The 144,179-nt window shown below is 37.1% G+C and overlaps 6 protein-coding genes and 1 long non-coding RNA gene across 14 annotated transcripts in view; 3 read left to right on the top strand and 4 right to left on the bottom strand.

The window, feature by feature from the left end:
* Window positions 1-31,959, bottom strand: part of LOC113041239 (collagen alpha-1(XXIV) chain-like) — a 43,806-nt gene extending 11,847 nt beyond the window's left edge. For 2 of the 4 annotated variants that reach the window (XR_003275358.1, XM_026199668.1), the window contains exons 1-10: window positions 31,553-31,959; window positions 24,153-24,223; window positions 15,682-16,946; window positions 11,161-11,214; window positions 8,924-8,977; window positions 6,018-6,071; window positions 4,991-5,044; window positions 2,554-2,598; window positions 1,529-1,582; window positions 498-542 (exon numbers count right to left, since the gene is read on the bottom strand). Coding sequence is in view for 1 of the 4 variants with exons in the window: in XM_026199668.1 (XP_026055453.1) it covers window positions 498-542; window positions 1,529-1,582; window positions 2,554-2,598; window positions 4,991-5,044; window positions 6,018-6,071; window positions 8,924-8,977; window positions 11,161-11,214; window positions 15,682-16,946; window positions 24,153-24,223; window positions 31,553-31,608 (1,752 nt within the window). In the remaining 3 variants the exon portion in view is untranslated. The remainder of the gene's footprint in view (window positions 1-497; window positions 543-1,528; window positions 1,583-2,553; window positions 2,599-4,990; window positions 5,045-6,017; window positions 6,072-8,923; window positions 8,978-11,160; window positions 11,215-15,681; window positions 16,947-24,152; window positions 24,224-31,552) is intronic. The other 2 variants (XR_003275360.1, XR_003275359.1) reach the window with 1 other exon arrangement.
* Window positions 31,960-59,193: 27,234 nt separating this feature from the next.
* On the top strand, window positions 59,194-68,087 carry LOC113041237 (E3 ubiquitin-protein ligase TRIM39-like). Its single transcript, XM_026199667.1, has 7 exons — window positions 59,194-59,527; window positions 60,030-60,795; window positions 61,772-61,858; window positions 65,355-65,588; window positions 66,601-66,748; window positions 67,241-67,267; window positions 67,381-68,087. Exons 2-7 carry the CDS (start codon window positions 60,031-60,033, stop codon window positions 67,914-67,916), a joined length of 1,797 nt encoding a protein of 598 aa, XP_026055452.1. The 5' UTR covers window positions 59,194-59,527; window position 60,030; the 3' UTR covers window positions 67,917-68,087.
* A 7,154-nt stretch (window positions 68,088-75,241) lies between these two features.
* LOC113041235 (uncharacterized) lies at window positions 75,242-85,533 on the top strand. 2 transcript variants are annotated; one of them, XM_026199665.1, is made up of 17 exons: window positions 75,242-75,434; window positions 76,459-76,535; window positions 77,304-77,955; window positions 79,205-79,338; window positions 79,498-79,717; window positions 79,808-79,883; window positions 80,361-80,623; window positions 80,705-80,809; window positions 81,034-81,104; window positions 82,221-82,324; window positions 82,488-82,685; window positions 82,800-82,886; window positions 83,100-83,356; window positions 83,449-83,574; window positions 83,909-84,049; window positions 84,652-84,778; window positions 84,901-85,533. In XM_026199665.1, the coding sequence occupies exons 2-17, from the start codon at window positions 76,507-76,509 to the stop codon at window positions 85,116-85,118; spliced, it is 2,808 nt and encodes a 935-aa protein (XP_026055450.1). In that variant the 5' UTR covers window positions 75,242-75,434; window positions 76,459-76,506; the 3' UTR covers window positions 85,119-85,533. The 2 variants fall into 2 exon arrangements, with proteins under 2 accessions (XP_026055450.1, XP_026055451.1); XM_026199666.1 differs by lacking the exon at window positions 76,459-76,535 and having other exon boundaries at window positions 84,901-85,147.
* On the bottom strand, window positions 78,583-92,006 carry LOC113041236 (uncharacterized). The gene is made up of 3 exons (XR_003275357.1): window positions 91,879-92,006; window positions 83,256-83,329; window positions 78,583-79,307 (listed from the first exon to the last, which is right to left on the bottom strand). It is a non-coding gene; the product is annotated as an uncharacterized LOC113041236 (long non-coding RNA).
* A 2,665-nt stretch (window positions 92,007-94,671) lies between these two features.
* LOC113041234 (protein-glutamine gamma-glutamyltransferase K-like) lies at window positions 94,672-107,740 on the bottom strand. The gene is made up of 14 exons (XM_026199664.1): window positions 107,661-107,740; window positions 104,661-104,731; window positions 104,301-104,492; window positions 102,752-103,000; window positions 102,547-102,665; window positions 101,120-101,227; window positions 98,894-99,071; window positions 98,334-98,472; window positions 97,139-97,331; window positions 96,895-97,048; window positions 96,513-96,797; window positions 95,315-95,475; window positions 95,062-95,198; window positions 94,672-94,935 (listed from the first exon to the last, which is right to left on the bottom strand). Exons 2-14 carry the CDS (start codon window positions 104,716-104,718, stop codon window positions 94,791-94,793), a joined length of 2,118 nt encoding a protein of 705 aa, XP_026055449.1. The 5' UTR covers window positions 104,719-104,731; window positions 107,661-107,740; the 3' UTR covers window positions 94,672-94,790.
* Window positions 107,741-120,539: 12,799 nt separating this feature from the next.
* On the top strand, window positions 120,540-129,827 carry LOC113041233 (E3 ubiquitin-protein ligase TRIM39-like). Of its 2 annotated transcripts, XM_026199663.1 has the most exons (7): window positions 120,540-120,616; window positions 121,242-121,791; window positions 126,043-126,138; window positions 127,952-128,185; window positions 128,388-128,535; window positions 128,877-128,903; window positions 128,995-129,826. In XM_026199663.1, exons 2-7 carry the CDS (start codon window positions 121,243-121,245, stop codon window positions 129,534-129,536), a joined length of 1,596 nt encoding a protein of 531 aa, XP_026055448.1. In that variant the 5' UTR covers window positions 120,540-120,616; window position 121,242; the 3' UTR covers window positions 129,537-129,826. The 2 variants fall into 2 exon arrangements, with proteins under 2 accessions (XP_026055448.1, XP_026055447.1); XM_026199662.1 differs by lacking the exon at window positions 120,540-120,616 and having other exon boundaries at window positions 121,243-121,791; window positions 128,995-129,827.
* A 10,284-nt stretch (window positions 129,828-140,111) lies between these two features.
* Window positions 140,112-144,179, bottom strand: part of LOC113041231 (AP-1 complex subunit sigma-2) — a 24,192-nt gene continuing 20,124 nt past the window's right edge. Inside the window, exons 6-7 of one of the 3 annotated variants that reach the window (XM_026199655.1) lie at window positions 143,600-143,608; window positions 140,112-141,597 (exon numbers count right to left, since the gene is read on the bottom strand). Coding sequence is in view for 2 of the 3 variants with exons in the window: in XM_026199654.1 (XP_026055439.1) it covers window positions 141,550-141,597; window positions 143,600-143,608 (57 nt within the window). In the remaining variant the exon portion in view is untranslated. The remainder of the gene's footprint in view (window positions 141,598-143,599; window positions 143,609-144,179) is intronic. The other 2 variants (XM_026199654.1, XM_026199658.1) reach the window with 2 other exon arrangements.

Genomic DNA, 144,179 nt, shown 5'->3' with positions numbered 1-144,179 from the left:
TGTGGCTTATTGGAACAAAAATTGGTGCAACTCATCGCCTCCATTCACTGATGATACTAGAGCATTTTAGAGACAGCGCCACCTACTGGACAAGAAAAACATAATTTTTAATAAGCCATGAGCCTAAAATCTCCAACTCCACTATGATAAAATTTTTGACAAATTTTTTCTACGTTTAATGAACTGGACAGTGAACACAAATCATTCATCATTCATAAATGTTTTTGTTTGCTGTAGGTGGACAGAGCACTATATGTGCTGTTCTTCTTTCTTGTTAAGTGGGATCACATGTACTATCAGTCAAAGATGAAAGAAACAGCCCTCCTCCCATCTCTGCACATTCCTGTGCCAAGGCACACTGCCAGATGTTGAAAGCAGTTTCTGAGACAAGCAACATCTCTGAGATGCAGTAGTCAGATCTTGATTCTTGAGAACTGGGACACAACAGGCTGGAGGACTGCAATGATAAAAGATTTTGAGATGACTGCTGTACGTACATTGACACCTTTAGGTCCAGGGTTTCCCTCCGGTCCTGCCAAACCCTGCAACATTATACACATTCACATCTAAGACAAATACACACATCTTGAAACCTGCCAAAAACATGTCACGGTCATATTTATCACAAAAAAAGGAATAAAAGGAATAGAAAAGAATACAACAACAACAACAGAAATTATACTTTGCATAAAGAAATATACTGGGGAAAATTGGGACAAAATTGGTGTGGTTTTTCTGAAATTCATGTTTACATGATGTTTACAAAATGTCAAGAATTAAAAAATTTTTGTACAGCAAACTGCATCCTGTATCATCAATCTGGAGACTGTTTACTTTCATATCATGTATTCTTTTGGACTAGTGTAAAGAAAACATCTAAAACACAAGTGTTCATGTTATTGCACTTTATCTATTTGCTTCTGTAGATTTGAATTACAAACATACACTAAACTTAGCAATTTTTTTCCTATCAATATTCTGAAGGTTTTTACTCAGGAGCGTCTTTACACTGATTTATATAACTTTTCATTCCTCAAAACATGGAGAAAATATATATATTTCTGGCTGTTGATAGTATTTTCTGATTCATGGATTGATAAAAAGAGATTCATAATCCCTCTATAAAATCAAACAAGAGTTTTGAATCTGGCTTTATTCAATGTTCAGACCTATATTCTGGAAATGTACACAAATTAGTGCATGACGTAAGAAAACTAAATGCAAAACAATTATTTTAATGTACTGTGATTGATTAGCTGGGGAAGTGTGGTGGTGGCACATTTTCACAATATTCACCTTGCCTTTAAATGTTTATGCAGTGTTAATCATTGCATATGGTGTATTATTTTAAGACTACTTTTTAAAATACTTGGCAACATATAGTATACTGCACAGCACATTCTAAACAGCTGCCTGATATAAAATGTCAATTTGGAATCAAGTTTAATATTTCAAATTTAGTATCAAAATGAAGTAAAGGTATCAGAAAGCTTTCTTTGTTGTTTTTAGTGGAAATTGGTCACTGCACCTGCCTGCCAGGGTAACCTGCCACCCCAGATACACCCGGCAATCCTGGCAAACCCTGGGGAGAAAAGAAAGAAAAAGGTGAATGAGAGATGAGGGTGGCTGCCAGCGGATGAATAGAGCCACTATTGTTCCCTGTGGCATCTCTCTGTCGAAGCATCCACGGGCCGGAGCGGCTCTCCGCAGACTGACCCTGGCTGAGGTCCAGACGGCGGCTCCTCTCCGCTGCACGACTCCAGAGCAGATCATCTTTGCATTAGATGACTGCATATAAAGACTGCGTTTGTGACTGAATGAAACTTTCCATGTATTGAGTTCCAAACCTTCCGGACTCGGTTATTGAGGAGGTACAAAGGTACAACTCATAGAGCCGTCTAATGCCATGTCAAACACGCAGGCAGGGATGGAAAGAGAATTAAAGCCGATTGTATGGGCAAGATATGAACTACAGGATCGTTGCTACATGACAGGGAGATTAAATATAATGCAAAAACTTCAGGATGTCTGAAATTGATTTTCAGCTCCATCTATTGAGGAAAATCTCATAGATGTTGACAAAAAAAGATTTCATACATGCACTACATCAAAAAAGGGACAACCCTGTGTAACAGTATAAAAGATGTATCTGAACTATAAAGGAATCTATCTAAGGTGTTGCTTTATTGCTATGCAGTTGCTAAGATTATGCTTACAGGATCACTATTAAACAGAAAATTGCATCAAAGATGAAAAATAGATTTATTTCAAAGATGCTTTCTAAATAACACTCAAACTAACTTCGAATCTGAATAGTTTATTTAACAACTCATAGCTAGTAATAATGCAATGCTTGTTACTTAAAAATAGCTAATTACGTTTTTTTTTTTTTTTTTATCGTCCAATTTACCAATATGATAAGCAGTAATAATAGTGATACCAGTTAAATATGGCTAGAGGTCTGACAAACTACAGCCTCACAGCAGCTTCACGGATACTAACTACAGTTGAAAATATCAATGTGTGGACCTCACAAACGTTTCTTCTGCTCACCTGTTCTCCGGGTAGACCTGCTGGTCCTGGATAGCCTTTGGGACCCTGCAGGTGAAAAAAAAAAGAAAGCAGATAACAAACTTTTACAGAATAAAAGTCAAATAATTTTCTCATTTCCCTACAATGTTAAGAACAAGGAGAAACAGAGAGACTTGTGCTTGACGTTCTATCTCTTCCACATTTCTGGGGATTTGCCGCCTAAAGTCCCAGTGGCCTCAGATAAGACTAATCACCCCTAAGAATTTCCCCAGAACTGTCAAAAGCCTTTAAAGCTTTCCCCGTCTGACAGCTCCAGCTCCAGCCCATGAAAGAAAGACAAGTCACGACAGTGAGACGGGGAGGGGAGGCCAGAGACCCTCACCTCCAAACATTTCTTGTGTGCTGGAACTGATCAAAATCTACTGAAACACAACAATGCAATCCTAAAGTCAGTTGTGCAAATATATCTTTGAGTTGAACATGTTGATATTCAGATGCCTGATTTGATAGAGGTGCTGCTTCTGTTTGCCAGCAGGTGGCGCTGTATGTTGGACCGAGCAGGAAGTGTGGAAGTGCAAGTGTGGGCAATCCTCTGGTTTGGAAAATTCCAGGCCTTCTGATGCATCAGAGGTCACTGTGATTTACGCCTGACCTGGTCTGGACCCGCAGGACTACTTCTGTTCAAGCTCCTTAAACATTTTACTGCAAAAGCTGAGTGCTCCAGATACTAATGACCTATAAAAACAGCATTTAAACGGATCGCTTAAGTTAAGCACGCTCAAGATCAAAGACTCCGGAATTTGGCAGGAGCGAGGAGAGGTGGTTCAACAACAAATTAAAGCCAAGACAATTATATCAATTCTACTGTGGACTCTTCGCAATCAACTCATTGAGTATTTAAGATGCACTGCATTCAAGATACTCACACTGCACTGGCTTCCTGTTGATTTTAGAGTCCAATATAAAGTTTGATAGTGGTTTTTAAAGGTTTGCGTGCAGTACATTACATTTCATATCTGTTGAAGCAGCAATGTGTTGCTAGACCTCTAAGATCATCACAGAGTTGGCTTTTACATGTTCCCAGATCTAAGGTGATCGAGCCTCTTCTTTGGTAGCCCCATGTCTTTGGAAGAATCTCCCATTGTAACTTAAATCATGTGACTCATTAGACTGTTTTAAATCTATATTGAAAACATACCTTTACTCTGTGGCATACATTTGCCCCAAGCTTTTAGGACATTGATCAGTCAGTAATGGATATCGTTGTGCATTGTGTCTGTTTGAGTAAAGCACTTTGGTCATCTGGTGTCGTTTTAAATGTGCTATATTAATAAATGTTGTTTGAGTATTGTTTCACCATGAAAACGTCATATTATAGACGTAAAATCAATTGCATTCACCTATGCAAGTAAAGTAAATGTTGTGCAAGAAATGACTCGTCTTTTAGGATTGATATCCCAGCCCACAGCTCAGATGGGTTGATAAAGGAAGAAATGAAGCCTGGATGAACTTAATTTAGTCAGCTTATAAGTCTTTGGAGGCCATTTGTCTTTGGAGGCAAATCAGTGACTTCTGTCATGACTTGATCTATTCTATCAACGGTTCTGGTTTCACCTCAAGATCCCTGTGGTTTTCCCACTCTCAGATGAATCAGGCCAGGATCCACAAACCTAACCATACATATCTGCTTTTAACACTTCCCGGATTGTGAAAACTGACCTTTCAAAACCAACTAAAGGACCCCAACGCAATATAAAAGAGCTCTTTCCAACAGGCCTCCATCTCCAAAGAAAACTCAACTTGGAAAACATAAATTTTCTAAAAGTTGGACCACAATATAACAGTCTCAACTGTGCTTTGGGGATTGCAAGTGAAAATCCAATTACAATTGTCCACTATAAGCAAAACGAGCTCTGGCCAAAAATTTCTAGTCAAAACTGAAAGGACTTTACAAGGCCTTTGGTTCTCTTTACCTCACAAACCAAACAAGAGCTACTGCATATCCCTCATGACATCTCCCAACAAACTACCCTCACAAAAACGTAAGTCATAGACCTTAAATATTGCATATATACATGTTATGTGAGTGAAAACTTGCGCTAGTTGCACTTTTGAAGATACGACATTGACTGTTCATGTCACCCTGTAGAGTGCCCTTCCTCTAAAAGATGACCCTTGACCTCTGGGGGTCTCATGTTCTAATGGGGGCTCCCAGTTGATGGCGACTCCCCGAGCAAAGCCACTTATTGAAAAGTGTGAACAGACTTTCACCTGCCCCAAAAACACCACACAGGGTCTTTATTCTGGTCTGTAATCCAATCTAGCCACTGCTCAGAAGGGCCTTGCCACAGCGGTGGTGGTAACGGATACTGTATGAACACTGTATCTCACCAATACAAACATCCCATAATTCAGCCCAAACAGGCTCTCTGTCATGAGGTGGGAGAGAAGGTCTTACCTTTAGACCTGCTTCACCTTTGGGACCCTGTGGACCCAGCCGTCCTCTTTCACCCTGAAATAATAAAAGAGAAGATGCTCAGTGCTTGCCTTCATCTCCTGAAGGTCATACCTGGATGAAGAAAACAGCAGCAATTCAAGCACAAGCGATTCTGCCATTGATTACTTATCGTCCTTACATTTCAGAGACTTTCTTTCAGGGAAATCAAACATACACCCATATTTTGTATAACTTAGTGATGCAAGATTTTTGCCGATATCCGATATTTTTCAAATAATTTTGACCGATAACAGGTGATGCTACCGATATATAGTCCCTTTTGTTTTAAAACAACACCAAGTCTTTCCAGAGCAGAAATCATTTATAGTTTTTATTTTTAAAAACAAGCCAAACTTGTTTGTTTAAACTAATAAACATTATTCAAAGTGTTTTTTTTTTGTTTGTTTGTTTTTTATGAGACTACACTGAAACTTTGAAAATAGCTATTATAATATAAATCTCTGTTGTTGTTTTCTTCTTTCAGTAGCAGTAAACATTTCATTTGTAGATCTGTAGATTTAATATAAATAAATGATATAAAACAAAACAATCTTGTGATGTTAATGACGTAAATTCAAGTATATTAACGCTATTTGTGTATTTTAGTTTTTATTTTATTACAAGTAGGTCTACAGCTCCTCCAGAGTAAGTAAAACACCTGACAAGATACGCTTTGATCGATATTTGAATTAAACATGTTGCTTTATATTCACATTTTGGGAGAACAGTTTTCCCAACCATTTTCACTGTCAAGTATTGCTTTAGTTCTGTTTTCCCTGCAACAAAAAAGTCCTCTACAGATTTGATACAACGTGAGGATGAGTAAACTGAAAATGTTAATTTATAGGTGATTGTTCCCTTTAAAGACCAGAAAACCAATGAGTGATTGCTGTACTTTAATGTTTTAGGGCTGTAAAGGCAAAGAAATCTCAAAGTACCCTGAGAAAAAACGATGCTGTACACTAGTTCTTCTTTGGGGATCATTTACCTTTTCACCTGCCGGCGCTTGACCCGGGGACAGTCCAGGATCACCTTTTGCTCCCTGGGACATAAATAAAGTGCACTGTGTTAATTCAGTTTGATGTTCTACAGTACATCCCATAAAACGAGCTGTCAGCGGAAACTCAGAAGCATGTCTAAAATTCAAGAAGACGCATGCAAATCATGTTCTCCTGCGCTGACAGATTAAGGCAAGTAATAACAGTGGATCTGGAGAAATTTAAGAGGCAAAAGCTGCTTTCAACGAGTATGCAAATACAATAAACCTTAAATAAATTAGACCGTTGATATATGAACCCATTTATTCAATGCTTCATCAATCCATCCACCAATGCACCAATAATCATCCTCAATCATTTCATCCATCAATCATGTGTCGATCAACATCCATCATCCACCATTCATTGATTTATTCATTCAATCATCTGTGCAATATTGTTTATTTGCACCCCACAATACTTTTTAATGACATTTAAAAGCATCTAAATCCAAAGGGAGTCTCTGGAAGTTCACTGAAAAAAAAAAAGTCTTACGACATGGACCAAATTTAGCATGTCAATCAAACAGCTCCAAATCCATTCAGGCCCGAATGCTAGTTTTAATCCTTGACAGGAACACTATTGCTGCCAATCAACACTAGACAGCATGGATCTGACGCCTGTGAAACACCCCTTCACTAAGGCGAACCCTGCCACCATCCGCTGACCTTCGACTGAAAAACCAAAAGGAGCTACATTGAGGTCTGGATCAAACATGTCACAGCCAAACCTCTCAAACCTGTGAAGCCCATCTCATCTCATCTCATCTCATCTCTGAAGTCTTCAGAAGGGATAACAGCTCAGTCTTGTTTCTCCAGATCCCAGCAGACACATGACTCATCTGTGGGCTGCACTGAGATGCTTCACAGTTTCCACCATCGGGCTCAGATCGGCCCCCGGTGATCATATCTGCTGCCCACTCAGGTCATCTCTGAACGGACAGAGAGATGAACACTTTGTCCTAAAGCTTGATGGGAAAATCAGATTGGCGTATTTGGCACTTGGGAATTATGAAGGTCAAGCATTCAAATTAAGGAAAAAACACCATCTCTTTTGTTTCTCCAAGACAGCAAAATGGAGAGTCCTCCAGCTTCTCAGATGTTTCTGTCTGGTGATTTATACTGTGGTTTTGTCTCAAAGGCTCCTGCAGATGTCCACAACATCATTCAAAGGCCCTGGGGCTTTTAGATCTGTTAGTGGTTTTCGCCAAGAATATGTATATTGAAATTTTTTATTAATACTATTTTATTAATTTAAAGTTGTTGGGGGAATTAATTACATTATAATTAATTATCTCAATTTTATTTGTCTAGGTCATTTTAACACTTGTTCTGTTTCATTTTAAGTGATGTTTATCACATCCTTAGGGCTTCAGAAGGAATCTCCGTGTCTCAAACTGTGCTCAGATTAGACAATATAAAATATTGCATGTTAAAATAACAATGCAATTAATATATTACTAATCAAATTCACTTAAAGTAAGATTATTGATCGATATATTTGTCTCTTGATTCTCCTGAGCTGTGAATCTCGTGATCAGTGGTGACAGCGAGCGAGTGAAGAATGTGTGCAAGCCGCAGACGTCTGCTGCGGTAAATAAACCACATCCACACGGGTCTACGCTCAACGCTACCGGCCCGACAGGATTCACGAGCCTCATCACTTCCCTCCGGCTCATAATAAAACACACAGGGCTCCTGTGAAAGCGTCCAGTAAAGAGCTACACATGCTTAGTGTGACAGACGCACACAGAAACAGAGAGACAGAGAATAAGATAATAATTATAAATCTGAAATAACAATGCGTTTAACATATTTAGAGTTAAAGCCAAAAATAAAACGAAACAAAATTAAAGATGATCAAAATAGAAACTAAAACTTAAATCAAAACTATTTCAAAATATTTAAAAGCTAAAAATATCAAAAGCACATAAAAAAAATTAACCTAAACTTTAAATTACTTAAAGTAAACACTAAAAAATTATAAAGCACATCAAATAAAAAAAAATTTTTTTTGAAAAGATTTTGAAAAATAAAATAATAATATAATGTATAATATATATATAAATATATATATGTATGTATATAATATATGAATATATATTTTTTTTTATTTCAACAAAAACTATAATAATATATCAATGATATAAAAAATTAGCTTGTTAAGAATGTAAAATTAAAAAAAAGAATTATAATAATATAGTTTATAAATATACACCTGCTGCTCTGGGAACCACTGAAACTGAATAATGTATTACAAAATATTAATGAAAAGCTAAAACTAAAATAAAAATACATTTAAATTATTTTTAAAAGCAAAACTTACTAAACATTACAAAAGCATAAAAACAAACAAATAAATAAAAAATTGGCTGAAAGTATTAATATAAATGGATTAAAAAGTTTAAATAAAGATGCTGCTCTGGGAATCTCTGCGATGACGTCCATTTATTGGAGGTCAAAGTGAGTGCATCTGTTAAACCTGCAGCTCTCGCCTCCACCAGGTGTGCTTTACAATTCTCCATGCTCTGACTAACACACACACACACACACACTCACTCAAAAACACAGGTAACAGGCTCTTAATGTCGTGGCACAGATATATTTTCCTCTCCTCTCTAAAAGATCAAACTGTCAGTGTCTCCCCGACGGCTCTTTCCAGTGTTTTCCGAAGCCTTGTCATCACACACACACACACACACACACACCATAACAAACGTTTATCAGGAAGCGAGAACTGTTCAGCTTGAGAGCGGCGAGTCTGAACAGGAAGAGCGTCTCGAGCGGCCGCTGCGCTCGTGTTATAGCTCAGACTTGTTTCAGACAGGACAGACAGAGAGCCCAGGACAGGAGCTTACCTTCAGACCAGGTGAACCAGGCGGCCCGGGACTCCCGTGAGGACCAGCTGGACCCTGAGAGGAACAAAGACAGACAGTCCATGCTTCACAAACCACCCTGCATTTCAGTCATCAAGAACAGATTCTTGGAGGAAAACTGGGTGATATACTGTACATCCCATATTGATCAATATTAAATGATAATGTGCTAAAATGAAGAAACATCAGTGACATTGATAGTGATATTTCTGGTCTCTGGGTATGAAACCCATATACCATAAACCCTATACCATGTATATTTCTTTGCAAATACCCTTATCACACCCTTCAGAAAATAAAACACATCTTTCTCAGAAATATCTCAGAAATAAAATGGGTTGTGGATGATGCAGTGTCGCTATTGTAGACTAAATCAAAACCTAACATTATTGCAATTTGTTTTCATTACTTGATAAAATTAAATAAAATACAAATATTTAATTAAAAACTTTAATGAAACAAATATGAAACCCTGAAAATGAGAAATGTATCCTTAGCAACTAAATGAAATAAAACAAAAATGGATAAAACAAAAAAGCTAAATAGAAATATAAAAACTAAATTACAAAAGTGCATAATAAAATAAATAAATAAATAAAAATAAAACCTACTTTGAAATTCTTAAAGACCATGACAGTATAAATAATTTTAGTTAAATTACTTTTATAAACTTTTTTTTCATTATAAAAGTAAAAATGGTTGAGAGTGATGCAGTGTTGTTATCATTAAGTAGAATAAAACCAATGAAATGTGTTTTTGTTAATTGAAATAAAGCTGAAATAAAATGATTGGACTTTTATTTAACTTTAAAAACTTAAATGGAAATTAGAAATCCCTTGGCAGCTAATTGAAGTCAAAGTAGTATAAAAACTAAAATGACTTATCTATCTATTTGTCTGTCTGTCTGTCTGTCTGTCTGTCTGTCTGTCTATCTATCTATCTATCTATCTATCTATCTATCTATCTATCTATCTATCTATCTATCTATCTATCTCTGTCTGTCTGTCTGTCTGTCGTCTGTCTGTCGTCTGTCTGACTGTCGTCTGTCTGTCTTTCTGTCTGTCATCTGTCTGTCTATCTGTCTCTTGTCTGTCTGTCTGTCTGTTGTCTGTCTGTCGTCTGTCTGTCTGTCTGTCTGTCTGTCGTCTCTCTGTCTGTCTGTCTGTCGTCTGTCTGTCCGTCTGTCTGTCGTCTGTCTGTCTGTCTGTCTCTTGTCTATCTGTATTTTTGTCTGTCTGTCCGTCCGTCTGTCTGTCTGTCTGTCTGTCTGTCTGTCTGTCTGTCTGTCGTCTCTCTGTCTGTCTGTCTGTCGTCTGTCTGTCCGTCTGTCTGTCGTCTGTCTGTCTGTCTGTCTCTTGTCTGTCCATCCGTCCGTCCGTCCGTCTGTCTGTCATCTGTCTGTCCGTCTGTCGTCTGTCTGTCTTTATGTCTGTCATCTGTCTGTCTTTCTGTCTGTCGTCTGTCTGTCTGTCTCGTGTCTGTCTGTCTGTTGTCTGTCTGTATGTCTGTTGTCTGTCTGTCTGTCTGTCGTCTGTCTGTCTGTCTGTCTATTTGTCTCTTGTCCTCTTGTCTGTCTGTCGTCTGTCTGTCGTCTGCCGTCTTTCTGTCTGTCTGTCTGTCTGTCTGTCTGTCGTCTGTCTGTCTGTCTGTCTGTCTATTTGTCTCTTGTCCTCTTGTCTGTCTGTCGTCTGTCTGTCTGTCTGTCTGTCGTCTGCCGTCTTTCTGTCTGTCTGTCTGTCTGTCTGTCTGTCGTCTGTCTGTCTGTCTGTCTATTTGTCTCTTGTCTGTCTGTCTGTCGTCTGTCTGTCTGTCGTCTGCCGTCTGTCTGTCTGCCTGTCTGTCTGTCGTCTGTCTGTCTATTTGTCTCTTGTCTGTCTGTCGTCTGTCTGTCTGTCTGTCTGCCTGTCTGTCTGTCGTCTGTCTGTCTGTCTGTCTGTCTGTCTGTCTGTCGTCTGCCGTCTGTCTGCCTGCCTGCCTGCCTGTCTGTCTGTCTGTCTGTCTGTCTGTCTGTCGAGAAGCACTGCTGTATATTTCTGATTCCTTCTGTCTCTGATTATTCTGGGCACAAACAGCTGTGGAAAGTCTCGTGCCTCTGATTGTTTCATAATGGAAACAAAGTGAGCAAGACTGATGGATGCTGCATGAATCCCAACACAGGGGAGCAGGATTCACTCCGGGACAAAGAACCCCCGCTAATGAATGAGAGCGGAGCATCTTACCCGCAGTCCTCTCTTTCCAGGGGGGCCGGGGAGACCTGGGGGGCCGGCGGGACCCTGCAGAGACACAAAGATGAGCAGAAAATGAGAACGAAAGATCGATTCCTGCACAACTGCTTCTAAACAGCACAAGAGGGACAGTGTGATTGGAATCAAATGTCTTGTCAGACAGTGCTAACAGAATGAAAACATCCTTCCAAATATGACACTTGTAAATGCAACTATTTAGAAACAATCGCATGTCTCTACAAACCCTACACTAAAAGCTACCATCAACCTGTGCTGATGCTCGTTAGCCTTTGAGGAATGACACACAGCTGAAGCATCACTAACTAAACATCCCTGATTCGATTATAACACATGGTTTAAAAGCCTAATAAAAGGACATTAAAAACTCACAGTGACCTGCTGTCCTTTATTCATCACCAGTGAATCATTTGAGCTGGATGTTGGTGAAGCTTAAACCTTGTCAAACAGCTTCATGAGAACATGGTTTCACTAGCAAGCAAACCATCACTAACCAGTATGAGGGAAAATGTTAATTCAGAGGGCAGCTTAATCGCCGACTGATGGAACAAAGGAGTCTATGTTCATTCTCAACTAACACCTTATTTTTTTCCAGATGATTCAAACAAAACAGTTGTGTCCACAGGTGGAACCACTACAATCGCGTGTTTGATGTTTGACAACACTCGGAGACAATAGAAGGTTTAACTTTAGCACTTGCAACAACATACAGCTGACAACAATCTAGACCAGATCAACTATGTTGCCAAGCTGGCCAGTGATTGATTTGATTTGTGGTAAGGAGATGGTTAAGTGCGACAGCTGCTACAAGTGTGTTGACCAGCAACGATTTATTTTAAAAGACCAACATTTTATTTAATACTGATGTAGATTTACCTATATTGCGCACTCTTACCTCAAGGGTGCACAAGTGCTTTTCACTTTTTCTTTTTTCATTTTATGTATTAATTTAAAGGGGTCAAATGATGCGACTTAAATTGTTCCTTTCTCTTTGGAGTGTTACAAGTTGTTGGTGCAGGAAGAAGATCTGTGAATTTGCAAAGACTAAAGTCTCAAACCCAAAGAGATATTCTTTATAAAAGTTAAGAGTCAACCACACGCCCCTTTAAAACGACTCGTTCTAACACACCCCACATGTTTACATTACTCTGTGGGAAGATTTGCATAACGCCACCAAAATGTTCACACAAAGAAAGAAAGTGTAACTTTTATTCTCTTTTGCTGCCACCATGTTGTGAAGAAGTTGTGTTTCATTGAGAAAGCAAACCTACTTTTTTGACCTTCCAAGAGAGGATGATATAGCATTGGGAGCAACAATAATGTGTCCTTTATTTATTTATTTATTTTTTTACCTCAAACCAAATAAACACATTTCATTACACCAAATAAACAGAATAATGTTCTTTTTAGCTAAATCATATGACCCCTTTAAACCAGCTTTACAGAAAATAGGGTCTTAGTAGAGTTGGGCAATATAGCTTTAAAACAATTCAATAAATGCATGGTAAACAAGAGAAAATAATTAACAATGCATTTTTATAACTTATTTTTCCATTTTTCAATGTAAATATTAAATGAAAGCTTGATATAATTATTATGCATGAATAAAAATTAATTGCAAAAATATATGCATAAAAGCATGCATGAATGAGTAAATAAGTAAATGCATACATGCATGCATAAATACATTTATAAATTTATAAATTCATAAGTCTTAGGCCACCTTGTATTTTCACCTAGAGTAAATGGTTTTAAGTCAATTATTTCTGTGTTTTTCTGTAGTGTGTCAGTAATAAATATCAGTTTACATTTCTAAACATTATTTTTGCCATTAATTGTAATAATCCATTGGGGTTTTGTCTGCACAAGGTCTGATAGCAGCCAGTGCTCCACACAGAGATCTGATCTCACCATCATCAATCTGTCTGGAGTAACATGAAGAAACAGAACAAACTGAGACAGACTCCCCTTATGAAACAAAAATATATTGCAGTATATTGGAAAATATCATGTAATATATTAGGCATATATTCTTATATATATTTATTTTTTTCCAATATATTGCAATATATTGAAAGCGGCAATCATTTGTATATTTTGCAATATATTCTATAATATATGTATCATCAATATATTATTAAATGTATTCAAATATATAAAATATTAGAAAATAAAAAGGGAAAATAATATATTACAATATATCACAATATATTTTAAGAAATATATTGGTAAATATATTTTCCTTTCGTAAGGGTCAATCCAGAAGAACTGTGCCAATGTCTCCAAGACATATACATATATGTAAAGCCACACTAGACTTGTGTATGGTGTAAAATGAGAGTGGCAGCAAAGAAAATTCCCAGACATAGCTGTGTTATGACAACCATTATTCAAGACCCACATAAACAAAGCCTCACAGGTTTTGAAAACACTAGCTGTCCTCCTAATGTGTTTCTTATGTTTTTGCTGATATTGACAGAAGTGTGTAGAAACATCTGGAACAGAGGTTAGTCGTGCTTAGCCTATCAGCGAAGGCGAAATGTTTCGGGACAATGCAGCTGTGTTTAGGGCCGACAGAACACCGCCTGAACACCACAAGTGAATCTACATGTAATCAAGCCCCTGTTGAAAGAGATGCATTGGTCTACAATTGCTCTCACAAACAGTTACAACTCTAAAACCATCAAGACAGACAAGGAAAACTCCCTGAACTGGTTTAATCTCAACAGCAAGAGTGCTCTGGATAAATGACAGAATAAATTATTAAAATGTCATTAGATATTTTAAGAAACTGATTTCTGGGCTCTGGAAAGAAAAAACATAAATCTATCAGTCTCATTCATTGATTTATACCTTCAAGGCATAATTAGAGCTAGAACAGGAGAGGAAAGTGCGATGAAACACTGACTTTGGATAGTCCCAGCTGGTGAATTTACCTCCCCTAGTTCTTCCAAGACAGGAATGCACCATATCCCTCGGCCATGTGAGAGCACTTAGGGTGACATCCAACAAAAATATCAACAAAGTCATGTCTCATATTCACATATCCTCACACTAAAAACTTATGCATACACCTTAGTGTTCCACACATAGATGTGCATGCAACTGTTTGAACATGAGTAAAACATTACTGTAGAGGAGCTTTGGGGTGTCATTGTTATCCTTTCCAAATAGATCATCCAGTTTCTGGGATTCTGAGGTTCATAATGGCCTACTGACCTACACTTGATATACAACTGCGCTCCACCCTGCAGTTCTGATGTTAAGAGTTTATTACATGTACTTTGCTATATTTAGCATTTGCTCTGAGTAAATCAAGCCATATTCCCCATGCTATAAAAAGCAAGGAGAAAGAAGTCTTGCTGTGCTAACATAGCAGAGCCATAACCGAGAGCCAAACCACTGCTAATTCATGACAGGCCTATTTACCATCATACCCTCTGGCAGCACACAAATTATAAAATATATACATCGAACTTTATTTGAACTCCAAATCAGATCATTTTGTACTGTAATACCATAAGTGTAAACTGAGGTCTAAGCTAGTGCTTATAATTTTTAACCCATAGTCCCCTTGGGAAATTATTTTGGTCAGAATAAAAATGGACACTCTGGGAAATATCTTACGTCTTCTCTGTTTTCCACTACCCAACACAGGAATATTTATCCTAAGGCCAAAATAGCCCGATGTCTTTGATGGGTTGTGAAAAACACAGTTATGTAAATCGAAGTTGCACAATTGAATCTATGTACTGCAATTGAATCTTAAGTTAATCTATGTACTTCATCATTTGTGTGCTACTACAAAGAATGACGGGAAATATAGGTTCTCTAAACAGGCCTGGCATCTCATAAATGGGCTAAATAGGTAGCATTTTCTAGCACTGTTCATCAACAATCAAACCATCAACATTCACCATTACAGCTCATCTCGATGACTACCAGTGATACACCTCCGGCTCGGAAAGAAACCACAGAGTTTCCCCACAACTAATTACAACATTGTGGTGGCATTCGTGTATGCTCACCTCATAAACATGATCATCTTGACACTACTTTGAAAGCAGACTGAGTGTTTTGACATCACCTGGTTGTTTTGTTGCTATGTGTGGCAATTACAAATGGAGGCATAGATTAGCACATCAGCCATATTACATCACAAACAACTGGCGGTGACTTTAAACATGCTATTATAACCACCTGTAAGTCCGGGAGGACAAAAACAAACTATCACCTTGCTTCTAAATCACTACCTGTCACTGACAGATTATTCATTTCTTCTCTTGCCCAGAAGATGCCTGATCAAATATGACTTGCAGAAACCCAGCAAAGTGCACGCTGGCTTTCAAAGATAGAGGCATAAATTAGCCTGAACGCTTATACATTGTAATTTGGATAAATTCTCAAAAAGAGCTTTGCTCCGGCTTGCAGCGACTTGATTCTGAAGATTATGGAAGTCATTCAAAAGCACAAGAAGGATAATAAGAGAGTACTTACCGGAGGACCCGGTTCTCCTTTAGGACCAACAAATCCATCATAGTTGAAGAAATATTCGTCTTCTTCAAAACCATAGTCGTATCCATAACCCTCAGAGTATACTGTGTCGTGCCCCTCCTGGACCTGTTCCTCAGATTGGTCCACCAGGTTATAGCTGCTCTCTTCACGGTACAGGATGGTGCTGTTCACTTTAGGATTGGCCTGGAGAAGCTCTTTGTCAGAATGGTGGGGTCTACCGTCATTCCTCAAGGCCTCTTTCAAACGGCTCTGCTTGATGATGCTGATCAAGTCTGGGGTGGCCCGAGTTGCTCTGGGCTTCTTGAGAAGCGGCTGATTCTCAGTATCATTTTCACCATCAAGGGTCTTCTCTGTTGGGGGGTTGCTTGTGGAAGTCTCTGGAGTGAGGTCCAGGGATTGCACCTTGCCGAAGGTTTTTGGAGATGTGTTCATGTGCCTGGGTGTGCTGGAGTGAAACATCGGCGAGCTTGTGGTTGAAAACTGGTCAAAAAGTGCTGTGGGAATAGAGTTGGCGGAGTGGTCAACAAGAGTTTGGATAAATGTGTGTGATTCCGAAGAGCTGCGGTGGAACTTTGTGGATGGTGAAACCGATGGGAATCGGGACTCTGTGCTCCCTGACTGAGATCGGAAGGTGTCGGACAGTCTGCACTGTTTTTTAACAAAGTCGCAGTAGTGCGCTGCAGCTTGGGCCGAGGGGTAAATATCCAGCTGGCATAATGCTCCTTCAAACTGCACTGCCCTGGAGTCCATCCTTCCCACAGAGAGGCGGCCTTCAGAGCTCAGAGTCTGTGGTCGGGTCAGTGTTTCCTCGCTGTACTGCACAGCCCCACAGCGTGCTTGGAAAGATACGGAGCGTGGCCGGACCCCCACAGAGAAGGAGTGCCACTGTCCATCTTGCACATCATACTTGAAGTAGATCGATGCTTTCTCGCCTATGTAAACCACTACCCTTCCAGGCAGGAGTTGCAAGCCGAACTGCAGTCTATCCCTGCCATCACGCACACTAAAAATAAAGGCATTGTTCGCTCGCCAGGAGCTTAAACTCACTATGATAGAAAACTCCTCCACTACGCCTGCGGGGAGCAGGTCCGCTGATGGGGCCTCAATGAGGGCATCCGGTCCGAGGATAACCCCAACACCAGGGGGCAGGATGGACAGAGATGAGGCAAGGGAGGTGAGGTAAGGTGTCCCAGAAGAGTGTATGTCTCTCCGACCGGAAAGGCCCAGCTGATGAATAAGGTCTACACCTTGAGAGAAAGAAAAAGACAGTTGTAAGCAACAGGGAAGCTAAATGGGGTTTGGCTAGGTAAAAGGTTGGCTCTGCTAGGCTGTTCGAAGGGTTTTTAACATGACGCTAAAGTGTCCCAAGTTTTTTCAAACCAGTAGTATAGATAAGCGACTAGTCCATGGCTTGAATTTAAATTAGTTAAATAATTAAACTTGGCTGACAGTCAACATGAAACTATTTCTGACTTAGAGGGCCTCTATAATACAAACCACACAAATGGTATGAATATGTGCTTTGACATCCATGACATCACAAAAATTACCCATGAGCACTTGCATAGCATCTGTGGTCCAGATGAAGAGAGACAATGAGTAGAAAGCAGGGTCTCAATCCACACATCTCTTTTCTCTCTTTCACTTTCTGTGTGGATCATTCTTTTTTTCTGTCAAATGTTATTAGTCTGTGTGCATCTGACAGATGAGAAAGGAAATTTTAAGCAACTAATTTCTCATCATATCAGTTTAGTTTAGACCACGGCTCTTCAATTCCAGTCCTGAGGGGCCAGTGTCCTGGAGTCTTTAGTTCCAACCTAAATTAAACACACCTGTATGCAATTTGCAAGTAATTCTGAACACCGTGAAAGACTTGTTCCAGGGTGTTTGATAAGGTTGGATCTGAAGTCTGCAGGATATCATCCCTCCGGGACTGGAGTTGAAGAGTTTGATCTTATTTTAAGAAATTTATCTCATACTTCATTGCATATTTTGACTTGGATATACAACAAGCGTCACAAAAATTTAGGTGGAGGCTCTAGTGGAGCTTCAGGGAATGCATATTACTTACTGACATTTTTAGGACAAATTAGCTTTACCTAATCTGCTTGCTCCTAACCCAGTCATACCCAGTTACACCCATCAACTGATTAGGCTCTGGTTGTCTGGAATTTGGACTTCTGGACCACTTGAGCCACCAAACAGAATAGAAAACCTTAAATAATTTCAAGACCAACAGATAGTCCCATGCATTGGATGAGTCCATGCTGCTGTGTTGGGATACTCATGCAAACATAACAATGTTTAATAGTGCCACAGAGTTTTAGGCTTATATTTTTCAGGGAAATCAACCTACAAATGCTTTACCTGATGTTTCCGCGTATTAAGGTAGGATAGAGGCATTTTAACATGGAATATATTACACACTTTATTAAATACATTGCACAAATGACTGGGTAAGCAGTAGCAGTAGTTAAATGCTTGATTTAAACCAAACTTTCCCACATGTGCCCATTAAGTGATAAGGTAAGTGTCAGGATCTTGGTAAGGGAGGAACTCAGGTGCAGACAGGGATTCTCAAACAAAGGGTTTATTAAATACAAAAAGGGAAAACAAAAACCCACGAGGGGGAAAACACTGACTAGGGAAAGGACTAAATAACCAAACAAGACAGGGCTGACCAGATAAAGACACTAAACACTAACTATAAACAAACACTCACGGTATACAGGATACAATCACAGTCACAAGTGTGGAACACATCTGAGAAACACGCAAGTAACACAAATCACAAAGGTACAGGTACAATGAACCGACGCAAGACAGAGCACACTAGGAGATCTAAATAGGGGTACCAATCAAGACACGACAGGTGTTACAGATAGGACAATCAAGACACGACTAGGTTAACAAGGGGGGCGGGGCAAGGGAACGAGACAACACAAGCACATGGCCCAAAGACAAGGCCATGCGCTTGTACACAAAACATGGGTCTGTCATGATCCTGCCTCAAGACTAGGAAAAATCAAGGACACGAGGGCAGAATCATGACAGAACCCCTCCCTTAAGGAGCGGCTTCCAGACGCTCCTCAAGGGAACATCAAACACGGGACATGACTGACATGACAGACTGGGACACAGACACAAACCAACAAGACATGACTAATAATAACAAAGGCAAACATGAAAACACAATGGCAGGGTTAGGGTGACATAACAAAAAAAACAAACAGGGAAGGGGAGGGGGCGGGACCACAAAGTTCATGGGGGACAGACCAGGGCGGGGGGGTGGGGTAGGAATCTTAGGAGGACAGGACGAAGGCTGACGACGGGGGGTACGGGCAGGTCTGGGTGGTGAGGGGCGGGGAGGGGTCTCAGGACAACTGACAGGGGACATGACAGGAGCAGACAAGGGACGCGGGGCAACACTTACGGGACGCGGGGCAAGACTTACAGGACGCGGGGAGACGACAGCTGGACACGGGGTAACAACATCTACTGGACACGGGGCGACAACATCTACTGGACACGGGGCGACAACATCTACTGGACACGGGGCGACAACATCTACTGGACACGGGGGGGACAACATCTACTGGACACGGGGGGGACAACATCTACTGGACACGGGGGGGACAACATCTACTGGACACGGGGGGGACAACATCTACTGGACACGGGGGGACCACAGGACACGGGGCCACATCAACAGGACACGGGGAGACAACGGCTGGACATTTGGGACTTCTGGGGACAGGGTCAGGGGACAAGACAGGACTGACGGGGATTTCTAAAATTTGGACAAGACGGGACAAATAATCAGAAAATGCTTTAGCAGCTAGGACAATTGGCATCTCCTTATGAGAAGAAACCGACTGTACAAGAGTCTTTGCTGCAGAGTCGGCCGCGGCTCTCTCCTCCGCTCTCACGACTGCCGACTTGCATACAGCTTTCTTTCCCGGCTCGGGCACGCTAGCGCTCACCGCTGCTGACTCGGACACGCTCACTGCTGCTGGCTCGGGCACGCTCACTGCTGCTGGCTCGGGCACGCCAGCGCTCTCCGCTGCTGGCTCGGGCAAGCTCACCGCTGCTGGGTCGGGCACGCCAGCGCTCACCGCTGCTGGCACGGGCACGCCAGCGCTCTCCGCTGATGGCACGGGCACGCCCACCGCTGCTGGTACGGGCACGCCAGTGCTCTCCGCTGCTGGCACGGGAGGAAACGGGGTCACAGGACCGGCAGGCCCCCTCTTCCTCCTCTTCCTCCTTGGGCGCGGTGCAGAGACCACAGCTGGGTCAGAGGCGGGTTGGGGGAGTTCGGTATCTGGCAGGGCTGACTCCGACGATTCCGAGGCAGACTCCCACGATAACCGTCTCCCTCGCTTCCCGGGGAGACCGACGGGTGTGGGAGGCACCTCAGGACTCGGTGAGGGATGTGCCTGATCCCCCAGAGTGGCCACGGCCAGGATACGACCCTCTGGAACCGTTGGCAGCTGGGTAGGTGGGGACCTCTGGGGCTCCTCCTCTCGCCCGCTCGCTCCGGAACGACCTCCCCTGGTCCCCCGGAACACCACAAGGCGAGAGCCCTCAAAACAATCTAGCTGGCTGGCTGATGCCATCCAGCATTGCCTCCTGTCTGCTGAGTTCCTTTCTGGTCGGTTCATTCTGTCAGGATCTTGGTAAGGGAGGAACTCAGGTGCAGACAGGGATTCTCAAACAAAGGGTTTATTAAATACAAAAAGGGAAAACAAAAACCCACGAGGGGGAAAACACTGACTAGGGAAAGGACTAAATAACCAAACAAGACAGGGCTGACCAGATAAAGACACTAAACACTAACTATAAACAAACACTCACGGTATACAGGATACAATCACAGTCACAAGTGTGGAACACATCTGAGAAACACGTAAGTAACACAAATCACAAAGGTACAGGTACAATGAACCGACGCAAGACAGAGCACACTAGGAGATCTAAATAGGGGTACCAATCAAGACACGACAGGTGTTACAGATAGGACAATCAAGACACGACTAGGTTAACAAGGGGGGCGGGGCAAGGGAACGAGACAACACAAGCACATGGCCCAAAGACAAGGCCATGCGCTTGTACACAAAACATGGGTCTGTCATGATCCTGCCTCAAGACTAGGAAAAATCAAGGACACGAGGGCAGAATCATGACAGTAAGCTCTTGTTCTGAGTGGAGGTCAACTTATCCCAATTGAATTGGGGTTGACATTTGCCATTTCTGAACCAAACACCAAACAAAATAGCAAATGTTCAATTTCAAATGTCTTACACCAAATGCACATCATCATCCATTTTGCTGTGTTGGGCTGTTTGTACTAACAAATACTAACATACTTTTCAGGAAATTTATCTTACAAATGGTTTACCTGCTGTCTCTGTATATTAAGCTAGAATAGAAGCATTTTAACACTGAATAAATTACACACTCCAACTATAAAAACATAAAGTTATACAGGCCTGAGGGCAGCCGAGCAGATGTGTAAGGAACTACAGCAAGTATGTTTTTGAGATCAAGAGAGCAGGAACGCTTGTACTCCTGTCAGCAAACACAGACAAGCCTTTACAGAGAGTTTGAGAGTGTCCATAGAGAGATCTCTAAGGAGCTGTGCTGGAAACCAGCACTTTTATTACTAATCCATACTTTCTGCTGTTGTTTAAACATCCTCCGCTCAAACAGATGACAAGCAAAAGGCATCAACGGTGGAGGCACAAAGTTACCCTTGTTCTCTCTAGTTCTTTCTGTTCTTTGAGTTACAAGTTCAGCGCAGGCCGTTACTCTGCCTTAAAACTCTTTGTTACTTGATTCAGTGTGGACAGGATCTTGATCAACCATGAAAAAAAAGAGACTTCAAAGCTCAGGCAGCCATGTTTTTTACTGGTAGCACATGTGACCCTGTGAACTTTCACCTCTTTGGCAGTTCAAATTGAACAATGAACAGCCAAAAACTTATTTTTTGAGTGTTGCCATCATGCAGAGAAACCAGCCTGATGGTGACTGGTTGCACCAAACACATGCCATCTGGAGTACCAAACACTTTATGATAAGATTATACTACAAGTGTGTAACCTGTCTCCCAATTTTACCATGTTACCAGAGTAGACAGTTGTAGGATGAATTTTGCATTGAACTAGTAAGAAACCACATAGAAACCACACAGCAATGTGCTACAACACACTTGGCAATATAAAAATCCTTATTACAAATATATCAACACTTTTGAGTTTAGATTAATCTAGAATGTTGATAAACAAACAGTTTATTAACTAGTATAGTCATTGACCTCCAGAGTACTTTTTCCATACTATGGAAGTCCGTGGCTACCAGCAATCACTTGGCTACCAGCATTCTTCAGAATATTTGTGAATAAAACAACACTAAAAACATATTTTTAGCACACCTGCCATCCAATAATCACAATAAGCTTAGTGCTCTGTTACCTTTTATGAAACAAAGTCTCAGCTATTAAATTCTGTCAGCATTTTGAACTTTAAAGTGGCATGCTAGCAAGTTTCTGTTACAGCCACTGTTTAAATGTTTATATTTCAAAAACTGCTACAGGAACATAATTGAATCATTGAAAAATGTACTTGCATGCATTTGAAATGTTTTTATACAACTCAGTTTTTGGTGTTGATTAAACACATCTGATTAATTGAAGGGGTCTGTTATGATGCGAGGACTGTGTTTTTTCTACAATGCCTCTGTGCACAAAGGCTGCTTCTATAAAGTGGGACAGTTCCAAATTTGCAAGGACAGTCTGGCGCTTCTGACTCACAGTCTGTAAGTATGTTTAAATATTTAAAGAAATTCTCATTGATGATTCAACTTCACTGATGAGTCTTGAGCATCTAGAGTAGCAAATATGCACAACACAACGCAATGCATAAACAGAATAAGTCATTATATTCAGCAACTAGATGCCACAAATGCCTCGTTTGTAATGGGTTTTATTGGTTTTGTCTCGTTGTGCCGGGACACGGCATCACAGTATGGTGAGGGGCGTAACATTTTCGTCATGCTGTAGGTATTCAGCCAAAACAATGCACTGGATAGCACTTTTCAGAGTGAAGAGCTTCGTAAAAATCAACGTGTTTCATAAGGAGCAACAATAATGTACATAATGTTTTTCGAACCTTAAACAGCAAAAACATATTGCATTACACCAAATACACAAAATAATCTCCACCTCTTCCTCACTTCCACACTGTATCTCAGTATGTGTACAGTCTTCAGCGAGAGACAAGAGCCCTGCAGAAAGTGACCGATTAAGACTAGAGCAAGAGAAAGCAAGAGATAGAGAGTCGCTCGGAGCGCAAGAACAGACATGCCGATCCGTTTAATGAAGAGAGAGAAGCACCTTCACAAAAACCAAGAAAAATGACAGAATTCCAAGAAAAAAGCCATAACTATAGGAAATCAAATAACAATTGCAAGATATAAAATCTGAATTATGAGGGAAAAAAGTCAGAATTGAAAGATATAATGTTGCAATTATGAAAAAAGTCAAATTCTGAGATTTAAACTCAGAATTACAAGAAAAAGTCTGAACTGCAACATATAGAATTATGATCATATAAACTAATAATCATGATGAAAAACTAAGAATTATGAGTAAAAGTCAGAATTACGGGAATGTCACAATTCGAGAAAAAATGCAATTCGAGAAAAAATGCAATTCGAGAAAAAAGTCAAAATGGTCCGATTTAAACTCGTGAAAGATTTATGAGACTTTAAAAATGATGGAAAAAAATCTGAATTGCAAGATGCAAACTTAGAATTTTGAAGGGTGAAGAAAAAGGAGTATAACTTGCAATTGTTAAGATAAAAAAATTGTAACTCGGTGGTGGAAACAAGCATCCATAAAAAATCTCCAGTCTCTTTAGTTTTTGTTCTTCTTTTGTATGTTGCTTTGGCTAAAGCATCTGCTACAGTAAATGCATCAACATGAACATATGTACATGGGCAGTTTAATAAGCACTCAGTAATTCACACTGATTGCAACACATTATATATGAGAGCTGAATCATATATTATAGCTCATATAAAATCATTATTATACACAAATCTCAATTTAGTGCCTGTAAAATGTTTTATGAGTTTGCTCATTGCTCACTGCTCCATCCCTCTTCCTCTGTGTGTTTATATTTAATCTAAATAGACATTTCACACAGTCTGTTTCATATTAACAGTAAAATATGCACACTAGCAGATCAGTGTTTCTGTAGAAACAGAAATACAATCGGAAGGAAAACAAATAAAAGAACTGAAGCTCCTTCCGATTGAAATATTACAAACTGTTTACTCTGAGTATTAAACCGGAATACAAGGAAGTATTTTAACATCATCCACATGACTAAATTAAGGCAGGACTCTTGAGTCTGTGCAGAAGTTGAGAGGTCAAAGGTCAGAGGTGAGTGTACCTGGAGCTGCCGATGGCTCTTCTGCTGACAGCGGCACCACACATGTTGACAGGAGGAGGACGAGGAATCTCCTGCGGACAATCAACAACAAACACTTAAACAATCAGAACACACCAGCACACTGCATACTGCATAGTGTAAGGCTGCACGGTTTGGAGGGAAAATGGAATTGTGGGAAACTGAATCAGACCGATTTGAAACATGTAACTGCTCTGGGGTGCGTCTCCCAAAACCATAGTTGGTAACCTGTTAGCAACTTGGTAGGTAGGCAATGGGAAATTGCATTGACACCAACAAAGTTGCTAACTTAGTTTGTTTTGGGAAACGCACCCCAGATTGTGGCAGATTGATTAATGACTGACTGTAGTATATACTGCAAATCTCATGCTGTTTACTAATCGCAAGCATATATATGCAGCATACTGTTTTAAACATTTCAAACTGATTCAACTATGTTGCATTTAATTTATCAGGTTAATTCGTTTTTGCAAATTTAACTGTGGGTATGTCTTAAACAATATTTTACTCTGGAATCAGAAAAATCAACGTTTCCCTTCAAACGAATCCTGATCCCATTTTCCAGTTATTTTCTTGGTTTAATCTCTTAGTTTTGATCATTTTCTCATTGAAACACATCTATTGTAAATTGTAAAAAAGGTTTAGATATTTGTACCGCTTTATAAAACACCTTTCCGCAACACTGCACCTCGTTTTGCACATATTAAGCTTAATTGGTTGTTGAAGGCTAGTTTTGACTGAATTCCTGCCAAAACACAAACCGCTGTCAGATGTCTACATGCTTTTCAAGCGAAAATCTCCACAATCTGATCCCCATCGCCGTGACCTTCAGACCGAACTGAAAGTGAGCGCTGATGTACAGTAAAGCCATGCATGATGATGCTTGGATTGATTTGGAAAGCATCAGACGTGTTTAAGACATTCCTGGTGTACGTGAATCCCTCAGGCCTTAATTCCTGCTGGAAGCCTGTTCTCACGTGACTCGGGATCCCAGCATGTGCTCCTCAGATGTACACAATCAAACTACTCCAGGTCATGCAGTTTATAAGAGAAGCTCCTATTAAATTATACTACTTTATTACAGTAAAACCATGGTAAAACCTCACAGAGACATCACACAACATTGCACTATGAGAGAGTAAGTGTTTCTCAAACTCATGCACTTCTGCTGTTGAATGTGTGTGAGAAAGCTCAGTTTGGGAGGGCGAGACAGTATCATTCCCATGAGAAGTGAAACCCAAACGAAGTGTTTTAGGACTGTGACGGAGCGGGCTAATGGAGGTCCGTCTGGTGCCATTATAAACTGTGATTATCCTGTCGACGAGAGAAGCTGAACACAGACATGCTGTGGGTCACAGACAGTGGAGTAAGGAGTTGACAGTATTTGTATGGCTGAAATGCAAAGAACAAGATCGCTGGGTCACAAACAATTTGATGTAAAACAGTCCAGAACAGTATACCCGCTCAACTCTAGGTGGCGCTAAAGAGCACGTTTGATAAACATATCACACAGTCTATACTGAAACCAGAGGTTAAGTCTGTCAAACTAACTAACAACCCGTTTCACAATTACATTATGCTGCTTGAATAGTGCTATATTTCTTTAAAGTCAGTCTAATAATTGTTAAATATATGCAAAATGCTTGGCTTCACTTTATGTGACTTAAACATGCATAGGCTATATCTAACAAACATAAACATTTTATTTTTTAAGATTAAGTTCAATGTTTTGAATGTGAGGATCATGAAAGGAATACAAATATTAATGATCTTCCAAATAATCATATCTTTGTAAAGCAATGCTAATTTAGCTCAACTTAGCAGTGTTGTATTACTACAGTTGAGGATATTCTATATATATATATATATATATATATATATATATATTAACATTTTTTATATTTTCAGTTTCGTTTTATTTTGTTAGTTTTAGTAATTATATAGTGTTTATGTTTTTATAATTTTTTAATTCAGTTTTAGTTATTTTAGTACAGTTCATACATCAATTAAATGAAGATGTGAAATGTTATTTTTCAATTAATTTATTTATAATTATAGTTTTTTTTTTTTATTGTTGTTATTATTATTGTATTAACCCTGCAAAAGACTATTTAGACTAGTTGAAGCTAGTTTGTCCTTCAAGACTTCATGTCAGTTACCTAAAAAGAGATTTGTCTAATTTGAATCCAAAAACTAAGCCTGATTAACCCTTGACTAGCTGCTAGCTGGTTAGAATAGATGTTAAGACACACTCTTAACATGCAACTAGCTGCAAGAAACATCATCTATGCATCTTCATCCAGGACTGACAGAGAAGAATGTGGAGGAGTCAGATAAACCATCATTCATCCAGACACAGTGTGGAGATACTTCCTTCATAACTCTTAAACCAGCCCCAGGGAAGTCTATCTAGTCATCATATTTGACAAACACTAACCCCAAGAGATTTCATCCTCCACCTAATATGCTAACACCAACAAAACCTTCAAGATACATCCCTAAACAAAACTTCAACCACAATCAAAAGCACAGCTGATAAACACAATCACTTTAAACCAACATAATGGCTCTTTTATGCATTTTAACTTCTGGGCTTGTTATGTATCTCATTTGTGAACATCTGCTAGATGTTCTCAGGTCCATGAAGCACCTTCAAGGAAAACACACGATTTCAATCAACGTTACCTGCTGTTTTGTATTGGTCAGCTTGATCGTTTGGTCAAACCTGTTTGTTTTCCCACAGTTCTCTCTCTGAGAGGATGCCACCTGCATCTTTTCGAGAGGACGACGTGACGTTCCACGGCTCAAGAACAGAACAACAAAAACACAAACAAAACACGGCAGAGGAGGCCGAATCTAAACAAGAGTTTGTCTGTGTGGTTAAAACAGCAACTGTGTGTTGCTCTGATGATTCGCAGGACGTCATATTCCTCAACATCTGACTGAGAAAATGCTTTTCATAACTCTGAACATGATGAGAAATGCTAGATTTATCCATCCACAAATGTTCAAACCCTATTAAACAGGCTGTGGCCATATTATAGGTAAATCCTGACATTTGCACGGTCCCTGGATGACATGTGGCGACTGTGGAGGACAAAACTAGTTTTGAAGCAACCTAAGCGTGTTTAAATGACTATTAGCAGTGTTGAGGGTAATGCATTACAAGTAACATGGGCTACGTAAACAGATTACTTTTTCATGTAACCAGTACAGTAATGCATTGCTTTTTAAATTTACAAGATACTCAGAGTTACTTTTTCAAATATGTAGTACCATTTATTTGTTGACTGACCGCTCTCATGTTGCAATGTTGAGAGAAATCAGGAGTAAATGCATAGACGTTGTGTGCGCTGTGTGAACATGATGTTTATAATTGCGTTTCATGCTTTTTTTCATGCTACAAATCCTGTCATACGTGCACAAACGGTCAGTCACCACTTAAAAGCTATTACTAAATATTTTAGAAACATAATTTTCTGTAAAGTTGCTTTTTAACGATTTGTATTGTAAAAAGCGCTATACAAATAAACTTGAATTGAATTGCTTTTTATTGCTGAAGAATGCTGAACTTTTTTCTGCATCCTGTTCTTCATGCGATCCAGAACGGCAGCACGGCTGAAAGGGTTGTTTGAGCTGCGCCCTCTACAGGCTACAGACGTGAATTTACATTTCCTTACGCCTGGGGTTTATAAATTTCACTTTTGGTGTGAAAAGGGTTTTCACATTTGCCAAAAATATAACTTTTTTATATTAAAACAAACAAGGATGCCCAGCCCAGATTAAAAAAGTAACGTACAAGTAACATACTGTAACGGATTACTTTCCATAAAAAGTAACTATGCAACATAATTATTTACTTTTGTATTACTTTTTTTATATTGTAATGCGTTACTTTTAAAATTAACATTCCCCCACACAGGCTACTAGTGTTACAAATATTGCAACTGAACGTGACTCCCAAATAGCTTTGATATAAAACTAGATTCGGAAAGTTGCATCCACTTTTGTCGGTCATGAAAACGTTTATAAGTCAAGAAACATTCTGGTTCTTCAGAGTTTTGACCAATGAATTTCCAGATTTGACGGATTACACTGGGTTGAAGCTCATGAAAGTCATTGTCAGTGGTCAAATTTAGGTCAAGGTCCCCAAACTTTTTGGATGTTACAGTGCTAGTGCATAGTGCTACAGATATTTTAACTGACCATGTGACCTCAAATACAAACAATTCATTCAATATATGAAATAGATTATATTATATTATTATATTATTATAGATTCAGAAAGTTGCATCCACTTTTGTAGGTCAATAAACCTTTTGCCAGTCAAGACACATTCTGGCTCTTCAGTAGCTCTGCAGTTAGGAAACCAATATTCCCTGACCCTTACTGACCTATAAGTATTTAATATTAGCTTTTTGACCATAAATGTCTACAGCAGTGGGAGATAATTGACATTACAGCAACCTAAAGCAACTACTTTTCACTTTTCACTTGGACTTGACCCCTGATTGTTCATCTATCTTCAATTCTAGCAACACAAACTGCTTTACGGCTTCACAAAACAGCATGGAAGTCACTCAAAAACATCTCAACCAATCATCTTATAGGGGTGGGGCTTATGTAGATCTCTCTGATTTGCAGCGCTTACTAAATTTATGCCCGTATGGGTCCGTGCCAGAGCTAAAGCCGTGTTCTCAGCATACTGAGCAGATGCTCACGTAGCCGTGATTGTTCGCTCACTGATCGGCTGCCAATATCTGATCCTGTTGGCGTTGGTTTCTCACACCTGCAGCCAGAGCGTGACTTCATTACTAAAGCGCTGTTCTGTTGGTAACCCAGGGTTAGATTTAGATCTGGACCTTCTAAAAAGACCTGTGTATTGGAAGCTAAGCTTCTTCCCTAGCGAGACTGACTCTTTCAACAACTTAATTTCTCTGGTGAACAGCACAGTTATACAGATTCACCAGCAACAGTCCAGTCTGGAAAGTGGAAATTCATGCTGGTTTAGCTCCAGCCTTTTCTGACAAGATGAGGAGCAATACGCACACTAAACAACTGTAAAAACCCAATAAAACTGTCTCTACAAACATGGACCAAGAACAAGCTAAGAGCTCAAGTATCTATGAACATCTCTGGAGAGTAAACTGCGATGTTCCTGGTAAGTAAACAAATAATCTCTAGTTATGTAATGGAAAACTTGGGCAAAATCACAAATAAAGGCATTTCAATGGTCATAATTGCTAAATAAATCCCATCAGCATGATATAAGACCCTTCTGATCACCTTGCTGGGTTTATTTTGCAATAATGACAGCATAACTCTTCTACTGTATGTATATGATGATATGGTCAATGCTAGCAGATTCTTCTGTATGCTATAATCTCTCCTCTGTTTTGATCAGGTTCCAGTGTCGGATGAACAAAAACACTGAATTAATTAATTAAGCATGCATCAACGCTCATCTAACAAATGCAAACATGCATGCATTAGTAACAGTGGTAATGTGGTCAATCAAATCAAATTGATCAATCAAACTGATTATACTGGGTTCAGGCTCATGAGAGTATTTTTTAGTTGTCAAATTTGGTCACAATTTGGCCACACTCGCTCCAATGAGACACTCAATGCTCAACTAACAAATGCAATCATGCATGAACATTGTAATGTCAAGAATATTATTTATTCTGACTAAACAGACCATTTACATTGGGTTCTTCAAGTTAATGAAAGGGTCTTTTAACTGTTTAATCAGGTCAAGGTTCCCATGCATTTTGACCAGAGAATTGGTTCTAGTTTGGAGGATGTGCAATGACACTCAACGCTCATCTAATAAATGCAATAAAAAAGTGACTGTTGCAATGTCAAGAATATTATTTAATATGATCAAATCCCAATTGCATTGGGTTCAGACTTATGAAGTCATTTTTAGGTGTCAAATCAAATCAACGTTCACACAATTTTTGATCAATTAATTGGTTCCAGGTTGGAGGATGTGCAATGGCTCTGAACACTCAACTAACAAATGCAATAAATAAGTGACTGTTGCAATGTCAAGAATATTATTTAATATGACTGAGTCCCTCCAATTACATTGGGTTCAAGATTAAATCAGGTTTCCACACTTTTTACCCAATGAATCTCCAAGAGTTTTTTGTGATTAAACATGAACAGACACAAACGATTAAACTTAATAGTATACAAAATGTCTCCAAAAATTACAACATCTGTCATCAATTAAATGTTTTTGAGATTTATATTACTTTCCATCAGTTTAAACAAAGTTGTCTTCATATTTCCATATTTTCCATTAGAAGATCAAGCCTGTCATGATGAAACATCTCTTGAAAGCCAAAGTTTACCCCAAAATGATCATTCTGTCATCATTCCCACCCTTTCCTTCTTCCACAGAACATAAAACATGACATTTTGAAGAACAGTGGGATCCAAAGCACTGAGACATTCTTCAAAGTATCTTCTTTTTCAACAGATGAAAGAAAGAAATTACTCCAGATACAGATGGAGTAGTGAGAATTTTGAAAGAAAAAAGGGCAAGTCAGTGATGACAGAACATTGATTTTTGTATAGAAATGCTGCACTTTTTCAGTGAGAAGCCCCTAAACAACATTTACCAAGAAGTAACATGCTATCTAACATCAGCGTTTTGAGATAAACCGAGGAAGCGAGATCACAGTCAGGTGCGTATGTGTGGATTTGCTGGGATTTGACTGAGTCAGGAACGGCTGTCCAGATGTTAAAGGTCAATGCTCATCTCCATGAGGAATGTTACTGCTGTTGTGTGTCAGTTCAGGGACGGAAACTAACAGCACAGTAAAACCACTCTTATTTCACAACCACTTCAGCCAAATCAGCACTTTATCAAACCAGTTACAGTTCATACATGCATACAGTAAATCACAAAGCCTTCTCATCTGGTGCACATTTGGTCTTAAAGCAGGAGGAGTTTAACTTCGGATCAACATATGGAAAATACAGCAGATTCAAAATCCCAATTGGTTTGTGATCATCATGAAGTCTGTAATGTCAGAAGTCAATCTGGTGTTGGAGTTACAGACTGAGATTGCAGTGAAAACTACATTTAATAAGTTTGCACGAAACTCCAGCAATTATTTAGGAATGCATGTCTACTGTGCACGAGTTAAAACACTTCTGTAGTTTATATGATTAATGCACGCTATTAAATGCATCGCGATATGATCAGATCTGCTAGTTATTTTTATCATCAATATGTGTAACTAATTATCGTGTTCTCTCCTATTCTATTCTATTTATAAATATATTTATTTATTATGCTATTAATAACCTGAATGAAGCTTTGCACAGCGTTGTCTCCGAAGCCCCGGAGATTGAAAGTTACTCACGTTGTCGTTGTGGGAGAAACCTGTCCACTCCTTGTCCGTTGGGCTCCTAAATGCATTTGTATGCATTTGTCCAAGCAGCAGTTTTCAAAGCGAAAACAGAATTCCACACCACTGGCTCACGAGACCAGATCCAGCCTGATCAGCAGCGTCCGCATCTCCGCGAGCACGCGCATGCATGGAGAAGTTCACGGATCAGACCTCGGACATCGAGCGCGCTGCTGGAGACACGGGGCGATGACGGGACACGGCGGGTTTATTGAGAGAGCAGGTCAGGAGGACAGTATTAAAACGGACTGAGAGAGAAAGAGAGGGAGAGAGAGAGGGAGAGAGAGAGGGAGAGTCAGAGAGTGGCTCCGGGCTCTGAGCTCCGCATGTGTCTGGACTTGCTCGGTTCGGCGCATCTCCAGCGCTCGGTGTTGGGTTTCACTCGTTACTGCCGTGACATCATCCATCCGATCCGTCCGTTCATTTACATCCAGAAGACTCCGGAGCAGACTTTGCTTTTGGCCAAATTCAGAATAGCAATGAAGAATACATTTGCAATCAAAATAATTAGGCTACAGTCAAGCGCTAAAGATTTTAAACATCCAAATAAATAAATTGTTATGTAAAAACATGTTTATATTATTTACAGTTAAAGCATATTGAGTAAAAATTGTAATATAGAGACATGACTGTGCGAATGAAGACGAATTATATTTTATTTAGGAAATCGTTTTTAGTAGGCTACAGCTTTTTTAATACGAAGACAGATACGTGATTGTTATGGATAAAGGGATTATTTATTAATTAAGAATTCTTATTTTAATATTTTAATTAGTTTTTAATAGTTCATTATTTATTTAATAATCACTTTAATTAGACAAATGTTCCCACGAATAATAATAGTAATAATTCGATTTAATATTTCATAGAGGCCAATAAATCATGTATAACAACAACAACAACAACAACAACAACAACAATAGTAAAATCATATTTATATATTTTTTCAATACAGCACTTTAAAAATATATGGACACTTGCAAGTAAAGTCAATTTTTTTTTTTTGATAACCACTTTAATTAGACAAATAGAATCAATAACATTTTTTACATTAATAATAATAATAATAATAATAATAATAATAATAATAGTTTATATAGTTTTTCCAGTACAGAATTTTAAATGTTTTGACACTCGCAAATAAAATGAAAAATTTAAAAATTAAGGATAAAGTGATTATAAACTAAATGTGAAATAGTTTCATTGTTATTATTTCTGCACAGAACAAATTATTCTTTAAATACCCTTATATGCTAATCATAACCATATAACAACATTTGTTCACCATCCGATCAATTCCTCATGGATAAAGTCCTGCTCTATGTTGTTTTCTCATTGAATAACCCGTTTGAGAATCATTCACACTGACAATGATTTGGAGTCAAATTATATCTTGACATTAATCCAACCCTAACTGGAAACCGGGGTCTTGACCATCAGTTGCTAAAGTGTCATTCTCAATCCTCAAGAGCTCATTCACTCCGACATTTGACCTTCTGTTTGACCTCACTGTAACCTCAAACTTTACCAGATTTAGTCTGAACACAAAAATAGCTCCATCCTCTTAGAAACCCAAGAGGAACAGCTACACCTTCACACACATCCACTGATTCACAGCATGATTAAAACTGGAACAAAGGGGGCTGTTCACACCCGCTGTGTTCATGCAATCAAAAACAGCTACAAAGATACAAGAAGACTATTTTAAGATGCATTTTTAAATGTTATACTAATTTCACCTTGACAAAGCAAGTCTAGACAGTATTAGTTACTGTCAAAAGTAACTGTGTTACTAATAACGCGTTACTGCCCAACACTGGACAAACTCAAATGATTCGCGAACCCGCTTTGAACTCCCGAATTGACTCAAATGATTCGCGAACACGCTCCGAACTCCCGAACTTATTAAAATGATTCACGCTCCGAACTCCCGAACTGACTCAAATGATTCATGCTCCGAACTCCCAAACGGACTCAAATGATTCGCCACCACGCGAATCATGACTCAAATGATTCGCGATCCCCAAACTGACTCAAATGATTCGCGAACCCGCTACGAACTCCCGATCTGATTCAAATGATTAGCCAACCTGCTCCAAACTTCCAAACTGACTCAAATGATTCGCGAACCCCCGGAATGATTCAAATTAATCACGCTCCGAACTTCCAAACTGACTCAAATGATTCGCGACCCGCTTCGAACTCCCAAACTGACTCAAATGATTCGCGACTCCCGAGCTGACTCAAATGATTCGCGAACACGCTCCGAACTCCCGAACTGATTAAAATGATTCACGCTACGAACTCCCGAACTGACTCAAATGATTCACGCTATGAACTCCCAATCTGAATCAAATGATTCACAATCTGAAGTTCCCATCCAAATCAAATGACACCGCCAGCGCTACCATTGGCTTAGTTCCTTAATTTCATAACATTTACTGAAATTAAGCTACGAAAAGTATGTTGTTAACAAATAAAATATCAATATTTCAACTGTTAACATGCGCTGTGTTCATGCATTCAAAAACACTCAAACAATCACTCTTAACTCCCCTGCACACACAACAACATGATTCAAAATGGGGGCCAGATTCACAAAAAAATTCCAAATAAAGAAGTTTAACGCAAATTTGCTGAAATGTGCTCATCCTCAGGCCATCCAAGAAGTACTGTAGATGAGTTTGTTTCTTTGTCAGATTTAAAGAAATGTAGCATTGCATCACTCACTCTCCAATGAATGTGAATGGGTGCCGTTAAAATGAAAGAACTAAAAAGCTGATAAAAACATAACAATAATCCACTAGTAATGCACACCACTCCAGTCCACCAGTTTACATCTGGAGAAGACAAAAGCTGTGTGTTTCTAAGAAACAAATCAATAATTAAGATGTTTTTTAACGTTACAGGTTTATTCAAAGTTGAAGTCCACAATGCATACTGACGCTTTCTCCAGTGAAAAAGTGTTCTGGTCTGAATCAGGAGAAAAATCTGCACAGATCTTTTGGAAGAGATTTTGATGTGAGATATGACCAGAGATGCACATTTTCACTGCAGGAAGAGTAATCATGGATTATGGACTAGTTTAGATGGAGTTTAAGTGAGAAACTTCTAAAATGGAGAATGAAGCTGAAAGCAATGCTTTAACTAAAGCCACAATGATGGATTTGTTCCTTGCAAACATGCAGCTTTTGTCTTCTCCAGATGTTAACTGATGGACTGGAGTGATGTGGATTACTTGTAGATCACTGTGATGTTTTTTATCAGCACTTTGGACTCTCATTCTGACGGCACCCATTCACTACTGAGGATTCATTGGTGAGCAAGTGATGCAATGCTACTTTTTTCCAAACCTGCTGAAGAAATTTCAGTTTTGGGTGAACTGTTCTTTAAGATACCGTTAAGATACTGAAACTGTTTAAAACTCCCAAAGGTGGTTAGTTAGTCTTCTAGCCTTGGTAATCTGGTTGTGACGTCTGATTTATGGTTTCTGTGAGACCAGCTAAAACACTTAAGCTTGATTTAAGATGTTAACAAAGAATTAAAACAAAATCCCAATATATTACACCTACAGCTTGTTAATTTGGCTATAACAATATAAATGTTAACAATGCTAATGTACAGTGACTGTTGCTTTGCAACCAGTTCCAATGAATCTGTCTTTTAATATTTTTAAATGGCACATTATCTGGCTTATGTAAATGATCATATGCTATAAACTAACATGCAGAGCACTGGCATAAACACCACATGTGGAGCTCCATTAAAGCCAAACACTGGTGGTCCTCAACAAACCTCATGGGAGCCGATAAGAGATCGAATGAGCTGGAAATCTGTTTTGTTTATATCACGGTTAAATCGTGTGCTAAATATGTGTGTGTTTTGTGTTTAAAGATGTGAGCAGTTTTCACTCACAGGAAAGCACTGCTACAGCTTTTAACATTGCAAACAAACATTAATGTGCACAAACAAGAGTTCAGTTCTTCTTTAAAGGGTTAAATCACCCAAACAGGAACATTCTAGTACGACTTTCTCTTTTCTGCAGAGCACAAAAGAAGATATTTTCTGAAATATTCCAGAATAAATTCTAATTTGTGCTTCAACAGAAGAAGAAAAAATCACACAGGAGTGACATGATGATGACAGAATGATGATTTTTGGATGATTTATACTTTTAAATTAAGGACTCAATTGATTACAAGCAAATATTATGCTAAAATGGTACAACAGCAATGCAACTGCAATAGACTACTAGCCCACTTGGTTTTGAAGTCTGTGTTTTTTGGTTGTTTTGCTGATGTTTTACTAATCAATGTACATAAACACATCATGGTCTACAGTATGCTTCCAAAGATACTTCATGAAACTCACCTGCAAAGCTCCCTGAACAACGATGTGCAAGTGCACCTAGAGCTGCTTTAAACGCAAAGGACGCTCAGACAAATGTTGATTCAATTTACTTAACAGAAGTTAATTGATAAAGAAAATCTATTTATGACATTATTTTTGACAACATCCTTGTTTTCCAGCATTTTTACACAAGTGCCTACAACTTTTCACATACTGTAGCTTTGCAGGTTTCTTGAAGCATTTCGGAGACGTTGGCACAGTTCTTCTGGATTGAGTCTGTCTCAGTTTGTTCTGTTTCTTCATGTTATTCCAGACAGACTGATGATGATCAGATCAGATCTCTGTGTGGAGCATAAAAATCTCACTGGATTATTGGCAAAATTAATGTTTAGAAATGTGAACTGATATTTCCTACTGACACACTAAAGCAAGAGATCGAAATAACTGACTTAAAACCCTTTTTTTGTGAAATACTAGCCTTCTAATAATTTTGGCCACTTCTGTATATATTGAATTGTTTAGTAGTCGCTGGATTACTAAATGGTCCCTAGCACCCCATCTAAAGTCTATGCCCTTGATTATGATTGATGATGACCTGTAGTCCTTCTGTAATTTTTCTCCCTGAAAGTACAAAAGATGAGCAGCCGCTGGAAGCGCTTTGCATTGCACATGTCGGAGTCTTTAGTCTTTTTTGGCGCGTGCCACCCCACTGACGTAAACGCCTCTACAGTGCCTGCTGCTTTGAAGTGGAAGTGGAATAATAAAGGTCCGATTCATAATGACCCCAGATGTGTATTAATGAGTCCGTCATGGATGCTGCTATAGAATGACAGGCTGAAGTCATTACTGTCCCAGCCCTCCTGCTGTACCCCAGACTTCCTGTCCATCGGGAACATATGGGGCGTCCCAACGCTGGCTTTCCATTACAGATCCGGTCCGGTGCTGGTAGGAGAAAAGCATAAGGATGCTGGTAAACACTGAGGAACAAGCTGGTTTAAGACGGTCCAGTTTGCATCTTAAGCTGGATGTTCCAACAGGAAAATGCTGATGATTATATATCACACTGATTTAAATCCAGTGGTTTCCGTCACATCTGTTCTTCACATTACCGTACTGTGATGAGAACTGCAGAGGGTCAACTTCCTCTCTGTGCAGGAAAAAGCACCTCAGCAAATAATAAAAAAAAAAAAGGTTTTCCTTTTGTTACAGTTTGAGCCGAGATCTGGGAATCCCACAGAGACTCTGTAAATCCCAAATTATCCCAGATGAGATGAGAAGAGAGATCGTGTGACTAGCACCTTACAAAGTATTAAAAACCATAAAAACGCAAGATACATTTACTTCAGTAGCAGCATGAGTTTGTTTCATGGGAAAAGAGTCGGAGAAATGTAGCATCAGTGTCTCACCAATGGATGCTCTGCAGTGAATGGGTGCCGTCAGAATGAGAGCTGATAAACACATCACAATAATCCACAGCACTCCAGTCCATCAGTGAACATCTGGAGAAGATGAAACAAACCTTACAGTTTTTTTAATAAAAACATAATTAACCAAGTAAAATCAACAAAGTACGTTTGTGAAACACATATTTACTATAAACATTTTTTACGTCTGTTATGAATGAACGAATACAGACCAGAGACAGAGAAGAGAGAGAAAGAAAGAGTAATGTATGTGTTTGTGCTTTACACACTATTTCTCCGTGTACTGTCTGGAGCGACAGCTGAAGGTCTCTGGATAATGTGGCACGTCAGAGAACACACTTTGATGGCTTTACCTGCCTGGATAAAGGTGAATCGCTTTATTTCTCTGGTCTTTTGAAAGCAGGACATCTGCTCACAGGCAGATGAGAAACACTTTGAAACACTCACCCTTGAATCTCTCGGACTGTTTTCCAGTGAAGGTGGATTTAAATACCATCTGTCTCTTTCCCAGAACATCCTACTTAAGTCAATCCGAGAACATACAGTTTTCCGTCCTCCAACAGATTCACTGTACACGGCAAAGCTGCACCAATATAACTGTCACTGGCCAATCAGGTGCCGAGCTGTAAAAGTCAAGAGAAACAAAGTTAAAAGCTCTTGAGTCGCTCATTAAACTTAATTTATATGAGAAAATACATTCTGAGTTCAGCATGATGGGAACAATCAAGAAACTCAAATGTCTTCTGCTCGTCTGATATTTATAAACTGATATTTATTAAAAAAAATGTGCGTTTTGTGGCTTTTAGTTTATGTGCATTAGCTTTGAGCTCACCTATATGCTAACGGACTCACAAAAGTAAAGGTTGCAGGTCATAAAATAAAGTAATGGATCCTCTAAATAAAATAATAAAATAATATTTGCCCCCCCCCCCCCCCCCCCCAAAAAAGTACTCAATTTTATATATTATTTTAATACTAAAAATATATTCAAACTCAAAACTCCCTTTTCAAAAAACAAAAAAATTGTAGTAAATATTTTACATTTTTAATATTCAATATATATTTAAAATATCAATGTACAATTCAAAAAAGTATATATATATATATATATATATATATATATATATATATATATATATATATATATATATATATATATATATACATACATATATATTTGTAGATATATTTGAAAAACATTTTACATTTATATATATATATATATATATATATATATATATATATATATATATATATATATATATATATATATATATATATATATATATATATATATACTGATGTATCCACTGATGTATTGTTGTATCTTTTTTGTACCCAACTCCAGCATATTTTTCAAAAGCTCTTAAAAACATTATCAAAAAAAAAAATATATGTATTATTAAGATTTGTTTTATTTAAATATTTAGTATGACCAACTCGACCAATCGTTCATTAAAAATATTAGATCTAATGTGTGTTTGATTCTTTTTTATATATATTTTTTAAAAACCCTAAAATGTCACATTTCAAATCTATTAATGGTTGGTCGCGAACAGGCTCCGAAGTGCCGATCTGAATCAACCGAGTCGCGAACAGGCTCCGAAGTGCCAATCTGAATCAACCGAGTCGCGCACAGACTCCGAAGTGCCGAACTGAATCAACCGAGTCGCGAACAGACTCCGAAGTGCCGATCTGAATCAACCGAGTCGCGAACAGGCTCCGAAGTGCCGAACTGAATCAACCGAGTCGCGAACAGGCTCCGAAGTGCCGAACTGAATCAACCGAGTCGCGAACAGGCTCCGAAGTGCCGATCTGAATCAACCGAGTCGCGAACAGGCTCCGAAGTGCCGATCTGAATCAACAGAGTCGCGAACAGGCTCCGAAGTGCCGATCTGAATCAACCGTGTCGCGAACAGGCTCCGAAGTGCCGATCTGAATCAACCGAGTCGCGAACAGGCTCCGAAGTGCCGATCTGAATCAACCGTGTCGCGAACAGGCTCCGAAGTGCCGATCTGAATCAACCGAGTCGCGAACAGGCTCCGAAGTGCCGATCTGAATCTGCGTTTTGTGGCTTTTAGTTCATGTGCATTAGCTTAAGTAAAGGTTGCAGGTCATAAAATAAAGTAATGGATCCTCTAAATAAAATAATAAAATAATATTTGCCCCCCCCCCCAAAAAAAGTACTAAATTTTATATATTATTTTAATACTAAAAATATATTCAAACTCAAAACTCCCTTTTCAAAAAACAAAAAAATTGTAGTAAATATTTTACATTTTTAATATTCAATATATTTTTAAAATATCAATGTACAATTCAAAAAAGTATATATATATATATATATATATATATATATATATATATATATATATATATATATATATATACATTAAAACACATGTAAAAAAGGTAATATTTTAACAAATTAATTTAAATTTATACATATATATATATATATATATATATATATATATATATATATATATATATATATATATATATATATATATATATATATATATATATATATATATATATATATATATATATATATATATATATTTGTAGATATATTTGAAAAACATTTTAAATTTATATATATATATATATATATATATATATATATATATATATATATATATATATATAAATTTAAATTAATTTGTTAAAATATTACCTTTTTTACATGTGTTTTAATGTTTAAAAATAATAAAAAAATATGTAATATATTTAATATATAACTCAAACCTGCTTTTTAAAAACTAAATCTTGAAAAACATTTGCAAACTAAAATCAATAAATAAATATCGTTGTATCCACTGATGTATTGTTGTATCTTTTTTTGTACCCAACTCCAGCATATTTTTCAAAAGCTCTTAAAAAAATTATCAAAAAAAAAAAAAAATGTATTATTAAGATTTGTTTTATTTAAATATTTAGTATGACCAACTCGACCAATCGTTCATTAAAAATATTAGATCTAATGTGTGTTTGATTCTTTTTTATATATATTTTTTAAAAACCGTAAAATGTCACATTTCAAATCTATTAATGGTTGGTAGTTCGGCCTCAAAAATGCCACTCAAATAAAACATATCAATATTTTAAAAGTTTCATAGAAAGTTTCACCCTTAGTCACCCTGAACATTAATCTGAGATCCAAGAAAGTTAAGTATTAAAACAGACACACTCCACATTTAAGTGAAGGCCTATTCCCTTCTCTCTACAACAAGTCTGTTATCTTGAGATTATCTCATCTGCAAACCATTACAACCCAGATCATGTAACTCGCTCTACTTTAGTTAATTGCCATCAGCTGAGCATGAGAACGAGCTCTGTTTTTATAGTAGACTGTACACGGATCTAAAGGCCAAAGCGCTCTCATGAAGACCTGTAAGTAAATACTCGTCTGGTCTTTGAAGAGCTAATTGTGTGAGATTGACCTCGATCAGAGAATATTAATAGTGATTTTGGACTTCACGACCACTCTGGAGTGTCAAGAGGGAAACTGAAGTAGGAAACAACCAGATTAAATGCAGAAAAAAGCAGAGCGTTTCTTCTTATCATTCAGAGCCAGCTCTCAGACACGTCATCACGTCATTTTAATTACAATCACAAGAACAGCGAATGAGTAAAGTTTGTAAACAAACTTTAACGTTGGCTTGATTGCTTGAAATAACTTTGAAAAACGTGAAGTTTAAAGATTTTACTCAAAGTCAATAACGTTATAGGACATCGCTAAAATGTTTAAGTAAATTGCTAACATGCTGATAACTTTTAGCACATTGGTAGAATGATTTAACATGTATTAGCATGCTTATAACATGTTTTAACACATTAAAAAGCTTTTTTTTTATTAACAGCACTAGTTTTAATATGTTGTTACCATGCTTTAACACAGTGTTGACATGATTAATGCATTGCTAGCATGATTTAACATTTTTTAGCATTTCGCTTATATGATTAGCACATTCGTTGTCCGAGGATAGTTGCTTTGTCAAGCCAACATGAGTACTTTCTTTGATTTTATATGAAGAATAAGCAGCACGGATCTGATGACAATATCAAAAAACAGATTATTAGTGATGAAAAGAGACAAAACAAGAAGAGATGTTGAGAACATTGGGGGAGAAACACAGTTGACTTTCATTTCATGTATGTGTTTGGTCCATTGGTTTTCACAAAGACAGTCACACGCTCTGGAAGAAAGAAGAGCTTTAGTGAAGCAACAACAACATGAAAGTAAAGAGCTCGTCTACTAGAGTACAGACTCACAAAGCCATGTCTCGTGTCAAGGGTTCAATTCCCAAGGAACACATGCTAATAAATGCACTGTAAGTCACTTCGGATAAAAGCATCTGCCAAAGCAATCCATGTAAATGTAGGTTTCCCTTTCGTGGCTGGAGAGATTAAATGTTCCCAGTGACGTTTCACTCAAACATCAACTCAGATATTCCTCCTCAAAGTTGTCAGATCTGGAGAAAAGAATAAAAACACAAGGGTGTCAAGTACAATAACTAAGAGTTCATATATAGATCCCAAATTATGTCTTCTAAGATCTCAGGAAAAAAAATCTTTAAAAAATTTTTGAGGCAAATTTGAGCAAGGATTGAGAGTTTAAACTAATAGTAAAACAGCTTTTTAAGTGAATGAGGGTGATGGTTTTCTTGAAGCTGCTGCATCAGCTGCTCAGTTAAATTAAGATCTTTATCACGCTCATTAAAGACGCTTGTTAACCGTGATTCATAGATGACCCCAAACCAGCAGCAGTGGGAATCTGAGCAGGACGTGACCTCGATCTGCTGAATCATCACAACGTCTAAACTACTGAATCAGCACAGATCCTTTTACTGGAAAGCTCTCAGCCATTCTCATGATGCCCAGATGGAGACTTTACATCGGAGAGAACAAGTGCTTTTGTCATCCAGATTTAGAGTGACACTCCAACCCTTACACTCTTAAAAATACATTGTTTTTGTAGTGATTCCTTAGAACCTTTTTTGGTTTGATAATTTAAATAACCTTTGTTCACTATAAATAAACTTTTGTGTTTCATGGAGCCACTAATGCCAATAAAGAACCTTTATTTTTAAAAGTGTAAGAAATATCTCACTGACTGCGATAACATGAAACGGTGAAGAGGTGCATTTAGCTTCGAAGATTTCCCTTCTGGGAAAAAAGTATTTTATAACCTCACATGAGTATCAGAAGAGATCTCAACAACGTCTCAAACTCTGCTCTTAAATTTGTAGCTTTGTGACATCTATTTGCATTCATGGGATTTTATCCCCTCAGGTACACTCTGAAGACTCTCTGAACAATGAAGTGATGGTCAAGTTCAGGAAGGATCACCCCAGGAAAGAGATCACACTCCTCTGTCAGCGCTCACACCGCACTTAAAACCACTCGGAGACATTTCACACGTCTACTGATAAGTGAAGGCCAACTCACTTCCACTTTATTAGTGTAGCAGTAGTGTAGCCAGAAAAGAGACTCTGGGTGTGCATATGAAAATCTGGGTGTGCCACATTTATTGTCAGATTACTGTGCAAAATTATGGGATAGTATTTTTGTCACACTGCTTCCGTCCAACCATACTCCTAGTGTTAATTTGCAGGTCGTGTCAAAATGTAGTTAATTGTTAAATGTAATAATTTTCTTCAAAAATGCGATCATTTTGAACTTTTAGCTATTTCATTTTGTTTATTTTTCATTACAATTTATTCACTTTAAATACATTATAATACATAATTATATTAAAATGAATTGTAGTTGCTCAATATAGATCTTATATTTGCGCGCGTGCCGAGGCGCAGGTTTGCGCGCTTCGGATGAGCGCATGCACAAATCTTCTCACTGCGCGCGTGAACTCGCTGCCTCTGGCTCTTAAAATGTTTAAACTGACAAAGCTTAAATGAGTTTAGTTTACACAGATATCAGCACCCAGGTGATGACGGAATAAATTACTGCTCATATACAGCATTTGTCCAGGATTTTTTTTTCTTTTTCTCATGTTTTTGTAATGTCTGGGAAGCCAGAATGCGCATGCATCAACAGAAACATTTATTAGCTGACACCTGTTTTTTTACGTGCCATTTATAGCAAGCCATATTACAGATGATATTACAGATGCTTTGTCAGATTTAAGTTGAAGCGCGTGCCGAACCGTGTGTGGTGAACCGAACGGGCGAACCGTGCCATCCCTATTACCTCAATAATCAATCAATTACAGGCCTAAAACAATCATGCCCGAGCAGACGGATATTAGTACATCTCATCACACCGTCACCCGCGTCTAAATCAGTTGTATGGTCTGGTTTTCAGTCTAAAACAGTTGTGTCAAGTAGGCTATAAATGTCTCGTCTGTTTCGGGAGGTGCGCGCGCAGTCCGCGGAGGCTCGCACCTCCCAACTCGCACCGGAGACTCGCACCTTTTTTCTCGATCTGAATCAACCGTGTCGCGAACAGGCTCCGAAGTGCCGATCTGAATCAACCGAGTCGCGAACAAAAAAAAAAATATTCTAAGTAAACAATAGCCCAAGTTTAGTAAACATTTTTTATTGAGACTATAAAAAATAATTCTGCATCTATTTTTAGGTGATTTAGAGTATCTACAGATTCCCTCATACAAAACCAACTTCTCTTATTAAAACCACAAAATATTTACCACCGCTCCATATGGGATTCTTGGCCGCTTTACTGTTACATCACTGTCAAATGTTCAAGGATTGGTTGAAATCACCAGCTGATGTAGCAGTCTAAACACTCAAAGTATGAATTCAAAAAATATTTTAGCAAAATGAGACAATGCATTAAAAGAAATGAAAGACTTACACAAAACATTCATCGGATATCCCATATTTCACTTTCTTTATCATTTTTATTTGGTGATGTTCATTTATTTCTCCGTACAGCATATTTAGCCATTATTAACACAATATTTGATACATATTTGCTTAGAATTTCACAAACAATTAAAAGAAATGCCAAATAAAAATGAAATTTTGAGATAGATATCTATTTTTAGTGTACTCACCCTAATCTCGTTCCAAACATACTGTATTTTATCTGTGAAACATGAAATATTAAGGCCCTTTTCTTACAACAAAAGTCCATAATGATCAAGAGATGTTTGTCAAGAGATAAATAAACAAAATAGCACAATAAAAGCACCATTACTGTAGTCCATGAGACTTTATATTCTAAGTCTTGTGAAGGAATGATATACTGTATGAACAAACCCCTCAATAAAAACCTTCAGAGAATAAGTTTCACGAATAAGTTTGGTGCATGAATGTGCTGCTGAAGTGGAGGAGAAAACTTTTAAAGAAATGTACTGCATTGAAATCTACAAACGCAAATAGATAAAGTGCAATAAAATAAACATGTTTCCTTTCCACTACAGTTATGGAAGTAAAATATCCCAAAATCTCACAATTGACCAGTGCATGATGGAGGTGGGTGTTGGGAGAAGAAGTGTCTTGCCTTAAATCATAAAAATGCAGAAATGCAGAGCACGTTTATAAAACTAACCAATGTACTAACCTCCTCCAGCTCGACTTGTGTGGTATAAAGTCAGGATTATTTGAAGGTTTTTATCTTCTCACCTGTGGTCTGTATGGAATGAGCTCATGACAGTAAACACACCAAACAAAAAACATCAGGCTCTGGAAGAAATTAGGAGAAGCTAGACTAAAACAATTCTGGAGAGGAGGAAGTGTGCATTTGCATCCACCATGCAATGCTCCTGCTGAACTGAACACTTCCAGAAGTAGAAACAGTGAGATGCAGACGGCTCTCACATCTTCTCCACTAATTTCTTTGAGAAATCTGCAGTGATACAGGTAGTGGGAAAAGGTTTAAATTAGCTAAAGTAATTGCTCGTGCAATGCTGTTTAAAGGTTTCAACATGAGTTGAACAGTTATTCAGAAAAACGATCAAATTACCTAAATGAATAGTAATTCAAGCCCTTTACTTGGGACCAGTAAAAAATATGCAAATCAAGATTTTTAACACAACAAATCATGAATAAAATCACTTTATCTATTACTGTTACATTTGGTTGGTTGTTGTTTTTTTTTACCCTTCTGTTGTGTTTGTCAGTTTGACCAAAATAGTTTGTTTTTGTTTGTTTTTTGAGTGAAAATTGGCTGAACTATATTGTATTAATTCCTAGAATTTGACTCTCTTATCTATGGTGATAAATGTGCATTAACATTTACAATAAGTTAATCTGTACAAATGTTGGTGACATCTGAAATGTATTTTAGCTTGGCAAAAACTAAAACATGAAATTTAGGCTCAAAGTTTACAAAAAATTGAAGTCATGTCTTCTGGATCATCCAGGGAAGCTTTGCTGTTTCCTGATATATTTAAGTTTTAAAAAGTCTGTGAAAGGACGTTTTGGCAGTTAGTTTTATTTATTTATTTATTTATTGGGTCTCAATTACTAGTCACAGCATTGGAAATAACTGTGAGTAACCCATTTTTAACTTCACAAGGGTTTAAGAACCAGGGGTAAAAACACCAAGAACATAATTTTGACTTAATTGTAATCATGAAGACGAAATATTATATAAAATGTTTAATAGTCTGACAAAAATTGTATTGAGTACAATAGAGTTAACAAACATTTATGCTTAAGAATGAAAAATAAAAGCACATCTTCTAAAACCTATGTGTAAGTGATAATTTCAGGACTGTGTTTGCCATTTAAACTTCTAAAGTGAAGAATGTGGGTGTCATTATTATGATCCAGAGACCTAAGACAGACATAAAAGCAATGTTTTTACATGCATGCATCATCGTCTCGTTGTTAAAAATGGCATTAACAAAACACTTTGCAACTGATTTACTTATAAAATCCTTTACGCAATGCACCAAAGTCAAATTCTTAATTGCCATGACCGAGATCTTGTTTCGATTTAAATGTTATCATGCTGAAATGTTTCCCAACAGCCAAAGTGGCCAATTATCTTAGTAAAAGTGTCCTGTTGTTGCTCGATCTTTCTCACGTCATCCATTATTCAACAGTTGCTGTTTTTGGACCGAGTTGAACGGCACAAATATAGCCTTGTGTTTGCGGGATTCATAATCCCAGAGGCTTTAAAAGCTGTTTATTGTGTTTACTACGATGACATATTTCAATAGTTAAATTGTAGACACCCACAGAACTTTCCGTCCAACAAAAGCGATGTCAGAAGGATTTTCCACTCTGATGTTACTTGTCAATACAGTATGAACTGTTTGCTGGCTTAGTGAACTGACATATTGTTCCTTTTAAAGACTCGGCTCATATTTGGCCTGGTTTAACTCTGCTGATCTCAGCGCAAGCTGCTGAAAGCTGTGCGACAGGCACTGTGTAAAGACTGAAGACGACATGGGCATATTCTGGGCTTTAACAGACAGCTGGAGACGACACAACATGCCTGAAATCATTCACAGGTTCAGCGTTAGAACAGAAGAAACATCTTTTTCAACCTCAAGTGTGTGAGATTCTCTTCTGAGAATCCCTATAGTTCCCATGTGCGATCTAGAAAGATTTCTCTCCATTGCCTTTTAGCCAAAGAAGCATTACTGCACATAATAAAGAACATCAGCAGATAAAAATAGCTTCTCTGTAATGCAAAGTGTTTTGAGATGTTCAGCTTTTGATTGGCTGCCAGGCAATAAAACCTGAACGGACTTTTAAGATCAGTTTAAATATATATATATATGGTCTGTTTTGATAATATGTATTTGGGGTCAGTGAGATTAATCAGCAAGGACACGTTAAACTGATCAAAATTACAATAAAAATATTTTCCATTTCAAATAAATGCTGTTCTTTTCAACTTTATTTTTTTTTAAAATAACCACACAGAAAAAAATTATAAATGCAACACTTTTGTTTTTGCACCAATTTATCATGAACCGAACTCAAAGATCTAAGACTTTTTCTATGTACACAAAAGGCCTATTTCTCTTAAATATTGTTCACAAACCTGTCTAAATCTGGGTTCGTGAGCACTTCTCCATCCACCTCACATGTGTGGCATATCAAGATGCTGATTAGACTGCATGATTATCGCACAGGTGTGTCTTAGTCTGGCCACTCTAAAATGTTTTATCACTCACCACAATGCCACAGATGTCACAAGTTTTGAGGAAGCACCCAATTGACATGCTGACTGCAGGAATGTCCACCAGAGTTGTTGCCTGTGAATTCAATGTTCATTTATCTACCATCAGCCATCTCCAAAGACGTTTCAGAGAATTTGGCAGTACATCCTAGGTGGGGATCGAACACAGATCTGTTGGGTCCAAAGTTAATGGATTGAGCTAACTCCCCACTAAATGAATCCAAGAGCAGGGATGATCAAAGGGCCAGGAGTCGTGGGTCTTCAACAAGACAAAACTTTACTAATAAAAGGTGCAACAAAACAAGAGAAGCTGTGCTTCCAAAAACTGTACAAAGAAAAATAGACACAAGGGTCCAAAGACTTAAACTTAACTTTGACAGACTTAGCTTGCAACAGGTAACATAGGCTCAAGACTGAACAATAAGGCATGGCACAAACACACTTAAATAGGGCAAGACACAGGTGTGAGGCATCAGGCATAATGAGGTGTATTGTTTAGCAGGAGTCTGGTGAGGGTCGCCACCTGCCGACCAGGAGGAAAATAGCAGTCCTGTTAAGGATTCCTTACAGAATGAGAAGGTGTGTCCAAACTTTTGGTCTGTACTGCATATATGCAAATTATAAAATGCTATATACTTTAAACTATATCATTGTCTGTAGTTAAGACAGCACAATAAATAGCAACTTGGAAATGAAAGAAAAACGTTTGTCTAAACAAACAGTACAGTACTTTTCCTCAAACTCTTTTATCGCTTGGTAGAAGCTTGTCAAATTAAAACTACTCGATTAAAGTAAATACGACCAAATCAACTTAAAATATGGGTTCAGTTGAAGGAGGAACAAAAATGTATTTGTGAGCTGAATTCAAAAGACATTTGGAAACAAACTTTTTCATGTTTTGGAGCTAATGGAAATATACATGAGTTTCAGTGTTTGCTCTGTATGGCCTTCAGGGGTGACTATAATGATGCCACATGAGTTTGGCTTTCCGACATGAAGTCCGAGAAGAGAGAATCTCCAGACCTGTGCTGTCAACCAGGACCTGCAGCTGACAGCGGCCTGAATTAACTCTCTGCCCGACGGCTATTTTTACCCCAGTAACGACAGAACAGCTGAGCGGCTCGAGAACACGGAGGTGAAGGCCAGGCAGAAAAGATGGCATGGGGGAAACATTTAAATGAGATCGTAATCCTGTCTACTGACAGAGAGATCCATCATTTGACCAAGTTAAGATGCGTTGATCGCTAACACTATAAATATGCCATTTAATTGTAGTATCAGTTGATACACTATCAAAATAGTGTAAACACACACACACACACACATGCATAGACACACACACATTTTTGGCAAATTACATTAATATAGCGAAATATTCTAACATAAAATGATACTATATCAATTCTTGGCACATGTAAAGAACCTATATTTGAACTTTTTTGTCATTTTTGCTGTAAAGCATTTTATAAAATTTAACAGTTTATTCAGCACTGGTGTGAAAATATGCACTCACTTGTGCAAATGTATTCACAACAAATTCAACTTTTGCACATACAGTAATAATAATAATAATAATAATAATAATAATAATAATAATAATAATAAAAATTAGGGATGCACGATAATATCGGTACAACATCGGTATCGGCCGATAAAAGCTTAAAATGACCATCATCGGTATCGGCCGATATGAATATTTCTGCCGATGAGCCAAACCGATATTCTCCAAGTGAAATAATTGACCTGTTTTTCAGATGTGAATGTCCGTCTACATTTGTAAAATAATACATTTATGGTAGAATCAGTACAGAAGAGATACATGGATTTCTCTTCAGTAAAATTAAAGTTGAAATATATCAGTATATATTTGTATATATATCGATATCGGTATCGGCCAAAATTATTTTGAAAATATCGGCATATCGAATATCGGCCAAAATCCAATATCGTGCATCCCTAATAAAAATACAATTGCTGGAGAAGTTGGAATAATAAACGTTTGTGTTAGAATAATTTCAGTTATTATTATTACTACTACATTTAACAGTTTATTGAACATTGGTTCGAAAAATTGTGCTCGTCTATGCAAATATTTCTGCAACAAATTCAACATTCCTGCGGTTTGTGTCCAATTTCAGAGAATTACGTCAAATTCTGATGCATCAAATGTTACTAAGCAATAAAGCACTGTAGGATGTGTGTTTAAGACATTTTACCATGACAAAGACATATAGTTTTACAACGAGTCATGTGCGGCCTCTCGTGGTTTATATCGCCGTTATAAAACAACAGCAACAACAGCATTATGATAAAACACAATGTTAAATTATTACGGTAGTAATTATGATGCAATATTTTTTCTGTATAATGAATAATGTCTACAGTAATGTTACAGTTGCATAACAATGTAGTAACCAAAAATTTTAATTTAGAATAAAATTTAATTTAGAGGAAAATAAAGATGATAAATCTATATCTGTGGCCGTATGTTTAAAATTAAATTACTTTGATGAACAAAAATGTTATTTTTGATATAAAATAAAATTCTTGGCAATTAAATTACTTACTTTCTACCAAACATACATATTATATACAATAATAATTAATACATTTTCAGCAATGAAATTAATATAAATAAAATGAATTAGAAATAACAAAAATAATATGTCTAATATCTAATAGCTATTATTTTTTATAAGAAATAACTTAATTGTCAATAATTTACATATTTTATATATATATACATATATATATATATATATATATATATATATATATATATATATATATGATGTGATAAACACACACAAGCACATTCTTTAATTTAAGTTACATTACACAGTCATATTTATATATAAACACATTTACAGATACAAACACAAACAAATTCACAGATAAAGTAATATTATAAAAGTAATATTAAAAAATTAAGTAATATGATATTAATTCTTGGAAAAAAAAAATTTTTTTTGGAATTACTGCTGTAGCAATTTTTATTAAATTAAATAAAAGTGCATTTTAACTTGCACAATCACTTGTGGCTTATTGTAATAAAAACATGGCTCAACCAATCAGATTTTACAGCCAGAACTATTTGTTTCATAACAAAGCTTCTCCTATTCTAGTCCAGATTTATAATTAATTAAAAAAAAATTTGTTCTGTACACTTGATCAGATCAGAGTTTAAGCGTGTCGCAGTAATTACCGTGCAATTAGTTCAAGTTCTTCTGGTAGCATAACAATCAGCGCTCTCTAATAACTTTCTGCTAAAAGTTTCTGCTGTGATTAGTAAGATCAGAAAGCCTTGTGGAATGTGACTGACGTGTGTTCATAGTTCCTTAACGACATCCTAATTGGAGCCTGCTAGCGGCTGAGGGAAGTGTGACATCTCTGTCTGGGACAGAAGATGCAGATTAGGCTCTCAGCTAGCGTCTTTGTTTTAGAGATTAGCTCTCTGACCTCGAACTGCTAAAGTGTGTCGCGCTGTGCATTCATGGTGAAGTCAGCAGATGCACCTCTAAAGTACAGTCCTTTAGCTCCAGCGCTCATTAAAAGGACACACATGACCTCTTCAGCAAATGCTGGAGTCATATGCTGCCTTCAGAAGCTCATACTTATGAGTTCAGAAGTCGCAACTACGATGTGATGTGCGCTGACATGATTTGGGTCAGAAAAATCTACCTCTAATATCTAAATCTAAGTCGTATACTATATAGGCTGCTTGAATGACGAAATGAAACCTCAAAAACTGCTTGCATTTTAATGCTCATTTTGAAGTATCGCATCAGAAATGGAACATTTTTAATAAAAATCCCTTGATTCGCAAGACTTCACGCACGCTAGGTGTTTTTTTACTTTGGCGAAAAAAGCAATAATACAAATAATGAAAGACGGAAATGCATCTGCCGAATAAATTTCTCCATACGTCTGCTCCTAGAATGTGTCCTCCATTGCCTTCTCCTTGCCGCCTTGGTCCGTTTTCGACTCCACTCCTTTGGCTCCGCCTCGTCCCTCCATCCCTCAGGCTCTGTCAGTCTCCTCTTGCCTTATGGCTCCATTAAATTAAATTAAATTAAAAAAATTAAATGTATGCATTTAGCAGACGCTTTTATCCAAAGCGACTTACAGTGCATTCAGGCTATCATTTTTTACACATCATGTGTTCCCGGGGAATCGAACCCACAACCTTGCGCTTGCTTGCTTGCTAGCGCAGTGCTCTACCAGTTGAGCTACTGGAACACCAAGTATTGTTCATCTTAGACCTCTGTCACTCCGGCTCCACTGTGGCCTTCTGGATCCCCGCCTCCACCTCCATATGCTCCGTCTTGGCACTACAGATCCAGAAGTACACCTGTTGTTTGTGGGTTTCAGGTAATGGGTGATTTCACAGGTCAGGTTGATGGTCAGGTCAGAGGGCTGCATTTCCTCAGCAGGGCACGAGGGCTTTGCACCCTACCTGCCCTGCTGAACCTGCCCCAGGGCAACAACAGTCAGCCATGTGTTTGCATGCACATGCAGAGGCCTAGCGACAAATACATATTCTTTATGGGGTATAATGTTTTTATCAGAAGTACCATTTTGCTTGTCTTTCGCATCATTGGTTGCATCAGCAATATAATTTAATTAATATTCATGAGACAAATTTATAAGCTTCAGGCATATGAGTTCCTGCTTATGTGTGCACATGCACTTGCATGTTTGTCTGTACATGAAGAGGATGTTTATCAATTCAGAGCATAAAGCAAACTTGAATCTCAGGCTGAACTCTGCTGCTGTGTGGCCTCAGGCAGACGTACAAATGTTTTCCTCCATGACAGAACATGTCACTTCAACTTCATTTACCATGGTGCTTAATATCAAAAATAAAAACGGATAATAAAATAAAAAACTAAACATGAAAAACTGATTTGAGTTATAATAAATAAATCGAAACAAACCAATTGGGTGATCAGAATCCTGACACAGAAATGCAATGCAATGAAACGGATCTGAATTAAAAATAAAAAAGTGGCAACATTATACAGTGGATCCCAGATTAATTTCCAGAAAACTGCTCTAATCATGGCTTTTTAATGGACAGACTTCACTGGGTTAAATTGAATAATTCCCAACATAATCACCTCCAGACTGTGGAGAGTCCATCAGGAGAGGGTTAGAGTAAGCGGAAGAGTCCAGGGGTTCGGTCTCACACTGCTATAGGGAATCTCACACCTCCTATAGAGGCTTCTGAACCAGAGCAGCGTGAGGCAGAGAGATCATGTGACTGACGCTCATTCGAGGAAATCCTTCATTGAGTGTGGCGGGAGTCTACTTAAGTTAACTCAGAGACATACAGTATTGCATGACCTGGAGCAAACATAACGCTCTTCCAGCTAAAATTCTCAGAATGATCTGGTAAGGTTCTCTCAAAGATATGAAGAAGGTATTATAAATGATCCATTATCAACTTTCATAACATTAAAAGGACAGCTCAGCTGGAAATGAAAATTCTGTTCTAATTTATTCTTAAAGGAGATATTTTGAAGAATGATGTTAACGAAACAGAAAATTGGTAGCCATTGACATCTATAGTATGGAAAAAACAAAATACACTTCTTTGGAAGTCAATGGGTGCCATCGAGTGTTTGGTTACCAACATTATTCAAAATGTCTTCTTTTGTGAGCAAATGATGAGGAAAGAAACTTGTAGAGTTTTATATATTATATTTTATATTTTATATGAGACTGTGTAAACGATGCAATGATTTTTACTTTTGGGGTTTTCCTGAAATATGTTGTTGGACATTACAAGACATTCAACAGTAACATTCCCATATTATAGCCTAGCAAAATGATAAAGTTGAATGTTTCCCTAACATTTGACAAGAAAAACGTTTTTTTTTTCTTCTTTAGAATATGAAAACAACGTTTACAGAATATTCAGAAACATTTTCATAACTTTTAAGGCCCTTCTGATTGAGATGTAAGTCTGAAATCACAGTTCATTTTGGATTGCAACGTTCAGGACCTGGTTTAAGTAGATTATACTGTAATAAAGACAGACTCCATGAACAGTTGCACAGACTTTGATACAACGTCAACTTTATATAAGTTTTTGTTCAAAAGTATCTAGTAAGCTTATTCTCACTCTGTGTCTAACAGAACTTGATTACTAATCTGCTAAACTTCATTCTCTCACTGCGTCAGTCCAGAAGCTTGAAACACATTTTGTTTCCAGGTGGATTCTGGGAGGTCCAGTGTCACTGAACCTAATTTATGTCGGCACTTGGAGGTTTCAGTATGGATTTTGACAAATTGTGTATTCAGAACTACACTGTGCCGTGCTGGATATTGTTGCATATTGTATATGGTTCAACATGGCGTTTTAGTTAGTTTGTCCTGGAAACTAAATGGTTATTGCGCCAATTTTATTACTTGAGGGAATGTCATTTGTTGCACTAGACATGTGAGGTCAAGGTGACCTCAAACAGTGTCCGCAGGTTATATTTTGCACACCTTACAAACGTGGTAGATTTTCTGGGTTTTCTGTGCATGCAAACAATATTAATATTCAAACCATGAAGCCTAGTACGAACCTAATCTCATGTTTGGAGGTGCTGCCACATTGTGGAGGAGAGGAATTATCACACAAGCACATCCCTTAAGGCACAGTTCACTTAAAAGTATAGTTCTGCAATCATGTACTCACCTTCATGACCATTCTTCATATTGTCTTGTCGTATTCTGTAAAAATAAAATAATAATATTAATAATTTTTACAGTTTTGTAACATTATGAAGAGATTATTTACTAATTACACAATTAACAATTTTGGTTAAACTACCCCTTTAAGTCTAATGCAACAGCTATGTATTGCATAACCTGTTTGAAGGTGCTGCCCTCTGATGGTGATGAAGAGTCGTCACATGAGATAAGAGCTGAAACAGTACCTGTACAAGTCACATCTACAAAACAGTGGCTCTGGATAGATTTCATCATTGCCATGCAGTTACTATGGTATTACTGATGCCAACCTACAGTGAAAACAAAGAGTGTACTTTCAAGTGAAAGTGAACGAACAAATACACAGGGAGCGTGAAATTCACAAAGTTTTGTGTTGGTGTAATACCAAGAAAAAAACTCTTATTTACATCAAACGTCAAATTTAAGGCACAACAAAAACAGGCCTTGAGAAGCAGAAATAAAAACATTTTAAATAATAAAAGCAACTGTTCAAGCCAACAAAACTACTTAATTTAAAAGTCGAAAGTTAACATGCACTGCGAAAAGGACATTATAGAAATAAAGACATATTTCTGATGATTACTGTTTTTCATTCAAGAATCTTTAGAAAATCACTTAAGACATCATGTAGTAATGCTCCTCATTGTCTTAGATCTTCATCGCTATACTATAGTGGCTATAGCTAGATTTCCAGCTATATTAAAGTGAAAAAGTGAAAATGATTATATATTCCATTCTTCTTTTTAAGCTTTTTAAGCTGTCTTTAACAGCTCTGTGGTTTCTTACAGATGGATGGATTTTAATCTAAAAGTGCACAAGATAAACATCCCTTTGTATTTTTTTAATGCTGATTTTGTCTAAAGACGTCTAGTTTATGATCATTTCTTTAAACAATTTATTTTCTCTTCATATTTTGAACTTGATGAACATGACCCAGAAGAACTGATTATTCATAACGGATGAGTAGATGCACACGGTCATTAGACTAAGAGTAAATTAGTTGAAATACAAACACCTGAGACCAAACCACGACTGAATGATATATTATGATATATTATGATATATTAATACAGAAAATGTCACCTAGAAACTGTAAACAATCTACAGCGAAGTGTTTCTACCGAACACGAGTGCAGCGACGTATCAAAGCCACATCACTTGCATTACGACTGGCTGATGTTGCAGATAATATTTGGGAAAACCAACAATCCTACTCCGTATTAGCACAATGAAAAGACATGTTTACGAAAGCTGAATCACACTAGCCACAAAAAAAGCCTAAAATATGTTGACTAGCTCTAATGTAGTCCATTTCCTTCACAACACAACCTCAATGTCATAAGCAATCCTCTGGAGTCTGGTGTTCAGCCTTTCAAAATCATCTCTGCCAAGTTTCTTGAGGCTTTGGTGCATTTTCTTCTTCTGGTTCATGTTCTGATTGGTTTTAATCTTGAGTTTTGGATGAATTTGAGACCATGATGGACTCTCATGATGCTCCTCCTTATCGTGGACGAGCTGGTGGTGTTTCAGGTTGAGGCGGGTGGTAAAGGCCCATTCACAGCGGTCACAGTTATACAGCCGTGCACCTGTATGAACGCACTGGTGCTCTGTGTGATGGCTTCGACTGTGAGCTCTGCGGCAGGTGTACTCGCCGTGACCCTGTAGCAGCTTTGCTGCACAGTTTAACTTCAAGGGTTTGTCTTCTGCTTCATTATGCATCTTGTTCCCCATTTCAACATTAAATCTGGCTGCCTCAGGATTCTCCATGTCACACATGCAGACAGAATGACTGACTCCTGTGGAGAAAACCAGCAACATTATGTATACAGGCATAATGCATCTACTTAAACTTGAAACACGTCATGTGTGTGTATATAGACAGACAGACAGACAGACATGTAGACAGATGTTTCAAGTGGGCGGCTGTAGTAATGGTCTTCCCGCACTCAGAGCACATATGAGATCTCACACTGATGTGCGTTTTGAAATAGTACAGGTGAGAAAAGCACTTTCCACAAAAATAACATTTGTAAGGATTCTTATTTGCACTGATTTCCAGATGTCTTTTAAGGCTTGGTGAGATGGCAAATGTTTTTATTACACTGAACACAGTTAAACCTTAACCCGGAGTAAATGCACAGATGTACTCTGAGACCGTTTGCCATTGTAATACTCTTCGCACACTGATTACATTCTCTCCAGTGTGAACTCTCATGTGTACATTAAAGTGTCCTTTATGTTAGGGCTGGACAACTATGGCCTAAAATCAAAACCTCGATTAATTGAACATTTTACCTCGATTATTTTGTTCATCATTGTTCACTGACAAGGTTTGTACTGTAAATATGATTTTTTCCTATTGAAAGAGTGATCTGACATCATAGCTCACTATCAGCAGTTATTTTATCTATGTTCGAAATATTTCTTACAGATTACTGCTCGGTGTAAGAGATAAATAAAGATCAGATAAAGATAAATTAGCACAGTACCAGTACGAGTGAGTGCGTGTGTGAATTAATCATACCGTCTCTATTATTGTGAAGCTGTGGGTTGTGAATAGCCTAGTTCCTTCAAAAGTAGAAAAATATGCTATAATAAGTATTGAGAGTCTAAGCTACTTTAGTGATAAATCACAGGACAGTGCTGACAACTAGTTTCTGCGTTCCTCTTTGCACGCGATCTTCACAGCTACTGTTTATATGAGTGTTGGTGATATTATCCAAATTCAAATTATATTCAAATTTGAAATGCATCATTTTAGTTAGGGTGAAGAAAAGCTTTTGGCTTCTGTTCTGAGGTCATAAGAGGGCGCATTGGGCAAAATATTACTAATGCACGTTTATTCGAAGCATAAGAAAATATGACTGTGAAAAAAAGTGCATAATATTTAAAATAATGCTTATAAACCAATTATAATTAAGTAGCTTAAAGAACTATAAAAAAAACAGCACCATGTGTGCAAGATGGCGGCGCGTCCACACGCAGCGGCTTCTCTCTGTCACCATCACCGACTCCCACTACTGCATCTCGACCACAGCGGAGGAGCCACAAGCGGTGTGAGAGGAAGCAGAAGAGGGGTAAGCAGAGGTATCCGGGCTAGGGTAACGGCTAACCCACACAAGCCATCTATCCCCACCATCGTACTGGCTAACGTACGCTCGTTGGACAATAAACTGGACTACATTCGATTACTATGTTCAACTCAGAGGACTGTAAGAGACTGTTGTGTTTTTGTGTTCACGGAAACATGGCTCAGCAACAGCGTTCCAGACGGCGCTATTCAGCTCGACCAGCTGACGTGCTATCGAGCGGACAGAGCATCAATAACGCATGGTGCCGCGATACTGTTGTGATCTGCAAACACTGCTCACCCCTGGTGGAGAGGGAATATACTGCTATACTGCTCATTTCGGTGTACATTCCCCCGTTCAACATCATCAGCAACAGGAACGACGCACTAAATGAACTGTACCAGCACATCAGTGAGCAGCAGACAGCACATCCCGATGCTTTTCTCATCATAGCTGGGGATTTCAACCAAGTGAGCTAAAGAATGTGTTTCCAAAAATACACCAACACATTAACTTTCCAACACGAGGTAATAACATTTTGGCATTTGTTGACACCACACAGAGAGGAGCTTACAAATCCCTCCCCCACATCAGTGGCATGCTAATGCCTGCATACAGACCACTCATTAAAGTCGCCAAACCAGTTCAAAAACAGATTCAAGTGTGGCCAGAAGGATCATCAGAGGTTCTTCAAGACTGCTTCAACACAAATAAATGGAACATGTTTAAGCAGGCTGCCACATGCAATTACTCCACTGACCTCCAGGAGTACTCAGAGACTGTCACTGCCTACATCAAGTCATGCACCACATCAACTCAAGAAATCACAACAGCGTCTCTACTTCCTCCGCAAACTGAGGAGAGCCAGAGCCCCGCCCCCATCATGTACACTTTCTACAGAGACACCATCGAGAGCATCCTGGCGAGCTGCATCACTGTGTGGTATTCCGCCTGCAACGCGTCCTGCCGAAAAACTCTGCAACGCATAGTGAGAGCAGCTGAGAAGATCATTGGTGTCTCTCTCCCCTGCCTCCAGGACATTTATGGAACACATCTCACCCCCAAAGTCCTCTGCATCGCAGGTGATCCCCCCCCCACCCGTCATACAGCTTCTTCAGTCTGCTGCCATCCGTCTTCTGCCCCAGGCACCACTGAACTATGAAGCCCCCCCCCAACTAATATATGATGGCATGCACCAGTCACTTTGTGAAGCATTGGTCTGCTCATTACCTCATTCAGCATGGAACTGATGTCGTTCCACTACCTCATCAGTCAGTAAAAAAAAATAAAATAACTGCTCTTGAGCCCTTTGTCACCTGTCACTTTAATCAGACTTAATAAGGTTTTTTTTTTTTTGCACTAAAAATATTTTATCTGCACTGTTGTTCACTTCATTGATTTGCACTCTATCTGTCATTTGCCTTGCACTGCTTTATTTTTAATTTTATAATATGTAATAATTTTTACATTCCCTTATTGTATAGTTGTATCTACATTTTATATTTGATCTAGATTTTTAGGCTTTAATGTTAATGTTATCTGTATTCACCGGGGTCTGAGTGTAACGCAATTTCTACTCTCCGTATGTATGTACTGTACATGTGGAAATTGACAATAAAGCAGACTTGACTTGACTTGACATAGTTTAATTCAAAGGGGTGAAAGCAAATAACACAGAGTACATTTTTCATTTAAACATGAGATGAAGTAGGATGGGGAAAACCCACCATAAAGTCTCAAGAAATGTTTTTTTTTTTTTTTAAACTGAACCCACCTTAATTTTACATGGCTTTCTAAACATGCGGCTCTATTGTGTGAGACGTTTGTGCAAGGGCCATCAGAATGCATGTGCGTGCAGGCAGTCACTCGATGGAAGTGCTCTGTACTCTGACCTGGATAAGTTTATGATCTAAGTTACTCATACTAAGTTACTGATACCATGTTATGTCAGTAGTTGTTCGGGAAACTGAAAACATTTTAAAACCTAGGGTGGATTTGTATGAAAACCAAGTTTGTGTGTGTGTAAATGCGATAAAGGTCATTAAATGTATTTACTCACTCAGCAGGGAAAAATTAGAAACCATGATTATGGGCGGAGCTGTTGTATGACATCACTGAAGGTTAGTCAAATAATTAAATGAAAGTGAAGCTAAGTTAAACAGAGGAGCTGGAAGTTTTTTTAAAAACATCAACCCCAAACACTGAAACTACTGATCGCATCTGATATTCATCAATAGGTAAGTGATCCAAGTTTTGAACTGAAGTAGAATCAGTATATTAGTATTGACTATAAAGTTTTATGTGTGCTTTAAAGACGAAACCTAAAGATTTAAGAAACAAAGTACATGAACTTAAGACCGAATGGACCAATAAACTACAATTAAAACAAATATAGTATAATACATTACACCTGGTGTTTGGAGGTATTTATTGTACGGTGAGGTAAGTTCTGTAAGCTTATTATTTAAAAAAATATATCAAATGTAACCCTTTTAGTTGTTGTCTTTCATATATAGGAGGGAACTTGTTTTATATTGTTGTTGTAAACCCGCGTTTTATACACATTATATTCAGTTTCAGTATTGTAATTAACTGTATGCAGTTAAACATGTGCATGAATATAACCATGAACTGACTTTCAGTTTTTCAAAAAGGGAAGCTACACAAAGCTAACCCACAAGTTAAACCAGTTTACAAGATTGAATACTTACAGTATATTGTCATTACTTATCTTTTCAGCATGGCGTCCTCCAGTGGTGCACTTAGTCATGAGCTCCAGTGCTTCATCTGTCTGGATGTGTTCACTGATCCAGTCACCACTCCATGTGGACACAACTTCTGCAGAACCTGCCTGAACAAGTTCTGGAGAAACACACAGACCTGCTTCTGTCCAATCTGTAAAGAAACATTCAGCAGAAGACCTGATCTCATTGATCCCAGAATGCAACCTCTAGTGAGGGGGACAAACCAACCCACACTCCATCGAACACAATCTCTACCGAAGTGGACAAACAAACCCCCGGTGCCGGTCCCGCTCCCCCGTATCCGGTCTCTAAAGAGGAGAAACCAACCACCGCTCCCACGAATGCAATCTCTACAGAGGGCTCAAGTCAATATGATATCCACAGGGCCCAGAAACCATAGAGGCACCCCTGAGTACAATGATGAGAGTGTTGTGCAACACTTTCAGGAGAAGCTCAATCTAGGATCTGAAGTGTTTTGTGACATCTGTGTTGAAAGAAAGCAGAAAGCTGTGAAGTCCTGTCTGATGTGTCAAAGCTCTTACTGTGAGACTCATCTGGAGCCCCATCACAGAGTCCCACGTCTAAAGAAACACAAACTGATCAACGCTGTGGAAAATCTGGAGGATTATATATGCCAGAAACACGAGAGACCTCTGGATCTGTTCTGCAGAGATGATCAGACGAGTGTGTGTCTGTCCTGCACTGAAGGAGACCACAGGACTCACAACACTGTTCCTATAGAAGAGGAGAATCGAGAGAAGGTTATAAACATAACACTTTACAGAACAAATGAAATGCTTCTTTCTTGTGCACTGACATGTTGAAGAACATGTCCCTCAGAGTCCACATAAAAAGGGTGGTCTGGGGCATGGTTCATGTGAATTCCTGTAGGTTTTTTTTCTAAACACAATCTTACTAAATCATGGAAGTGAACTGCTATTAAGGATGTATGAATTGGTCAAAATATGTATTTAAGTGTAAAACTCACTAGTTTTCCTGATTACCATGACTGACGCTCTACAACTATTGGAAACCTGGAATCTGTGGGTGCAAAAAAAAACCTCAAAATACTAAGAAAATCAACATTTAAATTTGTCCAAATGAAGTTCTAATTACACATATATGCAGTGTATATTTTTAAAATATGTACATTTATTTACATGTCTATTTTTTTATTCATATAATTTATATTATAAATAAATAAACATATTGAATATATAAACAACATATTTTTCTGAAATATATATATATATATATATATATATATATTAATCGCATCCAAAATATATTTTATATATATATTTTATATATATATATATATATATATATATATATATATATATATATATATATATATATATATATATATATATATATATATATATATATATATATATATATAAATAAATAAATAACTTTTATTTTGGATGCAATTAATTGCAATTAATAATTTGACAGCACTTGATATACATATAAAATGTCTGCCCACAGAGAGTGACTCCCGCATTCATTTTGAACACTTTTTATTACAGTCCTGACAAATAGTATTAGCAATCAAACCCAGGTTCGGACCAAGCAATTGAACCAAATGTGAAAGCATGCTCAAAGATACAAAACAACTATTTTGAATTCATGGGGTTTTTAAATGGTTTCTATATTCAAATAAAAAAAAAAATTGTCAAAAGATGGAATGCTAAATTCAGTCATAAATGTCTTCTTCTGTTTATGTACAATCAGTTGGTTAAGAAAAAGACGGTGCAGCATATGATTCAGAACAAAATGAAGAAGATTCAAGAGATCCAACACTCAGTAGAACTGCGAAAAGTAAGTGTAAAATGTAAAATGTAAGTACAATGTAAAACTGATATGCATTATAATATATTGCTCAAAAAATGATGGGGACACATTAAATCACACATTTCAACCAAGTGTAAAATCTTATACACATTGTATAATTTGTTGAGAGCAAAATTATGTGACATTTGTCACCGGAATGCAAAACCATCAACCCAATGAGGGCTGGATTCAAAATCAAAATCAAAGTATTTACAGGCTTGCATGAATTTGCAAGCCACCCATGAAGTAACAGGCTCCCACATGCCCATATGGACTCCTGACAATGTCTAGACATTATCCTAATGAGATGGAGGATGATGTACTGGGGTATCTCCTGCCAGACCTAGATCAGGGCATCAAGTCAAATCAAGTCACCATTATTTATATAGTGATTTTTTCTTTTTTACAATTTAGATTGTGTCTAATCAGCTTGTGGAAATGAAGCAGTCAGTCAAGCTTGCATTATTTAGGAAAACAACTTTCACTTAAATAAAAAAATATATAACAAACATGATTAATGTAACCATTTTAAAGAAAAAGGGTTGTTTTGTTATAGCTTTTGGAGCAAGGGCGCTGCCGTCTTGCAGTACCACTGCATGTGACATCACAGGGTTGGTTCGCTCCAATTGACCAGTGCAGTAATATATGCGTTTCTTTACATTTTGAAACACACGCTTGTTTTGAAATGGAGGACGATGACCTTGAAAGCAATGTAAAGTCCATAATAAGTGCAATTGCCTATGCATTACAGCATATACGGCGATAGGGCTGAGCAGTAAGACCTATTAGGGGTTGAAGAAGTCGGGAAACTGCTGGTTTGGGGTAAATTCAATACAATTCAATTTTGAAATCAGTTACCAGACTGGTAGCCAATGCATTTAACATAAAATTGGTGTGATATTGTCTCGTTTGTGACTACACGTGAGTAGGCGGGCAGCAGCATTTTGGACCATTTGAAGATGAGAGATGGAAGAGAGAGGTAACCCAACATACAATAGACAAATCGTGTAGAAATAAAAGCGTGAATAGCGGTTTCAAACCTTTCCTGGTTAGGAGAGGTTTGACTTCGGGTAACAGACTAAGATTATAAAAACTGGTACTTACTATTGTATTAATTTGTTTGTCTAATTTGAAGCTATTATCAAGGTGAAAATTTAGTAATAGATCCCAAAGGTAGCATATACAGCAAAAATAGGAATGGTGCTAAAATTGATCCCTGGGGTACACCACAAGTAAGCTGAGCCATCGAGGATGAAAAAGCACCTTCTATTTGACAGGAAGGATTGAAACCATTTCAAAACTGTGCCAGATAAGCCAAACGAACATTCAAGTCAGGATAAATTAATCCAGTGGTCCACAAAGTCAAAGGCTGAACTTAAGTCTAACAGCACTATAAAGCCATGGTATCACCAGTGTCGGTGGTAATAAAACATCATTAAACATCATTAAGGCTGCACATTTTTATTCCCCTCCCCAAATTGCCAATTGCCTCAGCGAGGGAGACAGCGACTATTGTCCTGGATCACGTTTTCCCTATTCATGGCCTCCCGGTGAACGTGGTTTCTGACGGGGTCCCCAATTTGTGTCTAAGTTTTGGGCAGAGTTCTGTCGACAGCTGGGGGGCAACTGCGAGTCTTTCCTCCGGGTATCACCCGCAGACAAACGGTCAGGCTGAGCGTTCTAACAAGAATCTGGAGAGAGTAATGCGTTGTGTGGCGTCCGCAGAACCGTCATCTCGGAGTTCCAGATTAACTATGGTGGAGTATGCTCATAACTCCCTCCTGGTCTCCTAGCCACCCTTATTCCCCTCCCAAGAATCTGATGCCGTTGTTCCATCCGCACACTCATTTATTCAGAGATGCCTCCGTATGTGGAGGGTTGCCAGAGAAGCCCTCACTCGGACTGGTGACAGGAACAAGGCGTCAGCGGAACATCACCGTGCTAAGCCCCAAGGTCTGGTTGTCCTCCAAGGACATTACTCTCAAATTCCCCTCACATAAACTGGGACCCAAATTTATTGGACCGTTTGCCATCTCTAAGGTGCTCAGTCCGTTGTCGGTTCGACTCAATTTAACCCCCCAGTTTAAGAATATCCACCCGGTGTTTCATGTCTCCAAGATAAAGCCTGTTATTCGCTCCACCCTTCAGCCCCAGACCTCTGTCCCTCAGCCTCCTAGACTCATCGAGGGGTCTCCGGCTTATAGGGTATGTTGTCTCCTTGATGTGAGACGGAGGGGTAGAGGTTATCAATACCTGGTAGACTGGGAGGGTTATGGTCCGGAGGAGAGATGCTGGATTCTGGCTCGTGACATCCTGGATCGCGCTTTCATTGACCAATTGCATCTGCATCATGGTGAGTCCTCCGGGGATGCCAGGAGGCGTCACTGTCACTGTTCAGGGTACTTCATCGGCTTCCCTGTTGTCTGTGTCCTGTCATTTTCTGCAGCTCGTGACCTGGGCAATCATTGCCCTCACCTGTTGTTTGTTCCTATTCTCCCATATATTCCCTGCTGTGTCTGTCCCTTGTTGTCAGTAGATTTTGTGTTGTCATTGTGCTTGTGCTGTGTGTCTATTTCCTTACCTTTTGGCTGCTGTGCTCAGGACGCATAGACGAGGAGTTCTTGCGGTTGGCCGTTGGCCCGAGATCCTCTGTCTCGTTTCCACATCCTGTTGGGCATTGCACCAGAGGTGGTCTCCACAGCCTGTGTCCGCAGGTGTCTGTACAGACGGCCTACAGAGTAGTTTTTTACGTTGGATTTTTTATTGTACCCAATAAACTGTTGCACGTATCCCCAGCATTTGAGTTCTCCTTCTTCACGGTCCTGACAGTTTGATGTTGAATATTCATCCAAATTATGGTGAAAATTATTTGTGTGTTAACATTTGTGTGTTCAAAATGTCAAGACATGCTTATATTACTGCACTGGCCATCGGACCCCGTAACGTTACAAGCAGTGGTACTGCAAGATGGCAGCGACCTTGCTCCAAAAGCTATAAAAAAACATTGTTTTTTCTTTACAATTTTTACATTAATCATGTTTGTTACATATTTTTTAATCAAAGTGGAAATCACTTTACTAAATAAAGTTAACTTAGCTGAATGCTTCACTTCCACTTTAAAGAATTAAATAGTATGACAAAATAATGTGCTGTTATCCTATGGCCAGAGGCTGCAACAAAGTCAGATTGTGCAAAGGACTCATCTGGTTTCTGTGGCCTTGTCCCGATCACCGTCTAGGTGATGAGGTCTTCTCTGGGGCATATTTAGTTGACAATGCTGCTTCAGATGCTCCGGTAAATAATCTCCCAGAGGTCCTCAAATGACAGGTCTGAGGAATTCGAGGTTCTGAATTAAATATATAAAACACATTTGACATAACACATAGTCTATAGAAGATGAGAACATTTTCATTTTTGAGCGCACCATTTAAATATATTGTACATGTAAACACATAACATCCTGATAACTATTCTCATTTATCAGAGGAACATGGAGAAAGAGAAATCAGCCAGTGTTGAGCTCTTCACTGATCTGATCCGCTCCATTGAGAGATGTCAGTCTGAGCTGCTGAAGATGATGGAGGAACAGCAGAAAGCAGCAGAGAAACAGGCTGAAGATCTCATTAAAGAGCTGCAGCAGGAAATCACTGATCTGAAGAAGAGAAACACTGAGCTGGAGCAGATCTCACACACTGATGATCACCTGCACCTCATTCAGGTCTGTCATCATCTGTCTCATCACTGAGAATGCAGAATATTATTGGTCAATCTTTTGACAAATCTGATGAGCTACATGGGTTCTAACTTTAGGTTCTATGCTTTTGGAAATAATACAGAATAGAAAGAAGCAGTAATAAAATTCCAGTAGCTAAATGGGACAAAAAAAGGTATCAGTGCAATATCTGTTTGCATCTGTAGAATTTTGTTTTCTTTATGTTTGAAGGCTGATTTTTTTTTCTCACTGAGCAGTTTTATTTTAGTATCATTCAGATACTATTATAGCTTAATAACATATTAAATTCACTTTTGTTTTTATATTTCTTATATTTACATTTATGCATTTAGCAGACACTTTCATCCAAAGCGATTTACAGTGGATTCAGGCTATACATTATTATTATTATTTTTTTACCAGTATGTGTGAACCCACAACCTTTTAAGCTGCTAACGCAATGATCTACCACTGTTTTCATTTTAATTGTAGTTAAAGTTGTACTAATTTTGTCTATTACTTTTGTTAGTTTTGTTTCTATAAACTGAAGGGTTTTACAGATGGTTTGTCCATATTCCTGATTTTATATGACATTTTATTCTAAAGCATGGAAAAAAAAATATTCTGCCTGTTGACAATATTTATGGAATAATTAAAATGGAACACAAAAAACTCATTTGAATAGTCCTTTATCTCTAATGTGTAAATAATATAAAACAATAATTTGGAAGCTAGCTTTATTCAATTTCCTTAGATTTCTATTCTGGGTATTTATGCAATTTGGTGTATATTTATTTAGACAATGCATCATTTGCATATTTAAATATTTCAGAAAACTTATAATACAGATGATATTTACAGTTCTTTAGGGGGCCGAAGCTGGTATCCATACTTTGGATACCCTAATCACCTGGGTGTCTTGCCCTAACTGTAGTTGAAAGCTCTTGTATAAAAAATTTTTGAACGAATGAATGAAACATTTAATTAACAATTAAAAACACTCTTCTTCCTGCTGTAGATGTTCTCATCCCCCCACAGTCATTCACACACCAAGAACAAGACTGAGATCAGTATTGATACTGATGTGAATGTGCTCCCTCTGCATAGAGCTCTGACTCAACTGAAGAAAACACACACGGCACTAACTAAAAAACTCAGTAAATCAGGTATGTCTTTGGTATGTCACAATACCTGTCTTTGGGAGTATCCTTGAAAAAACTGTTGGTTATGACTTAAAGGCACAATGTGTAATATTTTTGTATTTAAATATCCAAAAAGCACAATAACAGTGCTATATATTTTGCTGACTTGTGTACTTACAGTACATTATCTCAAATGTTTCAAAGACTGTTTAAATCCAGATAAATAAGCAATTTTAACTAGTGACACGGACCGTGTCCATAGTGTCATTGTGTCGCCTGCCAATGACGTCATAGCCCGTCAATATCCGTGGACATGGAAACACTAAAGACACTTTAATATGTCATGCATTTTAATAGACTGGTGACGACCACACAGAGTGGCATTATAAAAGATCTTTCAAATGTATCAAATGCAGCAGGCGCAATGATATTACGCAGCGCAGTAATAAATACATATTTATCTGAAATATTCCTTTATACAATTTGTCACACTTATATTGTCATGTGTGTCCACAGGGTTGGGATGGGCTCAGAAGTATGCAGGTACAGTGTATCTGATTTTCTCCAATACACTTTAAATCATTTATAATCTGCTTTATAAACATATGAAAATGTTTGATCTGAAGTTGATTGATAATGTCTGATCTCTCATCTAGTGGATGTGACTCTGGATCCTGATACAGCGAATCCATGTCTAATCCTGTCTGATGATGGGAAACAAGTCAGTCATGGAGACAATACGCAGAACGTCCCAGAAAACCCAAAGAGATTTGATGACTATTGTGTTCTGGCAAAGCAGGGATTCAGTTCAGGCAGATTTTACTATGAGGTTCAGGTAAAGGGGAAGACTGGGTGGAGTGCAGGAGTGGCCAGAGAATCTGTTAACAGGAAGGGGGACATTAGTCCGAGTCCTGAGGATGGGCTCTGGTCTATGGTATTGATTAATCGGAGGCAGTATATAGCTTGTGATAATCCAGCAGTCGGTTTCTCTAACAGAAGGACACCTGAGACTGTGGGAGTGTTTGTGGATTATGAGGAGGGTCTGGTCTCTTTTTATAATGTGGGCTCCAGATCTCATATCTACTCTTTCACTGCTCAGACTTTCACTGAGAAACTCTATCCATATTTTGGCCCTGGCCATAATGATAAAGGTAAAAACTCAAACCCACTTATAATTTCACCTGTCAGTTGAGACAAAGTGTTTTTCCTGAAATCTCATCTCAAAACATTAACCAACTATAAATGTACTGTTAAGGAACCGAATATGTAAAGCAATACCAAAAAAGTAATTCACATTCCAAAATGAAAAATTATTTTAATAATTAGTTTATATTAATGATAATAAATGAGTGTATGTGTTTAAGATCCATGATCAAATAAGTTCTATTGACCAAAATTAATACATGTGGTAAGAAAAATTTGAATAAAAACAGTTGTTCTCAACCTTTTTTTACTCCAAGCCTTTTATATTCACAAAATCCTTTGTATCCTAGTGATATTACTTGTCAATTGCATGAATTTTCTTTTTAAACAAAACATTTGAAAGTGTTCTTTTTTGGAAATATTGTAAAAGAAAAAAGGTCACTGCAGATATTATTCTAAGCACAAGTCGCCAATCTGCCCCTGCACTACAGCATAAATAGCATCTGTCAATGGTGTCGCTTAATTTTGTAACAAGAGCCCACACTTTTTATCGTTTCACTCTTGCCGTAATGACTGACTACACCTTCGAGCAAATGTCGGCCACATATTTCAGTGAAGGGAAATGACAAGCAGCAGTTTCTAATTCGTCGTTAACAATGAAGTATATGGAGATGAAACCACGCAAGTATCAATAACAGTATCGTTTGTCCTGACGCTTATCGGTACTCCGGTATCGACCCAATTACGTACCAGTCCAAAACAAAAATACCCGTTCTCGGTACTCATTCCTACTAATAAATCTTTTACCTGCTTATAAAAGTAGCAAACTGTAGGTGTCGCACAATTATTTACATCATTCTCTCATGAAAGTAAAATAAATCAATACTCGTATAGCCCATCTTAGCTTGACAAACCAAGAATCAACATATTCTCCTCAGAAGAACTGCCAAAATGACTCTTGCAATAAAAATAAAAAATAAATTGGCAGTTTCGAGCTTCAGGATCGTGGCATATACTCATACAGTGAAAACAGATTGATTTAAATGAACAGAAATCTTTTAACATTATTACTATTATTGTCTATTATAATACTATTACAGGTCACATTCGCATTGTCTTGGGAACTTTTTACTATGTTTTCATCATTCATTTTTTAATATTATATTTATTTACTTATTACTTTTTTAAGATGACAACATTTAGTTATATGTAGTATGATTTAGGTATTTGCTATATCTAGCTACATTTGCAAATTTGCAAACTACCAAAACAAATAGCTGCAGGTGAGTGAAAGACTTCAGTGAAGGTGAAACTAAAAACAGATGAGCTGGAAGATTCTTCAATCAACAACTTCTTTATTCATACACACTGAAACTAGTGATCCCATCTGATATTGACTCTCAGAAAAAGGAAGGAAATGACAAAAGAAAAAATATATAATTAGGTCAATATCTAATGTCATGAAGCAATATTATCAGTTCCTCTATTTAAAATCCTTAAAAGTTTCGGTAAAACTTTATTTTGGTGGCCCCTTTTGAACCTGGTCGACTAACTCTCATTAAAGTTTTTGTAGCCTGTCTGCTCAACATCTGCTAACTCATTATTGTGTTGGTCTCACAACAGACATTCTACTGACCATAAGTAACTTTGCAAATACATGTCAAGTTAATCTAACCTAACCCTACATCTCTAAACACTATAGTGAGGAGGAACCAATATGACCTTATTTCGAACAAAATCTTACCAAAACAAAGTTTGTTTTGAGTTTGTTGAGGCAGTCTGAAACAACTTTCCGGGGCAGTTTGTTTTGGCTCCTAAACACCTTTGAGATACCGTTGGTCTGTGGTGAGATTTTGAAATAAAGCATCTACCAGCAAGAGCTAACTTTACGTCTATTATATTTCTAATCTATACAAATTTTGTTTCCTGTAATTTTTCATAATGCTCTTGCCAACATTTTTCATGAGCTGAACTCAAAGATCTAATACTTTTTCTATGTACACAAAAGGCCTATTTCTCTCAAATATTGCTCAGAAATCTGTCTAAATCAGTGTTCGTGAGCACTTCTCCTTTGCAGAGATAATCCATCCACCTCACAGGTGTGGCATATCAAGATCTGATTAGACAGCATGATTATTGCACAGGTGTGACTTAGGCTGGCAACAATAAAAGGCTGCTCTAAAATGTGCAGTTTTATCACTCAGCACAATGCCACAGATGTCGCAAGTTTTGAGGAAGCATGCAATTGGCATGCTGACTGCAGGAATCCACCAGAGCTGTTGGCCGTGAATTGAATGTTCATTTTTCTACCATAAGCAAAGTCTCCAAAAGTGTTTCAGAGAGTTTGGCAGTACATCCAACCAGCCTCACAACCACAGACCACGTGTAACCACACCAGCCCAGGACCTCCACATCCAGCATCTTCACCTTATTAGATAACCAACAATGTTTACTTTGTTTTGTACTTTGGTTTGAGCACAATATCAGTGAATCAGTGCACTGGAGTGAGCAGATGGCAGTCCATCATTGCCATGAGCTTCTCCTAAAAGAATGAAAACTTACTGTTTACTATTATGGTTTATTTTCTCAAGCTCTTCAGTTCTTCAACTCTTGTGACAGCAGTTTCTGGAACATGATATTCACTGTAAACTCTTTTGCTATACCACAGTGTCCTTTAGAAGCTGAAACAGTAAAAACATTCAATGGATATAGTTTCTCTATTTGTGATGAACTGAATTCACCTAGTGTTTTGATTGAACTAAAAGTGAAGGTGAGGTTCATGCAGAAACCAGCCATATTTAAGGATCACTAAAAACAAAACATATTTTAAGTGTATTTTTAAGTAAACATCAATATACAAAGTTTGTTTCCCATTACATACAGTAGGATGATGACTGGTGTTCATAGCCTGAAGTTGAACTGTGTTGACCAGTCCGGTGACTGTATGCATCAGAGCGTCCTAATCCACCATTAATAAGCTGACAATGACAAAATAATTATAGGAATTCTTATTAATTGTTCAATGCCCATAATCTCAAAAATGAATGCAAATTCAGCCAGTTTCTCAAACATATAGAATAGCATGAGTACAATAGTGTGTGTGTGTGTGCGCTCTTGTTTTTGTGACATATCAGGACACAACTCTGTATAATGACATGGGTATGACACAGGTATTACAAGGAGAGGGTGACTTATGAGGACATAACCCATGTCCCCATTTTTCAAAACGCTTATAAATCATACAGAATGAGTTTTTTTGAGAAAGTAAAAATGCACAAAGTTTCCTGTGAGGGTTAGGGTTAGGTGTAGGGTTGGTGAAGGGCGAAAGAATATACAGTTTGTACATTATAAAAACCATTACGCCTATGGGATGAACACACTTTACACAAAAAACAAATGTGTGTTTGTGTGTGTGTGTGTGTGTGTGTGTGCGCGCGTGTGTGTTCCATATGTGTTTATGGGTGGAGCTGCACGTGAGTGAAAGACTTAAGCAAAAGTGAAACTAAACAGATGAACAAGTGAAAGACTCTTCAAAGAGAATATTTATGACACTCTGAATCTAGTGATCGCAGATTATATTCACTCACAGGTACTGTAAGTGATGACAATATCAGAATGTTATTAATCATTGCTTTTAAAGACTTAAGAAACACAGTACTTGAACTGCAGGCAGAATGAACACGATCTGAAAACTAAAAGCCACAGGTAAAAATCATAAATACATTAAACTACAAAGTACAGCTGGTGTTTACATGTGTTTATTCATAAGCATCTTTGGCAATGAATGTTTGTAGCTTACCCTCCTTGTGAAAGCTGTCAATGATTGTCTTGTGGACAAACTATCAGATAAGCAGTCTTCCCCATGATTATGAAGTCTACTGAACCAAACTGAGAGACCTTTTTGGAGGCTCAGGAAACCTTTGCAGGTGTTTTGAGCTGATTAGCTGATTTGCATGTCACCATATTCTAATTTGTTGAGATGGTGAATTGGTGTTTTTTTTGTTAAATGTGAGTCAAAATCATCACAAATAAAATAACCAAAGACTTAAACTACTTCAGTCTGTGAGCATTCAATTAAGTTGAATTACTCAAATGAACTTTTCCACCATGTTCTTAGAACTCAAAAGAATTTCTGCACAAACTTTTAGAAACAATCTCAGGGAAGCTCATCTGTATGCTCGTCGTCCTCATTGGGTCTTGCCCTGACTGCAGTTCGCCGTTGTAACCGACTTGAGGGGACAAATGCTCACATTCGACTGGGTCTGGCACTTTGGAGAGGTGTTATCATCATGGATTAATCTCGGTTTTCACTGTACAGGGCAGATATCTGACAGCATGTATGGCATCATGTGGGAGAGCGGTTTGGTGATGAAGTGAGGTGACGTGACATTTAGCCAAGTATGGTGACCTATACTCAGAATTTGTACTCTGCATTTAACCCATCCAAAGTGCAGTCACTCACACACACACATACACACACACACACCTGGAGCAGTGGGCATCATTTATGCTGCGGCGCCCAGTTGGGGGTTCAGTGCCTTTCTCAAGGGCACCTCAGTCCTGGTATTGTCGGTCCGAGATGTGAACCCACAACCTTAGGGTCAGGAGTCAAACTCTCTAACCATTCATCCAAGACCATCACCTCATGTTGCAGCTTGTTAATGCACAGCCCCTTGCTGCAAGGATCTGTACACAATTCCTGGAAGCTGAAAACATCCCAGTTCTTGCACGGCCAGCATACTTCCGGACATGTCACCCAGTGAGCATGTTTGGGATGCTCTGGATCGGCATATACGACAGTTTGTTCCAGTTCCTGACAATATCCAGCAACTTCACACGGCCATTGAAGAGAAGTGGACCAACATCCCAAAGGCCACAATCAACAACCTGATCAACTCTATGTGAAGGAGATATATTACACTGTGTGAGGCAAATAGTAATCACACCAGATACTGACCGTTTTGTGTGTGTGTGTGTGTGTGTGTGTGTGTGTGTGTGTGTGTACATAGAAAATTTCTTAGATCTTTGTGTTCAGCTCATGAAAAATGGGGGGGGAATGTAATATATATATATATATATATATATATATATATATATATATATATATATATATATATATATATATATATAATATATAGCCTTTATAATTATGTTTAAAATATAAATTCTGACAAAATCACAGATTCATTACAGGTGGCATTCATTCAAGCACCTTTCGAAAAAAGTCATATATGGCTTGAAGGGAAGTAAAACACAGGCTAATTTTCATTTTGGGGTAAACTAACCCGTTAATTAAGTGTATATGTGCTTGGGGGTTATGACACGGTCAACAACTGGAATGCTCTTCATAGGCACCAGAGGGTACTCTCCAGAACTATTCATTTGCATTGGACTCCAGCTCCCATCACCTGTGTGTCCCTGGATCTCTGTTCAGAGTTGATCTCTGATGCTCCAGACTGAATCCATCTCATCAGTCACACACAACCAAACCTTTCCAGCTTCTGAGAAACACGGTCACAGAAAAGGAGACCGTGGCGTGTAGTATTTTACTAGATCAATTTATTTGAAAATTAAAATGTATTATTCAAAATTCATCTTCTTCTTCTTCTTCTTCTTCTTCTTCTTCTTCAAAAAAAGTAGTAAACCCCCCCAAAAATATAAGTGTATAGAGCCCTGCGTTTATAATTATACTTGGCTTTCAGTGTACATAAACACAGAGATAAAGTCCTTTGACCGGTATATCTATGTAGAGTAAGAGTATGTCAGTGCACTGCTTAATGTTTGCTTCTTATCCCTGTTCTACCAGGACGAGTGTAGCCAGTCAGGCTTGATTAGAAAATAAAATAAAACAGAGACAGAGACAAAATAAAGTGAGATAGAGACACAACATCAGCATATGTGTCAGGATACAAGGGATAAACTTTAAATAAAATGTTTTAAATTTGTTTCTTTTGTATATTTTAAACAAGGTCAATCTTTCTGATTTATTAAAATAAAAAGTCACATACATGGATCACCACTCACCCTAGAACCAACCCTGCTTATGACAACAAACTGTTAGAAGAAAGGGATCATTGGGGTTCTATATAGAACCATAGGGTTCTTTACTCAACTCCAAAGAACTTTTTTGCTAGTAAGGTTCTACAATGACAGGAAAGAACCCTTTTGGCACAAAGGGTTTATATCTTGAATTTTGTATAATAAATGCATTTGAATACACCGAATAATGCAGTGAAAGAAGGCACTCAAAATGCACACGCGAACTTTACATTAGCCTAGATGCGTGCACTTTTTAGGCACGATTTGTTTAGTTTTTGAATATACTTGACGAACTCCCGAAATGCTTCAAATGATTTGCGATCCCCAAACTGACTCAAGTGATTCGCGATTCCTCTACGAACTCCCGAACTGATTCAAATGATTCGCGATCCCCAAATTGACTCAAATGATTCGCGATCCCACTGCGAACTCCCGAACTGACTCAAATGATTCGCGATCCCCAAATTGACTCAAATGATCCGCGATCCTGCTGCAAACTCCCGAACTGACTCAAATGATTCGCGAACCCGCTGCAAACTCCCGAACTGACTCAAATGATTCGCGAACCCGCTGCAAACTCCCGAACTGACTCAAATGTTTCGCGAACCCGCTGCAAACTCCCGAACTGACTCAAATGATTCGCGATCCCCAAATTGACTCAAATGATCCGCGATCCCGCTGCGAACTCCCAAACTGACTCAAATGATTCGCGATCTCGCTACGAACTCCCGAACTGACTCAAATGATTCGCAAACCCTTTACGAACAACGGAACTGAATCAAATGGCCTGCGTCTGGGGCCGATGACGTCACTTCCATGGAGGCATGTTGTACACGCCCCCGTCCATTGACTCCGCCCCCACGTCAAAACCGTGCCACAAAGAGAGACGTGCAGAAAAGTGAAGCGCAAAGGAAAAATGGTATGGCAAGCTCAAACTAGACTGACAAGCAACATAAAAGCAGCGTTGCAAATAAATTAATAGATATGACCATGGAAAATATGCATTGCAAAATCATTGCTTTCGCGCTGCTTCATTTGTTTTGCAATTCTTAATTTTTGTTTGCAAAAAACAAATGTATTTTCCTCAATACTTTAAATAAAAGGTTTTAAATTTGTTTTTATTGTTTTTGTATATTTTAAACAAGGTAAATCTTTCTGATTTATTAAAATAAAAAGTCACATACATAGATTTTTCTAGGCTAAGCCCCGGATCTCCACTTACCCTAGAACCACCCCTGGTAAGAACCAATCAAATCAAGCTGAGTTTGAACCAGTAACTTGATATTTGCCGCTTCTGTCGTCATAATTAATGAACTTAACAAATTAGCACATAGATTCTCCTCACAGGTTTACGCACTCAGCAGGGATGAATAAGAAACTTTTCCATATTCAAAATTATAGGTGGAGCTATATGACACCTTGGCAAATGGCAAGTGAGTGAAGGTGAAACGAAACCGATGAACAGGAAGCTTCAAACACTTCTATTCAGAAACAGAAGTTAACACTCAGACCTGATACTCACTCACAGGTAAGTGATGGAAAGATACATAGTTCAGTAGTTTAATAGATTGAATCAGTATTAGAAAGTATGTCATTGATTTGGCTGTAAAGGAAGGTTTGAGGTGTACTTTTAAAGACTGAATAAACAGGAAAAATGGGACAGAATGGAGAAAAAAAAAAGAAAAAAGAAAAAGGTTAACTGAAACTTCTTTAAACAAAAATGATGCCCGGTGTTCACAATGATTTATTGGGTAGTACCCTGCAGTAGCGCGGTCGGCGCCATACGCAAGTATACGTCATAGTCTATATGCTTATTTTTCCCAGGGCCGTTTGTGTATTACGACTTCTAAGGATCAATATCTGCGTATAACCTCGGTATACCCGCTTGTTTTTTGCTTCGCGAGTCCGTGATCTACCTTTATGAAGGCTATAGTTTCCCCTTTAATTGTGTACAATTTTGTGAAACTTGTGAATCTTTGTTGTAATTGCAGAGTCCCGCTGCGTTTGTGCAACAGAGTAAAGTGATACAAGTCGCTTCTTCTATTCATAGTGACGCAGAATTACGGTTATAGTCGTATCGTGTGATACCAGAGATTAAAAGTTATATAGCGATGCTGGCTGAAAATATCCACGATAAAACTGCATGAAAAGGTAAATGGAAAACTCCAACGACCTACATAATTTACCATGATTTTTTTATTTTTGTGACCACCATCTAGACCTACTAATTACAAGCAAGAACTTCTCTCTTTAGATGTTTAGTTCTAATTCATTTGAAAAGAAGTAAATTGTGCATTCTTGATTAAATATAAATCAGTGTCTTTACTTACAAATAATAAAGTTCTTAAAGAGATAGTTCACCCAAAAATGAAAACCACCATTTACTCAACATCATGTCATTTCGAAACCTGTATGAGCTTCTTTCTACCGTGGAAGATAAAAAAGATAATTTGAGAAATTCAAGGCATTTGTCAATACAGTCGAAATCAAAAAGGTACAAACAAAATGGTTTGTTAACGATCTACAAAAAAATCTTCTTTTGTGTTCCACAGAAGAAAGTAAGCCATACAGGTTTGCAATCACTTGAGGATGAGGAAAGGATGACAGAATCCATTAGAAGTAGGCATGGGTAATAGTAAACCACTTTTCTCTTTAGGACTACTCCACAGAGTTATTAGTTTAAAATATAGCACTTACCTTTTTTCTGTGTTGTATTTCATAGATAGATAGATAGATAGATAATCACAGTTGTGTGAGAGTGATAAAGGCAGACAGCACTTTTAATAAGCCACATCACAAGCATCCACAGCAACCACATCCCCATGGACAAACATCAGAACATCAATAACAAACCACACAAACTAAACAGACAGGAACTTAAGTACACTGACCAAATCAGGATGAGAAACACCTGAACACAATGACAACTTTAATCAGAAACCCTAATAACAACTCAGTCCAAACTAAACAAAACCGTGACAAATAGTATTAAAATAATGTTGTAAAAACTAGTTACATTTGTGGCTTCTTGTGACAGATATTTAGTTTATCTAGTTTCTTCTACCACCAAATAATGCAGTGCCGGAGAGTCATCTGAAGCATCAGATCAGCAGTCTCAGGCAGGAAGTTAGAGGCAGAGCTTATAGCAGGGTGAGGTTTTAGTGGTGAAGACATTAAAGACATTCATCAACACTGCCTTAACTTCCTGACAGAAACTGTTGTCATGCATAGATTTATGGCTACTTTGACTTAGACAGTAGTTCATAATTTTGAATCATTTTTAACATGCAACATCAATTTTTGCACACAAACCTTGTTACTCAGTGTTCATTAAATTTATCCAATTTACTCTATTCAGCAACGTAGATGATATATTGTCTCTTACTTATCTTTTCAGCATGGCATCCTCCAGTGGTCCACTAAATGAGGAGCTCCAGTGCTCCATCTGTCTGGATGTGTTCACTGATCCAGTCACCACTCCATGTGGACACAACTTCTGCAGAACCTGCCTGACCAAGTGCTGGAGAAACACACAGACCTGCTTCTGTCCATTCTGTAAACAAATATTCACCAGAATGCCTGACTTTGAGATTAATACAACCAGTGGCACGTTAATGGGGGTTAAGCAAACTCTACAGCAATCCCAAATCAATTTGATATTCAGCGGGCCCAGAAAATTTAGCGGTGCCCCTGAATACAATGCTGAGAGTTTTGCGCAACACTTTCAGGAGAAGCTCAATCTAGGAAGACCTAAGGTGTTTTGTGACTTCTGTGATGGAATACTGCAGAAAGCTGTGAAGTCCTGCCTGATGTGTCAAAGCTCTTACTGTGAGACTCATCTGGAGCCTCATCACAGAGTCCCACGTCTAAAGAAACACAAACTGATCAACGCTGTGGAAAATCTGGAGGATTATATATGCCAGAAACACCAGAGACCTCTGGAGCTGTTCTGCAGAGATGATCAGACGAGTGTGTGTCTGTCCTGCACTGAAGGAGACCACAGGACTCACTATATTGTTCCTATAGAAGAGGAGAGTCAACAGAAGAAGGCAAGATATACAAACAAAACACTTTAAACACCCTTGAAATATAATGTTATTTTCTCTGTGTTGACATGTTGAAGCACTTGTCCCTTTTTATGTTAAAGGTCAGTCACACTGTTTTCGTTCCATTGACTTCTATTCACACACATATAAATGCGGGAGAGCAGAAACACAAGATCATGTGAAGTTGTTTTCCATTTCACCGCATTCCAAAATTCAAGTCTGGTGAACTTTGGTAAATTTGTATCACATGAGACCATGTCACCAACAGAAGATCAATATATCAAGGCATGACCTCGTAGCTGAAATAAGAGAACATACATTTAAAACTGCACTGCTGAAGAAAAGAGGAGTATATTGTATGTGTTCACATTTTAGATTTTTTATTTGTATATATTTCATCTGGGTAGATTTTTTTACAATTTGCAGTCCAAAAATGATTACAGATTACGTGATAAAATCTGTAGTTAGTAATGTAATCTAGATGACTAATTTTATGTAATGTATTCTGACTACTGTTTAGATTACTTTTGTATCTAACTCGTTTCAAATGTATTAATAAATATAAAAAAGAAAATAAAGAATTTATAATATATATATATAATTAAATTAAATCTAAGAGCTTTCTGATCCTTCATAGACAGCAATATATTAATGATAATGGAATATATTAGTTTGTATAGAGCATGGAAGAGTAGCGGCCCTAGTACTGAGCCTTGAGGTACTCCATACTGCACTTGTGATCGATATGATACATCTTCATTCACTGCTACGAATTTCAAAGTCAAGCCTCTGTTTGAATCATGTTTCCATTTTGGATTACTTGTGAAATAAAAATCCATTTGCATTCTTTAACTCACCTCCAGTGGACCGATTGTTACACCAGCTGACACATGAGTAAACTGATCATATTTCATGTCTGATCCAAGAATCAATGTACTTTTCAGTTCTGTATTTTCAGTCTCTGACAGTTTGTTGTTGTTTTACCTCAATTTAATATATAATTAATTTAGCAAGCAGTTTTGTTTTATCTTTTATTTATTCAAAGTAATATATATTAGAAATGTATTCTTTTTTTACATTAGACTGAATGGCTAACAACAGGAAGCTGCAATAATGGCAAACAGTTTTTAAAGTAAAGAAAGCATAACTTATATCTAAGTGACTACAGGCCAATAATATATCAGAATGCATAGTATTGTTGATTTAACATTAATTCATGCAAGGTTTTTAAGGTAAAATGTTTGTTTGACAGGCTCTATCATCAAAAGTGGAATCAGCAGCAAGCGCTCTTATTGATGTGTTAGACAGGAACCCGACTCAATCTTCTTCAAGTGGCCTTACTCCTCTGCCAGAACCTGAAAATAGGGTGAGGCAGGCATTAAAAAGGTAATTATATGTTTACCATTTTAATATTTAGCATCATTAAATATTTAAAAACACGGTAGAAAGCTTTTAAACATTTAAAAATGTAACTTTTCTTGTCTTTTTCCAACCTTCTGCTGAAATACTATTCATGCGTCTGTCTTTTTGTCACTCTTACCATAGGCAATTCACAAGTATGCTTGGGACTGAAAATGACCAGCCTAGGGGCAAAAAACGTTCCCCTGTGGCCAAACCTGGTACTGTGAAAAAGACAGATTTTCTCATTTATGTGCTCTCTGAACACACCCTGTTTGCTCCAAAAGGAGATGAAGACCTAAAACTTGTACATGCTGGGCTTGGGAAAAGGGTGTTAACTTTTCCAGACAGTTTTAAACACAGTGAGGTAATTGCAAACATTATCATAATGCAAGTATTTTTTTTTTTCATGACTTAAAAAATGAATAATGAATGTGGTGTTTTATGCTTGTTAAAGATTGTCACTCTACTTGAGGAAGAATTTCCTAAATTAAAAACTCTTCAGGGGGGCTGGATGTTTTACAAGTCTACAGGTATTTATATTTTGCCTGTCAAATATAAATAAAACATGTAATGAAGTTTTTAGTTCTCTCTGATTGTATTGCAAGTAGGGTGTGAAGAATTCTTGTGCTATCAGAAAATGTCCTTTGCAAATAAGTAGTCCTAATTATACATTTGTCATTCAAGTGTTGCTTTGCTGATTCTTTGCTGACATTGGGTACGCATAAAATTACGTAAATATGCATTACAAGCTGATGTAGCCATTATGGAAAAAACTATAAAGAATAGCAGTCACCGCAGCAATTGTGCTCCTCTCTGCCATGTTTTAAGTTTAAGGCCTGCACAACTTGAGAACTTGTGCATTAAAATTATTTCTGAGCTTGAGTTATAAACTTAAGAGATCATTCATGTCCAAATTTTGACTAGGTAACTCATGTTAACAACAGTTCTGATAGCAAGTAAAGGCAGCATTAGTCCTGAGTTTGACTGTCCTCTGATTTTACTTTTAGGTGGTGGTGAGCGGCGGCGAAAGCTGTCTATAATTCCCACAGACTCTGATGGATACTCAACTCGGCTCATGAAATTGGTGTCGAATAATGGGAAGAACATGCTTTTTGTAGTTCCACTACAAGAGCAACTTTCCACTGAACCGTTACCCATTGATTCTGTGGAGTTTTCAAAGATGCCACAGTCAAACTGTATGAAATGTGGCATGAAAATACCACTGCCATTGCTGCCCTTACACATCAAAGAGTGCAATGTAACCAAGACTGTAGGTTTTAATTGTATTGTTTTTCTTTAATAATGCTTTCTTAATATTATCATTGCCAATCCATTTCCATCATTTCATTAGGACTCTGTAACTGATGTGACGGTTCTTGATTATGAATATGAAAATGATAGCGAAGCGACTGACCAGCCAAGCTCACTTCACACTGATCTAGAAGAACCAGAACAGGTATTTTGATCAAAATGCATTCTTTGATAAATGCAGATTTTTGTTTATCAAAACGTGCACCCAGATATCTGTGGTTCCATGCAAACTGTTGTGAGGATATTCTGAAATTTTACGAGACTGATCTGAAACTTTTGCATAGTATTATTTATTAAGTCAAATGTATTTTCTTTTACTGGAAACCAATGAGTAACATATATCATTTTCTTACATTTTTATTTTTACAGATTTGTCCCATTTGCCAGATTTCACTCCCAACTGATCTCCTACCTTATCATGCAAGCACATGTGGTGAAGGGTAAAGTTATAATACGACGTAGAATGACACTTAATTTAATACATAAAAAAATTAGTCCACCTATTCCATAAATCTAGCAGTAATATTTAGAAGGCACAATATTAATCATGTTGATCCAGCTACTCAAAGTCTCCTGAAGGGAAATGACATGTGTTTTAAAGAAACAAATCTACCAAATCTAAAACTATAAAATGTGTTGCTGTGCAAAGAGGAAAATTATCCATATTGTTAAAGACCTTGTTTGTTAAAGGTATAATAATATTGTATATAATGTAATTGTATATGGGACACTTACATTTACTTCACTATATTACAATTAAATCTAATCTTGACAAACTATACATCATTGGAAAGACTCCCAAATATATATTTTACCAATGTTTTTTGTTAAAAATTATGTAGTAAAAGTAACAGATTAATTTATGACAAGAGTGCACCCTCAAAATTCTACATTATAACAGCAGTTCTGATCTTTGTTAAAAAAATTTTAAAAAAAAACTTTGTTGCCTTTTTCTCTATCACATTTTAATATATAAATTATTATGTTTATGAATTATAAAAATTTACATTTGGATAGTGCACTATGAAGTCTGTTCGAAAACGTAAGGGACAGTTAAAATATCTGAAAATAGACTAAGATTAACAAAAGTCGAAAGCGGAGCTGAAAAAAAAAAAAAAAAAAAAAAAAAGATAGAAAAATATTTTTTTGGGTGGACTTTTTTTTTTTTTTTTTATTCATGCAATAAAATGGGCTGGTTTCATAAACCATGAGTAGGCCTTAGTTAAATTGGGTAATTCATGTAACTTTTATAAAAGTGCTTAAAAAAAAAAAAAAAAAAAAAAAAAAAAAAACACCATTACAGGTGTGCATCTTCAGACAAATCAATAGCACTGACATTTTAAGATGACAGTGAAAGTTGCATTCAGTAAAAATGGTAAAGCATGCATTTTAGTCTGGGACTAGGATTTAAACCTTGTTTGTAAAACCGGGCAAATATCTTTATCTGTAAAGACTTTATTTTATCTTTGTAGAATCAATGTAACTTTAATGTGTAAGAAAATGTCTAACTGCTCTGATAAACTACACTGAAAACGTGTGTTATATGCCTATTTTAGAGCGTGGACTTTCAGTGGCAGTGATTCTCCGAGCACTTCAAGAAGAGAAGAATTGGCAGGACTCTCAACTGCACAAACATTCACATTCACATCAGTATCAGCAGGTTATACACGACACATTCTGCTTGGGTAGTGCTGTTGTACTGCTGGGAAATAAGCAGCGATACAAACTTTTTCTGTGTTGTGGCTTTTTTTTAACACTAGATTTGTCATACAACTAAAGCTTGTAAAATGCCCTTTGCATAAATTGTGAATTTCTCTTTTCAGCATGGAAAAATGAAATTGACCCACAGAAAGCATCTCGAATGTTCTGTGATGAATTGCTATCCCAAAACGAATACTGTCCATCTCTGTCACTACTCATCAACCAGTTTGATTCTGTGGATGAGCAGGACAGTACACTGATTTCATTTTATAAAAAGAACAGTGCTAACTGGTCAGCTCCATTGAGATGTAGCTTGACAGGTATCACTCGCCGTAATTATTACAATTATTAGAAAGCAAAAACTGTTTGTACAATTTCTGCAGTGTACATGAGCTTGCTGTCTTTTTGTTCTTGTGTTGTTGATTTCTGTTTAGAAGATGCAGCTGTTGGCAAAGGAGTCAACCGGCATGTTTTGTCAATGGTGATGCAAAAACTGAAGACTGGCTTTACTTTGAATTTAGGTGTGTAACTGATTGCTGTTCTTTGTGCGCACACACACACACACACACACACACACACACATAGCAGTGAACACACACCTGGAGCAACAGAAAAGCCACCAGTGGTGGAATTAGTTCAGTAAAAGAGTTTGCCAAATGCAGAGAATGTTATGGCTTTTAAACGACTACTACTATTAAAGATGATTGTCTTACAGTTATCATTTTTATTTTTAGGTTCTTCTACCACAGCACTTTTTGAAGGGGAAAAAAACCACCGTGTCCCTTCTGCATCTGCTGTATTACGGGACAGCAACTTGTTCCAAATGGCCGGCCGAATGATAGGTCACTCTTTTCTACACGGAGGTCCTTGTCTTTCTGGACTGAGTTTACCTGTGGTCATCCTTCTGACTGGAGGAAATGCTGACAGCGCGGCTTCAGTTCTGACCCTGCAGGATTGCCCAGACCTAGACCACAGGGAAACCATTAGTTTGGTGAGTACTTCCAGTGTAATAAAGTACTTTATTGTATAAAGATGTCACTGAATCATTGTAATACTTTTCACATTTTCAATTTGTTCTTGCAGCTCAAGAAAACACAACTCACTGCAGAAGAAATGACTCAATTGACAAATCTTTGTCTTTGCTGGGATCTCCCTGCTCCATCGTTGCGTAATCGAGACTGGCTGTTTCAACAGCTGTTGTCACATGCTGTAAGTTTTGCGGTTCTGTTTTCATCATAATAGTGTGACTGGAGTCACCGAAAAAGATTCATTCCCTATTCACCTAATCAAAATCTTCGAGTAACATGCTGAAAAACGATGCATGTGTTAGTACAGTACTGTATCATGCTAGTAACACCCTGGCATCCACATAGAATATCTGAGAATCACCCGCTTTGCAAAACACCCTAGCACCTGTCTATCTGTCTGTCTGGGAATCCTTGTAAATGAATCTATTGTGAGTGAGTAAAGTGAAGTGATATTCAGCCAAGTATGTTGACCCATACTCAGAATTCAGAAAAACAGAGTTTGTGTGTGTTTTCAGGTACTCGGACGCGTTAAGTGCCAGATTAAAGATTTGAGAAAAGGCATCAAAGACACCGGCATCTGGCCACTGCTCACCCAGAGACTAGACAGTCACCATGTTGTTTTCCCAAGGGAGTCAGCTCAGGACATTACATCACAGGTAAAATCTGGTGTTCTCTGGTATATATAAAAAAAAAAAAAATTATATATATATATATATATATATATATATATATATATATATATATATATATATATATATATATATATATATATATATATATATATATATATATAATTTTTTTTTTTTAAAATACATTCAATACTCTGTATAACTTATTTCATTATAGATGTCACAAATGGTCATTTTGGGGTAGTCGATATAATGCCAAATTTGTACTATTATGAGTTGAATATTAACATTAAAAATTTGCATTCATGTTTTCATGTGACATTTAGGAAACCTTTCAAAAAAAAAAAAACATAAAATAAAATACAATTCAAAACTCTTTATAAAAAAGCCCTGCTGCTGTAATTAATCATTGCCTACTTTCTTGAATTTATGATGAAAAAAATTCAGCTATTCAGAACACAGAAGCCTTAAGAGGTGTGCCCCCAAAATAATGTTTCAAATAGAGGATGAAAATCAGGATAGAAAACTTACAAAATCACCAACATCTTACGCAGACCTTGTCTTATGAAGAAAACCAATGAATAAAGCAAGTTCATGACCTCATTAGCATTCTTATTCAAACCCCATAGGGAATTCTTCAGAAAATCCAGTGGCCTAAACCTGTGGACAATACGTATGATGAAGACAATGGTGACTCCATTACTGTCGAAAAAATGTGTGTCATCACAGGCTATATGCGGAGATTCATTGAAGAAGGTATGAGTTTATTAATGCTACTTGTGTTGCAAACGGTCTTTTCTTAAGGTCTCTGCCATTTAATAATAATTATATAACAAATCAACTAGTTATGTGTTCCTACTTGAATTACTCTTCCATAGCATCACCGACCAGGCTGAATAACCTGATGAAGTTCTGGGTGGGATGGGAGCTGCCAGAGGAACACCTGCTGTTGGAGTTGGTGACTGCCAAGTTCCCTGTGGCATACACCTGTTTCAAAACATTACGCCTCCCCTGTCACTACAAGAGCTACGCTGCATTCAGAGTCGATATGTTGATGTGTCTGAACTCTGTAAACAGTGGATTTGGCCTCGTTTAACTAGAAAGAGAAAACAGAGGGCAGTGTGCTAGACGAACTGTGTTGCCTCTTTAAAAGAAGATACTGTATGTTCTTAAACTTAGATTGTTATTTGATTGCTTTTAACAATGTGTTTGAACTTTAATAATGCTTTACATTTTAAACCATTTTATTTCCCAGTTGGTATACTTTTCAATGTATAATTTTAAAACAGTACTAACTTGTATGTAAAGCAATAAAGGAATAATTCACTTTAATGTAAATTCTGTGTGATTGTTTTTAAACCTAAATCCATTTTTCATTCGGCGTAAGATGTTCAAATTTTTTGCCCAAATATAATAAATATATATATATTGTTTGATGTATACTGGAAATATATAAACAGGACTCGTTTTGTTTCCCCACTGATTTCTATTACATGGCCCAAAACATTGTCATACAGGTTTAAAAAAGCAGTTGCATTAATGTTAAAAACTTGTTAGAGTGACACCTGTTTACTGTAATAAAAAAAAGAGAGAGAGACACCAATGTATAGACCATTCACATAAAAATAATTTGCCAAATTTACATCTGCTCCTGATCTAAATGGTAAGCAAACAATATTTTGTTCTTTTCGACAGATTGATGACATCGTATTTTGTCAATAACCACACTGTTATTCTCTCAAGGATTTAATTAATCATGATTTACTAATGGCAAATCTAGATATTGGTATCTGTAACTGAAAAATATGGATTTTGAATCATGCTACATCCAGTCTGCTCGGTTTCACTGAGGCTTCAAGATGACAAAAACAGCAACACTTGAAACTTATGAATCCTACTATACAGTAGGCAAAATACATTAAAAATAAAACGTGTGACAAGAGTAGTACACCTGAATTAATGGTATTCATAAAATAGTACTGCCTTGTACTTTGAGATTGAGCTGAAGTTCACTGCAGATTTAAAAACATAAGAAATTGCCTTGTTTACTGATACTGTTTTGCAAACCAAATCTTCGCATAACTACAGGAAGCACTGCATCGAACAATGGTTTGGGAAAAATGTACACAAAAAATAAATGTAGAAAGCATAAATTAGAGCTGTGCAATATGGGGAAAATATCGAATTGTGATTTTTTTTTGACATTGCGATTTGATTTGCGAGCCAAGCTTCTGCTCAATAATGTCAATAATTTGCAACACAGTATTAGTATCAATTTTCTGCTGAAAACAAAATTTAAAAAAATCTGATATTCTTAAAGTTTCCATTAAACCATTACATAATTCCTTTTTGTTTTGGCATTATTCCAATAGGAATTACTGTTGTTCTATTGGTTGTCATCTGCCATATTACATCCCACCAATGGTTTCCATAAAAAAAAATAATAATAAAAAAAAACAACACCATTATAGTTTACATTAAAACCGATACAGTTCCCATTACATATATAGGGACTCTGGGTTTGTCCTGCCTCAACAAGTGCCAGACAAACACACAGACCTGCTTCTGTCCACTCTGTGAGGAAAAATTCAGCATTAGACCTGATCTTGGGATTAATTCAACCAGTGGCACCGTAATGGGGGAAGAGGTAAGGATGTTTAAAACAGCTCTGTTCGGAGAGACGGGCCGGAATGCAAGCTCTTACCGAGAAGGACAATACAACCCCTGCTTTCACTCCCCCAGAAAGCGAACTCTACAGAGGGACCAAGTCAATATTCTAATCAGACTCTAAGATGCTCAGGACAGTTGACAGAACGGTGCTGCGTGTCGTCACGAAAGCGTATCATTTTCACGCCTTGTCACCTGCCAATTTAACAATTCAAAAGACTTTAAAGCATTCAAACACAAGATGCAGAAAAGCTGAACGGAGTAGCTGGTTACTCGCGCGCTGTGCTCGGTGCACACGACAGAGAGCCGCGTCTCACAGACAGCAACACTGAACAGAGCTCGTGTTTTCCAGTGTCTGATCTTAGCCTGTCTTACCATGTGGTCTTATAAAACATTGCATTTGGATTTGATCCGCACGTTTCCGGTTTTGTTGGCTCCGTAACACAAACCACCACTAAACAGCAGCTTCAAACAATCTGGCACGACCAACAAACACTCCAAGCTACTCCTCCTCTGTTCTCTAGTGATGTCCGGTTGACCCAGTTCACCAAATCGAACTGAATTGTTTGAAATGGTTCGCGTCTCCAATAAGCATTAATCCTCAAATTATTAAAGCTGTTAACTTTTTTTAACGTGACTGACACTCGCTCTGAGTCAGAATAAACCAATATCCCGGAGTAATTCATGTACTCAAACAGTACACTGAATGAAATGCTGTGAAGACCGAACTGAAGATGAACACCGAGCCGAGCCAGATAATGAACAAACACGCCCACTGCTGGAGCAGTTCTCGTTCTCCAGTCAAGAACCGGTTGCTTCGGTTTTCGGATCACCAGTACACTGAACCCGAAAACCGTTTCTTTTAGACGCGTCCGATTTGAGAACCGATGAACTGATGAAACTGCGCATGCGTGTAATTTAAGTATTTTGTTAAACATTGGAAAGTGTGATAAAATAAAACAATAAAAATAATTAAAAAAAATTTTTTTTTAAGATGAATGTTTCCAATCTGTATATTATAGATAATGTATAGGCCAAAAGGGGTTTTCAGGGAAGTTGGACAATAATTACTCTAAAGACTACAGTATGTTTAATAGGAATAAGGGATTATTTCTGAAATATCAGTACTGTATTTATAGTTAATGAGAACACATTCACAAATTGAGTTTGTATTAAAGAGAACATGAACACGAGTAGAGCAGCTGATGATACTGAACTGCAGCACGTGCTGGTTAGAGTGATTCTCGTTCTCGAGTCAAGAACCGGTTGCATTGGTTTTGGATCATCAGTACACTGAACCGAAAACCGTTTCTTTCGGACGCATCCGATTCGAGAGCAGGCAGCAAGGAAGTCGACCGGAAGTTGAAGTCAGCCGCGTGCCGCCATCTTGTAGCAGAACTTCACTTGCGTTAGCATCCCATTGACTCCCATTCATTTTGGCGTCACTTTGACAGTGAATAACTTTACATCTGAGGTGTTTAAAGACTCTGTTTGTCCTTTATTTATTTCTAAAGATACACGACAATGTATAAAGGGCTCCATTACCTTCTATGTTACATTATGGCCCCGTAGAAACAGTTTTTTTTTAAAATAGGCTAACGATTGCGTCATAACCACTTGACTCCCTATCACACAGTAGAGAAATTACCGTACAGACAGGAGGAGAAGCTCGCAGGCAATTAACTTAATATGGCGTACTGGCGTTACATTTTAAAATACTATACAAAATAATTAATCAGAATACTTACTCCTGCTCACTCACGACAAAGAACTCCTCGCTCAAGCTCGCCGTCTCTGCAAGATTAAAGATGGCAGTTTGCACGCACAGCTACTAGAAGATTTACATCTGTCTGACAGGTTGCTGACGTCGTCAAGCTTCGTTTGAGTCTGCGCGTCAGAAACGGAAGTGCTAAAAAATGCTAAAAATGGGCTTCACTTGTCTCAATTAGCCTTTTGCCGGCTCCTCCCCCAGAACGGGCATTGTCCAATCACACATCATAGCAACCGTTACTATGTGAGCAGCTCCGACAAACATCGACTCCAAGCAAGATGGTGAAGCGGTGCGCCCACGGCGTTTGTAAATCGGACACAAGACACCCCGAGAGACTGTCTGGAGGAGTTGTGTTCTTTCCATTCCCAAAGCCGAAAACCAGTGTTAATTTTGACACAAAATTTTAATTTAGTTTTAGTCTTAGTCTTTTGACTATAATTCTTTTTAGTTTTAGTCAAGTTTTAGTCATCTGATTTGTTTTAATTTTAGTCTTATTTTAGTCGACTAAAATTGCTTGGTATTTTAGTCGACTAAAATTGCTTGGTATTTTAGTCGACTAAAATAAGACTAAAATCAATAACAGATTTACTAGACAATTTTTTACAGCTGGTATAGGAAACAAACTTAACCAAAATATATAAAACACAAATTCAACTTTATTTCAACACAACTGTGTCTTTATTTCGATTCAAAAGCTTTTATGCAGCAACAAACACTGTCATGATAATGTAAACAATAACTAGCTGCCAATTGACCATCAATAAAAGAAAAATAACGTTAGGTCCAGGACCTTAAAGCTTACAGCTGAGCTGAACAATAAGTGCATACATTTAAAGTAAATATTTAATAAGTTGGCAGCTAGGTGGATAAAAAAAGTAACAAGATTTTATAAGGTATTCATTTGTCTAGCAATATTGTATGTTTTAAATACTACAATATTGCTAGATTTGTATGTATAATGATAGGATGTGAACATTCATGTTTCACATGACTAATATAGAAATATTTGTGATATTGTCAACAAGTAGAACATTATAAAATATACTAATCTAATTCTGGGCATTCATCGCATCTAATTTGAAGAAGGGGCTATTTTACAGTACTTTTCAGTTCGTAATATTTAATGCTACAACATCTACGCACTGAACTATTACAATTTTGCTTAGCTCAATAAACAAAAGAACATCGTTGTGAAATTACATTTGAGAAAATGTCCGGGTGGCTCGTCTGTAAATGTCTTTTCAAATTGGTTGTGTTCTTGCCACGAATGAGCGCTCCGCGTGCTTTACACTTTGTTTTGTTTTGTTCGTCGTCAAACGTGAAGTGAGCTGTGGACATTTTGTCGCTCTTTTAGACAGTAGGGACTTTAAGCAACAGCTGCGAATGGAACGGCTACAGCGACCGGAAGTTTGCCGTCACACCGCTGTAGCCAAGAACGTAAAAGTCACTAAGCAACGGTAAAACAGAACAGCGCAACGCAGCATTAATTCATTTATTGAGATCCAAAAAAATATATAATTTAAAAAAGCAAGAGAAGGATTGCTTTTGGCGTTAAATGACAATCTTTTGTCAGAAGAGGAGTTTTTAATATTGTATGATGTAAATAAGTCTAAAAACATAACATTTATTTACCTAACCTCTCACGTTGTAGCGACTCCGGCAAATCAGCTGTTCTCCCGTAGTAGACCGTTAAATTAGAACGTCACAAAGTAGCAGTTAAATTCGCGCAGGCGCAATACAACGCCAGAATGGCGTTGCCGTTCCACCAGAGGCTGTTGCTTAAAGTCCCTATCACCTCTTCGAATGCCGACTTCCCGGGAGCTCATAAAAAACTGAAAACCTTCGCTTCAAGTCTCAATAAGTCAGGCTCTGATTGGTTCTCTTCTCTCATGCAGTCTGTTCTGTTTTGCCGGTTCTTTTGCTCATTCCTCGCATCTCTCCCGTCTGCTGATTTGATTTTCGTCACAGTCTATTTTCGTCTCGTCCTTTATTCGTTGACGATAATGTCAATCAATTTAGTCATAGTTTTAGTCTCCATCAGTGCCTTCTATTATAGTTTTCGTTTCGTTTTCGTCGGCAAAAATATATTCGTGACGAAAATAATGACGAAAATATTTAGTCAACGAAATTAACACTGCCGAAAACACAACGTGAGCGGTGCCTACAATGAATAAAACATTGTGGACGGCCCCCAAAATGGATATCTGAATGCCTTATATTTTATGCATTTCATTTGATTATTTTATCTGTTATGCACCATTTAAGCCAAAGCAATTTTCTATTTGTGAATTCTGTTAATCAACAATGGAAATAAAACATTCTGATCCTGATTCTCAAAACAACAGAGAAATGTTAGTTAGCTTTGAATGGCTTTGACACAAATGTAGGTTTGGCTAGCTAACATACCCTTGTATTTGAACAAAATCGCTACTCGCAATAGACAATAATAGACCATAACATATGAAAGAATGACCAGCATGACTGGTCCACAAGGTGGTGCTGGTTGCATTTGAGGTAACGTTTCTCAGATTTCGCTTGAGAGCAGTAAGCATTAGCCTCGATAGTAGTAGTGTCTCCTTCATTGCGTATTTTTCTATTTTGAATGTATCCCTCCACTGCATACTGTAACCCCTTTTGCCTCGATCTGGAGGATATCGCGGAGGTATTGCTCCAAAAAAGGTCACTGACACACACTGGTATACCTCTTCCCAACATGGCAATATGCCGCGCTGGTCGTGTTTGACCATTTGTTTGTCGGAGGTAGCAACAGTAACTAAGGGGGCGGGGCTCAGCGAAAGGCGAACTGAGTTCCGGGTCGCTGTGTCCATTTCTTTTACTGTCTATGTTCGAGAGCCGGATGATACTGCGCATGCGTGATTCAGCGTAAAGCCGACTGACTCCCTGCGTCTGATCCGAACTGATTCTGTGCTAATGTTATGAGCGCGGGTAAAGCGAGGGCTTGAATGAAGGGCAATTTGGCGAAACGTAAATTCATTTAATAACAAATACATCGCAATGGATTATGTATAGTAAGTGGATCATGGTTTCTGTGCTGATGACACCTAATTTATTTACTTTATATCTTAAATCCTCATATGCACATTAGTGCTGTTACTGTATTTGGGTGCGTTGTTGCAAAACTTAATTGTAAACGTTTTATGATTATGAGGTTTTTAACTGACTAAAGTTGACTACTGACTTTATATATTTTGTAATTCCCCTCAAGCATATGCTGACACAAGTGGTTTCCGTACTACTGGTTTATTTGATGGCTTTTTCCCCCAAATCCACCGTGAAAACTAAATGAATACAAACCACATGAACTTAATACAAACCAAAACATACATTAGCAAACAAACAAACTTTAAGACCTGCAAAACACAAAATACAAATATAAAGAAAATATAAAACGACATACCTCTTTAGCTGCATGCAAGGAAAAAAATTGTTTTGAATACTCCTTAATCTCATGTTCAAATCCCTTGCAAGAAGAGACATCCATTGAGCATATGCTCAACTTTCGTGTTTGCCGCTAGCTTGCTTACAGGAAGCGAGAAACTTCTTCTTCTTCTTTGTGCTTATTTGGCGGTTCGCATTCTTAAAAAGAGCATTACCGCCATCTACTGTGGGTAATAGATCAGAGACAAAATACACTGAAAATACATTGAAAATACACAAAATAGAATTATTACAGCTTCTTTCCAATTCTTAACGTCCCTTCTTCCCATACCCTGTTGTAAAACTCTAGAATGACTTTAAGAGATTCTTCACTTAACTTTTTTAACATTACATAACTAATGCCATCCTGTCCTGGAGTTGACGCTTTTGTATTTTTTAACGCCCTCTTCAATTCTAAATATGAAAAAGGCACGTCTAGAATACTATTTGTTACTCTTTTTTCCCTAAAATAAATGGGAATAAAATCATTTCCTTACATTCCTTCATCAAATTATTCGAACTATTTATTTTTGAAAATTCTTTTCTAAACATTTCTGCTTTCTCCTCATCACTTATTGCTATTTCTTCTCCACTACTTAACACATATTCTCTTCTAATGCCACTCATCTTTTTAATCATATTCCATACTTCCCCAATTGGAGTATTTTTCCCAATTTCGTCACAATATGCTCTCCAATATTCTTTTTTCACTTCCCTTATTGTTATTCTAGTTTCTGCTTGTGCCTTTTTATATATCATCATGTTTTCCCAATTGTGAGTTTTTCTTAGAATTTTAAATGCTTTCCTTTTCCTCTTAACTGTTATTGCACACTCCTCATTCCACCATGGGACTATTTTCCCCTCCCTTTTTCCTTTGTTTTTCGGAATGCATTCTCTTGCAGCATTCTGTATCACTGATATTATTTCTGTATATATTCTTTCAATTATTATTCTTTCTTTCATCTTGATCATTTTCAATCCTTCCTCACATATTCTTTCAAATTTTTCCCAATCTGCCTTCTCATATTTCCACTTTCCTGTATTTACTTTCTTTATCTTCCTTATTTCACTATTTACAATTGTACTTAATATTGGAAAATGATCACTACCCACTGTACAGTTTAATACCTCCCAATTTATTATTCCCCCAATTCATTAGAAACAATAGTTAGATCAATTGCTGATTCCGTCCCTAAATTTACATCCATACGAGTTTTTGTTCCATCATTTATACAAACTAAATTCTCTTTTTCCATTACCTCTTCAATGACAATACCATTTGTATCTGTCAATAAACCTCCCCATAAAGTATTATGGGCATTAAAATCCCCACACAATATTACTCTTTTTTTCTCTTAATCCTTTTATTGCTCCCATACTTTCTTGTGTTATTTTTTTACATGGATTATAAAAGTTTATTATAACATAATTCTTATTTCCAACCCATATTTCTACTACTATATATTCCATAGTTTCCCCTTTCTCCAAAACTCTATATGGTAGCCAGAAACTTGCAGGCAGTCAGCCATTAAATACAACCATCGATATTTCAAAATAAAAGTCCCAAACCAAATAACAACAAAATAATTCACAAATAATAAATGTAACTTATTTTCTTCACAACAAAAATCTTATGTCTTTAAAAATGAATGTTTGATCGATGTGACGCATCATTACCAATGATCCATTATGTCGAGCGTAAAATAATCGCTGAAGTGTTTTTTTCAACTGGTTTATTGAATCGAACCCTCCGAAAGAACCGGTTCGCAGAAAAGAATCAAAATTCCCATCACTACTGTTCTCCACAGCATCTTTATCTTGCACCAATTAATGATTGGATGTCTTACAAGATAAGGATAATCATGATGAACACATTAACCGACCAATCACATCCCCTAAAAACAGAGAAACAGTGGAGAGCGGGAAAACAGGAATAAACCAATAACAAGGGGAGAAATACAGCAACCAATAAAAAACAACCAGAGCACGTTACAGGGCCGTAACATCTCTGTCACACACTTGAGGAATTCGGCCAATCAAAATCCACGGGATAGCTGGCCAATCAGCATACACCTTGCTTTTCAAAATGATGAGCTTTGTAAAAATCAACATGTTTTAGAAAGACAAGGCATAGTGGAGCAACAATAATGTGTAATAATATGTGGAAAATAATGTTTTTTTTTGTTTGTTTGTTTTTTACTTTAAACTGAATAAACACATTGCATTACACCGTGACCGAATACACAAAATTAGCAACGTCTTATGGCCTTTTTAAAATAATGAATCTTTTACCTGCTTAGAAGTGCAACATTTTATTTATAATTTTTTTTTGTGTGTGCAATTATTATATTGTTCTGGCATAAAAATGGAACAATTACAGTGTGTCTGTTGGATGTTTCCTATCAGATGTTTACAGATGTACACTCAAACAGTGACTAACAAAAAATAACCATATTCTGTATGAGATAACATGAACATTTCGCCCGCCCTGCTGCAAAAAAACAATTGAAAACTCGTGAAAGTCGGCATAAAATGCTACATTTCCAGAGAATTGTGCGTTAATTTGTAAAGACATTTTTTCTCATGGAATTACATGTAAAATTCTTCTTTATATAACAGCAACTGAATAAAGAAAATGTTGCTTGTGAATAAAAAAAAAATTTAAATCCAATAAATTAACTTGTTCATTATTATGCAAATACACATTAGAGAATGACTTCAGTTCATGACCGACGATCTGTTCACATAAAAGTTAGTACAACGAGACAAAATACAAACAAGGAGGATCTTTATTTTTGACGTGCATCAGTTTCATATAAATTAGTGTATTAAAATAACATTCTTATAAGTAAACATAGAGCATTAGAAGGCTTTGCATTGATAGTGCTTCTTTTACTCTGGTTTCACCACGATATCAGCGAATCCGTGCACTTGAGTGAGCAGACGGCAGTCCATCGATGCCAGGAGCTTCTGAGAGCCGGACACGCTTGGGACAAACTTCTCCGTCAGTGTAACCTTCCCAAGCTTCTCCACATCACTGACAGACAGAACCAGAGTATAAACTTACTGGAAGTTTTTCTCTCTTTAAACACGGTTTATCATTTCTGATGTAGCACTGTTACTATACGTCAGCACACCTGCTGTTAAACATTGAAAGTCTTACCCATGTTCGATCATTCGGACGCTCTGCATTCCCAATCCCTCTACACGGAACAAAACGCTCCTCAACACTTGTGTCAGCGGGTTCTGGAACGTGATCTGGACGGTCAACTCTTTCCCCACCACAGCGTCCTCTAGAGGCTGAAAGAGTACAAACACACGTCAGTGAACTCAGGATTAAATCAGATCTGAGAGCCACAAAAAAGAGCACTGGTTATAGTGCATCACAGATCAAGACCAGTGTCTCAATGACGTACTTTGAGGATGAGGTCTGGTGTGCGCAGTCTGAAGTTGAACTGTGTGGCCAGAATCTGTTTGGTCTGATTGACCCGACCGGTGACCGAGAGCATCAGAGCGCCCTGGTCCACCAGATGATTCATGTACTCCTTATACTGCAGAGTCCAGGGAAAAATCTTGGCTGAAGGGAGACAAAGGAGCATGACATTAATGAACTGATGATAAAACAATCATAATGAGAACTATATGTCATTATGCATTGAAATCCACTACAGGTCTCCTCATATTTTCTCACTGCCCATAAGAATGTTACACTTTTTCAATATGTGTAAGAAAAAACATTTTTTTAAGTCTGCAATGAATGTTTCATCGTCCTCTCACTCACATATAATTCAAATTAGTAAATACATATCAGGTCACTTCATACAGTTCATGAACTGGATCTAATTTAAAATTCGATTAAAATAGAGCTGAAAAATTATTAACCGTGATTAATTCCATTCAAAATAAAAGTTTGTTTATATACTAATGTATACCGTGTATATTTATCATGTATATATATATATATATATATATATATATATATATATATATATATATATATATATATATATATATATATATATATATATATATAAATAGACACATAAAGGTATATATTAAGGAAAAATATGTTCGATTTATATATAAAATATTTATATATAATATAAATAATAAACAAGTATATAAATATATACATACAAATATTCTACATAAGTGTGTGTATTTATCTATACATAAAAAATATACATAGTACACACACATACTGTATGTAATCATGAACTTTTATTTTGAATGTGATTAAACGTGATTTATTGTTTTCTAGTCCTAATTAAAAATAAGCATTAATACAATCTCAAACAAAATTGTACCTTTGGAGAAGTACCCTGAAAGGGAAACTTTATACGTTATTTGCACCTAAAAAGTTAATTGTAATGCCTTAAGAGCATGTGTTATGACTCTAAGGTACTAATATGCACTTTAAATAGGTAAATAAGGCACAAAGATGGCCTTTTAAGAGTCTAAAGCTACAATTTGTAGATGAACTCTGAAAACCAACTGCAAGCAGGTCTCATCATCAAGAGATTTTTGACAAAAGCAGCTGATTCATAGATTATGGGGCACGATAACCAGACAAACATCTGTGCTGGGACGGTTTAATAGTCAGACTCCACTCACTCTCTTGTGGTTTGAGGTCGACTGTAATCCGGTCTTTCTTCACCGTGTCCTTCATCACTCCAGTGTAGTACATGACCATCACCTCGTACAGGAGCGCGGCCGTGCGCTGCTTTGAGCTCGTGTTCTTCAGGACGATGGACAGTTTGGCGTCTTCACCGATACGAGGTCCTGCCCCGTTCATGACGATCTCAATGCTCACGTCGTTGTCGGTGGGCGACAGATACAGAGTGGGCTTGGAGCCGAAACGACTGGCCGTTTCCACAGCTATGCGCTCCTCCTCTGAACCTGATGGAGATCAACAGACGATAAGAGGATTGTGAGTTTCTATATCTTACTGTGTCAAAATCATATAAGGCAGCTCTAGATGCGTATGTTTTGTGACCTTCTGGGTATTTATAGAGGTGTGTGATGTCCACGCGAGCATCAGATCCCACAGCTTTAGTGCTGATGCTCTGACCGATGGAGTTCTTCTCCACGTGAACCTGACTCAAACTTCCATCAGCTTTCTTCTGCCAGTAGATCCTGTCACTGTTCACCTGAGACGCACAGAGAAACCACTTCAGCCGTTCAGTAGATGTTTCTTGTCAGATACAAGTAAGGGTGAAGAGTGTGTATGAAGCGCTCACTTCAGCAAAGACGAACGGCGTGTCGTATTTCAGGTGGACCTGTCCGTTGCGGACGGCAGAGACAGGGGTGGGACCGCAGCGGTATGACCCCTGGCTGAGCTCTTGAGGGGTCGCGTCCACCACCTGCCATCCACCGTTACCCGCCGGGAGATCTGGACGCGTCATCCAGGACTCGTTCCACACGTGGAAGTTCCTACAGAGACACACAGCCAGCACAAACACACTTGAACAGGCTTTGACTAAAACTGGGATTGAAACATAGACACTGACATGAGGTCAAAAAATCATGAGCGTCAACCTCAAACGAAATACTTTCAGCTTTTATTTATTTTCTTTATTTTTTTCAATATTGATTTGTGTGATTTTGTGTTTTTAAAACACACACAGTTAAATAACCTTGAAAATCAAATGCACTAAACATTTTAGCAATAAATAATCGTTTAAAAAACTGACGCATTCTATATATTCCACGTAATTCCAAAAAATAAAGCTAGTTGTTTTTCATGCTAGGTTAAATTTGTGTTAAACGCTAGTTTATTAAACATATTTATTAGTTTCCCCCAAAGCAATTCTACTTCTAATACTTTGAAAACAAAAAGGGACACTTAAGTGTTTAACACTTAAGTGAACACTTAAGTGTCCCTTTTTGTTTTCAAAGTATTAGATTTACCATTTTTATTTTAACGTCATTAATATTATAGTTTTTGTAAATATTATCATTTTACATTTATTTAAATTTTTCATAAATTTGTTGTTTTTTGACATTTTTTATTAGTTTAAACATCTATAAAGTTTGTTTATTTTTTATTCATTTTGTCTTCAATTGTTTTTTGTTTTTGTTTTTTTTATAACATTTTTCATTATTTATTTAGTTGTTTTAATACTTAAAGTTAAACTTAAGGAAAATAAGAAACCTTGCCTTGGCAACTAACTGAAATAAAATAAGTTTCATTTATTTCATTAACATTTCAAGTGGTTTTGATTTTTGTTGACTAATAACTCTGGTGCTATATTAAAGTAAAGTGTCAGTAATGATCGCTGTATTTGAGAACGGTCAGTAACTGTCACATTAAAATTTCCAAGCATTAATTTGACACAGTTCAGTGAGACCAGGTTTGACCCCGTGACCCCGACACTGATGACATTAATGAGAGTGAAAGGAACTTAAGAGGTGATGGTTGTTATCACACAGTACCAGACAGAATCGCTGGTCTCGTCTTTGATAAGCTCCAGTTTCTCATCAAGATAAATGTCTGTGCTCAGAGAAAGGTCCGTGTCGTGAGCAGAACTGAAGTTGGTCACACAGCGGGTGGGAATACCAAGACATCTCAACACTGAGAGAGAAACGGAGAGAACGTTAAACAAATGTTCACTCTGAACTGGAGGTGGTGCCAGAATTGCCCTGATGATCAACAGCTTGAAGCAAGACACTACAGGCAAAATCATACTTTTGATTTCATGTTTTGGGCTATTCTGCTTCCATAGCATGTCTTAGTTAAGACTAGCACAAAAAAAAAAAAAACATCTAAAATATACTGAAGTGTTTCAAGTTTTTGCTGAAATGCATAGTTTTTTTTTTTTTTTTTTTACAGAATTCTCCTTTAGACCAGAGGAAGGAACTTCTGAACACATGATTGAGTATATTTTGCATCATTTTTTCTGTTTGTGGCTGTAGATTTAAATTACAGTACACAAGTTCACAGGGTTTCTTTTTTGTTTTTTGCTGCTGACAGTGATAAACATATCAAAGCGTACCAGATGTGGTGACTCCTGCAAAGACCCAGCACTGGCCATATTTGACAGGCTTCCCTGAGCTTGTGTAATACTGTCTCAGGATGGCCCCGCTCCCGGTCCAGACGGTGGGACTCGTCCCGTCTTCATAGCTGTCTGACCAGTTACCCATCAGCACACCACGGTCATCATTGGTGTTCACCTGTCACAGAAGAACAGAAACACTTAAAAAGACAAGCACTTTTCATCTCTTCAATCATGCATCTTTTCATTTCTTTTATCATGCATCTTTTCATTTCTTCTATCATGCATCTTTTCATCTCTTGAATCATGCATCTTTTCATTTCTTCTATCATGCATCTTTTCATTTCTTCTATCATGCATCTTTTCATTTCTTCTATCATGCATCTTTTCATTTCTTTTTTCATGCATCTTTTCATTTCTTCTATCATGCATCTTTTCATTTCTTCTATCATGCATCTTTTCATTTCTTCTATCATGCATCTTTTCATCTCTTCAATCATGCATCTTTTCATTTCTTCTATCATGCATCTTTTCATATCTTTTATCATGCATATTTTCATTTCTTTTATCATGCAACTTTTCATTTCTTCTATCATGCATCTTTTCATTTCTTCAATTATGCATCTTTTTATTTCTTCAATTATGCATCTTTTCATCTCTTGAATCATGCATCTTTTCATTTCTTCAATCATGCATCTTTTCATTTCTTTTATCATGCATCTTTTCATTTCTTCAATCATGCATCTTTTCATTTCTTTTATCATGCATCTTTTCATTTCTTCTATCATGCATCTTTTCATTTCTTCAATTATGCATCTTTTTATCTCTTGAATCATGCATCTTTTTATCTCTTGAATCATGCATCTTTTCATCTCTTGAATCATGCATCTTTTCATCTCTTCTATCATGCATTTTTTCATTTCTTTTATCATGCATCTTTTCATTTCTTCTATCATGCATCTTTTCATCTCTTCTATCATGCATTTTTTCATTTCTTTTATCATGCATCTTTTCATTTCTTCTATCATGCATCTTTTCATCTCTTCTATCATGCATTTTTTCATTTATTTTATCATGCATCTTTTCATTTCATGCATCTTTTCAATCATGCATCTTACTTTAATTTTTAGACCCAAAGGTGCTTCGTCTTAAAATATCAGGAAAGATGTGAGAACGCGAGAAATTATTAAATCAAATTAATATAATCTTTTAATGATTATGTGAAGAATATTGTATAATGGCTGAACTGTTTTTGTGGACATTATTTAACAATGTATAGTTTATCGATAGTAAATCAAATCATTATCTTCTACTGTTATTTTTATACTTACTGACAATTTGTTTCATGAAAAGATCAATCAAGCAGATTTCTGCAAATTTAACTTCTAAAAATGAACTTTAAAATGTTCTTTATTACAGCTTTTTAATTTAATTCACAATGTTTTTTAATAATAAATTTAATAAAAATATATAATATACTTTTATTTAGAAATGATACATTAAATGGTTTAAAAGTGACAGTAAAGACATTTATGATGTTAAAAAGGATTTCTATTTTAAATAAATACTGTTCTTTTGAACTTTTTATTCATCTGTGAATCGTGAAAAATAAAATGCATCACGATTTCTACAAAATATTAAGCAGCATAGCTGTTTTCAACATTGATAATAAAGAAATAAATCAAGATATTATAATGATTTCTGAAGATCATGTGACACTGAGTAATGATGCAGAAATAAATATTAAAACATTCACAAAGAAAACAGATATTTCTACTGTATTTTTGATCAAATAAATGCACCCTTGTTGATCAGAAAAGACTTCAAATACATAAATACATACTTTACAAACATCTACCCAACTACAAACTTTTAAAAGCAGTGTATATTTATAACATAGGTGTTTATGTTGTAGATTGATTATGTAAGACATTTGTAAGAAGCTGCAAAGGTCAAATGTGACGTCTGAGGACATATCTGTACACTAATGATGTTTGGACCTGTACCAGAGGAGACAGAGGAGAATGTGTCTCGATGAAAGAGAAAGCATGCTTCTGTAAACAAACAAGCCCCGGCTCTCGTCTTCAACATGTATAGTCTTGAAAAAGACAGATTCCCATGAACCTAAAGCTAACACATGCTGTGGACTGTAATTCACCTTCTCAAATCAGTGTCATATTCATGATTTCTAATGAATCCATGTCGATGTGATGTGACGTGACTCACCAGAGCAGAGACCGTTCTGGACACGATCACCGGATCTCTCCATTCGGTCACAGCGACCTGACCCCTCTCCAGCAGGAACAGACACGCTTCCAGGACGTCCTGTTCAAACTGAGCAGACAAACACTAAATACAAGTCATATTCATACAAACAGAAACATAAATAATCATAGAATCGGAGTGAAAAAGATAAAAAAAAAACACATTAATAACAGCATTAATAAGAATAAGAATGCAAAAGCCAACAACAAAATAAAACAATTGCAAATTAACAACAACAGCAGCAGAAACAATATTAATAATGAAATTAATAATAATTGAACTATAGATAATAGTATCTGTTCAAACTGATAAAACAGTTGCATAATAATATCACCAACAACGATATTAATAATGGAAATAATAATAGAATCACAGATGGAAATAGAACTTGTTCAAACTTATATAACATTACAAATTATTAGTAATAATAATAATAACAACAGATATTATGTTTTAGTGCTATGATAAGCACACTTTGAGGGAGTATAATCCGAAATAGCAGTTTAATAATAAAGAAAGAAAAACACAAACGTAGCATTGTTGAGCAATATAAGCAAATAAGCAAATATAAGCTAATTTGCGCAAAAAAAGAGCAAATAACCAAAAGAGAACCTAATTTTATAATGGGTCACTTAATAAGACACACCTGAAACTAATGTGCAACTGAGGAAACTAATGACAAGAACAGAAACTAGAGAGACAAGAACTAATCTGGGGTGTTTCCCAAAAGCATAGTTACTAACTAAGTTAGCAACCTTGTTGGTTGCAATATAATTTCCCATTCCCAACCAACTAAGATGCTAACAGGTTAACAACTATGGTTTTGGGAGACGCACCCCAGAGCAGGAGAACAAGGAATACAAGGAATACAAGAAACAGTCCTTAAACATGACAGTAGAACTGTATAGAATCTGTTCAAACTGATCAAACTATTGCATAATAACAAAATAAAAGAAATAAATAATAGGGATGTCCCAAGCCGATCTCAAGGATGACCATGCGTTGCAATTATTCTGCTTATTGTACCGAAAAGAAAAAAAAAAGATTTTTAATCAGCAGTCCCATATTCATAACTTCATAATTTCACACAGTTAATTTAATAAAGTGTTTACCACTGTAACATTTACATCTACAAACGTCTTAATAGAGTGTGTGCATAGAGAGAGAGTGTGTCTGATATATCATATTATATCATATCATATTATATTATATTATATCATATTATATTCACACATATTGGATCGGGTCTCTGTTTTGTGTGTCAGATACTCAATATTCAAAGACTTGGATGTGATCGGGGGCACAAAAACAAAAAAATAAAACATATTAGGGACATCCCTAATAAATAAATAAATGTCACTCTGTACAATGGAGTTGTGTTTTCAGACCTGGGCGAAATTCCACGTTCTGGCTCCGATCTGCTGCTCGGTTCCGTAGTAAATTCTGCCCATGCTGTTCAAAACATACTCTTTCCTTTCCTCTTCATTATCCAGAAACACAGGATCATCTGAGGAGAGACGGATCAGTGTGGTGTTACTTCACTGATGTAAATCAGGAGGAGACGAGTGTGATTGTCTTCTGTAGACCCAGTACCTTCACACCAGGGGTTGAAGAGCAGGTAGATGTCGTTTGGGGTGCAGGGGAACAGCAGCTTGCCCCTCGGGGAGAACGACTCGATGGTCACCCTGTAGCGGCCGATGGAGGCGGACGGAAGAGTGTTGACCGCCAGACGCACACGCTTGTCTTTCTGCTCCACCAGCTTCATCTCCCAGCGGCCGTCTTCCAGGACGTCCACTAACGGCACAGAGATGCGAATCCCTGGATTACTGCTGAAGATGGGATCTGTGGCAAGAACACAACGGCGTGCAAACGTTTTAATGATTTAGTTTAATAATCAAATCATCTGTCAGTCACTCGGCTGCAGATCTATTAATAAAGGAGACTCAATATAATAACCAGTCCTGGCTCAAACCCAACCACTTCATGACTCACATCCATCACCATGAATACATTCATCTGTCACTTCTTCTCTTCTGAATGAAGAGCGAGATAATTGATCTAGCCGTCAGTATGTCTGGGCATCTGTCTGTGTTTGTCACACACTGATTTGTGATTCAGACGATGCTAATGCACCAGACTCCGGATGAAAAGCATGCTTTCATTTCCGTTATCACTGCATGTTTATGTTTTATGAGTGACGGTTGAATACAGAAAGAGTTTCGACATAAAAAACACAACAAAACACAAGTTACACCTTAATGTTTGTTTAAGATTTTGGTTCGGATTTAGTTATTTTTATTAATGATTGTGTCATTTTAATTCTGAATTTCTATTATGCACTGATTATTAATTTTTATTCAAATTGTTCTTCTGGTACTGCTTTTATTTCTGATTCTGATTTAATTCACATTGTGAAACAGATTCAGATTTTTCAGAAATTTGATTATTTTCAGGGAATTTTACTACTATAGTTTTTATTCATTTCTTGAATTCGTTTTTTATTAGTGTTTATATTTTTCATTTTTAGTTTACTTTGTTTTACTTATTTTATAATGTATTACTTTTTAATGTGTCTATATAGATTTAATTCATTTTTGTTTCATTTTTAGGTTAAGATAGATAAGAAATACTGACTTACCAACTAATTGAAATATAATAAATATATTTTTTTTAAAAACAAATGTAATAAATTTTTTCAAATTATTCAAGTTTCTTTAAATGTTTTTATTTAATAAATACACAACACCCCAATAATACGGCAGATTTTGTAATGTTCTGATGCTGATTTTATTCTAATTTCACTTTTTCTCTCCTGTGAGTTTAATGGTGATTTTGATTCTAGGCCTAAAACTAAATGTTGCTCAACACGTCCCCGGATCTAATTATGCAAAGACACACACTGTCAGTGGTGGGAAAGAGAAGTAATATGAAAAATATTCACTAAACAAACTCAAAACAAACAGTAAGAGGGAATCCAGACAAGTCCAGACTTGAGTCTGTGATGTTTAACGTCTTAGAACGTCAAATGAAGATACGCACGAATCATTTTAAAGGAGAAATGAGTAATTTCTGAGCTCCTTGTGAGATTAAACAGAAGAAAAAAAGACGTGTCAAGCAGGTTTTGTGACCGCGGCTCTCTCACCTAACTTGAGCTGCAGCTGTAGTCTGTCTGATCTGGGGTTGAAGGGTCTGGAGAACTCGATCCACATCTGGAAGGTCTGTCCTCTGCGGACGATCAGCTTGTCGCTGAAGTAAGCGTCTGTGTGATGCTCGCGTCGGTTCGGCCCATCCTTGGATTTCAGGAGATCGACCGAACGAACCATCAGAAGCTTGTCTGAGAAAGAGAGAAAACATTCAGACATACAGACCCAAGTTCATCCAACACAGAGCATCAGATCTTAGTCTTGTCCAGCAATAGTTGACCAAAACAAAATGCAGTTTTATACATGTTCATTCTTGTGCACAATGAGGTTTTGTTTATTTATGCATCATTCCTTCTCACCTGAAGCCGCTGATGTCCCACTGGATCCTCCAGCGGTGCTGGGGTTAAAACTAGACATTTCTACAAACAGCCTGAAATATAGAAGGGGAGAATACATGAGTATGCAAAATGCTTCAAATAAATAGATAAATCAATAAATAAAAATCCTAATATAATACAAATTAAAAATCATTAATTTTAAGAAGTAAATCAATAAATTCTAATCAATAAAATATTAACAAATTTCAATAAAATAATTACATTTTAACACATATATTAATGAAAAGTCAAATGAATGCAAATATAAATAATTGTTAAATAAATAGAATTATGATACATAAATTCATTTATTTATTTACATTTCATATCCTTGCATTTAATATGAAATAACATAGGTTAAATAGTATATTAAATAGTATTCAAAATAAATGGCTTAATAAATTTAATTAAATAAGATCTAATATATAATAATGAAGATAATGAATAGACAATATGAATATATTTGTAATAATACATTTTAATAATTCACTTTACAACTAAAAAATATACAGGTATACAGTAAATAAAGGATTGAAGTGTCTGCTAAATGAATAAATGTAAAAGTAAAATAAATGAATACAATCAAGATTCCTATTTTCACACCTTGTGTCTACATAAGAATCTCTCTACAAAGCTGAACTTTAGCTGAGCCGGATGGAGAAGGAAGTGTCGTTCTCTAGTGTTCCCAGAATGCACCTCATGATGTTTCCTAACTACTATTCTAACAAATGGAAAATGGTCACAATAAAGAATCAATGAATGCATCCAAACTCTTAGTGTTCTTATTTAAACTAAATATATATGAACACAATTCTTCTCTCTTTGCAACAAGCTGTGTGAGTTTGTGTTTTTTTAGTCATTTAATGTAGTCCAGCCTTTAATAGTACGATTATAAAATCATTATAAAGACTTTTAGCTTCTTTGACACCCATCACCTCCCACACAGAATGTCAGGTCATTAACATAGTTCTTGCACAAAAGACGGCTCTTACTCTCACACCTGAATAAAGCACATGACATCACCCAGCTGCTGTAACTGACTCTTCAACATGTCTAAACCGAGGAAAGAACAACAATCTGCTCTCACATCAGACGCAGTGTTATTAATGAGCATGCTAATGAGAGAAAACTGTTCTACAACAGCTTTCAGTGTTAATTAAGCAATAAATACGTTTCAAATTCATGCATATTTAAATATGTGAAAATCTGTTTTATATTAATTATGTTAAAGGGGTGGTTAACTGTTTTTTTTCCCAGGCTTGATTGTGTTTATGGGGTGCAGTCTAACATGTGTTCATGCTTCGTAAAAAAAACAAAAAAACAAAAAAAACACGTTATTTTTCGCATAATTAAAAAAAAAAAAAAAAGCAGGGCGACATGAAGAACAGGATTGAGAACCACTGCTCTAGAACATTGGTTTTGTAACGTCTGAATCCATTAGAATCATTAGAAGACAGAATCATGACTCATACATGAACAGATTTTTTACATGCACCCCTAGTTTTCTCTTCCTCTTCTCTAAAGCAGCACGATATGACCCCGCCCCCTTGGTTGTGTGTTCCTGGGGGCGGGGTTTATCTGGGGTCATGACCCTGGAAGAAGCTCGTTGTAGTCCCTTACCAGCCATTTTTGTAGGCATTAAAATGCCAGGATTTTAAAAGACGATATCTCCATTTGCATTTAACTTTTTGTGCCCTGCAACTTTGTAGATATTGTTTATGCTCAAACAGCAATATAACAAACTAACTTAAGTTAAGAAAAAGTGAAATCCCAATCAACCACACCTTTAAAAAGAATGTTTTACTATTCTGAAGGTTTTTTTACTGAGGTTTTTTTTCTTATACCGTTCACCTATTGAGTTTATTATTGCATAAAGATTTTATTTGTATCTGGACATGTCAAACATAATGCTATTTTGAAATGTCTTTTAAAAAATAATAAATAAATAAAACAAATCTCCACTTCAGCAGCAATTACGTTCACAATGTTTTAAAATTGTACTCCTGTCTACATTCTAAACATTTTTATAGAGAGCTTTGTTCATATATCATTCGCCTGGTTTTATACACTGTTTTATTAATAAACCCATAGTGAAAATTCGTTTTCTGGCTGTTGACAGTATTTTCTGATTTATGGAGAGATAAAATGATTCAAGGTCAGCTCCATAAAAACCTTTGACTCTAATATATCAACAAAATCAAACAAACGTTTTTTGGACTGGCTTTATGTAAGATTTATTTTCTGGAAATCTATGCAAGTTAGTGCACATTTAATTATATAATGCATTATTTACATAAAACATTTCAGAAAAAACAAAAAGTATTAGGCTAACAATTTTTTTTTTTTTTTTTGCAATTCTTAAAGTAATCAGTCAGGTGGTGAAATATTGTAATATCATTTATTTTTAGTAATAAATGGATAAATAAATAAATAAAACCCTTTTAGACTTGCACTCTATTCATTTGCTGCTTCTTTTCTTTAAAAAAGTAAACTTTTTGTATTCGATCTGTTTTCCTTTCATTTATAATACAATTAACAAAAGCAAAAAAAGATCTCTAACACTAGCTTGCTCTATTCTTTTTCTATTCTACCTGTTTCCTTTTTATTTATTATATTATTTAAAAAGCCCTTGCTATGTGTAATGCGTTAAGCTAGCTGAAACTTGTTATAGCGCTTGTGTATCATTGCTCTTTTGTTGATTTTGATTGCTTCCACTGTCCTCATTTGTAAGTCGCTTTGAATAAAAGCATCTGCTAAATGATGTAAATGTAAATGTAGTATTTGTTTTAATTTCATTTGTCTTATTCATCTGTACAGTTTTGCTTTAAAGTTTCATGCAATAATGGCGCATTTTTTGTTTTAAGTGTATTGCATATATGAAAAACATGACCTTTTGATCAACTATGCATTATGTTTGATGAATTAATTATGAAAACATATAATACAGTGTTTTCTAATGCAGTATGTGTAACGCGGTGTTACCTGTGTGTTCGAGGCGTCTGGCGTGTGAAGATCAGGGGATCTGACGACCGTCTTGTGTTCACGCTGATGAATTCAAAGAATGTCTGGCACTGAAACACCTGCTCACTGTCTTATTTAACCGTGTGTGCCACTCCTTTTTCACGATGAAGGAGGCGACAGGATCTGATGAACAACATTCATGGCATTCACAGTCAGGGAAACCTATAGAAATAAAGTGGATTTCTTCCTTCTCTAATTAAACTGGAAAATTCCAGTAAATACAAATCATAGTGAATCACAGATAATCAGAACCATGCATTTCAAAATCTATGAATCACAAGCCAAAAGCATTAATCTATACATTTCTGCAGCCTGTTTAACAAGAATAAGCTTTAAAATGGCATTATTATTATTATAAATTAAATATAAATATGTGGTTTATTTTATAGAACTTTGTTATTAATAACAATTATTGTTACTGATGTTGTTACGCAAGTATTTTGTTTTCTGTTCTCAATCCATTTCAAGGTGAAGTACATTATTTCTGCTCCACTGTTTTCAACAAACAAAACTAAAAAGGTGTGTCCCATTTCACATTTATGCATTTTTCTTTCATTCTCTTTTTTTTAAATAGTGTGCATATTAACATGGATGGAAGTACCTATATTTTGCATATGTAACCTTTCGAATCTTCACACCCAGATAACAATCGCATGCACTCATGCACACATATGGACATATTCATATTTATTAAATATACTTCCATAAAGCCATCGGATGTTTTACATAAGATGACACAGAGGAAGAGAAACCTGTTTGACATTTCTCAAAAAGAGTGAAAGAGTGGGAGGAGGAATAAGATGAACAGGTGTGTGTGTGTGTGTCCTCTGGTTTTCTGAAGCGTATGATGATTGTCATCGGTCTGGTATGATGAGAGCCCAGTGTTTGTGGATGGGTGGGTCAGTCCGGCTTACCCCGGCAGCTTCATAATAGTTATGAAGACGTTTATCAAACAATGCAATAAAAACATTATATCAGCTGGAACAAAGTCTATAAATCAGGTCTGTTTATCCAAATATTAGCATATCATTTGTCATCTTCTCAACGGCAGCAGATCAGAAATACACACTTAAATTGATTGCCGTTGTGTAGAAAAGATCAGAACTTTACACAAACAATTATTAAATGTAGAAACTCATCAGTCTGAGACATAAAGAAAAGTGCTTTATAAACGAATAAATGATTAAAGGCAATCAAATTGTGAATAAAACTGTCTACTTAAATGTAAATGAATGTTGGTAACTTTATTATTATTCTAGACATAATAATTATTATTTTTTTAAATTAAAAACTATAGCGCAAATAAATAAACATTAAGCGCTAAAAGCACTAATCCTGTTCAAGTCTGCTGATTAAACAAAAATATTTATAATATCCTAAAAACATGAAGAGCCATACTTTCATTCAACTGTGTAATGATCATTATATGACAATGATTCATGGCTCAAGAGTCATTAAAGGAAGTATGGAAATGAAAAACAATTAAATTAAACTTCCTTGAATTTGCAATTACACTTCATCTGGACGTCAGAAACATGTCTACTTTTCTAAAATGCACTGAACAAACATGTCAAACATGAGGTCACATGATGACTTTTGATCCAATAATGAGTGTGACCGTGCTCTAAACACTATCAATTATTAAGAATAATCATCAAAAGCACTTCTAATGCTATGCTTTGTATGGAACCAGAGAACAAAAATCTGATCTAAGAAAGTTGTGCTTACGTTCACATGACGTTATGACAATTATTTCTGAATGTTCTTTGAATGTTCAAAACTTAAAATGTACAAATTTCAAACATTAAGGCAACATTCCATTTTGCATAAATTATCGGAATGTTATTTTTCAACATTCTAAATTAAGTATTATGGTTTTTTTAAAGTTAGAAGAATGTTCAAATAAAACATTAAAAAATATATATTCCTTGAATGATGAGTATGTTTTCATGATAACATTTTATTTTATTTTTTAACACAAATAAAGACCAGAGAACTGAACAAATGTTCTGTTTATATTACTGCAAGAACGTTTAATCATAACTTGGAGAGAATCATGCAAAGGTCCTTGTTAACGCTGGGAATCCTGTTTCTGTATAAAAATAAAAATAAACTAGCAATTGGGACATTTTTAAATCACCAAATTCATTGTTTATTGAAATGACTACTGTGCATAGTACTGTGGAAAAAAACTCATTTTGTTATTCAAGCAGAAATGTTCATTCAAGTAAGCGGCACTCAAAAGACATTTTAAGGGGAAAAAAGTCAGAACTGTGAATTATTAATCTAAAAATTCAGAGAAAAAAAAAATTTAGATGTCATTAGGAAACTGAACTCAGAAATTGAACATAAACATATCACAAGAAATAAAGTTATACATTTGCATTTCTTGTTGTTTTGCTAAATTCTATACTCAGAATTCCATAAAAAAAATCTTATATTTGTGAAAAATTATAATTCAGAGAAATCAAGTCTGACTTTTAACATCTCAATAAAAAATTGCGTGATATAAAATCAGAATCTCAAAAAATAAATAAAAGTCAGATAAAAAGGCACAATCACCTTTAATTTTTTTTAATTCTGTGCTGTTACTTATGTGCAAAATAAAACTAACCAGAAAACCACTCTGATTGAGAAAGGACAGGGTTTGTTGCACAATATTGTAGACGTCAGACATCAGTAAATTCTTCTAGTTGAGTAAAACCTCTTGCTTTCAGCACAATTTCACAGGTAAGGTGTGGTATTACCATTTCCTCCTTTATCATATTCCTGCTGCAAAGTGTGTCATAATGTGTGACAGCTAATGAAATTCTGGAATAATGCTGTTACAAAAGAGCTGGATTACATCATTGCAAGCTCACGACACAACAGGTGATTCAGACAGAAAAACTAAATTATGTTGCCCTATAAGATAAGGCTACCATAGAATAAGATCAATAAAATAGGATTGCATGCTTTCTATTGCTAATTTTGTTATTACTTTACATATTTTCATGATTTTCAAGACAGATTTAGCCTTAAAACATGCGTAGTGTTAAGCAGTTTCTGACAAGCAGCAATCAGAGCGCCTCGTTATCACTAGTTTTATTTTGATCTCCCGGGTCCGCTATTAGCTTATAGCCCGTTAGCATCAGCAGCGTGGTTGCCGCTAGCTGCGCTTACATTGCTAATACTCTATTCACACACATTACCATTGCTTTACTCACTGTTACTTGGGTGTAAAACCATTTAAACCTGCGGTTATTAAGTCTCTTATTAAGAAACTTAAACTAGATCCTAGTGACCTGGCAAATTATAGGCCTATTTCAAATCTTCAATTTATATCTAAAACTTAAAAAAAAAAAAAAATTTAATCCTATGGCAAATTGGGCACTTATAGCCAGATGATTCCACCCATTCTGCTGGGCTTTTTTGAGTTTCACGGCCAGAGGTTTGTGCAGCAGCACTGCCAAGCCATTGGTTCATTTTTAAAACATTCTGCATGAACAAATGTCAGTGCAGTATCACTGTGTGATTGAAAATGGCTTCAGTTCAGGAGAAAAATTACTTTTTCTCATAGCGTCTAGGGAACCAATCTTTCTTCACCGTGTCTATTGAGCTTTTGTTCTTCAGTTTGGCATCTCCACCGATATGAGATCCTGTCCCATCCATGATGGTGAACAAATACAAAGTCAACTGTTCTCAGAGCATTTAATTTTCACATTTTGCACATGCTTCAAGGAAAACACTGGGCAGGATGAGAAAAAACACGTTTTTCTCAGTAATATACAATCCAGAAATAAATGGCACTTAATCAAATTAGCATTAGTAGTATTAGCATAAAGGGTAGCAGAGTCTATGTTGGTTCACCAGATAATAAATGAAATCCTGAAGCAAAACCAGTTTGAATTGGTAGAAGTTTGAATTGTGAGAATCTAATAAATTTATAAAAAGCAATAAATAAATGAATAAACCTTAAAGATAATGCACATCAGGTGACAAGTTTACATTGTATAAACCGTATTACTGGTTTCTTCTTAATGTAAAGACTGTCTTAACTCTTTTTAAATGAGTGAGCTGCTGCTTTGTTTTGTATACTTTGGATCTTAATCTGAAAAATGGTGCATTTCTGCCACCTGCCAGTATGGATCAGAAACACAACACCCTTCAACAAATCACTAGGGCACTGCTTTTGGGGAAGTAGTAAGTAATCAATTATATTTTAAAATATGCACTTTCATTTGTATGCTTAATATGTCAGTTTATGTGACATATTTGACATGTTTAAACACTGAACATTTCAAAGATTTCACTGTGAAGCGTAGGTTTCTTGTAAACTACTGTGCAAACTGACATAACTTAATGACACTACTGTCCTCAAAAAATGAACTAACTGAAATACTCTACAATTTTCTTACTCCGCTGAAATGAATTATAAACTTTTTTTATAATCACGGTTAAGGGGGGAGCTACAGTATGAAAAAACTGCAAGATTAAGTGAAAGACCTGGATGAACTGGAAGCTTCTACAAACAACATTTCTTTTCGGAAGGCAAAAAATTACGATCACATCTGATATTCACTTACAGGTAAGTGATGGAAATGTAAATAGCTCGTTCAGTTGTTTAATAGCATGAAGCAGTATCATAATGTTAGTAAAAGTATGTAATTTAATTGGTTGTAAATTATGGGCTGATGTGGGCTTCCAGTTTTGTGATGGCAGAAACAGGGAGTACTTGAACTACAGACAGAATGAAAAAAAAAATACATAGGCCTATGTTTGAAATATTGCACTTCCACCTCCTGTTGTCTTTCATATATAAAAATGCCTTTTCATGATAATATTAAAATAATGTTGTAAATCTTTATTTAGTTTCTTCTTCCATCACACAATAACAGGCGTATCCATTACCACAGAGTCATCAGAAGCACTACACCAGCAGTTTTATGACCCTTTCACACAGGACACTGGGCCCAGCATAGCCCTTCAGATACAAAGCAATGTTTGCTACGCTGACCAGAGCAAAGGAGGCGGAGTTTTAAAAACTTGTAGCGAGAGATCTATAGGCTAGGCTAGATGAGAAAAAAAAAGTCAATTTCACATATCAAACTGATGCATATTACCAACCACAATCTACCCATTTTCAAATATACTCCAGGTCAACTTGAATTGATATATGTCTCCATGATGACAGCTTTTCTCCAATGTCCCTGCGACCGCAATCAGGGCCGCTGCTGGCCAAATGGGCGCCCTAGGCAGGATTGTATTGTTGTGCCCCCCTTCCTCAAATATGATGATGGAAAAATAAAAACACAGGGATTTGATTGTCCTGTAAGTGTAACATGGCATTTGGCTCCCTTTGCATGCATTTGTAATAACATGTACATAAATTGTTTATTTGGTATTTGCCTACATTTTGTATTTTAAGAGTGTTATTATTAAAGGGGGGGGGGTGAAATGCTATGTCATGCATACTGAGTTTTTTACACTGTTAAAGAGTTGGATTCCCATGCTAAACATGGACAAAGTTTCAAAAATTAAGTTGTAGGTTTGAAGGAGTATTTTTGTTCCAAAAATACTCCTTCCGGTTTGTCACAAGTTTCGGAAAGTTTTTTTTCGAGTATGGCTCTGTGTGACGTTAGATGGAGCAGAATTTCCTTATATGGGTCCTGAGGCACTTCTGCCGGAAGAGCGCGCGCTCCCGTATAGCAGAGCACTGAGAGCACAACAGACATTCACTGATCAGAGCGAGAGCGTCGCCAAATGTCACAAAAGGAGTGTGTTTTTGGTTGCCAGGGCAAGACAACCCTGCACAGATTACCAAAAGAAAAACAGCATTAAGGGACCAGTGGATGGAGTTTATTTTTACAGAGCATCAACGGAGTTGTGCAAGTGTTTGTGTTTGTTCCCTGCATTTCGAAGATGCTTGTTTTACAAACAAGGCCCAATTTGACGCCGAATTTGCGTATCATTTATTTCTTAAGGATGATGCAATCCCAACGAAAAAGGGTCACGATCGTGTGTTGGAACTGCAGGCGGTGAGTAAAACTGCTTCAAATATCTCTGCCTCCTTGTTAGTCCGTCCGCCTCCCATCGGAGACCCGGGTTCGAGCCCCGCTCGGAGCGAGTCGTTGCTGCTGCTGCTCTCGTTCAGTTTCAGCCTCGGGATCTGATTCTGGATCATAAATAAACGGCTGAATCTGACTGTTAGCCATGGTTTGTTTTGGATGATGGTTTTTTCCTCACGGTAATGTCACAGCTTCCACATGCTCTCAACGCAAAATCCTATTCGCGCTCGTGATTCTTTAGCTCCACACGTCAAGCCTCCAGTCTGTCATGTTTTTTCGGGAAAAATCGGTACAGACTAGCTTTCTCTTATGAATATAATAAAACTAAAGACTTTTTGGAGTTATGAAGGATGCAGTACTACTCTATAGGTACTCAAGATTAACAGGATATTGAGTGAAAACGAGCATTTCACCCCCCCCCCCTTTAACCAATCATTATTGTCTTATTGTTATATATATATATATATATATATATATATATATATATATATATATATATATATATATATATGTATTTGAATGAGCTCCTTTTACATTATACTCCTCTACGTCCGCTACATTCTCAAAAAATTTGATAATACCTAGAATATCAAAATCAACTGCGGGCGGCAGATCCTTTTCCTATTTGGCGCCTAAACTCTGGAATAACCTACCTAACATTGTTCGGGAGGCAGACACACTCTTGCAGTTTAAATCTAGATTAAAGACCCATCTCTTTAACCTGGCATACACATAACATACTAATATGCTTTTAATATCCAAATCCGTTAAAAGATTTTTAGGCTGTATTAATTAGGTAAACCGGAACCGGAAACACTTCACATAACACCCGATGTACTTGCTACATCATTAGAAAAATGGCATCTACGCTAATATTTGTCTGTGTCTCTCTTGTTCCGAGGTCACCGTGGCCACCAGATCCAGTCTGTATCCAGATCAGAGGGTCACTGCAGTCACCCGGATCCAGTACGTATCCAGACCAGATGGTGGATCAGCACCTAGAAAGGACCTCTACTGACCTGAAAGACAGCGGAGACCAGGACAACTAGAGCCCCAGATACAGATCCCCTGTAAAGACCTTGTCTCAGAGGACCACCAGGACAAGACCACAGGAAACAGATGATTCTTCTGCACAATCTGACTTTGCTGCAGCCTGGAATTGAACTACTGGTTTCGTCTGGTCAGAGGAGAACTAACCCCAACTGAGCCTGGTTTCTCCCAAGGTTTTTTCTCCATTCTGTCACCGATGGAGTTTCGGTTCCTTGCCGCTGTCGCCTCTGGTTTGCTTAGTTGGGGTCACTTCGTCTACAGCGATATCATTGACTTGATTGCAAATAAAAACAGACACTATTTAAACTGAACAGAGATGACATCACTGAATTCAATGATGAACTGCCTTTAACTATCATTTTGCATTATTGACACACTGTTCTCCTAACGAATGTTGTTCAGTTGCTTTGACGCAATGTATTTTGTTTAAAGCACTATATAAATAAAGGTGACTTGACTTGACACCTAAATGAACACATTACACTTGTTTTATGACTGCAAGTCTTTCTCTTCAAATGCTATTTTGAGCTTCAAATTTGATACTGGCTCCACAGGAAGGTTGAAAGTGAAAATAAGTGAAACTCATGACATTTGCCAATTATGGTAACCCATACTCGGAATTGGTGCTATGCATTTAACCCATCCAAGTCCACACACACACAGCAGTGAATCTGTATAATCTAGTGAACATGTTGGGGGTTGCATCCTCTGCTTACATATGGCCTTCCCCTTCTGCTGGCCACTGTAACAGACAAAGAGCTGGTCTGAGGTCCTGAGCCAGGCTGGGGCTTCAGGATTACCTGGGAGTCGGCCAGCTCATACTCTAGGCACAAACTGTCAAACAAAAATGCATGCAGGTCCCCAAACCACTTGATGGAGGCTAGTGCAAGCAGAAACAGAGTTTTTATTGAGAAAAAAAAAAAACTGACTGCAAAGGCTTAAACTGGCCCTGCTGTAGTGTTTTAAGCACCAGAGACAGGTCCCAAGAGGGTACGGAGAGGGTCAGGGGAGGATTTTACCTTTTCATCCCCTAAGGAACTTGATGACCAGGTCTTGCTTCCATTCCACAGAGTGATGGTTAGCAGCAATCACAGCAACAAAGGCTTCAAGGGTGGAGATAACAGCCTTTGCTCCAACCTTTGCTGTGCAAAGGAAAGCACAACCCTGATCAGGCATCTCTGGGAGGGCCCTTCTCAATGAGAAGAACACCACTCAATGTACCGGTTCCACTTCAAGGCATAAGAGTGTCCCGTAGATGGTGCTATCGAAGTGATTGTGTCAACTACCTCTTGGGGTAAATCACCAAGAATCACCAAGGAATTCTGATCCTTCATCAGAAGATTCTGCCAGTGAGGGGCTGTTGCAAGGAGCATTAGCTTCGGTAACCAGGTCAGAGTGGGCCAATATGAGAGAAGGCTCACTGTGGAAAATGCATACTTGCGCAGGTGATAGAGCATCAGGTCCCTGTGCTTGCACAACTGATCCCGAGACTGTGCTAGTATAAGCAAATGGTGGTGGTAGTTGCGGATGCAAACATTCTGCTCTCCGTGTGGGAACAAGCGCCCTCCCCAAACTTTCGTGAAGACACAGGTAGACAGGTACAGCCTAAAGGGCAGGAAACTGTACTGGAATGCATGGTCCTTCGAACGTGAACCACAGAAATGGTCTGTGCCTGGTGAACTGAATCACTTAGCCTAGGCTAATGGTCTGCAGAAGCTAGCAAGACGGTCTGTGTAGGTTAGCCAGGTATCCAGATACCTCAGTGTCTCTAGTGGCCTGGGCCCGGTTACCCAAAACGTTCTTATCGCTAAGTAGTTCTTAACCTATTCCTTAACCTCTCTCTTAACCTTATGGCACGATTCCCAACACATTCGTACGCCAAGTATATTTTCTGTAAGTCACACTTTTGTAAGTTTGGTGTGGACCATTCGTAAGCACTCTCTTAGTGTTTGAGCTTAAGACGCTAGTCACCACCACTGTGCAGCAGTCTTTAGAAATCAGCGCAGCGCAGTACAAGTCAAAAACTATTGTATGTTGACAGTGTTGTGGCTCAACAGTAATTTTATGTTATGGACATTTTAAGACTCATAATTAAATGGATAAAGGCCTATTTATGAATTTGAGTTTATGTGGTATCAGAACTAATATGGTGGTAATTAGAGCAGAACGATGTTATCACTCGGCTCTGAAGCAAAAAGCTGGTATTCGTTGCACCTGCTGGCTTTTTACAATTTAATAATTGTAGTGGGTTTGTGAGTTTATAAAAGCTGATAAATAATTAAATAATAAAAATATAATCAATTTAAACAATTGAACACTAAAAATACCTCAGTTCAGTTTAAATAGTATCTGTGCAATCAAGTCAACAATATCGCTGTAAATGAAGTGACCCCAACTAAGCAAGCCAGAGGCGACAGCGTCAAGGAACCGAAACTCCATTGGTGATTATTACAGGTGTTATTTCATTATCTCCAGCATTCTCACCTTGTCCTTTGTTGCTGCAGTATTGCCTGTTTCTTTGTGTTTACAGTTTCTGTGTTTGTGGATCTTCTGTGATTTCCTGAGTTTTCTGTAACAGAATAGTGTAGCCATAAAAGACAAGGTGAGCATGGTATAAATAAGAGTGAGCTAATAGGTAAATGATCAACAGCTGGAGATAATGAAACAATAATCAGTGCAAGAGGTGACTGGAACTGAAATCCAGAACAAAACAAACAATAATCCAGAAGGAGTGCCCTCTCGTGGCTGTTATGGGCACTCCAGCATTTGGACAGTGTTCTCTTTTTTTCTTTTGGATCATGAGCATTCATATTTCACATATATCACAGTTTGAATGATTTCAGTCAACCAATGTATCTAAACCATAATATACTTGAGGAAAATATATATTCAAACTGATGAATACTTAGAGAAACCGATTTATCTCAACTAATATATAGTTGAGGAAACCAGTGTATACTTGAGGAGCCCAATGTTTACTAGCAAACCCATGTGTATGTGATCAGACAGATTTATCTAAACCAATATATGTCTGGTTATAGCAATGTATTATAAACAAATGCGTTTGTCATTAAACCATACATTCAACCAGTGAACCAATCCATATTCACACAATACACATTTATTATTTCCTGAATGGCTTGTCATAGAATTATGTTGTTTCAGGTTTGTAGATTCTATGTTTATGTTTATCATTGCCATATACATTTTGCATTCTGTGGTATTTGTAGTGGAAATCATTCAAATTTCTGTGATGGCTTTTTGTTTTTTTTTTGTCAGAAGGGTCACCATGCTGGTTTCGTGATGTTATTTGCCATACAGTAACTGCAATATGATTATTTTATATAAGTTATTGATAGTAATAGAGATAGTATTGACTGTGTGTAGTTGTGGTGGGCCTGTTTGGGAGAAAATCCAGTCTGTCCAGTCCGTCTCTGGATAAAAAAAAACAGTAGGCAAATAAACTGAAGTGTTGATATTCTAAACAATGCATGTAAATCAGATTTCTGAGACGAATTCTTTAACTGAGTCCAGTTTGGATGATGAAGGCTTGTATTTCAGGATGTTGTTGTATAAAGTGAGCCCAGATTTTCCACACACATCAAACACAAACACTGATCCACAAATCCACTCAATAATCTTCACTGGTACAGTGTTTGTCCAGGCAACTGACATCATTTTATATATCTGTGGTTTATTACCAACTAGCAAACTTTGATTTCAATTCAAATACATTTATATGTTTTATCTTCCCAGGAAATCACTGAAAATTTTAAAGTTTTCACTGTGAAGCATAGGTTTACTGTGCTCCATTTCTAACAAGCTGCAAATTCTGTATAGCGGTAACGTGATATTTGACTGTCATAAAAAATGAACTTACCAAAACAAAACAAATGCTCTAAAGGTTTCAAGCTGAAATTAATATTATACCATCAATGAATCCACAAAGTTGACGCGGAGGTATGTACGATTACAATATAAAGTCATTTTAAGTCTTATTGCTATTAATATTATTTTCTAAAATAAGAAACATGTAATATAAAAGTAAATATGATGATGTTTCTCCCTCGCAGTCAAGGTCCAAATCCAGGCCCGTCGTCAAGGGGGGGCATCGGGGGGCAGTGCCCCCCCCAAATGACTTTTTGTGCCCCCCTAAACGTAACGCACAGAACAATTAACCAAACTTGCATTACTGTGCATTCACACCGCTGGCGTCGAGAGCGTCAAAGTGGCCGGAAGTCATTCATTTTCAATGTAAACCAGCGTCGAGGAGCGGCGCGGCGCGACTTGGCCTTTGAGAGCGTCGAGGCGAGCAGAGTTTAAATCAAGGCAACTTTATGGTAATGAGCTATGACGCGGTTGGGCAGCAACCAATCGGAACGTAGAAGTCAACCGCTTGAGAGGATTCCAGAGGACGCAGCTCCGATCACATTAGTTCCCAAGCAAAATAGAGGACAGGTTGATTATTGCTGTTTCGCGTTTGCAGTAATCTATGATGTGTCCCTGTTTGCGTACAGGGACATAAAAAAATAATTAAAAGTGATACGTGGACCAAGGTGTCTGAGATCGTTCATTTTAAGTTAAGGATCTTAGTATTTCGTCCACAACAACATTTAATGAGATCAACTTATAAGGTTAACCTCCTTGTGGTTAGTCTGCATAAGATCGATAGTCTAATAGCTTTGCGGACACTTTTAATACAAAATAAGCATTCGGACTACGTCAGAGCGCTCAAGAATCTTTCTGCAGCGTCCTGAGCAGAACTGCAAGAGGACTTTTTGACGCTCCCGACGCAGCCGATATAAACGCGCAGATAAACGTTTAACATTGAATGTTCTTGAATTAGATCATTGCACTAATAACCTTGTTTCAGCAGAACTTGGCTCACAGGAACAGTAATCACTACAACGCTAACACTAGAAATGCATAACACATTACCTTCAGAAATGATTCAGACGATTCATTCAACGCATTATTACACAGAACATAATTTTAAATATAATTATATTCATAAATGACTGTTAAAACATCCCAAAACAGAACCCAAACCTTGCAAAGACCTCATTAATTATTCACATACAACAGCCAATGGCAAGTCTCCAGCAGCAGACCTTTCAATATGTTATTTTTGTGTTAGTAGTTTTATTAATTCAAATTACAATATGCAGTTTTGTGTAAGTGTATGTATATATAAATCATGCAATTCATTTAGTTAAACATACATATTGTGTTGTTTATACGCAATTCCTTTGAGCAGCTGAGCTGCGCGTTGCATGCGATCTCAGAATAAATTTTTGGCGGTTTGGGAAATGTTAAGAGACAATAAACAGAGACGTTGAGATCAAACGGTGAAGTATTTTATTTGAATAATTGAACAAAACAAGACTATTATGGTCTATTTTAGTTATAGCCTAATATGGGTTTATGTTATGGTCTGTCTCAGATCATTAAAAAAGTGTGCCCCCCTATGAAAATTAAATGCCCCCCCATTTGGTTTGTTCTGGCGAAGGCCCTGTCCAAATCCATTCACTTCTTTCTGATATAGTCCACTCATCTGCCATACACTATATAGGAATTAGTGAATGAGTGAATGAGTGGTTTTAGACACAGCTTTAAACTGTTACACAAACAGCAGGAATGAATTAGAAACTGTTTCATATTCATGATCATGGGCGCACCTACATTATGACATCACTGTAGATAGATAAAAAGACTTCAGTGAAAGTGAAACTCAACAGATGAACTGAAAGCCTCGTCAAACAACAACTCTCCTATTCAAATACTTGAAAATTTCAGATAAAATCTGCTATTCACTCACAGGTAAGTGATGGAAATGTAAAGGCCTCATTCAGTGGTTAAATATAATTAAGCAGTAACATAATGTTTGTAACAGAATATAATTTTATTGGCTGTAAGTCAAAGTTTGAAGTGTGCTGTCAGTTTAGAGAAGGCAGAAATATGAGGTACTTGAACTGAAGACAGAATGAACAAAGTCCAGTGAAAATCATAACTCCATTAAACAAACTTTTTAGTAAGTTGTATGCTTGCAATATACCCTTCCACCTCTTTCATATAAAAATACATTTTTTTGATTCTAAAATATTGTTGTAAAACTGTATTTATTTAGTTTCGTTATTTATTTCCTTGTTCTATTGCCCAATAAAATCACATTGCAGTGCAACAGAGTCACCAGACCTGAAATGCCTGAACAGCAGTGACAGGAATTACATTCCTCAACTCTGTCCTAAATTCCAGTCAGAAACTTCTGTCACATATGGCTCTATGGCTCCTTTAACCTTGATATAAACAGTGGGCTATAGTTTACTTTTTTATTTTTTTTAGTTGGATTTGTATTTAAAATGTAACATCCATACACAAACTAAAATGATCAAAACTGCTCTATTGAACAATGTAGATGATATATTTTCATTACTTATCTTTTCAGCATGGCATCCTCCAGTGCTCCACTAAACGAGGAGCTCCAGTGCTCCATCTGTCTGGATGTGTTCACTGATCCAGTCACCACTCCATGTGGACACAACTTCTGCAGAACCTGCCTGACCAAGTGCTGGACAAACACACAGACCTGCTTCTGTCCACTCTGTAAAGAAACATTCAGCAGAAGACCTGATCTCAAGATTAATACAACACTCAGAGAGGTTGTGCAGCACTTTCAGGAGAAGCTCAATCTAGGATCTGAGGTGTTTTGTGACATCTGTGATGGAAGAAAGCAGAAAGCAGTGAAGTCCTGTCTGATGTGTCAAAGCTCTTACTGTGAGACTCATCTGGAGCCCCATCACAGAGTCCCACGTCTAAAGAAACACAAACTGATCAATGCTGTGGAAAATCTGGAGGATTATATTTGCCAGAAACACCAGAGACCTCTGGATCTGTTCTGCAGAGATGATCAGACGAGTGTGTGTCTGTCCTGCACTGAAGGAGACCACAGGACTCACAACACTGTTCCTATAGAGGAGGAGAGTCAGCAGAAGAAGGCAAGAGTCACTAACAAAACACTTTAAACACCCATGAAATACAGTTTTATTTTCTCTGTGTTGACATGTTGAAGAACTCATCCCCTTTTTTTTGTTAAAGGTCAGTCTACACTTTTGGTTTCATTGGTAGAGTGGTTAGAGCAGAAACACAATCTCTTTTGAAGTTGTTTTCCACTTCACAGCGTTCCAAAGTTGATGTTTGGTGAACTCTGACCTGTGAATTAGTATCACGTGAAACCGTGTGACCAACAGAAGATTGATATGTCGAGACATGACCTTGTAAATCAATTAAAAGAACATAAGTTTAAAACTGCAGTTCTGCAGAAAAGTGGAGTAGATTGTAAGTTTTACAATTTGGATTCATTATTATTTGTTATGTGCAGGGCTGGGTAGATTACAAGCTGTAGACAGTTACTGATTACAGATTACTTTATGAAAACTGTAATTAGTAATGCAATATCTAGGTTTCATATGTACCCCTCAATCCCTGAAGGAGGGAACGGAGATGTTACGTTAGAAAGAGACTGACGAATGGGGTCTCCCCTGAGAGCCCAATCACCTTCTAGTGGTAATAAAATGAGCCAATGGTACACAGTGTATCGTGGTCTGCCGGATTTGCAAATGTGGGTATCGCAAGAGCTCCGCCCCGCTGTGTGGGTAAATAAGGAGCTGCACGAGCAACTCACATTCAAGTTTTCGCTGAGTAGCCGAGCCCAGTGACCCGGCAGTTCAGCGGAACAGTGATATGGCAAAGTAAGAGACTGATGAATGGGGTACATTACAATATGCCACATGGCTGTATTACAGTGACCCGTGTAAGTGAGAACACCCTGTCACGAGGCCAGCATGAGTGAGGGCCTATACCTGACACAGAATGCACTGGGTAGCATATTCCAGCTGGACGTATGCTAGCAGACTGCCTGCTCTTAGGAGGACTTTCAAGGCAGCTATCAACCGTGAGGTGGTGATACACATGAATCTGCCCACAGGGTGATAGTTTCAATGACAGAGCTGGCAAGGTGCTTGCCAAGGGAACGACACACGCTACCAAAAGACTTACTGTGGAAATACACACGTTTGATTGCCCAGGAAAAAAGGGGAATCACAACACATGGAGGCACCTAGTCCAACAAGCGGGCTGACCGATAGGGCATGCACACAAATGCTGGACATTAACAGTGCTGGAGGAACCCAGGGTTCTGAACTGAGGAACTCATTTGAGGGGAATAGCGCACACATCCAGTCCGTGGAGTGGAATGGTGCAGCAAGCAGATTGACACCGAGTACCCAGGAGGACATGGGCTCTACACGGATATTATAAAATCTCTCAAATGTGTTAGGTGCACCTGATCTCCAAAAGGAGTGGTGGGAACTTTGGGCATGTATCCAGGCCGGGGTCTCAAGATAATGTGAGAGTTGGCCGGCCCAAATTCCAGGCATGATTCGTCAACTGAAAATGCCTGCAGGTCCCCGACCCTCTTATCTGAAGTCAAAGCCATCAGGAGTGCAGTTTTCAATGATAAAAACTTTAGCTCTACTGGGAAAGGGTTCGAAGGGAGCCCTCTGCAGAGCAGATAGAACCACTGCGAGGTCCCAAGAGGGAACTTGATGAGGGCGAGGTGGATTGAGCATCCTGGCCCCTCTCGGGAACCTGATGACAAGATCATGGTTCCCAAGAGACTTACCATCAACAGGGTCATGGTGAGCCAAAATGGCGGCCACAAAGACCTTCAGGGTGGACCTTTGTTCCAACTCTTCCTGAAGAAAGGAAACCACTGACCCAATCGGGCATCTCCAGGGGTCTTTACGACGTGAAGAACACCAAGTGATGAAGAGTTTCCACTTCAAAGCATAGGCGTGTCTGGTAGACAAGGCTCTAGCCGAAGTGATGATAGCTACCACCTGAGGTTGCAAGGTACCTAATCCTTCCATGACCCGTCCAGAACTCACACATGTAGGTTCCAAAGATTGGGATGCGGGTGCCAGGGAGTGCCCCATCACTGAGAAAGAAGGTCCTTCCTCAGAGGAATTGGCCAGGGAGGGGCTGTCACGAGGAGTACAAGCTCCGGGAACCAGGTCCGCCTGGGCCAAAAAGGCGCAAACATGAGGACCTGCTCCTCGTCCTCCCTAATCTTGCACAGCATCTATGCAAGAAAGCTCACTGTAGGAAATGCATAATTGCGGAGGCCCAGTGGCCAGCTGTACACCGAAATTTCCGTGCCAAGGGTGCCCTCGGTCAGGGAGTAAAACAACTGGCAGTGGAAATTGTCTGGAGAGGCAAACAGGTCTACCTGAGCATCTCTGAAATGTTCCCAAATCAGCTGAACCAACTCTGGGTGGAGTCTCCATTCCACAGGGCTAGACTGCTGATGTGAAAGCTCGTTGGCTGCACGATTGAGCCTGCCCACGATGTGAATGGCACAAAGTGACCTCAGATGCTTCTGCCTCCACTCTGAGAGTGCCCTGTTGCCCATCTCAGGACTCGGACATGTAGCCAGTGCTGAAGAGGTCTTATATGAAGCAACCCAAGTGGTATGACTGCCGCTGTGAATGCCATATGTCCCAGGAGCCTCTGAAACAGTTTCAGTGTAAGGTGTCTGAGCACCAGATCGCTGTGCTCACACAACCGCACTTGAAAGTGAGCTAGAATCAGCCAGTCGTCAAGGTAGTTGAGGATACGGACACCTCGTTTCCTGAGAGGAGCTCCCTCCGTGGCTTCGTAAAGACGCAGGGAGACAGGGCCAACCCAAATGGGAGAACCTTGTACTGATATGCCTGCCTCTTGAAAGCAAACCGAAGAAACGTTCTGTGTCGACATGCTGCACTGCCCTTCTGCGGTCATCTCCTCGCTGCGGCAGGGGTGAAGGCTGCTGCTGTGACCAAGCAGGAGTGGAGGAGGTCCCTGGTGTGGTGCCCTCGGCAACGAGCAGGCTGAGGTGGCTGCGCCGGCAGCAGTATGGAGGCAGAGAGGTGACAGAGGTGCTCTGAGGACACAATTGCATTGCAGCAGAACACTCCACTGGGGGAATCCCGGCATACCCCATGGCCGCTCTGCCATCAAAGGCAGTGAAGGAAGCACCAGAACGTTTTCGGGCAGTTAAAGGCACCTTCCATGAACTGGTTACTTCCGGATGCACCTCCAGGAAAAAAGGAACCAGTGGGGGTTGCTAGCGCTCAGCACGAGCAGGCCCCAGGAACCAACCATCCAGCCTCGAGTGCCCGGGACAGGGTGGAGGATTCCACTCAAGCCTAGCTGCCCACGAAAGCATGGCCATCAGCTCAGGATCAGACTCGGGCAACACTGGTGCTCCCGAGGGAGGCAACTCAGCCGAATACCCATCTCTCGAGGACTCAAGCCTGCCTTGTCACAAGGCCCTTGTGATGCGGAGATTGACATCTGTTCTTCCTCCTAAGCCCTGAATGGTTGTCATGAACCTAAAAGGGTTCAGCAAACTCATCCTGAAACTCAAACGGCTGCAGCGTATGTGAGGGGGGTGTGGTCCAAGGAGGCTGACTTGTCAGGGAAGCCCACACGGTAACTCTCAGATCACCCTGGACACCAGCCGAAGTAGACCTCTTACAAGAAGAGGAGCTATAACAGGGTGTGGCAGAGGAGACTCTACACCTTTTAAGGTAATCAAGTCTCAATCTTAATGCCGAGATGGTCATGTCCCCGCAATGAGAACATGAGTCATCAACGAATGCAGTCTCAGCATGCTGAAAGCCCAGACAGGAGACACAACGATCGTGGCCATCACGAGGAGACATATATTGACTATTTAATTATTTTAGATATTTTATTTTTAATAAATTTACAAAGCTGTAACAATTCGGTTTTTGCTTCGTCACTATGGTGTATGATGTGTAGATTGATGTGGGAAAAAAAGTAATTTACAGCAGTTAAGAAGGCTGCAACATAAAATTAAATGTGAAAAAATGAAGGTGAAGAAAATGCTTTCATAAGGCACTGTATGAGCATTATAAAATATAATATACTCTAATTACGAATACTTGATTTTTGGAAGCTGATTACGTTATCAGTTGTGTGTTATTTTTTAAATAATTTTGGGGAATTTGTAATGTATTGAAAGTTTTTAAGAAGATGCTGCAGAGCGTGATGACATAACCATTGCAGCTTCTAAAGAAATGTCACATGCTCCAAGTCTAGTGTGACCATGGCTTTACCCTGAAAACTGTCAGAAGAAGGAAAAGTAAATTCACTGATAACTGTGTGTTTCTCTCTGTCTGTAGAATCAGCTGCTTCAGACACAGACAGACGTGCAGCAGATGATCCAGACCAGAATGAAGAAGATTCAGGAGATCCAGCTCTCAGCAGAGGAGAGAAAGGTTTGTGAACAAATTAATGTTAAGCTTCATAATATTTAATTAAAGATGAAGGTGCTGAATAAAACGTATTTTTTATATTTTTTTCAAAGAAATATGTATGATGTCCAAGAGAGCTCTTTGTACTGCAAACAGAAAAAAACACCTGCAAATTAAGAAAACAACTTCATCAATTTGACAACACACAGAAACACTCTGCAAATAAAATACTTTGTTTGTTTGTGTTGTGAGCATTTGCAGCACCTTGCTGTCAAAATGATGAAGATGTTTTCTTGATTTGTTGGTGCTTTTTCTGTTTGCATGTGTTTTCTAAAGTTGAGCTCTCTTGGCCACCGTAAACATGAGATAAGCAGATGAGAAATTTCATTTTTGAGTGACCTCTCTCCTTAAAGTTGGCTCAGGCAAAAACAAAGCATACCTGAATGCACTAAAAAAATAAATAAAATAAATACCAGCATGTGAATTTGTAGTACATTATTATTTTTTTGTTAAATAAAATAATACACAATTGCAAAAGTATACTAAATACCACTGATATTTAAACTGACTTTTAGTACATTGAAATAAAGTGTACTACCGCAAAAATATACAGAGGACTTTTATTAGTGTGTTTTGAGTGATTTAAAAATTATTTAAATAGTTATCCTAATTTTAAATTGATTTTCTTCTAAATATATTGGTAATGTAATAGTTTTAAGTAAATTTTCCCAACTGTGCTACTTAAGTACACTTAATATAAATTGATAAATTAATCAGCACAAACACTTAAATTGATTTTAAGTGTAGTACAAGAAGTGTTTTATAATTGCATTGCTTAAAAGTGTGCTACAATCACTTTACATAAAATTGTAATGGATTTTTATATATAAGCTATCACTAAGTTCTGTTTGGATTATAAAAATACAGTAGAAATGTTTTACTTAAAGTTGGGTTGTACTTGTATTAATTATCCTTTAAATCAATGGGTGATTACATTTATATGAATTACATTTACAGTGATGTTAATCAAATGTATTATTTCTATCTTTCAAGTAATATTTTATTAATGATGGAAAACAACAGCTTCATGAAGTGAACACACAATAGATGTAATATTAGAATGCGTTTAATTGTGAACCAAAATTCACAGTTTAACAAGAAATTATACTTTTAGCAAAAAATACATAAAGTGCTAATAATGACATAGTAATATTGTACTTGATTGTATTTAAGTATCATATAAAGGGAATGTTAACATAATTACAATACATTTTAAATGAATTATTTAATCTATAAAAATGGCAATAAATTATGAATACATTTTGTGTATATGCATTATAGATTATTCTTATATTTTAAATAATTAATACATGTTATTTACTATGCATGATGAGTATATTTAAAAGTGTATGAAAGTTGGTTTCAGTTGTACTGATAACTATGTGTGTATATATATATATATATATATATATATATATATATAACTATATATATATATACACACACACACACACACATAGTTTTAATCTTTTTTTCAAAGAAAATATGTTAAAAAGCACATTTTAGTTTATAATTATGGTGTCCCAAAATAGCACAGTTGAGTACACTAGATTATCTTAAGAAGTGGTAAACAATATTTTCGTGTATATTCAGTACAAAATTAGTGTGTGAAAATAGACAACTTTAAGAACATTATAGAAGTGTACTAAATAAAAGGTGTATTTTACTGCACTGTTTTCTCAGCTGGGGTCATGAAACAGAAGTTGTGGTTGTCTTTTCTTCTCTATTGTGATGTACATCTGAGTGAAACTAACTTCTAATTGATCACATCAATCAGAGAAACACAGAGAAAGAGAAGTCAGCCAGAAATCAGCTCTTCACTGATCTGATCCGCTCCATTGAGAGATGTCAGTCTGAGCTGCTGAAGATGATGGAGGAACAGCAGAAAGCAGCAGAGAAACAGGCTGAAGATCTCATTAAAGAGCTGCAGCAGGAAATAACTGATCTGAAGAAGAGAAACACTGAGCTGGAGCAGATCTCACACACTGATGATCACCTGCACCTCATTCAGGTCTGTCTTCATCTGTCTCATCACTGAGAAAGCAGAATATTATTGGTCTGATGCTCTGCTGACAAACCTGATGAGCTGCTGTCTTCAGAAACTGTTCAAAAGAGAATGAAACTGTAATAAAGTCAAAGTAGAAAATTAGTTAACTGTGTTAGAAAGCTCCTGCATATGATCATATTAAATAGTCTTCTGTCTCCTGCTGTAGATGTTCTCATCTCTGTTCAGTCGTCCACACACCAAGAACTGGACTGAGATCAGGATTGACTCTGATGTGAATGTGTATTCAGTGAATAGAGCTCTGATTCAGCTGGAGAAAACTCTAGATGGGAGACTAAAAAACATTGGTCAAACTGGTATGTGAATATCAAATACAGTGAACAGATTTCTGATGTGAAGATCTATCCAAACTTAAACTAAAGCAATATGATATAAGTATTAACATACCTGTACAAACTAATCTCAGAGGAATTACATCAGTAAAACAAACCATAAGCAGAAATCTGACTAAAATTAATCAGTCTAAAAACATTTCCCACCTCACAATGATGATTCAGAATATTTCAGCTTAAATAACACAATTTCTTACATTGTTTTATAAACTGATGGATGAGCAACATTTACATGCTGTTGCTCAATGTAAACATTAAATATTGCAATAAATAATTAATCAGTATATTGCCATCTGTGTTCACAGGGTTGAAGTGTCTACAGATGTTTGAAGGTACAGTATGACTGGCAAAGTACATTAATTATTAATCAGGTCATAATAAATATTACATATAATCTGTTTTATATGAAAATGTTTGTTCCAGTGGATGTGACTCTGGATCCTGATACAGCGCATCCATATCTCATCCTGTCTGATGATGGAAAACAAGTCAGTCTTGGAGACATTAAGCAGGACGTCCCAGAAAACCCAAAGAGATTTGATTATGTTGTTTCTGTTCTGGCAAAGCAGGGATTCAGTTCAGGGAAATTTTACTATGAGGTGCAGGTGAAGGGAAAGACTGGGTGGGATTTAGGAGTGGCCAGAGAATCTGTTAACAGAAAGGGTAAGATCATTTATACTCCTGAGAATGGATACTGGGCTGTGTGGTTGAGAAATGAAAATCAGTATAAAGCTGGTGAAAGTCCATCCGTCTCTTTATCTCTGAGAGTGAATCCTGAGACTGTGGGAGTGTTTGTGGATTATGAGGAGGGTCTGGTCTCTTTTTATGATGTGGGCTCCAGATCTCATATCTACTCTTTCACTGCTCAGACTTTCACTGACAAACTCTATCCATACTTTAGTCCATACCCTAATAAAGGAGGTAAAAACTCAAAACCACTGATCATCACACCTGTTAACAAATAAACTGTTCTGAAATATGAAACACAATGTGGAACAATTATACAAAAGCTTTTTATTAGTATCATTATTTCTGTTTAAAATTAAATATTTCTAAATATGTTTCACAAAAAAATTTAAATAGTCACAGCTCCAGACTGGACCATGAAAACCCAAAATGGGATCTGGATTTCCACAAATGGAAACTTATTTCAATAAATACATACATTTTTGTTAGTATTATTGACACGTTTTTTATTTCTCTTAATTTTGTCATAATATACAACTTCATACAGGGTTAAAAATGTATATTTCATCAGTTTAAATATTTATGTTTTGTATGTTTTACTGCATATACATATATATATATATATATATATATTAGTGCTGTCAAAATTAGCGCGTTAACGCATTCGATTAATTTGAAATATTTAACGCGTTAAAAAAAAAATAACGCAATTAACGCGGTTGCAGTTTTTTTTATTTCCAGTTGTGGCCTATGTGTGTTCAACGTGCAAAGAAATATGGATAAGACCAAGGAAGGACTTTTAGACGGAAAGTTTCAGTATAAAACTCTGCCGGATTACTCTTCAGTCTGCCACAAGAAACAGCAACATTAAAATCATGAACTCAAATGTCATTGTTTAAAAAAACAAAAAAAAACAATGACTGTAACAGTGCGTAAATCAGACCTTTCTGTAACGCTAACGTTAATAAGCTTAAACAAAAATAACGAAATAATTGTGTAGCGGAGTATTTTTTGTACACAGTGTCGCGAACTGTCAATCACTCCTGTGCTCGTGCATCACTGTCCTCCTCAGCTGCAGCAACTTGCGCTCTCTCTCTTCATCAAGCTTTAAAACAAAAAGGGGACAAAAAGAACATATTGTCTTTGTGCATAGGCTAGAGATTAATTAGATAAATGAATATCTAAATTTGTGCCTTGCCGTCTACGGTATTTTTTTAGAACTTAGAAAAAAGATGCTGCAGCCAATGAACAGCCAGCGGGGGCTGCAGGACGACTCAACCTCCGCAGACAGTTTTTAATGTTTATCAGACAATAAATACTCAAGATTTTGCTTTAGTATAACTCACAACGAGTTTCACACACCTTCTCCGGCCACGTTGAGTTGTTGACACTTAACAGTGGGAAAAGCGACACATGCGCTATTCACTTGTGTAACTTAAGGGTGAATGGGTAATGTAGTTTCTGCTCTGGGTGGGATGAATTAGGAAGCTTGCATTGTGAAGGGCGCTCTGAAAATCGGCAGTGCAGGTAAAAGATTAAAACCTCTATTAAAACAGATGTCCAAATGAGTGTACCGGTACGCTACAAGCACGTTCTGGGCGCACGGAGAGGTGGCGGTACTCTCAAGAGCTATATTTGGAAGTGGCGGTACTGAGTACTGGTGCATACTGGCCCACTTAAAGCACTGGCAATGACTATACTTTGGAATTTTTTTGCAGTCCACTTAGAATTCAACATGGAAATCATTTTTGTTTTTTATTGGCATTGATTGTTTAGAAATTCAAATGGTACTTACATGTCTGTGTTTTTATTTCTGTAATAAATATGGCTTTCAAGCCAACAGTTAATTTGGAGGATATTGATGGTTTATTGCAGGTATGTTGTTTACATGAGAAAACCTGTGTTACAAGTTAAACAAAAATTCCAATAAACAATCATATTTTGAATTTAAATAGTTTCTTTGTCTTGAGTTTACATTAATTATTTACATTTTACATTTACATATCCAAAAAGTTTCAGTCTTTTAATTGCGATTAATCGCGATTAATCGCAATTAATTTTAAAAAATTGTGCGATTAATAAGTTAATTTTTTTTAATTGATTGACAGCACTAATATATATATATGTAACAAGATTCAGCACAGTCTTAGAAGGAAGGAAGAAGACAAGGGTCGGCTTGTTGCTGGGACGCTCGTTTATTTTGCATATAAAAATAAATAACGATGCCCTCTTGGCATAATCAGTATAATACTGCACAATCACAGTCAATAACTCAGAATTCACTTTCTGATGAGTCTTCCTAGCACAGCACGAGGTCCCAGCGTGTCTATCTCTCTCTCTCTCTGCGGTGACTCTGCTTTTATCCGGTCTCTCCACGCCAATTACTGCAATCAAACACACGTATTCGTTATTTGCACTTGACCCACTTACGCCTCGCTCTGCTCCCTCGTCTCTCTCCCGTTGCAGATTCCGCTAAACCACGCCACCCTCGCCACAATATATGTATATAATAGGGTGACCACCTGCTAATAAGCCCAAGGGGGGACAAGGGGTATGTTTCTGAGGGACAATGTGGGAAACCCCATGGGCGGACTCACTTATAGTGGTTTACCCATTTCTAGCACATACCACGTTACATGGTATATTAATAATGCCCTATTCCCCTAAACATTGACAGATGCACTTCCACTTACGATTTACTTTAGCTATTTATTTATTTTTCATTACAATTTATTCACTTTAAATAAATTATAATATAAAATTATAGGATTAAAATGAATTGTAGTTGCTCAACACCACAGGAACAGTTAAAAAATCTAATCCCTATATAGTGTATGGCATTTGAGTTCACTAATATCAGGAAGGAGTGAACCAGTGCTTTAAGTGGCCCAAAAGAGGTGCCGCTGAAGGTTTCTATCATAGCCTATTTTATTAACGGGGTTGGGGGGGGGGGGTCTGTGGTCTTGGGTGACGGGATGGGGGGCTTATGATATTAGACTTCGTAGCCTATAATAAAAGATAATGAATTTCAAACCTTAACTAAACACATTTTTATTCAAAGATCAACCGTCTGTCATTACTCTTCAGTCTGCCACAAGAAACAGCAACATTAAAATCATGAACTCAAATGTCATTGTAAAAAAAAAAAAAAACAATGACTGCTGTAACAGTGCGTAAATCAGACCTTTCTATAACGCCAACGTTAATAAGCTGAAACGAAAATAACGAAATAATTGTGTAGCGGAGTATTTTTTGTACACAGTGTCGCGAACTGTCAATCACTCCTGTACGCGTTCTTCACTGTCCTCCTCAGCTGCAGCAACTTGCGCTCTCTCTCTTCATCAAGCTTTAAAACAAAAAGGGGACAAAAAGATCATATTGTCTTTGTGCATAGGCTATAGATTAATTAGATAAATGAATATCTAAATTTGTGCCTTGCCGTCTACGGTATTTTTTTAGAACTTAGAAAAAGATGCTGCAGCCAATGAACAGCCAGCGGGGGCTGCAGGACGACTCAACCTCCGCAGACAGTTTTTAATGTTTATCAGACAATAAATACTCAAGATTTTGCTTTAGTATAATTTTCGGGACAATTAGGGCCAGATATGGGAGTCGGGACAACAGTTTAGATTTCGGGACTGTCCCGAATTTTTCTGGACGTCTGGTCACCCTACCTGAAAGAGCTGCATTACTTCATTAGCTTGAGTCTGACCTGCAGTGATATCATTCAAATTTGGTGAGGTGTCAGTCAGCGAATCACCTGATTCTGGTCTTGTTCTTGCAGTGTTCAGAGTCTGAAGCCAACATATTAAGTGTTGTTGTTAACTGTATATGATTTTTAACCGAACCGAGTGTGGTGTACACTCACAACAAGTTTCACACACCTTCTCCGGCCACGTTGAGTTGTTGACACTTAACAGTGGGAAAAGCGACACATGCGCTATTCACTTGTGTAACTTAAGGGTGAATGGGTAATGTAGTTTCTGCTCTGGGTGGGATGAATTAGGAAGCTTGCATTGTGAAGGGTGCTCTGAAAATCGGCAGTGCAGGTAAAAGATTAAAACCTCTATTAAAACAGATGTCCAAATGAGTGTACCGGTACGCTACAAGCACGTTCTGGGCGCACGGAGAGGTGGCGGTACTCTCAAGAGCTATATTTGGAAGTGGCGGTACTGAGTACTGGTGCTTACCGGCCCACTTAAAGCACTGGAGTGAACCAATTAATAAGTGAACGAATTCGGTAAGTGACGTATAGCCTACACTGCGCGTGAGACTTGGAGCTGTTGCAAAAACATTGCCATGTGTACTTTTATATTACATGTACCTAATTTTAGAAATAATACTAATAGCAATAATACTCAAAATTACTTTACATTGCAGTTATACATACCTCCCGCGTCAGCTTTGTGGTTTCATCGATGGTATATAGTAGCTAATAATATAAAAGCATATATATATATATATATATATATATAGTAATGCTTTTATGTTCATAATCATTAATTGCTATTAAAATAACGTACTGAGAACAAAAATAAACACACATAAACACGTTCATAATTATGTATTTATTACTTTTAGTATGTTGACACTTGCTCAAGCAACGTTTTGAGCTTAGATAAGATGGTTGTTGAGCGTCCTCAGGCGACTGTTAATTTTACAGCGGAATACACCCAGCAAACATTTGGACGTCTTTTGACCGTTGAAAAGACGTCCATCCGAGACGTCCCGTCATGGTTGAAAAATAGTTCCAAAATGAAAGTTGAACCGACGTCTTTGACGTCTTCTAGACGTGAACTGCACGTCTTTTCTGCACGTCCCTGGACGTCTAAATGTGTCGTCTTCTGGACGTCGTTGTCTTCTGGATTTTTAAATGCGTTGCTGCATAGTTTAAGTGTATGTATATATAAGCCTGCATATAAAATAATCACACACCCACTGTGTAACATCGTGAAAGGCAATCAATTATGTCTTGAGGTTTAAAACATCTTGACAAAAGTTCAAGATTGGTCCAGTCAGACATGAACGTTCATAGAACATCTTAATCACGTGTACATCACTAACAATAACACATTATTTGTGGACATATGCAAACAAAGAAGCATGTTCTGATTTAGCACACTTTATTGTTTTTGAAGAGTTTAGCATCTGTTAACCAAACTAAAATACTAATTACAAAATACTGAATTATTATATAAAGGGAAAATTCTTTCATTTACTCACCCTCATGTTTCAAACCTGTATACCTTTCTCTGACCATATTGTTTTCATGTTTGCTTTACTGGGACAATGACAAATAAGAATCTTAAAGATGATAATATATTTAAAAATTAGTTTTTCAATGTTATCTTTGTATCCATTTTGGATTTCTGAAATAAGTTTACAGGCCTACCATTTTTTCATCAGAAATATGATTTAATGAGGGGCATCACTGAATAAAAAGTGCTGAAATACTCAATCTTAAGGTCCATTATTATTGTTCAAAATTTCTATTTGCAGTGTTTGTTTATTAATGTTTTTAATATATAAATCTATTAATTGCATTTATTTTAAAATACTTTAATCATATAATATTAAGAATATTATTAATATTTGAACATGTGGCATAAACACCTTGCAGGAGCCATTGTTGTCTTGTGAAAAGAAAATCATAAAACATAAGACCCTCATCATAAAATATGTTTGAAATCATTGCTATTTATGAAATCAAAGTGGTGTAAATGATTTTAAACTGTATAGAACCAACATTTATTAAAATATTACATTTCTGAGAATGTTTTCTACTAGAATGTTAAAAGATGGTTTCTTTTTATCAATGCTTTATTAATCTTGTCATTGACTTACACAGTTTTCATATAAACACAAAGATATTTGGAAGAATGTTTGTAACCAAGCAGATCTCACAAACCATTAACTGCCCTGTAGGAAAAATTATTATGATCGTAACATGAGGGTGAGAAAATTATGACTATTTTCATTTTTGGATGAACTATCCCTTAAACAAACTACAGTAGTTTGGCTCATTTCTTGTAACCTCCACCCCCATCTCTTGCTGGAGCAAGCTTCAGGTGTTCTGCCATTGCTACATCCCATTCAGAGTCTCTACCTCTTCACAGCATCTGAGGGAAGAGAATACATTTCTTTTTAAAATAAATAAAATAAAACATTTGAGATAAATGACATGCACTTAATTTCAAAATATCTTTATGGTCTACCGCTAAAAAAAAAAAAAAAAAGACTTGGACCAAGATGAATGAAACATTAGGAAAAAAAGGTAATCAACAAGAATTAGATTTTATTTGTATTGTACAAAAGGTGTAATGCTTTAATGTGATGCCCTTGAGAAACACTCACAGTGTAACTGTGAGAAAGTGAACAGGACATTTCTGATAAGACAGGAGGGCTGTGATGTCCCCTGAATAATTAATTAAAGCGTACCAATAAAAATTACATCAATATAAGTAACTTTTAGCCTTCTAACGTTAGCTAATTTTAGCCACACTCAGTGAATTTCAGTTGACAACATGGGCATCATTTCTCTCGGTTCCTTCGTGTCAAACAAGTAAAACTCAAGCACGTTATTCAAATAATACAAAATGTACTTACCCCACAGTAGATTTTATGTAATTTATATCGACAAATCTCCCTCCAAGAGTCCTCTTCGAGTCCTCTCCTCCTCGTGGTGGTTGCCTGCTTGATGTACCGGAACTTCCGGAAGGGAACTTCCGGAAGAAAGCGAGATCTCGCGAGATAATCTATCCTATCGCGGGATTTTGTAATATCACGAAATATATCAGTATGTTTTGTGTCTACATCTTGGCAGCACCGTTTTGGCAATTACATCCAACTCAGACCGAAATTGTGACCGGGTATATATCGGTTTCACATGTATATGCATAGACTCAATAAAAATAACAACAACAAATATATAAAACAAGTTGAAATAATGACTAAATTGCAGCATTGCTTTGCAATCACTTAACCACACTGGGCTCTTTTTGATTATATATTTTTTTTAAAAGATAAAGTGAATATATTTACTTTGTATATATATATTTATTTTTTTTCCTGCTAGTCTTGCTTGGACATTTTTTCACAAACCATGACGAGACGTGTAAAAGACATCAGTGGACGTCTATTCACAACCTCTTTAAAACCTCTTAAAAACTACTTGGTGCACTTTAATTAAATATTGCAGTATTAATCAAGGTGTAAGCACAGCTTTTGCATATTCCACAAGGATTTCACATAGGGTCATGATGGACGTGTAACGCACGTGTAAATGACGTCACTAGGTGACGTCCTCTCACAACCGATTCACAACGTGGGTAAATTTTGAACTACACATATCTAAAAGTCAACAAAACAATTATACATGAAACCCCATAGAACTATAAACGTGTACAAACATATCTGAATGCATTTTTAGGAAATGTTCTGTGTTACATATTTCTAACGATTTATGCCGTCCTACCGTGACTATTTTTGGCCGGCCACACGACGTCGCCGTCGGACCAATGTTTGCTGGGTACCTGTTATTAACGGGAAAATGTAAATTATCCACCAAATTATCATCATTTTTGTAAGTTAACAACGATGCCACCTCAGTAAATTAGTCAAATAGTAAACTGAGTTATTGCATACATGACATATTTTAATATAAATAATGTAGGAAAAACGGCAAAACAGAAATAAAGATGTAAACTTCATCTGTCATTCAAACTCGCTCGCTCCCGCTCTCGCAGTAACGTGCTGAACTGTCAAGTAATGTTCGTTTGGCTGCCTGGGACTCGAGGATATAGAACCATCAACTTTTTTGAGCAAGCATTGACTTATGCGTGACACAGTCTCAATTTGTGGGACGCATGAATTGGGCTCCAAACGCTGTGCGCGCACGCGCTACGCAGGACGGGTGGTCACCCTAGTATATGATAGCAAATAATCCCAGTGTGTGACATGAAGAAGCTTCTCCTCGTTAGAGAGGACTAATGAAGCAGCGCTGAAGGTTTCAGAGGACAGTCTGTAAGTGAGACAGGATCGATCTCTTCTGACACAGAATGGCACTCATCATCATGATTCAGAGCCAGATATTATATATTTGATATTCACAGAAGATGAGCTTGTGTCCAGCAGAGGACAGCGTTTACAAGACATTCACTGCATCAAGCCTCTGGACGCCGAGAGATGAGAGCCGCCTGTGCTCAGATGACAAAGAAACAAATAATATTAATGTAACAGATTAACACAGTTCATCATACATTCAGAAACAGCTTGTGTCTATTAGTTTAGGCAAATTATTATATGACAATACAAACAAATTTATGAATTAATATTATCCATTGTTGATACTAAAAAAAAAAAAAAATATTGCCCCTAACCATCTGTCACATCCACACAAGGAGAGGAGAAGACGGGTAAGTATTTTCGTGAAGCTTTATTAACATAGGACTTTAACAGAGCAGGTAAGTGTGGTCACAGACGGTGAATCTTCAAGCACTGATCAATTGGTGAGTTCAAGCACAAAGCTAGGCCAGACAACAAAGAGTCACTTCCCTTAATCGCTGCGTCTGAATCTCCACAGAGTCACAATACGGTCCACAAGGAGCAGGCAGAAGATCCACTAAGAGTGTCCATGCAATCTTGCTTCCAGCCGGTGAGTGAGTGAGTGAGGTGAGTATTTAAAGGTGTGGTGATTGCTGGTGCAGGTGCAGGTAATTAGTATTCAGGTGACGGTTCACGTGAGCGGTGCATGGGAGATTGAGTGGATGGTGACTGGCAATGGTGACTGGGGCTGAGGGAACGAGCTGAGGGTGTGACACCATCACATAGCTGCTGACACTAAATAAATAAATATTTGCCAAAACAGAAAACTAAATAAATATTGCCGATGCTTTATTACAGATAAAGCATCTGCCAACAGGAACAGATTTTCCAGACTGGAAAGTTGGAATTTAAAAAAAGTAAAAATAAGAAAGAAAGATTTTTCTGTGCATGCTGAAGATATAGATACTGTGTGCATTCTGCAGAAATAATAACATGGAAGTGTTAATGAAATGCATCTGCATCTCACAATACAATGCTCTCAGCTTACCCTTCTTTTTTCAGTCTGATCAGCCGTAAACTCTGTTTGTCTCTTTATCAGACATCCAGCATTTGAACTAAAATTAGATGTACATTAGCCACATTTAACTTTAAAATTTAAAGCTGCAGTCTGTAACTTTTTTGTGTTTAAAATTAACAAAATATATAATAAGAGAGTGCACCATGAATCCATTTTCAAAACCATGTTTTTAACTTGTCCTGAATCTAGTGTTAACTTTGTCAGCAATAAAAATTAAACCCTGTTTTTCTCATTATCAGACGAACTGTTTGAAATGTTCAGCACTGCATACTACAGACTGTTAAACTGTGGTTAAGAAATAGTAGACAAATAAATTAAAGTGTTAATGTTTTAAACATAATGTATGTAAACCTGATTTCTGAGAGGAAACCTTTAACTGAGCCCAGTTTGGAGGATTCAGGTTTGTATTTCAGGATGCGGTTGTATAAAATCAGTCCAGATTTTCCACACACATCGAACACTGATCCACAGATCCACTCACTGCATGTGAACGAGAGAGAAGAGTGTGTGTCCACATCAACAGATGGACTTTCACATGAAGAGCAGAAACTCCAAAAAACTGACATCTAGAAAACACAGCGCTCTGCAGAAAGACCAATGTCTTGATTTCACCATTTTAATTCGACTATATTGGCACCTTCAGTTTTTATTTGATTTTTGAGACTTTATAGTCACATGACTCAGAATATGCTAATTGCTCTGCGTGTCTGTCACAAGAGGAAGTACATTCTTAGAGAGATTCTGATTGGATGAAAATCTGTGTAGGGCAGGATGATGTCATTAGTGTTGTCAGTCATAAAGACTGATGAAAATGTATTAGATATGTGCTAATACAGATTATTAAAATAAAAGAAAAAGATATTTGGCCTGTAATAGTAAATGTCTACCAAAGCAGATTGATTAATCAATAACCAACATGACTATTATTGCATCTTATATGTTATTAATAGTTGGAAGTATTTTACCAGCATCAGAAAGACTTGAAACTGATGAGTAGAAATAATTTTTTTTCTAGACTGCTTTTCCCACAAGTGTAAAACTTTTACTGTAAGTAGATAAACAATACTCAAAGGCTATCAGCAGCAGAATAAACAGACAGATGAAGCGCTTATAAACGTCTGTAGACAAATTTATTCCATTTTTAACAACAAACACAGTTGATTGACTCTGACACGCAGCGTCTCTCCGGAGCGAGACGAGACTCGTGAACATGAACAAGAGCTTGACGTGTAGATGAGTGACGTCTGTACACTGGCCAATGAAAACTAACATCTGTACAGAACATTAAACATGTTAAACAACACGCATGTAACAACCTGACAGTCACTACACCTGTGGGTTTCATCTAAAACAGTTGACCCAGAAATTAAAATTTGCTTAAAATGTGTTCATTCTCAGGCTGTCCAAGATGAAGATTAGTTTTTTTGGAGAAATGTAGCATTTCAACAGTTGCTCGCCCAAGTATGTGAATGGGTGCCGTCAGAACGAGAGTCCAAACAGATGATAAAAGCATCACAATAAACCACATCACTCCAGTCCATCAGTTCACATCTGGAGAAGATAAAAGCTGTCCATAATCCAAACAAATATGTGAGAGACATCTTAGTTATGTATTTGTGTCTTGTCTTCTCCAGATGTTAACTGATAGATTGAAGTGTTGAGGATTATTGTGATGATTTTATCAGCTGTTTGGACTCTCGTTCTGACGGCACCCATTCACATCCATTGGTGAGCAAGTGATGCAATGCTACATTTCTCCAAATCTGATGAAGAAACAAACTCATCTACATCTTGGATGATCTGAGGGAGAGTAGCAAATATTTATTTTTGAATGTTTGCAATACTGAACAATACCGTGAACAATACTGTCATGGAGAAGCATTCGTATAAATGTGTTCAGTAATCATTTTACTCAAATATAACTCCTAATTTCAGTAAATACCACAGATACAGTGAAGGTAACAGTGGTCAAGTGTTAGTTGCCTGGTTAACACAGTGGTAAATCAGTGAGGTTGTTCAGGTTAGCGAAATAAACCCATTCTGACGACAGAAACACACTTTACTTGAATACAAATGCAAGAAAAAAAACAACCACAGAATAAAACAACTGACAAATATTTAGGCCTAAATTTTAGATTCACAGAATGTATTTGAATTGCACATTAATCTTCCATCCATTTGAATTACACACTTTTAACAAACAAAGAAACGTAATGTGATGCATATTTGTATAACTGAAAAAAGATCAGATTTCTGTATTAAACTCATAAACTGAATGAGATTTAAACACACAGTTACAAACTTTATAATATATTTATCATCAATAAATCCAGTTGCTTTCAATCTCACACATTTTAACCTAGTATTGCTTGATCCACAAAAAGTCATATTTTAACCCTCTTCATACTTATTGATTGAAAAATGTAAACAGATTTATGCTGATTCTACACTATTTTTATATACATGCAATATTAACATGATTTTATATCAAATCAAATAGATGCAATCTCTTTGGAATGCAGAAATCTGACTTTTTTCCATGTATGCACAAATAAATACAAATATACATCACATTAAATGTATAAGTTTGTTTCTATTAAAACTCGGCAATCCAAACTTCATGAATCTTAAATTTGGGCTTAAATATTTTCTCGAGCATTAAATCGTTTGCTTCTATACACTTGTGTGGAGTATGTCTTGGGTCTGATGTTTACCAACTTTAATCTACTATCTAACACAAGAAAGCACTCTTTGGTTTTGTGAATGAATCCCTTTTGTGTCTTTTGCTCTATTTTCTAAATTATATAACTTCCCTATGCCACGTAATACATTTTCAAACACCATAAGATAGTCGACTGAGTGTCTAAAGTGGGAATATCTGATTATACGCACTCCAAACGATGAGAGGATCTCATGTGTTTGATGAAGCGAGCAGCACGGTGTGTGTGGGACGCTGATCGTCACAGCAGATGTAAAGTAGGATGTGTCATCCAGCGCTCAACACATTTCTGAAACTTCTTCTGCTCACAAAGCAATGGCATGAGGAGGAAAGAAAGACGACCAACACGGAAACATGGTGAAGTGTGTGTGTGTTTGCTACATCTGCAGTGGTCAGGCTCTCAGTGAGTGTGTGAGTGTGTGTGTGTTTGGGACGGTCGTCTCGGAGGGGTTTATGTGAGTCCGATCTCCTCGAGGACGCTGCGGGGAGTCTCTGCTTCCTGTGGGAGGAAGACGAACACTTTCCCTGATCACAGGCTCGAGCATTGAATCACACGCAAACACAACACATACAAACCCTGAAACTCTGCTACACACTACAAATACTCTATACCCAACATTCATTCAAAAGCTGGTTTTGTTTTAGTTATAAAATAATATGTGACCCTGGACCACAAAACCAGTCATAAGGGTACATTTTTGGAATTTGAGATGCATACATTATCAATAAATAAGCTTTCCATTAATATTTGGTTTGTTTGGATCTGACAGCATTTGGCTGAGACACAACTATTTGAAAATCTGGAATCTGAGGGTGCAAAAAAATCCAAATATTGATAAAATCACCTTTAAAGTTGTCCAAATTAAGTTCTTAGCAATGCATATTACTAATTAAAAATTAAGTTTTGATATATGTAGGGTGGGAAATTTACAAAATATCATCATGGAACATGATCTTTACTAAATATCCTAATGATTTTTGGCATAAAAGAAAAATCGATAATTTTGACCCCTACAATGTATTGTTGGATTTTGCTCCAGGGCCTAAATATACTAAACAAACACTACAAAATACAAAAGTTGGCTGTTTTTGCTATGAAAGCCAAATATTTATCAACAAACACTAAAAAAAAAATGTTTGCTTTGTTTATTTTATGAAAACGATTTACTCAACAAATAGTAAAATTTACCAAACAAACACTAAATAATTAAAATATTATCTTTTTTCTGTTAGCAAAAAATATATATATTTACCAAACGAAAACCAAATAATTCAAATGTTCAAAAATCAATATCAATATTTACTAAACAAGCACCATGTAATATATATATATATATATATATATATATATATATATATATATATATATATATTTGCGTGTGTTTGTTACAAAACAAATATTTACCAATAAACACATAATAATTTAAATGTTGGCTTTGTTTTTATTATAAAAACAATATTTATCAAACAAAAATGAAATATTTAAAATGCTAGGTTTGTATTTTATTCCAGAAAAAAAAAAAAATATATATATATATATATATATATATATATATATATATATATATATATATATATATATATATATATATATATATATATATATATATATATATATATAGACACACACACCAAACACTAAATAATAAATTTTGGCTTTGCTTTTGTTATAAATATATAATATTTACAAACAAATAATACAAATGTTACCTTTGTTTTTTTTTTTGTTTTTTTTATAAAACTTTTTTGTTTAAAAACCAAATACTAACAACATGATTATTAGATAATAATTCAAATGTTGGGTTTGATTTTGTTATAAAAATCAGATATTAATATATTTACCAACAAAAAATGTAAAAGAAAAAGTTAAAAAAATACTACATTTGTTGATGTTGTAAAAACAATATTCATAAAACAAACACTAAATAATTACGATACAGGCTTTAAGTTTTACTTAATGCCATAATACATTTGTGTAATAAATCAGTCTAACTTTGCAGATTATCTGTATTTTCTATAGCATTCATTATGTAAATATGTAGATTTTTATCTTTTTAAACTTCTCAATTATAAAAAAAAATTGAAATACAGCTCTTCGGCAAGACTGAATGTATTTCAAAACTATGAATGATTTCCTCAACAACTATCATTTTATTTTCATTAACACAGTCAACACAGCATATTTAACAAAACCTTTTTGAAAGGCAAAGCACTTTTTAGAAGATATAATGTACAACACGGATATCACAAACGGCTTATCAAATAAAAAGAGGGTGCTAAATATACATTTGCAATTATTTTCTGCTGGCGTGTTGTTCGGTGGCACCCCTCTAAGCTCAGCAGGTTTATTTGATATGTATGAAGCACATGGAGATGAGCAGAGCTAAAATTATCCTCTGAGATCTGAAAATAATCAGCATGTGGGCTGACATGAATGACTCACTGATGACACAAATACATTTACAACACACAGAAACGAAGCAGATAAAAGATGAACTTACTTTGGCATCCTGAACATCATCAGGCCAAACAAATGGGGGAAAGAGAGATAAAATAACATACATGAGTGCAGTCTGTAAAAGGGTTTTTACCGTTTTTAGTCACAGCAAAACAAAAATTTAGTACTAGAAGGAACTGTTAAGACATCAAAGATTAGATTAATACAATGACTGGTTAACATTAATCTACAACACAAAGACGCTTCAGATGTGGAGCAATGTGATGAACGATCATCAAGAACTAGATATTACCAGCAAATACGAAATACTGTAAACATGGGCTTTTGTTTTCATTATAAAAACTAAATGTTTAACAAAAATATATATATTTTAAATATGGGCTTTGTTTTTGTTAGAAAAACTAAATATTTACTTTAAAACACCAAATATTTTAAATATTGGCTTGTTTTTGTTAGAAAAACTAAATATTTACTCAAAAACACTAAACAATTTAAATATGGGCTTTGTTTTTGTTATAAAAACTAAATGTTTAACAAAAAAAACTAAATATTTTAAATATGGGGTTTGTTTCTGTTATAAAAATTAAATGTTTAACAAAAAAACTAAATCATTTAAATATAGG

This window comes from Carassius auratus, chromosome 23 (genome assembly GCF_003368295.1).
Source record: "Carassius auratus strain Wakin chromosome 23, ASM336829v1, whole genome shotgun sequence".
Lineage (NCBI taxonomy): Eukaryota > Metazoa > Chordata > Actinopteri > Cypriniformes > Cyprinidae > Carassius > Carassius auratus.
This window is presented reverse-complemented; position numbering and strand designations above follow the sequence as displayed.

Excerpts from the sequence above, each read along its gene's own strand:
- LOC113041237 (XM_026199667.1), top strand. The coding sequence starts at position 60,031 with ATGGCGTCCTCCAGTGGTGCACTTAGTCATGAGCTCCAGTGCTTCATC. Across the intron at positions 60,796-61,771 it reads AAGAGGAGAATCGAGAGAAG|TTGGTTAAGAAAAAGACGGT; the intron begins GTTATAAACATA and ends ATGTACAATCAG. Across the intron at positions 61,859-65,354 it reads ACTCAGTAGAACTGCGAAAA|AGGAACATGGAGAAAGAGAA; the intron begins GTAAGTGTAAAA and ends CTCATTTATCAG.
- LOC113041235 (XM_026199665.1), top strand. The coding sequence starts at position 76,507 with ATGACAGAATCCATTAGAAGTAGGCATGG. Across the intron at positions 76,536-77,303 it reads TCCATTAGAAGTAGGCATGG|CATGGCATCCTCCAGTGGTC; the intron begins GTAATAGTAAAC and ends TTATCTTTTCAG. Across the intron at positions 77,956-79,204 it reads AGGAGAGTCAACAGAAGAAG|GCTCTATCATCAAAAGTGGA; the intron begins GCAAGATATACA and ends TTTGTTTGACAG.
- LOC113041234 (XM_026199664.1), bottom strand. The coding sequence starts at position 104,718 with ATGTCTAGTTTTAACCCCAGCACCGCTGGAGGATCCAGTGGGACATCA. Across the intron at positions 103,001-104,300 it reads ACAGCTGCAGCTCAAGTTAG|ATCCCATCTTCAGCAGTAAT; the intron begins GTGAGAGAGCCG and ends TTCTTGCCACAG. Across the intron at positions 94,936-95,061 it reads GTCCGAATGATCGAACATGG|TGATGTGGAGAAGCTTGGGA; the intron begins GTAAGACTTTCA and ends TCTGTCTGTCAG.
- LOC113041233 (XM_026199662.1), top strand. The coding sequence starts at position 121,243 with ATGGCATCCTCCAGTGCTCCACTAAACGAGGAGCTCCAGTGCTCCATC. Across the intron at positions 126,139-127,951 it reads TCTCAGCAGAGGAGAGAAAG|AGAAACACAGAGAAAGAGAA; the intron begins GTTTGTGAACAA and ends CACATCAATCAG. Across the intron at positions 128,186-128,387 it reads ATCACCTGCACCTCATTCAG|ATGTTCTCATCTCTGTTCAG; the intron begins GTCTGTCTTCAT and ends CTCCTGCTGTAG.